The sequence below is a fragment of the Zootermopsis nevadensis genome, unplaced genomic scaffold (genome assembly GCF_977971745.1).
Source record: "Zootermopsis nevadensis isolate Lab colony 2312 unplaced genomic scaffold, Znev_1.0 Znev_ptg000019l, whole genome shotgun sequence".
In the NCBI taxonomy this organism is placed as follows: Eukaryota; Metazoa; Arthropoda; class Insecta; order Blattodea; family Termopsidae; genus Zootermopsis; species Zootermopsis nevadensis.
In genome coordinates, this window is record NW_028259151.1 from 2,272,981 (window position 1) to 2,397,436 (window position 124,456).

Sequence of the window (124,456 nt, forward strand, 5' to 3'; positions counted from 1 at the left end):
TAACAGCCTTTAGCGCAATACAAATAGAGTACGATGTTTATCAGCAATTGTAGAGGACTTATCCATTTACCGTTACTTCTAATCGTGCACTTACGTGGATTAGCATTTTATCAACACAATCACTTGTATCTTTGTGACTATCTTTCTTGTCTTCCACAACGTTTATTTTTCTGTAGCCATCTCAGATAATTTAATACCGAGTAGGCTATACTTCAGCAAATTCACACGCAGGTTCTACGTTCGTCCCTTGTGCTATTCTATAGTTGAATATTTTATAAACAGGAGAAAATATCTTTCGACAAAGCCTGAATTTTGAAATATTCTTCTATGTGTAATGTAACTGTACAGGCAGGTGACCAACTTTAGGTCCTCAAATACAAAAGCAACTCTCTGGATGAAATTACTTAAACGAAGGGGTACTTTCAGTAGATTGAGGGTTCTAGGTTTCGTTTCTGGGTTTTCACACCTCATAATACGTCAGAACATAACGCATTTGTGTCCAGAATATTGTAGTATTATATCTATATAACTACTAGTAACTTTTTATGCTATTACGTGTTAGAGAAAATGTGAAATGGTGAAGAGTTAACATTTTTATCCCATGCACAGAAATTAAATAATCATATTGAATTGTGATTAGTTACTAATAGACTTAGCTCTAACTGACACAAATTATCTTTCAAATGAACTTTACAACATATAATACTACTTAATACAGTAACGATATTTCTCTAGAGTAATATTTTCATCAGTTTTTAATAATTTATTTAATGCCATATTTAAGTCATGTGAATACAAATTTATTAATAAATAATTAGAGTAATAATAAAATAAGAGTTACTGTGTTATTTAAGAAATGTTAACTCATAAGCCTTTGTTTTTGGCAAAGAATAAAATACATGAATTTTTAAGTGGCTTGTATCGTGTCATTTCCACTACATATATCGGAATGTCCAGATTGATCTATCTGCTCCAGTACTATCATATATGTCACAATTGTAGATGCATACTGAAACACACAGAAATTGGTTAGTTATAACGTGATGTTTCTTTCATTCATTGCACACATACGCACCCAGTGACACAGCGTTCAAGCTAGCGATGCCAGTAGTTGGTGTAGCGTATTTAAGGGGGCATGGAAAACTAGGGAAAGATGTTTTAATCAATCCAGTTATGACAGTGACGCACGGAAACTTGTGAGATTTTACCCTCATTTCTGTCATCCTCTATGGATATGTTTACATTTACAAATCGAGAGTTGCAGTATGATTCTGTTTCGTAAGAATGTACTTTAAACAATTTGTAGTACATTACTAGTGTGGAGAGTTTATTTAAATGTTTAAATCGAATCGAGTATAATTCGTTTCGGGATAGTGTACGGTAGAAGGAACAGCCACTTCTGCAGTTGCATAGCTAGTGCGTTTGGTGATTTGGAGTGAATTATTGTGCTATATAAAGAAATGTTAACAGGTGTCGATGTTTTAACGGTAATTTCTTAAAGTTTAATTTGAGTTTTTTCAACAAAATGGATAATTTTTCTTCTGCCAAAAGAGCACTGTGAGCTTTTAGCAAATATTGCAACACTGCGGCCACAAGCGCAATTCTTCACTATTATATCTGGAAGCACTATAGAAGATTCTTTAGGTTCTGTACGTACTGTACCATAAATATCACCCATGTTTCATCAAGCCAACCTTTATGATTTGAATGCTGCAACGAAACTAAACTCAATGATACGCCATTAAAACTGTACACCTACATGAACATTATCGGCTGCGGGAAGTTTATAAGAAAAATCTTAGTACTCACAAGAGACACAGATACAGCAAATGCAGTGCACTTCAACAAAATTTGGTACTTATTTTGGTTTTACACTAGTTGGGGTAAAAATAAACACTTAACTTTAGCACGTATCAAACTGTTCTGTCAGTAACAATAATGACAAAAGCAACACGCTTGTTAAATATCCAATAAGGAAACTTGTATAGGAGACCACGACAAGCTTATAGTCGTTATTATGGATTCATAAAATTGCCAAATCAATATGTTGCATGACGGGTCAAAATACTTAATTTTCTACAGTAAAAATAATCTTGATCATTGTTATATATACACGTCATCATATTACATAGGCAAACGCCAATAATATAAGGGCATTGTGATCATAATACGACCATAATAGCGACGCGAAGCTAATTACGGCAGTAAAATATGTGCTATGAAGTTATCTGATACCACTTACTGCTCTAAAGAGTCCCCTGTTGACAACTGTAAATCCTGCAACGGACACTGCGGGAGGGTTCATAACTATTGTCTTCAGAAACAGGTTTATCTGCAAGAAGAGACAGTCAAATGTTTAATGTTTACTACATTACAATCAGTAAAGTTTGCAATATCCGATATCTGTATCAAAACTTACAGCTGAGGCTAACAAGGAAGTAGAACAGTTTGTAAAGAAAATAATATCTTAACTAACTAACAAGATGGCTTAAAGAAACCGGAGGTTCATCACAAAATTAACCAACGGCTGTCCTGGGTCAACAAAATCCAGTCGCCTTCAAGTAGCCATAGATATTATTGTCCCATCAACGTCTAGGTCTCCCCAGCAGTTTCTTCCCTTCAGGCTTTCCGATCAATAACCAGTACGCACTTCCCGCCCAATCCAGGTGCACCACATGCCCCGCCAATCCCATTCTTCTTAACAATATTCGGGGAGGAGCATAAATTTTTAAGCTCATCATTATGAAGTTTTCTCTATGGCCCAAATATCCTCCTCAATACCCTATTCTCAAACACCTGCAATGTGTGTTCCTCCCTCAGAGTGAGATACCAAGTTTTTCACCCATGCAAAACAACAGACAAAATGATCGTTTTTTGTATTTTAATCTTTAGTTTCTTAGAAGTCAGACAGGAAAACAAAATATTTTGATCTGAGGAGTAGCAAGACCTCTCAGAATTTAGGCTCCTAATTTTCTCATGAATATAATTTCGATTTGTTATTGTTGTTCCAAAATATTTGAACTTTGTCACACTTTCAAAGGATTCATTAGCAACCATAATATGATTTTTCCCGTCTGTCTGCTACAGGGTGCTAACATGTACTTAGTTTTTTTCTGAATTTACTTCTAGCCCCCACCTGTCTCCTAGCCTCTAGTAAAACTTGTGTTCCTCTTTATTGTATTTATATCGTCACCAAATAAATTAACATCATCAGCATATGCCAATAGCTGATGTGTCCCATCCAATTGCAAACCCTCCTGCCCATCTTGGACTTTCCTGATGGCTTATTCTAACACAAAGTTAAAGAGCAACGGAGACAAAGCATCTCCTTGCTTCAGACCGTTCTTGGTGGAAAATGAGTCAGATAAATATTTCCCTATACGAATTTTGCTACAGGTTTCATTTAAGCACATTTTTATTAGACTCATTAGCTTCTTTGGTATATCAAATTAAATTAAAATATTGTATAACACTTCTCTCTTAACAGAGTCGTAGGCGTTTTTTGATCTATAAAATTTACAAATTTTTAAAATTATAGTTTCTGTATGGTGTCCTCATAAATATATTTCTAAGAAAATAACTGCCATCGCTACGTACTATTATAAAACTTTAATGTCCCACTGTTAGCCTACCAGCAAAGGCACTGATATTCTTCTGCAGTAGTGTGTTGCATAGAACACACAAACGAAAATGTTAAATAAACAGGATATAACTGTCCCAGAATAAATAACACCTGAAGACATTTTCTGTGCAGTGGTGTCAACATCTGACTCAAGTCCCGAAGATACAGGTTCGAATACCTGTCGCTCAATCGCTGTTCTCACTGTTTGTCTTTGAACACTTCACACCTTCCCTTTCAAATACTCCTTCTATGAGGCTAACCATCCTCTCCTCCATTACACGCTAAATATCAGAAGTAGTTGCTACAGTCTTCTGTTACAATCCCTTTTTTAGGTTAAAATATTCTATTCAGCCTACATTTCTCAGGCACCATAAAAATTATTCACTTTGTCTGACAGATCAAATTTAACACCCACAGATCGTGAAATATTGTAGTTTTATAGTAATAAATTGTCAGACAACATTTCACGATATGAATTATTTTCTAAATTTCTTCGTAAATATAGTTTTGATTTGTTGTTATGGTTTCCATATATTATACGTTGCCACATTTTAATGAATTCATCAGATATTTTCATATTACGACTGTGTCCTTTATTCTGGTAATGAAATTGTGTTTAGTTTTCTCTGCGGCTACATAGGCATATGGCTTACCTCCTGAGAGACATGTTCGTTAACTTCATATGGTGCTATAAGTTGCAGTTCATCCCTAATTTCAATCCCCACCTGCAAGAAACATACAAACGTAATAGATTATAAGAAATTCTTAGTCTAACAGTATCAATAAATAAATGTCAGATCAGATGTTTGGAGGTTAAGTGAATTACAGCCGTTAGATCATCAAATCTCACAGCTTAACACTTCTTCATTAACAGACTGTCACAGTCTAAAAATCTTGACTCAATCCCATTAACTGCTGACAAGAAAGACAATTTTCCCTCTAAATTATCCGTCCAATCCCGGAACATATGACTAAAACAATATCATAAATATTAACTCATTGTTTTATTTCATTGTTGTTGTTAAAATAGTGCTGGAGTGTATGGACTTGTTTCAAATGGCTCAGTATAACAGCCATGGCGGGCTCGTGTAACGGTGAATAAACACTGCATTCCTTAAAGAGAGAAATATTTTGACTGGACTAGCGACTACTAGTTTCGTCAAGAATAACTATTCCCCAACTGACTTTTGTTTTTGCTAATATATTATAACATTTAAGTACTTCAAATTTTGTCTTAAAACAGGAATATTTCTTTGTTGTATATGTGCAGGTGGATTCAGCAAATCATCTGTTACAGAAAAGATCTCTATAATGTTATTTCATATAATGAAACACGAGTCATGTGTAGACCAAACTTTAGTATTACTAATTAAAGGTTATGTAGATTTAAGAGAAATAAAGTCATCTTTCCGCCAATTATCTACTTCTATATTATGAATTGAATAAATCTATTTGCTGTTCTTGTGTCGATTAAAACTATTCTGACACAAAATGCACGGAAATAAAACATTGGGTTGCGTTTCAAGATGCGGTTTATTCAGATATGACATCTGTCTTCTGTCTGCAATGCGTTGTAAATAGGGCTAACCGTCAGATGGCAGAGCGATAGGGAGAGATCGGACCTCTTTGGATGGCGTAGACTTAATGCTGTCATTCTGCTGATTTTCTCGATATAAGTAATTCTTTATAAAATTAGTGCAACAGACATGGCGTGTTTCTATGAATCGCTATAACATTTTTATTTTACTTAATTCCTTACTGAGCTGTGTCTAAACAAGCGGGTTTTTAAACGAATTGATGTACTCTAAATAAGTGAATAAAATTTACATCCCTCTAGGATTCTTAAAAATATCATTTTATTGAAATGCGATTAAAATTTGTCGTAGGACTCATCGATATTTTTTTCAATAAAAAGGCTTACAATAAAGTGATCCTTCACATTAACAAAATTAAATAAATTTAAAGGTTCCACATAAATTTATGGCCGGGATATCATACCGATTTTGAGTAAAATCGGTAAGACTGTTAGGATGTTAATGCTGAAGAAACTAGTAGGTGATTTTCGATATTTATAACACTTCTAATGATCTGCTACGTTGGATATAAGAATGTATTCTGTACATTAATGTGTGGAACCACCGAGATCCGAAGAACTCGAACTTACTGGACTGTTACTGTCAGCAACAAGTACTATAATATTTGTAGGATACGGAACAGTAGCGATAGACTTACTACATTTGAAATAAAGTGAGCTTCGTTGCAGATGTTGTACAGAGCTATGATACAGACAAAACAGGTCGTGGTCGTCAACGCTATTCTGTAGAAGGCGAAGTTGTTTTCATTTATGTCCGACAGACAAGCGAATAAGGCAAAGGTGATAGTAAAGAGCAGCAGAATAAAGTAGAATCCGAAGACCTTTCCCATCATACAACCTGCAATAGAAACTACATTTTTAACAGAGCAACAGAATTTCAAACAAAGAAATAAGAGGTCTGTCCAAACACAACAAAGCAATAATTACGACAATAATTCAAATCGAAATTATTCTACAAAAAAACAAGTAAATAACAAGACTATCAAAATAAATACGAAAAATATCCAATGGGTGTATCTAAGTAGAACGAATTAATTTTTATTTTTTTAAATTTATGAATTATTGTGAACTGTATAAGATTTTAATCAAATGAGTAGTCTTCACAAGGAAATACAGTTTAGCCAAAATATATCTAACTTTCAAGTAACATCAATATAATTTTAACCTTTTAATTAAAAATAATCAATAAAACATTGTAATTGGAGCCCTAATTTAGATAAACCATTACAAACGTATTTAACAGTGTAACAACACGCTAAAAATGGACAAGTAACACCTGGAGAATGGCTAATAAGGCCAAAATATATAGTTATGGGCTACATATAAGATATAGAACGAAATTTTTGTGTTATTTCATCATCAAGAACTTTACGGATTAGGCCATCGGGCCTGTTACATCTCCTCTGGTTAATCACAGCTAGTCCTTCCAACGTTTTCTCGGTCTTCTGACGTTCCCTCTTCCTGGTGGTTCATAGAACAGTAATCTGTGTGGAGGTATTCTGATCACGTGATCATACAAATTTTTCCTATATGCCCTGATAATACTGGTTATGCTCTCTATGTTCAAATTTTTATGAATGTCTTCGTTCCGTTTGTGGTCAAGAAGTGTGTGTCCTGCGAGTGGGATGCTGTAAGCGTCCATGTCTCAGATCCGTATATTACTTTTGTAATGATCACAGGTTTATAAGATTTTAAAACAGTTTCTGCCCTTACTTCCTTCAGTAAGATTTTCTTAATTATACCTATGCGTTGTTGAAATTTTATTACTTTTTTGTCAAAGTCTTTGGGAGAGATATGAGAGAATTTACTTGTTGTATAATTTTTGTATTTATTATAATTCTTGCTCTGAGTGAGTTCATTCCTACGAAAGCCAAAACATTACTTTTCTCTGAAGATATTTTCAAGTTATATTTGTTTGCAATGTTACTCAATTTATACGCTGCTCTTTGTAGATTATCTTCAGAGTCAGCAAGCACAACTTGGTCATCTGCAAATAGTTGGATGTTTAAAGAGATAACATCTGTGAAGTAATGTGTTTGCATCTCCTTCTGCCAGTCTCTGTTGACTTCATCTATGCATAAATTGAATAGAGTAGGAGACAGTGGGCAGCCTTGCTTGACTCCTCATGTAGTTTCTCTTCAATTACCAAATAGTTGTTTCTCATGCCGGTATTTTTCTTTGTGTTTATATACAGGCTCTGTATTTCCTTTATTAAATGTTGAGGTATACATTTTGAGTTTAATACTTTCCAAAGTTTAGTCCTACTAACGGTATAAATGCTTTTTCGTAATCAATAAAAGCAATATAGAGTGAGTCAGAAGTATGTTTAGAAACTTCGTGTGCGTGTTCCAGGATCAAAAATAAGAAAAAAACGTTGCTATGAACATGGGATCGCAAATGTTCCATTTTCGAAATAATAGCCAAAATGAAGTTTCAATGAATTGACTTTATATCAAACTGTATCCAGTTTCCAGCAAAGATTTTCAATTAACGTTTGTGCAGGAATTGTTGGCAACATGCTTATTCGTCCACACATGCTTACATCACGTCTAAGTGGACCTTCATATCGGTTATTCTTAAGAAGACACTTGCCACGTCTCCTTGAAGATGTACCACTGAATACAAGAGGACAAATGTGGTTTATACACGACGGAGCCCCAGCACACTTCTCCCATCGCGTCAGAGATCATCTCAATGAACACTACCCTCAGCGATGGATTGGGCGTGGTGGCCCAGTAGCATGGCCACCGAGGTCACCGGACCTGACTCCATTGGACTTTTATCTGTGGGGTCACTTGAAGTCCGTCGTTTATGTAACACCCATAAACAATGAAGACGACCTATGGGAACGTGTGCACAATGCATGTCAGATGATTCGAGGAAACCCTGGTGTGTACGAACGAATTCGCCAGTCTTGTGTACGTTGTGCTCGGGCATGTGTGGAGAATGGAGGAGCAACCTTTGAGCATCTGTTATAAAGAAAATATCCCTGTCCTTATACTTGGCAATAAAGGGTTATATTATATTCGCGGTGTTTTTCAATTAATTGAGCTACGGAGAAGACGCTGTTTATACAAGATCTATTTCTTCTTAATCCATTCTCTTCTTCCAGTAACATTGTATTCGCAATTGTACTGAAGACTTGAACAATGAGTTTGGCATATTTCTTATATCCAGATTTTAAGAGGCTAATTCCTCTGTAGTAGTTACAATTCTTGCAAGAATTATTTCTCAAAAATAGGTTAAATGACAGCTTTATTCCATTCAGTAGGGTTATGACCATATCTTCAGCATATGTTCGTATAATCCAAAAATCAATGTAGAAAAGCTTGTGGTGTATATTTAATGAGTTCGGTGTTTATACCATCATACTCGGGTGTTTCCATGATAATAGGGTCAACATTTTCATCATTCATGGCTAGTCCTGCGGTTTTCTCATTATCGGGGTCTGACCGTAATTGTTAGTAATAATCAAGCGATTGTTTTTCAGAGATTATCAGTAGTATATTAATGTTATGTTAAATATGATTAAGAGTAATGTATTCATAACACAAACCTATTTCTGAAACTAGCTGACTCCATCGCAACCACAAAATCCTATATTCCCCTATCAGATCCGCTGAAAGATTCCTCTTCTTTATATCACGCTGTAACGATAAGAATTAGAAAGAATTAAACCGTGAAAAGGGGACACAATTTATTTTGTGACTGATGAATTTGGGTGGTGGACACCGGGGTAAATGTTGTGTTTATTTAAGACTGAAAATTTTGTTGTATATCATTTCTACTCTCCACTTTAAAATTATTACAAATAAAAGTATTTATTAAATATGAGACACATTAGACGAATATGTTAAATGTACAACTTCGAATTTCAGGGATGAGCTGCTTTGAATGTTGTATGATTTCGAAAATTTCAGAAAACGTCGCATTTACCATTTTATAGATGGCAGCGGCTCATCTCCAAAAGCCGTTTTGTAACTGAATTTATTTTTTCTAAGTATGAAGGAATTTACTGCTGGCTTTCTTTTATGTTTCTGTGTGTATCTAAATTCACAATTTGTATTTATAAATTATAATAACAAACTTTTATTATTTAAGTTGGTTTTACGTTGTGCAAATGGATACTGTATTTAGCAATTGGGGAGAGTAGTGTAGTTTTAAATTAAACTAACAGACTTACTAAAAGTCAATGTCAAGTTTTTTAATATTCAATATATGAACGCGAAGACAAACAAGGCATGTAAAATAGGAGAACGTGGCTTGGGAAACCATTTGTACTAAAAATTTGGAGTAAACATTTTCACTCCTGTTGTTTACAGGATCTAAGTAGGATTTGAGGTTTTGCGGCTGTGAGCCTGAAGATTGCTGTCTTCTGGGTTGTCGCGCCGTGTAGTCTGGAAGACGTTTATCGACGTTTCAAAGGTCCTTGCTACCTCCATCATCAGGACGCTACAACCCAGACGACAGCCATCTTAGTTCACACCGCCGTGAGAGATACAGTGCTCTTCTCCAATTGACTTACCTTAAAGCATTTATTAAGAGCTCTGGCTGATTTGTTTAAACTTCCAATCATGTAAGTCCACATGGAAGCGATGTTGCTGATCAGCAGAGCTGACACGTAGTAGCAAAGTAACTGCCAGTGTTCCAGATAAGGTGGAAAGACATGGATCAGGTACACTACCATATTGGCAAATAAGACAGCCACAATTACGAATACAGAACGTCTCCTGTAGTTCAGCACAACGTGCTCCTTTGTTATCCTCACAAACAACGCCTGTGGTGGAATTAGAGTGCAAATTAATGAGTTGCGGTTCTTGATTTCTTCAAAATAAATAGTTTTTGCCCAAAATGACAGACATATAAGATGTCACTCTTAGAAAATAGTTTAAGTTTTTACATGTTGTAAAGTTCTTTCTTATCACTCGATCTTTATTTCTAAAAACATGAACTTTAGCTTGCTTATTTTGTTTATTATAACACACAATATATGACAGCATGAGATCACTAACTTTATTTCTACAGCTGCTGTAATATTTTGTTCAATGTTAGGATCGCACTTCTGACTCTGAGAATTACATTCCTATTCCAATACATTTCATATGAATTGACAACAGATTGTATGAAATTGTAGATGGTAAAACTGTAGATAATAGAACAGGATAATGGAATAATTAATTTGGAGATATTCAATTACAGCTTACAGGTGTTTATTATGTAAAAAATTAAATAAAAATTAACTCAGAGTTTTAGTTATTTATAATAATGCTTGCTTTTGAAGGACCGTGCATAAATCAATATTCTACTGTTGGAATATTGCGGAAGAATAAAGATTGAATTTGTTGAAAATTTCCAGACGCCATGACTTGAAACTTACAATAAAACTCACTTTTGAGTTCAAGGATCTCATTCATACTTCCTCGTGCAATGGTGGTTAGCCTATGCACAAAGATAACTTTTCATACATACAAATCAAAATTAAATAGTGGATCAAGTTGCAGTTATTGGAACATAATTATTGCAGCCATCAGACTTAGATATTTGATTGAATACAGGGTCTATATAGAATCCCATGATCAATACGTCGCTCCAACTACGCTCACCTGAAATTTCGCCCATTTGTCAAAGTACTGGACTACTTTCGGTGCATCAAACCATGCCAGTACTGGGACACATACAACGTTTATACAGATGACTACCAGCATAACGGCATATATGAGATTCTCGAAATCTTCTTCGTTCATGAAAAGTTTTAATATTCCATATCTGACGCTGCAGTATGTGGTTATATTCACCAGAACATAGAAGCAAATGGAGTAGGCCAAGGTAGGTGACAACACTTTGAATTTGGGGACGCCTGTAATCAGAATTAGTAAGAATGTTGAAACATACCGGTATTGTTAATCTGGAGTTTACCTCTATATCAATCTTTATGTAGTACCAAAAATACAACTCTCAGTTAAAACAAGCTCGGAAATTTGTTCGTATCGGAATACTGTCTTTTCATTGGCACCGCGTGGTGAAATGTTGCTAATAGTGAATAGACAAATTTGTATGAACAGTCAGGCAGAGTATGATGGCTATGCAGGGCCTTATTAAACTTACGAAAAAATTGCTAATCGTGTTCTTTATTTGTATGATAAACCTTGTGATAAAGATCACTTCTTGAATAAATATATATTTAACAAAAATAGGCACATTTACACAAACAAACACATTGATGGCAATGTCATTTTTTTCATAAAAGTGCATACACAAAAGAGCCTACGAACCAGAAGTGCATATGACCTACAGGGATCTTAATCCAGCCCTGTCTGCACACTGGTTGTAACACAATTTTGTGGTAACAATATACAGTGAAAATTGTAATTCTTAAAAAAACAAAATATTTCTGGAAGAGTGATATAACAGGTATTCCATATAGTGACGTAGAAAATTTAAAACAATCATTAAAATAAAGTTTGGTAATATAATAACACCAGTGGCTTCCAGCTATTGATCGTATTTGATGTTTACACGGCGGTGAAAACCAAGATGGCTGTCTTCTGAGTTGTAGCGCGGTGTAATCTGGTAGAAATCTGCCAGCATTTCAGAAGTCCTTGCTTCCTCCATTTCTGATCGCCCTAATGACCGATGCAGTAAGGACATATGTAACGTTAGTAAACTTCTACCAGACTATACTGCGCTACAACCCAGAAGACAGTCATCCTCTTGTTTAATGTTATATCTAGATTATTAACGTTTACAGTCCAACAGGGGAAGTGTTGGGATTGTGCACAGTTGGTCATAGATCCAAGTCCTATTTGAGTTACAATTTTATCGCTTTCAATTACAAAAACGTTAGGTGTATGTTCTAATTACTATCATTAGGAATATTATTATTTGTTAGGAAAAATTATTACTTCAAAAGAAATATTGTGTTTAGTAGATTTATTTTATATTATCTCAAGTCCTTGAACTGCTCCTGCTTTTGTAATTGTTGACAATTAAGGGAAATTTCATACAAAACTTGTATGAATGTGTATAATACATCTTCATAAAAGCTGCATAATACTAAATATAACGGTGCACTATATCGCTATCGATATTTTATTGTTTTACATCCTATAGAATTTTTCCTTAACAAAAGTTGCATATTTTTTACAAGGTTAATTTTTGTACATAATTTTAGAACTCTTTATACAAGTGTCGTTAGTATGACATCTAGTATGTTCTTGCGTTCGTCATTAATTTAAATACAATAAAAGAATTATTATGAGTTTGGGACGGACAACGAACTTTTATATTTTGAGAAAATCTATCATTTTGTTAAAAAATGAAAGGCGACACTGACTACATGATGTCCTCATAAAGTAAGTTTACATACTTTCTTTAAGAAAACAAAGCATGCTAAATATTATTGATAACAATAATGTAATGAAAACTGTGGATGCGTGTGTCTTCTAATTTTTAAAACTTTGGGATTGTTTTAAGGAAAACGAAAATAAATGAGTACATCTAAAGCTATTTCTGAATAGACAATCTTGTGGAAATATTATGAACCCTTTGAAGTCGTATTTTGTCTAAATTATAATTAAGAAGTAAGTCCGTACCGCAAAGTAACCACAATAATTCACTCCTACAAAGATTAACCGGTTAATGTCGTTTAAGGAAATAATTCCTGTTTACACTGAGAATCAAACAAAAACCAACAAGTAGAAAACACAGATTTACTGACTTTAAAGCAGATTGTACAGTGGTATATACAGTTCCACTAGACTAGATCGGAGAAGAAGTTGAAGATGAATGTCTTCGCTAATGTTAAACCGTGTACTCTGGTACAGGTTTACAGACGTTTCAGAGATGCGGTAAGATTAACTCATTGTCCTCATGATGGAGGTAGCAAGCACCTCTGAAACGTTGATAAATGTCTACTAGACTACGGTGCAATATCTCAGAAGACAGTCATCTTTATACCCGCAGCCGAGAGAACCTAAAATCTCATGAACACGAAGTTGTTTACATGTAAGTTAAGCAAACAGTAACTTAAAATGAGAATAAAAAAGTGCTTTTGTGCATGCGTAGAATTAGAGATGGAGATAATTGTTTACTAACCTGATTTTGATATTTCTACCGGAAAAATCCCTAGTACTCTCAACATTAGCATCAGCGGTTTCAGTTGATAGTGAAAATTTTCTTCGTCATACTCGTCCGCAGGTCCATCGTAGGAGATGTTCCTAGTAAGTTCCTCTACACTTACTTCTTTGTCAGGCTCAAAGTTTGAGTCAGAAACTACACGAATGTCGCCAAATCGCACATTTCTGTTTTGAGTGAAAGCGAAATCTTTATGCATCCTTCTGTTGATGTAAATACTTCTCTTCATAAATAAGGTACTTTGTTTCAACCTCATGTTTGATTTTAATGCATTAAAATGTTTTTAAATATAATTAAAATATGGTTATTTTCATATGTTTAAGGCAACTTCTTATGATAAAGAGATCCACTACACATCTAGAAAATAACTGCCCGCTACATACACACTGAGTGATATTATTCTTAAATGGATATATTAGCAAAGCTGCGCAAAATACAAGCCTCTACAGACAGTCTAACTTAACATTAAACAGTGTTATCTACTCGAACGTTGTTAACTCCTCCTACATGCACTTACTTCGATGAACAATTTATTAGGCACTTCACAAGACAGAAGCTGTTATGTATTAAGCTTATGAATATTGTTATTGAACGGACGGAGAAAAGGCATTATTGATGGTATAATATGACCTACACAGTACTAAAATAGTCTGAAACAAACAAAGAAAATAGAACGGTCATTAATAACATAAGAGAAAGAATATTTAAAAGAAGAATGACGTTTTGGGAAGTGAAAAAACTGCAAAGCAAAGAATGAAAAGTTGAAGTAAAAAGAGGAAGATGGAGATTAAAACAAAGAAAGTAGAGGTTAGAAGTGCGAAGGAAGAATAGACGAAGTAAAAGTAGGAGGAAGGAAGATTAAAGTATATCTCAGACAATGGGAAATATCGAAAGTAGTTTTCCTGTGATAAATCAACCATTGCCACAACCTTTAAACAATCAACAGTAAAAGAATTGCGTAATTTAAATATGTTTCCCAGGAGTTTTCTAGACAGTGCAGCCGTGAAGCGAACTTGTATTTTGTGGGCTGAGCCGTCTTGACGGCAGAATGGTCAAGCATTTCTGGGCACTCAAAGACCTCACTTTGTAAGTCGTTTTAATAAGCCAGTGACAAGCAGAAAGCTGGAAAAATAGAACCTGGTTTTTATAAAAGTACAGTCTACAATATTCATAATCTATTTTAAATGTTAATGTGTGTAATATTCGAGCCCAGTACAACCCAACGCAATTCGATTTAACCTAAATCCATAAAACAGCTATATATTCTGTTCGTATTTGCAATAAAAACAAATATTTGTAATCTACATTATGCGAAATTTAAAACGCATTAAAATACTAAATTTATAACGGAATACAAATGTCTCACTTGTCAAGTGATATCTGCTCCATCTCATTTCGTAGCACGACTGACGTTTTGGCATGGGAGATACCACTATCAAGTAACAGAGAATGGAAACTTCTTTGTAAGTTACCGTGATAATTATAATGGATTGGATTACTTATGATATATATCTTCACAGTTTCTAAATATAGCTAGCCTTAGTGTAATGAGCAGTTTAATGTATATGTCATTTAAAACGAATGCCAATGCTCAGTCCCTTGAAAGTGTCTCTAAGTCTCTTAACACTTCTACATAGATAATATACGTAAATTGTTCACGAGAGAGTGCGACAGGAATGTACAGAAGAGAAGAGAGCGTAATTATAGGTAGAAATAGACCAAGTATGGCAGCAATGAATAAAATTTATTTTGAGAACTTAAAAGTTTTGCGTTTCGAGGTAGTTGACAGATCCGTAAAACGAGGCGTGACATTAGATACTGCGGAAAACAAAGACGAATTATATCCCCATCAGATGAAACCAATTCTAGTTGTAATGAGAATATTTTCTATATTTCCAGTTGAATTGTCGTCAGGTAGGTAAAACGCTAGAAGTATTTATTTGTGATATTGCATTGTGTTCAGAACCAAATTTTGTGTGATCAAGTAGATGTTGCTTCACTCCAAAAGTGTCTACTTTCAGCACATTTTAAACACAAAAAGTTTTCTATATATTTTCTCCATCAGCTTTCTCTTAACTAACAAACTTCATGGAGCAGAGTCCTTCTTGATAAGCAAATAGTCGCTCAGTTAGTCAAGAAATCAGAATTTTCATTATCCTGTTCACCAAAGCCCGACACTATTCTCTATCTTTACACGACGAATCAAGTTTAAACCCTCCTTTAATATCCACTTTAATATTATCTTCTCACCTACGCCTATGTCTCCCAATGAAAATGTTTAGTTCCCTTTTCAGATTAAAATTTTTAAAGTATTTCTTACCTTTCGAAAGTTTCCACCTACACAAAGCACAAATTTTGAAGCTCTTTATGTAATTTTTTCCCTTTCTTCATCTCACATTCTAACGTTCTCCTCTGCGTCATCTTCTCATAATTCTCAACATATGTTCATAATTTTTTTGAGCAACCAAATTAATGATAATTCAATTGAAATCCTGATTTAAACGTGATAACTCAACAGCTACAGGAGCCAACCACAGCAGTAATGATAATAATGGAATATTAATATAGGATGTTTTCCTTGAGTGTATATAGTTATGTATTATTAATATTAAAATACATAAAGTAATTACATGTATTTTATGTTAACTTATACATTATAAGAAATTTCCCGTTGTAAGAAATTGCAATTTTAGTTTTAAAAACAACGATTCTAGAATTAAAGACTGATTATTTGACCCCATCGTCAGAATACTTTCATTTCAAAATCTGTGTAGGTGTATGTTGTGTATAAAGGAATCTTCTCATTTTCCTTTAGGTAACTTTAGATTCATACATTTTTACCAGTAGAAGTAAGTTAGGAACTGAGACCTTTTCTAATTGAAATGTTAAGTTTCACTTACAGGTTCTTTGTAAATTTATGTATTTCAGAAGTTCCAAGATTTCGTTTGATTTCTCCTATCATGGCCTATTCTGTGTGTTTCTACGCGGTAACCATGATTTCAACGTACTTCAATGTGTGTAACATCGCAAGTGCATTGCTCTTTAAGAAGAATAACCTCCTATTTTCAACAGTTCTGTTGTCTATTATAATTTCCGTGTTTATGTGTTGCTATATGCCACTGTTGTGTTGGGTAGACATCAAAGGTACTGTACAATACATGAAGAAGTGGATGAAATTTCAGGTAAAATTTCTGCATTTATTTTTCCTTTTGGACTTTAATTTAACAGTTCTCATAAAACGTATCTACACCTGGGCTTGTTATGGTTTTCCATAAACAGAGTAGAGTATTTGTATCTGCTTTCTTATGCAATGTTGTGTGTTCTGTGGCATCTGTTTTGAATCAATTGAATATAGGAATTCAATATGTTATAATTTATTGTTCTTATACAAACTTTTATTGTGACAGAGACACACACAAGTACGTAGATCTATACAGAGTTTTGGGATGGACCAATACAACTTAACTTTCAGTCCTAAAAGCTATCATTCTTGTTTTTTCTATGTACGTAATCTCAAAGAAAATTCACCATCAACTATTATAAGGAATGGGCCTATTGACCCGTTCCGGGGCAGTCGCCCAGGCAACTTGTCCTTATTAGTCTTGTAGGCTGCATTTGAGTAGTGAGTGAAACGCCCACTGCCTCTGTTAGGGTCATCTAGTAGTGTATCTGGAGAGACTTGTGTGAGAAAAGGCCGCTGAATTTTGCTTACGAAATATCTCGTATCATGTTCGTAAGGTTTAAATGAAAATTGGAAAGCAAAAATTAGTTTAATACAGATCATGTGTTTGCGTGCCGGGTCGTATGTAGATGGTCGAAGAATCAAGCTATATTGAGATTAAATCTTCTCTGTTACTTGCAGCCATAAATGTGTCATAAATTATTGTTGTTGTTGAAACTATTTGTATTCGTCTTTCAGATATTAATTGTTACTTCAGTATAGTTTATATAACTTTAAAAATGTCGGATATAACCTCATAGATGATCGCCGAACCCAGGTTGCAAGTTGGCACATCGAAAAAATAGTTTACATACAATGTTTAAATATTTTTATACGCTTCATAAAAATGTCACGTTATCCATTAGTTATAGGAATCAAAGTTTAAGATACCTGTACATGATTTGCATAGTTTTTAGCGGATTGTTGGAAAATAAAAGTTCAGGAGTTGGCATTACCTCCATTCCCGTAGCGTACAGAGGAAGTTAAGTAAAAAAAGCAGATACAACACATACGAGGTGAGATCGGAAAGTTTCAAGACTGTGTCAATACAGGGCGAACCGGATGTAGTACGAACTTCTGCCGCTAGGGGGTGCGGCCTACATTCATAGTGAATCAGTGTGCCAGCTGGCATCATCGAATTAGCATTTGTTTCTTAGTTACGGGCGTTTTGGTAGTGCATTACACCGACCCTCCTGCGATTTCGGAATGGCGGATTTTCATGAACAAAGAGTGTGCATCAAATTTTGTCAAAGACTCGCCAAAACGGCTACGGAAACCTATGAAATGCTAAAGCAAGCATTTGGGGAGTCCGCAATGGGTCGTGCACAAACGTTTGTGTGGCATTCACGTTTTAAAAATGGCCGAAACTCTGTCGATGATGACGAGCGTTCTGGACGACCATCTTCGAGCACAACGCCCGAAAATGTTACGAAGATTCGGCAGGTCATTCACGAAGATCGACGTCGTACCATCAACGACTTGTGCGACATTGTTGGGATAGGCTATGGGACCTGTCAGCTGATTCTAAAGGAAGAACTCCACATGCGACGCATCATGACAACGCGCCAGCGCACACCGCCCTCAAAGTTTGGCAGTTTTTGGCCTCAAACACCATGGTCGTCATCCCGCATCCTCCTTATTCGCCGTGTGACTTCTTCCTCTTCCCAAAGATGAAAATTCAGCTAAAGGGAAGGAGATTTGAGACGATAGAAGAGATTCAGGCAGAATCGCAGATGGTGCTTGACAGGCTGACAAAGAAAGTTTTCCAGGGATGCTTCCAGGCTTGGCAGCGGCGCTGGGATCGTTGTGTTCACTCCCAGGAGAACTACTTCGAGGGTGATGGATGAATTTAATACCTGAGATAAGTGTACGGGTTTTTATAGGCGCAGTCTTGAAACTTTCCGATCGCACTTCGTATACACCAGGCCCGTACAACACAGTTATATTACAAAACTACTTTCTTCATTGAAAAAATTAAAGCACAATCAAGTGATTTAATTTGGGATGACAGTTGCAGTGAATTAAGTCACGATTCTGAAGGTTGAAATTTTAAGTCCGGCCGGCTTAATGGCCACATAAAGTCATTCAATATTTACACTATATGAAGCTGTGCACTGGTTGAGTCGTTAAGTTCGGAAATGCTTCTGAATCAACACCCATCCATTCAGTTCTCAACATATAAACCAAGGTCAGTCCATTTAAAAGTTTTTTATAACTAGGTAAGAATTAAAAAATAACGATTATTCTATGGGGCAAAACCTTGAGAACCTAATTGTTACTCAGATATTAAGGAAATTCCATGGCTGAAGCAAATTGTTTTCTGGACATTATCCATCGTCCAAGATTTAATAAAATAAATAAAAACTACGACGTTTTGGAGATGGGAATCTATCATCGGATATAGGGAATAGCTCTATCGATTGGGCCCAACTGAGTAGGTTTTGTAAGACTTGAGGTTCACACAGCGGTGAGTATGAAGATTTCTGTCTTCTGGGTTGTTGCGCTGTGTAGTCTGGTAGATGTTAACCAACGTTTCAGATGTCATACTGCCTCCGTCATCAGGGCGATGAGTATGAAGATTTCTGTCTCCTGGGTTGTTGCGCTGTGTAGTCTGGTCGATGTTAACCAACGTTTCAGAGGTCATACTGCCTCCGTCATCAGGGCGATGAGTATGAAGATTTCTGTCTCCTGGGTTGTTGCGCTGTGTAGTCTGGTCGATGTTAACCAACGTTTCAGAGGTCATACTGCCTCTGAAACGTTGGTGAACATCGACCAGACTACACAGAAAACGGATATCTTCTGAGTAGGTTTTACCTGAAAACGGAGATAGACTCCCAAACCAGAAACGTTTCGGTTTTTATTGATTTTATTTAATCTTGGACTATGGATAATGTCCAGAAGAAAAAAATTGCTTCAACAATGCACCATTTACACAAACTTTCAGACTTGAAATTCCATGTCATTTGTGAAATTTGAAAGTTCATTAATGTGTTCACAACAGCCAGAAGGCAGTCCCTGTACTGAGCCACACAAATTCACTTCCCACCGCCACATCTTTGTGGCTTAAGAAGCACTGTCCTAAACAACATTTCGTATACCTCATTAATCATACTCATGCCCAATCTAGAATTAAATAGCTTCTACAGACGATGCAGAATAGTCTTGGAGACTGTGATTCTTCTTTATTCTGCATTTTGCCTTGTAACAAGTCTTCCCGAAATTAAAGTAAATTCAGTATCGTGACAGCCAATAGGTGTGGCTTGGACAGTGATATTGGAGAAGACACTGGTATTTAATAAAGATAATTAATTTAAATGGCAATGTATATTATACGCCTACGTATTCTGCTGCAAATCCACATCATCATTGGCTCTACAGCCCTGTGTGTGGCCTGGCCTTCTTCAAGAGCTTCCTCCATTCTTTCTCATTTGCAGACAATCGGTTTGCCAGTTCGCCGTGAATGAGTCCATCCGGCAGTTTCTTTATTTAATTTCGTGACAAGTTGCTTTTTACAGGGTGGGGTTATCAACCCCACGCCCAACCCCCAACCTGGAGGACCTAACCTCCGTATTTAGAGCCCCCGGAGGTAGGGTGGCCCAGCTATACACCCAGGCACTGGAGAGCTCGGGTACCCCGGGGGTGCCAGTCTCCGTACCCACTGATGTGGGTCCCTGAGTGGGCTGCCAATCCACAGTCTTTATTAAACGTTATTTACCTTCGGCGTAATATATTCACAGGAATAAGTATAGAAATGTTTCTTCCATCTGTTCCGTCATCTGAAATGTGAATTAACTATTTGTTGTTGTTTCTGACTCAGGAAATATTCCTCAGTGTTACCAAGCAACATTTGACACTGGCCCTCAGAAGACGATGTTTCATATACGCTGCTATCTCCGTCCTCTTGGGGACTGTGTTATCGTTCTTCGGGTGCTACATGCCGGGTGCAAAGTTTTGTGGATTTCCATTGTATTACATCTTTTTGACGCTGACCACATGTTTGGAATCTTACTGGATAATTGGATTTAATGCTCTTGCCATAGCTGGCTGCTCCCTCGCTAAAAGATTTAAGGTATGAAACAAAATTTCGTTGAAGTAGCTAGATATGTGCTGTACTTCCAGTACAATATTAAATTTGAAATTTGCTGATCATTGTTTGGATGGTGAGACTCGGGATCGCCTTAGCTTAAACGAAGAACGCCTTATGGACATGATCTGTTTGTCTGTTTGTCTATCTGTAACTTGAAAGTTGCGCGAGCGCAATAGACGTCCTATTATCCGGGTCGCGGATTAACCGGGGACTATCCATTTCAAATAAAAATTAAATTAGAAAATCTCTTACAAATTTTACAGCTTTAAAAATAAAGTAATTATACGATTACACATGACTTAATATATTAATATAAATCAATTGTTGAAATCTTAAGTTTACTGACAATATAACGTTATTACTATCAGTTGGAATCCTTTTTTAAAACATTAATTGGTATGTAATGTATTAAATGTTATATAAAAACTTTCTTTTATTAGTAAATCTTTAAACATATAAGTAGTATATGTCTTTGAATAAAGTTGCCTATTTGTTGCATTTGTGTCTTTCACTTTCATTTTTGCTCATTATCTGGGTTTTCAATTATCTGCGAAAATTTATTTCCCAATCAACCCGTATAATGGGGAGTCTACTGTATTCGAAAGTAATCGTGACAGATCGGAATATTTCGTACGTTTCCGATATAAGAAACCGATGTGATTTAATTGAATTGAATACAATTGACTAGGCTAGTGATCTACTGAGTAGCGTACTAGTTAATTTGTCAAAAGATTCCTTGTTCCATAACAACAATTTAAAAAATAATCAAAATGAAAATGTTAACAACTGTTAGTACATTAACCTGAAGATGGCATAGAGTTAATTCCCCAAACGTCTTGTATTTCAGTGTAACAGAGGAAATGCGTTATTTCCAGTCTAACGCCCTGAAGGTATCGACAACACTTTTGATTTTACTAGGTCGATCTTATTATAGCTCGACGGATAACAGCCATTGGGATAATTTGTACCAGACTACTATAATTCTCAAAAATGGACAAAGAATATTTAAAGAGTAATTGAGCCTACCACGGTTCAGGTAATTAGTCGTTTCGTCTCAAATAAGGAAAGTATTAAAGTCCAAGACACTTCTAATTATTTCTTACATTTTAAATAAATACTGTAATTACCTGTTACAGTGGTCGCTAGGTCTGAGGCGTTGTTTTTGACAACTTGAACACTGGGTTCGCATCTCACTCGAGGCACAGATTTGTGTCCGCGTTTTTCGGTATTGTGTTTTATGTATGGTAGGGATCTTGCTATGGTCCGAGCCCCGTAAAATGAGTCGTACCAAACATCTTACACGATTCATAATTATAAAATTAATGTGGAATGGGAATCGACTGTAAGGCCTGATCAGAAAATGTCAGAACTATTTTTATAACTTTTAAATGAAAATTTGTTCTAATATTCTTGTATTGTACACAGAATGATCTAAGGCAGACCGGTCCCTCAGCAAAGATGATTGAAGAGTATAGGATCCTCTGGCTTCGACTGAGTCGATTAGTCTCAGATGCAGGTATATACTAGTCAGAATCTTAGATTGTATTCCGACAAAGCTAGCATCTAATTGATGAAAGACTCTCGGGTTACAAGCTGCGTCAGGTGGATAAATAGTGAATAAACCATATCTTCTCCCAACGGCTTGTAACCCGAGTCTTTCATCAACTTGCAGCTGATTGTCAACGAAAAATCAGATATGTCATGGTCTGCCTGTTATTTTACCTCAAACGGTCGCTTGTGCGACCGGGGACACGTTCAGAATCGTAGGTCATGACATGTTCACGCGATATCAGTTCAGGTTGTGGGCATCTTCATCCTTGGACCGTGTAATGTTCTGATTGCATGTCAACGTTTAGGAGTAACAACCTGCATAGAGCTTCAGGGTAGCGGAATAGTCCAGAAGACCACAGTTTAAATACGGTCAGAATTAACTACGTATTATCTACGATTTTGCTATTAGAGTTATAAAAGTTTGTAAATAGCATGAGGCTAAGAGTTTGTGGCTGGCAGCCCTTACGATTTTTAAGAACTATTTTAGCCGTGGAACTGAACTTTTCAAAGCGGCCCTGACAGGTTATCTGGGCACTAATAACAGGACAAACTCTCAAGAAATTTGTTTCATCGAATATTTTTCTAGATCAATACTTATTTTAATAGTAACATCGCCTTTCAAGGGTTTAAAACCAGTCCCAAATATTTTGACCTTACTTTGTACATATATTAAATCTGAGAAAGTACATATTTAAATGTATATACTACGAGTACATTTTTGGTCAAGAATGAATGCATCCCGTAAATGTATATTTCGCTTTTCATGCCATCTGGCAAAGTAAAAGTCCGTAATTGGACGGTATTGTTAACGATCATAAACAGTTTGTTTTATATTTTCTATAGGCAGATTAAAAACAATTTAATGGCGTGAATCTTCCACTGCAGCGTACCAATAGAGACATGCACATTGGCATTAACTCTCTCTCTCGGATCTATTTTACCTCCAATTAACTAGTTTGTTGTATTACTTTCGGCAGCATTAACTGGAGGCTTAAGAAGGCGTTATTAATTATTACTCAACAGTGCTACCACCCTAACTTGGCAACACGTCCTAATTTGCGTTCGGAAGGCACCCTGAGTACTGGTGGTAACAATGTTTATAGTGGTTTTCCTCAGTTACCCAGGACAAATGAAGTTGATATTGTATTGCTGAATGATGTGTTCGGAAGAATTGGGGAAGCAAAAAACTGTTTCAAATTGTGTGCCGTATAAAATCTGACGGCTTGAATAACACAGCAGGTATCAAGTATGCACATCCTGCCCGATGGTTTGAAACCAGAGAGCGCACTTCATCTTTTCAGGTGGTGTGATGGGAAAGGTCATGATAGTGAACGTCATCTCGTTTGGCTGCCTAGCTTCAATGTCTCTGTACACTTCTTTGTCCATGGACAGCGAAGAAAGAAAAATAGAAAAGATTGGAATGGGCACATTAGCTGCAACCGGAATCTTACATCTGTACAGCCTCTGCAACGCTGCGAGCAAGGCGACATACTCCGTAAGTATATCTTCACTTTTCAACTGTTCCAGTTCTGGGATTTAATGATCTCTGGACCCGACGTAAGAAGCTCAGCTAGAGCGTAAGAATATAGGTTGTAATAAATCATTCTTTTGTAAGATTTTATTTTCGCACTGCATAGTATGAAGATGGCTGTCTTCTGGGTTGTTGCACCCTTACTCTGGTAGAAGTTTGTCGACATTTCAGAAATGCTTTCTGGCCTCATCATATTTGGGCGATCTATGCGACTGCACGGTGCAACAACGCAGAAAATATCTATCTTTAGTTATTCCATTGAACTCCATAAGTCGAAACGTGTAGTCGCAAACGCGTAGTCGGTGTACGTACCAATATGTCCACCCGTGGTGTCTAGTGGCAGGTGATTTACTCCCAAGAAGAGCAACTGGCAATGCGCTTGGCAAACATTACTGCTTCGAATCGGTCAGCTCCGAACGAGCATTCGAGGAATCATCGAATCCCATCCGAACCAATGTCATACCTACTCCTTATAATATAACCTGCCCGTTTCTTAGTTGAAATTATGAGCAAGTTTGCATTGAAAATTCAGTTATTATTATGTAATGATAAGCTAAAATACAAGAAATGCTTTAGTATCTTTATCTGTGTATTTTTGAGAAAATTGGGCATCTTTACTATTTTAAGAGATGAATATATAACGTAGAGACACAACTCAAATTTATATAGGAAATTGAAAATAAACTTCATACGTACTTTTAATACATGGGTGTCACTAAATTCTTGGAATACGTTCATCGCCTGTGGTTTTAAATAAAAACCTACGTTTCGGAAACTAGATCTGCTTCCGTCCTCAGGTTAAAAAAGGAGAGAGGAGTACCTACTCAGTTGGATCCGATAGAAAGAGCCAATATCAGTCACTGGATCCCGATTATAGCATAACATCTTCAGTACCCTTAGCAACTGACTTCTAATACATGCCATTTCTGAAATAATAATTAATTTTAAGATTTCTGTCTTCTGGGTTGTTGCCCCGTGTAGTGTGGCAGATGTTTACCAATGTTTCAGAGGTCATACTATACGGCGCAACAACCCAGAAGACAAAAATCTTCATACTCACTACTGTGAAAACCTCAAATCATAAATAATTTATTTTCTCGCATGATTCCGCTTCGAAAACACAGGGCTTCCAAAAACGATGTATGCACAATATAATGCGGAATATTAACCGTTTGTATACAGAGCTTTTTGGGAACACCTGTCTATGTTGAAGAGGACTTCAATTGCACAGCACACAAACTGTTAATCAGGAAAATATAAAAAAAATTATTCAGGATAAAGAGAAGAAAATTTTGTACTGATTTGTATTAAATTAGGCCTTCTTATATTGCAGTGTTTCTAAAGGATGTCTTATCGAGCCCCAAGCAAACATAACGTTTCTGCTGTTAGTTGTTATTATCATTCCACCCGTCAGAAATGCAGGTACAATTTCGTATGTAAGAGTTTTCCTCTGTAGGATTAGAGGTTTTCACGGCGGTGAGTTTGAAGATGGCTGTCTTCTGGATTGTTGCGCCGTGTATTCTGGTAGAAATTTGCCGACATTTCAGAGGTCATTGTGACTCCATCATCAGGGCGATGAGTTACCTTCTATCAGACTACACGGCTCAAAGAGCCAGAAGACAGCTATCTTCAGTTTTCCTCAAAATTCAAGAAAAAAAATAGATCCTCGGTGTTTCTCTTAGATAAGCAGTGCACTCAGAAACTTTAAATAGACATGCGCCTTCGTATCAGCCGTCCAGTACCAAGTGAAACACCGCATTATGTTGAAACCTATGCCACATAAAACAATACACAAAAAGCAACATCCTCATTCGTTATATGGAAGGACATCTGAGAAATGCAGAAGACTGTTTTATACATTTTATATATGCAGATTATTTTAATAAAATTAAATATTTTCTTAATTTTATTGTCCCATTCGTATTTTATACATAGAACCGGAACATACAATCTTAGAATAAATGATGGTTTGTAATTTGTCGGAAGAGAGGACGTCATATAATGCTCATACATAAAGAAAGTTTTGTGTAAATTGTATATAAAGTTGATTAACATTGCCAAGCAGATTCAAATAAGATCCCTAAAGAGTTTAATATCAACATGTAAGAAAGTATTATTGTTATGGCTTGTCCTTAACTTTTAAAAGCTTGGAGTGCAATGTAGGAAAACTTCGTCTTTCGGGTGTAGGACCCTTCAGATTTTGGTGGTTTTCAATCTGCTATCGCTCACCTCTCATGACTGATTTGCCCGGCTGTTTGTCAAGACGTGGTGTTCCTTGCTCAGGTGCAATGAGTTTTGTGCCCTCAGGGAATAACACTGCCGAGTTGTGATACTAACGTACAGACAAAGATTAAGTATATTTTAAGATGACTCCTATTCAGATTCTTTCAAATACTTTGGTGCAGTGAAAATGTATTGTAGTGTTGTTGTTATAGCTACACCATAGTGCTATAAATCTCCGGTGTTGTTTTCTGCGCGTCTCGAATATTGGGTACGCACAGCAAATGTTTTTCATTTGTCTAGTAGTTGCGGTCCAGAATGTTGCAATGAAGTACGTTGCTTCTGAGGAAGTTCCCCACTACTTACCCCTACATTCCTCTAACACGCCGACCAGTGGTTAGGAAGAATAAGTTAAACTACGGTTGGAATATCCATGAAACATATTTCCATTACGAAATAATCATTGGTTTTGACTGAGAAAGGTGCTATCGAAACCAAAACCTAACTCAAATCCCTTTCTTGTATATAAACCGGATTAAGGCCCAAAAGTCAATCTATACTCATGTTGGTAAAGCTGTCCGTAATATAACTCAGAACGAGCTGTTGCAAATCGTTTTGGCAAACACTACTCTTATAATCTTCATGGTGAATGTCTTTGGGAATCTTAATTGTACACATTGGCAATAAGTGGTGGCTGGGAGGTAGAGTATCATATTAGACGAAAAGAGAAGCTGATTAGATACAACGGGGTTGAGGAAAAGAAGTGACAGAAATTTTTTATGGAACACGCGGCTAGGAGAGATGTGATACAAATGTCTTTTTTACAACGTGTTTAGTATACCAGGTAATGAAATAATGATACTGAGATCATTTACGTGGGAGAACACACGGCTGATCTATCTGTCCAAACAGGTCCTTTGCCTCCTACTCACCATCCACTGAGGTATTTATAAAAGTCATTCCTAGACCCTTCAAGTCCCCTGAAAATAGTAAAAGCATTGTGTTCCCAAACGGAAAATCAGCATTCTATCATCCACTGAAGTCGATGTTATACAATACTAATGTAAATGTTTATATTTAAAAGTGAAAGCAGTAATACAGTCCCGTTACACGCCCTGTAGGAGCTTGGGCGGAGATTTCATAGCTCTTGCTCATTCTTTACCTCGGCACTAGATGAGGGTTGAATAGTCAGTGACGCCCCGACTGCGCTTTACCCCGGGAAAAGACCCGGGTACTCACTGGATAGGCTGGGTAGGCCCCAGAGCCTGTCTGGAAGCAGAGGCTAGAGGAAATATCCCGTCGGGGATCGAACCCCCTTCGTCCAGTCCATAGCCAGTCACTGTACATACTGAGCTACCCGGTTACGTTTGGGCGAAATCAACTACGGGTTACGTGATCACCTTTTCACCAAATTAAGATTTTCGACTATGACTTCCTATTATCATTCAGTATAATATTTGAAGATAATCGTAATTCAGTTTATACACTCTTACATGTATGTATTATAATATTACAGGTTAAAACTATGATACAAGAAGAATTACAATTCATTAGAATTTCTTCAGAAAGTGATGCAGTTGGGAAAGCAGTAAGTACTTATTAAATTTAAACATATTTAATTAAATTAAAATTTGTAACTAAATGTGTCGTTTATGTTATGGATTTTATGGAGTGAAGTAACGTATCACAATAGGTTTCTTCTTCTTACAAGGCGAAAAATACCTGGAGTGCCGCGTCTATGTGTCTGAAGATTAGAACAATTTCGAAAGCAAGAATTAAGTTTCTACCAACGAATGTTACAGAGTATCAACGTTGATGCTTGTCTTCTTGGCTGTAACGCAGTATTGATCTATATTTACGATGTGCCTATTTTATCTACCTCGTAAGTTCATGTATAAAAGTCATGGCGTAACCACCTAACATTTACACATTTTTATTCCTTTAACATTGATACTACCAACCGGAATTTCTATGTATGAGCCACTATAGCCACTTCTTTTACTCTGTGGATTGTGGTGGTGACAGACAGTCGAAAAATAGGAAGAGAATTTCTTCCTTTAATTCAGTTTCAGATCTAGCGCTTCATACAAGCCTATAATTTTTGGTAATTAAATTCACTAAAAAATTTAGATCAAGCCGATTGATTTCAGGTAATGCTTACTACAACGCAGTGTAGAATCACTCTGTCCATCTGGTATATATTAAAGTATGTAAAAGCGTACGTTTGCCTATTGTTTTGTAAAAATTTAGCCTCTAACATTAAGAGAAAAAACAGACTGAAGCTGTTTGAGAACAGGGTGTTGTAGAGAACATATGTACTTTAGACAAATAAAGTAGCACGAAATTAAAGAAAATTTAATAATGTTTACAGTCATAATTTTTACACTTCACAAAAAATTGTTAGGTTAATCAAATAATAACGAAGAGAAAAATGGGGTATGCAGCACACATGGCACGGATAAGAAGACATACATGATTTTGATCTCAATATAGAAATGGCATAGAACGCTTGAAAGACCCAATTGTAAATGATCCTTAATAAAACAATACATGGGGACTTGGACTGGATTTATCTTTTTATGATAAGGTCCAGTGACACACTCTTGTGAACACAGTAATTAACATTCAGGTTCTGTAAAAGGAGGCGAAATTTGTTACAAGATCAGAGGCTATTAACTTCGAATTAGATTATTAGTTTAGATATAGTTTTGTGTGTTTCAGGTGACCGCATTTCTCCAAACAATTCTCCTGAATCCACCGATAATATCGATGCTTGGTTTCGCTGATATTAATCGAGGATTGTTCACTGCGGTAAGACAATAATTTTAGAACATTTTCAGAGTTAATGGTAAATAACTACCAATATGGGTCCAAAATATCTACCAGCTGCACACATATTTTAAACGTCTATTTGTCTGAATAATACCAGTAATAAGTAAAAAATCTATGAGTTTAGGCGTACCGAAATCAGAAGATGGCTTCTGGGTTGCTGGGCCGTGTAGTCAGGTAGAAATTTACCGACGTTTCAGAGCTTCTTGCTGCCACCATCATCTCCCTGATGATGAAGGCAGCAGGGCCTTATGAAACATTGGTTAACGTCTACCAGACTTCATGGCGCTACAACCCAGAAGACAGCCATCTTCGGACTTACCGCCGTGAAAATCTCAAATCCAACTAATGCCATTAACTTGATCTTGGTATTATTTCTGATCTTGTATTTCATAACTCGCTACTCCAGAAGTCAAGCGCTTTTGGATTTTCTAGTGCTAATGTAAACTGATTTTGTAGTTACTTAACCGATAGACAATCTCGGGTTCGTATTTCTGGAATTCTATCATCGCCTTTTCTAATGCTCGCTGCCTTTCCACAGGGATCTCATCTGTAACCTCTGATTTGCAACCTATTCATTGATGACTTTTATAACTTTATTAATTACTCCAGGTATCTATTTTGGCTGATGATATCAAAATCTTTCATGTTATTAAATCTCCTAACAACTCTAAAGACCTGGGAATGTTTACTGATTCTAAACTTCAATTTCACAACCATGTTGTCTACGTGTTTTCCCAGTGCATTAAGTTGCTGTGTCCTGTTCACACATTAATCTTTTCACTGTCTTCTCTTGACCGCCTGTATATATTACGTTTTACTTTAGTTAGGTCAAAGATTGAGTACGCCACAGTCGTTTGGAATTCTATTACATCTAAAGATGCCAACAAACTGAAACGTATCCAGCTATAATTGTTTCTTCACTCATGTGCATTATAGGTATGGCAGCGCTTTACGGCATTTAAAACTCCAAACCATACGTAAGAGGAGGTATTGCAGTGATGCACTTTTCCGTATACAAGTTTTACCGTGGTTTTGAATACTGCCCTTCCCTTGTGGATATTGTCCGTCTTTGAATTCCTGCTCGGTATCTAACAAACTTTTGTGTTCAGTTACAGCCCTTCAATTGAAAACAGTCCTTCTGCTGGATACGCGTGAGCTGCTATTTTGTCTGCAGGGAATTCGATAAAATTAAAAGTAAAATTGCTTTCCTTATTCACATCATGCAAAACTGTGTTACTATCCTTATAATAGATATTAATTATCTTCTTCTTCTATGGATCTCCGGTCCGTATTCGATAAATGGCCTCCTCAATTCTCCTCTTCCATTCGGTCCTCTGTTAGGTCCGTCTGTCTAAGGTTGAGGTTTCGAAACATATTCATTTTTACGGCACAAGGTTGTTAGCCTTGCGACCAACCCCCAACCTGGAGGACCAGGGTACCTGTCTTACTGTCTTAGTCTGACCTCTCCCCCTTGACCAATCAAATTCAATATAAATTTATATATATTTTCCCTCTTCTCGCCCCCTCTTTTTACCATAAACTGTGTTATTATAATTATACAAATTCTTTGATTTAGTACCTGGTTTGATTTGTATATTTTCTTTTCCTTTTAATCTAATTGATTTAATTTATTTTAATTATTATTATTCCATCTGTTCACCACTTTGTAGGGTATTTACTTCTATGTACTCGAGAGAAACCGTGCCCCTGAGGTATATAGTGCAGTAGCTATTTCCGAAATACATTTTTTAATGTGTTTTACAAGTGTTGTACAGTTTTATTGTGAGGGATGACTACATATTTTACAAGAGCGTCTTTAGAATGATGTACGAAAATCCTAAAATGGCAGTTCCCTGATGTTGTGTTCGCCCGGGATGTTGGCCAAATATTTTCTGAGGGACTTGGAGACAGTTTCAGTTACTCCCATAATTATTGGGATTATTTTTGCTTTCACATTCTACATTCGCTGTTTTTCAATGAGAAGGTCCTTGTATTTCAAGCTACTATTATTACAAGAAAATTTCCCATGTGTATTAACGTCCTCTACACTCTTGTATTTTTTCAATAATCTCTTTGTTGTTACAATTTTATATTTATTTTTGTATTTTCTGTTCTTCTCTTCTGTGGTATCTGCAATTGGCCTTCTGGTTGTTGATGCAGCACAATAAATACATTTAATATTATATTTGGATACTTGGACGATCCGTTCTTCAAGTTCCTGAGCACTGCAGGTCCCAAATTTTCTTAGGCTTTGTCTATGGACATTCGGTAGGACTCCTAGGACGACGGTTCGGCCCGTCGCAAGGCCTCTACCTGTACACAGGACAGCACAACACAGAAAAACGCGGACAAACATCCATGGCTTGAGTGGGATTCGAACCCACGGTCCCAGCGACCAAGTGGCACAAGGCCCACGCCTCTGACCGCGCGGCCACTGCGGACCCCTTTTAATATTATTATTATTATTATTATTATTATTACTAATATTATTAATGGCATATGCGACTACAGATATGAGAACACTTTAGTTAAATTTCTTGATAACAATTTTCGTATTAACGTTTTAAAGGCAAATTAGTTGCTCATCCGTTTAGTCTGTCCTTAACATTAGGTCAAACAAATTCTCCGTTTATTGTCCTAATTATAAGTTCAGTCAGCCCGATGTGATTCTGCTGAAAATGTACAGGAGCATTGGCATCGTTATAAAGACTATGTTTTGGTTATTAACATTAGCTAAAGTTTATAATCAAAATAATTTTCCTCTTTTCTTGTATTACGTTTTTATTTTAAATTGTAGTTTGTTGTGTTCTAATTACTGTGCTTACCTGTAGTAGACTTTTTATTTGTTGTCAAGCACATTAATAAATGGATTGAATCAAACCACTGTTTCAGTATGCTTCTGCAACAGTGACTTACCTGGTTGTCCTTCTGCAGTTTGACTTGGGAGAGCGTGTGGACAAGTACGATATGAACATAGTTCAAAACTGTACAGGTGTATAAATTGTATAAACCTAAATACAGTATCTACCCAACTATATGAAGAAGTTTCAATACTTTTATTTTCATTCAAATCTGAGAAAGAAAAAATTATGTACGAAAAATTGTCAAAAGCGATATAAAGATATCTGGATGGAAAGTATGCCTTATCTATAAAATACTGCGATTTTGTCCACATGAAAATATTTCAAATCTCGTGATTTTTATTTAATTATAACTCCACAATATCTATGAAACAAATTTACACAATATACTAGTAGTAGCGTCTGAGTTGAAGATGTTGAAACTTTAATAGGACAAAATTTATTACAGTATTATCTTTGCATATTGCACTAATACAAAAATTATAATATTTCTTAACAACAAAGGCAAAAGTGGAAACAAATTCACGGCGACTGCCGGACACATCACAGATCGCCTCATTCCACACAAACGCCAAACGCGAACTCCACCACACCCCCACCATAGATGCTATCACATCCTTTTCAGCATTTCTTAGCATTTAAATTTGTTCTGCATTGCCCAGTAAAGGAGATAGGCATTGACTACTCTATTCGAATTGTACATGTGATTTTAGGCTTTCATTGTAGATCAGTGCTAACCTATTTGTTTCATAGCATTGTAGAGAGTAGAGCTTCGGTTTGCACTATTATGCTTTTCAGAGATAGTCAAGGCGAAAGGTCTTAAAGATCTGAAAATTTTCGGGAATACTGACATTACCCTGAAATAGAATCCACATAAAAATTCTGTAATGCGTGATACGATAATGGGACGTCACGTGAGGGTACATGTGAAGGGAAAAGAGAAAAGAAATACACTAAATATTTTATAACATGTATTGCATATGTCGTCATTTTACATCTAATTATCATCAGAAATTCTGAAAAGAGCAATATTTGTGTCATAAATAAAATGCAGGACTTCTGAGTCTAAATGTACAGCGACGTAGTAAGGACAAGTAGATGAGAGACTTACACGGAAATCATTCTATGGTGGTTGTTTTAAAGAACAATTTCGAAATCCATTTTAATAAATATTAATTTATTGTTAAATACTATTAGTGGCATCTCGCCTACACAAATATTAACTTCGTAGGATTGCAGAAATATATATAGGAGAGACCAGGGCAGAACTGGGTTCGGCTTTATTTCGTCTGCAATGTGTTACGATCTATCAGGACCGGGTGAAATACCATTAGCATACAGCACAGAGTCATGTCATGTCAGTCAGCGCCATTTTGTGATTAAATTTTCTAAAATATTCACCCATGCTGGATTTTTCTCCTACATTTTACAAATTTTTCCCAACTTGGAGTGAAGCTAAGACCTATTCATTGTTCATATTTACTTTGTTGAATGATGCATGTTACAAGATGTTTTCTTGAAAGCCTTAACACAATATTTTTATTTACGAGGTGCGATCGGAAGGTTTCTAGACTGCGCCTATAAAAACCCGTACACTTATCTCAGGTATTAAATTCATCCATCACCCTCGAAGTAGTTCCCCTGGGAGTGAACACAACGATTCCAGCGCCGCTGCCAAGCCTGGAAGCATCCCTGGAAATCTTTCTTTGTCAGCCTGTCAAGCACCATCTGCGATTCTGCCTGAATCTCTTCTATCGTCTTAAATCTCCTTCCCTTTAACTGAATTTTCATCTTTGGGAAGAGGAAGAAGTCACACGGAGCTAAGTCCGGCGAATAAGGAGGGCGCGGGTTAACGGCCATGGTGTTTGAGGCCAAAAACTGCCGAACTTTGAGGGCGGTGTGCGCTGGCGCCTTGGCACAAACTTGGCTGCGATGCGTCGCATGTGGAGTTCTTCCTTTAGAATCAGCTGACAGGTCCCATAGCCTATCCCAACAATGTCGCACAAGTCGTTGATGGTACGACGTCGATCTTCGTGAATGGTCTGCCGAATCTTCGTAACATTTTCGGGCGTTGTGCTCGAAGATGGTCGTCCAAAACGCTCGTCATCATCGACAGAGTATCGGCCATTTTTAAAACGTGAATGCCACACAAAAGTTTGTGCACGACCCATTGCGGACTCCCCTAATGCTTGCTTTAGCATTTCATAGGTTTCCGTAGCCGTTTTGGCGAGTCTTTGGCAAAATTTAATGCACACGCCATTCCGAAATCGCAGGAGGGTCGATGTAATGCACTACCAAAACGCCCTTAACTAAGAAACAAATGCTAATTCGATGATGCCGGCTGGCATACTGATTCACTATGAATGTAGGCCGCACCCCCTAGCGGCAGAAGCTCGTACTACATCCGGTTCGCCCTATATTGACACAGTCTTGAAACTTTCCGATCGCACCTCGTATTTTCATTATGTCATTTTTGGTGGGAAAATCCTAATTTGAAAGAGTATACTCGGGGCAGGATGGTCTAGGGTAGAATGGAGTACCCAGAGAAAAGGATAAAATGACAAGTGCCTGTAATGTAGCGATGTCTATTCGCAGTCTATTGAACGGAGGATCCGGTTTTCGCCTTGCTTGAAATTGGGCCCAAAACTCATGTGGAGTTGTTGGTAGTCACGATGATGAAGAGATGCACATGTGTGCCGTCTGCATTAGGCCTAAGTAGATTTAAAATGCGTAAAGTTTCGACCTTTTACATTGTATACTAAATCATTTTTATATCCTACGTCATAATTATTAGATAATCTGTGTCTTCTTGCAACTTTTCAAACATAAATCAACCATATTCCGTCTTGCCCAGGGTACGAGGCAAAATGGGCCAAGGTACATTTTTGTAAAGAAATTAATATTAGAGAAACTGTAACTCTTAGAACTAAACTAATAACTCATTATAAATCTCAAATAGACAATAAATCCACACAAGGTTCCTCCATGTGTTTATCTTTATTATTTTCCCTTCCACACGCCTCCAAAAATTAAGTTCCTTGTTCTGCCCTGGGCTCCCCTATATCAAAATTAAGTAGCCCTATTTTTCTCATCCTGATCTTGTATTTTAAATCAAATTGTAGAATTATTACGGTGCTGCAAAGCGAACTTGTTGCTCGAAAAAAATTTAATAGCTAAAGCGCCCGGAAAATGCATTCCAAAAATATAATGAGCTGTCAGTTTCATGTGACTCAAGAAGCGGTCAACTCAGTGAACTCTGTGATGGACAATCAGGTATCGTAAAAACAGGCAACTCCTTGACTAGATGAGTGACCAACAATATTTAAAGGACTCTGTCCATAGAGCTATTAAAGAATGAGCTTGAAGAGTCTAAAATCTAGACATAGGCCCACGGGTTAAATGTCGTCTTATTGATTAGGTCAAACTTAAAAAAATATTCCGGAGAGGTAAGGATGTTTTTGTCGCTACAATAATGAACTACATTATAATTTATTAAATTAAAATACAGACTTATCGATAAACGTGCTTATGCTCGCAGGCCCACGTGTTCATGACGAGTGGATGCCCAAAACTCGCCGGAACTTGAAAAAGGATTTGCAGGTCCTACATTTCTGGAGAATTCTCGAGGAGATGAATACATAAATTATTTTCTGCACAGGGAATCGAATCCTGAGCGTTCTGTCCGTCGCTAGACACTTCATGATTTCTCTTGGATTATAAATATTAATTTCTTTCAAATTAATAGGGTCTTTGTCTAAAACGTGTAACATAATAAGGAAATGATTCGATCTATGTGAAATAGCGGCCATAAACACATTTACTCAAATTAATACTAACAGAGCAATTACCCAGTGTATGATCTTATCTTTCGAATAGTGTTGTTACTTCTCTGTTAAATTGAAAATATCAAACTATTGATTTAATACTGTTATTAATATAGAGTAACGCATATATATACTGATAGCAAATGTAAAGAACAAGTTTCAGCTATTAACGAAATTTCAGTAGAGAAAAACATGGTTTCAAAACCGAATCACATTCTACCAGCAGAAATATTTCATGTAGGTCTGCAAGACCCTTTGGCAATAATCTCAGAGAACAGGAAGAAGTTTTACGTTGGCAAATCAGAATTGAGCGCTCCAACCGGCATTTCGACAGATGCTGATGTTTCAAATGAGTTCTTTCATAATCAGCTTAAACCACTCTTTGTCGTTATGCGTTTTTTCGGGCTTCTTCCAATTAATTTGCCGTTTAGAGGTAAGTACAGTTATTATTGCATTATTGTATTGTATTGTATTGTATTTGTAAACGACTGCTTTTTAAGATGTTTCCTAATATGAAAAATGGGTGTAATAAATATATTTCAATACAAATTTATTTCTTTACTAAATTTTTTCGTGAATTAGAATCCGTAACGTTTTGGAGGTTAAAATTAACATTCCACAAATGCTTGAGATTTACATATATATATATATATATATATATATATTCGTCTGAAAATAATTCAATTTATAGAAGTGCCGAAGCATTTTATGTACGACGAGACAAATTTCTGAGATAACTGGCTTTAATGACTGATGGCCTTGCTGGAAACAGAATGAATCCTGAATTATGCTACGCGACTGTGAACGTGTGGTGATATATTCACGCTGGCATTATCAGGGCAGCAGTTGTGAGTAGAACAGTCTTTTGTGTGAATAAATGTATATAAATGTAGTGGGCGCATAACTTTCCCCTGCACCATTAGCATTTCCTAATTTTTTGTGTTTCCAAAAAATTGACTCACAGTTATTAACTCCATGTTAAGCACAATATCTATCATAAAGGGACTTCGTGGTTGACGCTTGGCTTCATGGAATGCATGTTAAAATGAAGAAAATGTATTTCTGCGAAGGCCACACAATGTCATGATATATGAAGTTATTTCAATTTCGTTCTTGCACTATCCATGGATGGAGCTGTCTTGTATCCCAAATTTCGAATGGAGTCCCGTCAGGTGACATTGTTGGCCGGCCTGTCCTTTGTTTACGATTGATTCAGTTTACCTTTAAGAACTCGACAGTGCTCTTTGGCAGAGGGCTAAATGAGGAAGGTCTTTGCGTGTCTTCGTCTTCTAGTGGACTGGCAGTTTTCTTGGTGTTCTCCGCCCACCCGGTCCGTGATTTTGACGTAAATACGTCTATATTTTAGGGTCAGTGTCATTCAGCAAAAATGTTACGAAAAAGGGAAACGAAATAGTGCAACTTCATTGTTATGTTACCTAGGAAACGTCAAACTTCATTGTTATGTTACCTGGGAAAGGAAAAAGTGTAACTTCATTGTTATGTTACCTTGGAAACGTCATCTGTTTATCAACAAATAAACAACAATGGTTACCTAAATAGTTACCTTACCTTACATTACATTACCTTACCTTACCTTACATTACCTTACCTTACCTTACATTACCTTACCTTACCTTACATTACATTACATTCAGCTACCACAGACCCATCTTAAGCGTAACTAATTCAAGTTAAATAAGCAATGTCTTATTCAAACTTATCTCGATTGTAAAGCATGTATAAAGGAAATATTTAGAATAAAACCGATAAATAAACTTCCTTTCCGTATAGACATATTTACGTCAAATTCTCCGGAACCGTGGTTCCACTGACAACTTTTTTACCTTTTAACTTTCTCAGATATGCCACAGAGAAGCTTATAGGTGCAGGGAACACTTCCTTTCCAGCTGATCAACAATCTCATTCCCTACAATCCATTTATTTCGGCACTCACAGGAATCTTTCTATGCTGTGTTCAGCTAGTGTTACTGGCACATATAATACCAGCAGGAATTGGTAGTAGTTCCAGACCAGCCTCGAGTTTATCCTGTAATTGTCAAATGTTTTGATCGCAGCTTCACGGTTATAGAGAATATACATATTTCTATTACAGAAATCCCTTTTAAAATAATCATAAGTATATGCCTTATCCTTCAGCCTAAAATTAAGTAATATACTCTCCAAGGCTAAAACTGTAACTTTGTCTCAAACCATAGCCATTCATTCCAGCTCTAGTGCCTTAACTGATCTTCAAGTGTGAACTAGATATGTCCCCGTTTTCGTACAGGAATGGAACCTATTTCACATTATATACTGTCAGAAAGTCTAACCGTGAATGGATTTGGAATGTAAGCCCCGGAATCATTGTAACGGTCCCCATCTGTGAAATGGATTGTCTCATGACCCGCGCTTGGCTCTCTTTTCCGTGCCAAATAGACTTGGATTTTCACTGTTTATTGCAAATTAAACCTCTATTTTCCCGAATAGATCTCGGCCACCATCTTGAAAAGACGAAGAGGAGCCCTAGGTGGACCTCAGCTGCCTCTGTAGGAGCTGTTTTCCTTGCACTAGTTACTTCTTGGGAGGCTAACCTCTGCAGGATAATCAGTTTGCCCCAACTAGTCTTATATTACATCCCTGGCTACCATATCATGGCAGCATAGATGATTTTGGATCTCACCATCATGGTGTACAATCAGTTCACTATTCTTCGTTCAGTATCCATGTCTCTCAGAAAAGTGAATTTGTAGGTCCAAAAGGCCCTGTGAACTTTATTTGTGACTTCAACCAGTTGCGCACCACACTTCTCTTTCTTGGTGAGCTTCAGTCCAAGGTATTTGAGTTCAGTGCAGTTTTATAGTTTTACCAAAGAGAGTTGCTTCCTCAGACAGTTTGAATCTCTCTTTTTTGTAAAATATGTGCCTTTTGCTTGGGTTTATATGCCTGTCTCATCATCGTTGCACCAGTTCTCCGGCTGATTGTAGTATATCTTTGAGGAAATTTCCCCTTGAATGGGATTGCGATATCATCTGCATGTCCCACTGCACAATAATATTATTCATTGAGCTCTTCCAGCTCATCCACGACCAGACTTCACAGCAGGGCGGCAAAACTCTCTCCCGTCTGCGGGCAGCATCTGGTCGCAAAAACCAAATAGGTCTCGCGAGACAGTGTGGCTACTGCGTTGTACTCTGTGTGCAGATACGCATCTCATTGCACAGCCAACGATAATCCAGATTGGGCCAAGATGCCCACGAGAAAGATCATCACATTTGTTGGAGTGCAGTAAGGGTCATAAAACCGAACCCAATATCATCTACAGAAAATATAATTAGTCTGCACAAATGGCTTTACTATCCAATCCCAAAAGCCAGCCTAGACTAGGTATATCTCCTGTTGTCTCAGAAGAGGTCAAATTATTGCAACATAATCTTAAAACTTTGCATAACGTGTACTGTATTAGAATATAAAATAAGCAAACAAACGAACTATTAACACTATATAAAAGACACTAGTGCCGTAAGCGTTTCAACCTCGAAACAGAAAATAATAATTAAATTAACTTTTTAGACCTCACCATATATAGACACCTAAAAGAATTCCAATTCGGCATCTACAGGTAACCCACATTCTCAGATATCGTAATACACAAAACATCTAACCATTCCAACTCTCACAAACAAGCTGCATTCAATTTCCTTGTAAACAGATTGCACAAAATACCATTCTCCAAAAACGAATTCGGTAAAGAAACCATACAACAACCGTTACAAGTTTAATGATATAATAACTTATAACCTAATAAAAGCACCTAAACCCAATGTCAATGTTCCCCAACCACTAATAAGGTATGGCCCAGCTTTACATTTTTAATAATAGCATTATAACACTCACTAAAATATTCAAAAACACAAATGTAAAAGTAGCATACAAAGTTAACAATACCATAAAATTCAAATGCAGTTCAAGAAAACAAGATAGCAAATACAATTATACTGTTGTATATCAGTTAAAATGCGGAAGCTGCGAGCAGGTCTATATTGGCCAAACCTAGATTTAAAGAACACGTCCACGACATCAGATTCAATTTAACAAAATCGAAATATGCAGAACACATCCTCGAACACGGACACGAATACGGCCCCATACATGATATCATGGACATATTAAGAATAGCTTCAAAGCGTAAAATGCTAGATATTTTAAAAAAATTCCATATATACGAACGCAGTAAAAACAAAGCCATCATTAACGAACGAAACGCCCATAATTTTAACGTATTATTTGACCTAGAATTAAACATGAAAAAGTAAATTTTCAATAGTTGGCCACCCTCATTTCAAGCTTATATATACCCCACGCATTCCAAAACTGGCAGTAACACCCACGCTTCGTTGGAGTTCGCAGGTACGGACGACGCAACCACGGCTCGCCGCAGAACAGCTACGGCCACCGGACCATCGGATCAATAGCTAAGTGCAGAGTTTAACTCCTGTGAATACCAACATCCAGTGTAGTGTTACCTGATATTCTTTTGTAAAATACTCTACTGCATTATTGGTTTTCTAAACCGTTTTTAAACCATTTTGATTAAATGAATTAATTTCCCTGTGGCCACTGATGATGACCTCTTGAGGTTGAAATGCGTATGGCATACTGTCTTTTTTATGGTGTTAATAGTTTGTTTGTTTGCTTATTTTATATTGCAACATAGTTGAGCTCGGTCTTGTATGAACCTTTTACATCCTTGAGAGTCGTTGTGTACTTCAGCTTTTGATATTTTGAAGGTCAGAATATGTATTTTCTACTTGCTCTTCAATTTGTTTTTACAATTTTTTGCATCTTTAATTCTTTTTGTGTATTAGTTTATTGGACTTTCGACAGTATGTTACCCTGATCATATGCACCAACTCTTACCTATGTTACGTAATTTTTGGAGAAAGTTATTTTCCTTATCGCTCAAGGGGTTTGCTGTCCTACTCTGATATCCACTTCTGCTATATTCGGAGATTACGATTAGCTCTATCGATTGGGGCCAAAAGAGTAGGTTTTACATGAAGACGGAGATAGACGCCGATTTACGAAATATCGTGGTTTTATTGGTTTTATTTAATCTCCGACGATAGATAATGTCCAGAAAACAATTTGCTTCAAATTTGCCTCTAATTTCAGGAGTCTCAACATTCGAGCTGTTTTCGTCAATCATGGCCTACACCATGTGCATCTATGCTGTAACAACGGTTATAATCTGTTTCATCCTCGGAGATCTGTCGTCCGTGCTGTTTTCTGAGAAGATCGATTTCCTGACCACGATCTTCTACTCAATGCTAATTTTGATTTTGTTTACTTCCATAAGTTCACCTGTACTTCTATGGCTGGACGCCTCCAACTATGTTGATTACATCAACAAGTGGACTAAATTTCAGGTATGTAAATTAATTTTTGAAAGCAAATGGTAGATATTGTTGAAACCCGAAAAGAGATTAATTGAAAAAAGAAACTCACTGAATTACAGTAGAAACCTGCTTCTCTTTCAGATGCTGTTCCTCAAAGTCACTCATAATAGACTGTCATTGAACGTCAAGAAACGCTGCATTTTTCACGCCATCCGCTGCTCCACCATTGGGTTTGCAGCTATAACATTCCACTTCTCCACTCCATACATTCGCATATGGCAAATTCCGGGCTTCTTCTACGCCATAACACTAGTTAACTGTTACTTAACACTTTGGATTACCACGTGCAGAACTCTATCTACGGCCGGAAAGACTCTGTCCAGGAATTTTAAGGTCTGCTATAAGAAACTGACAGTTCAATTTACATATGTTCCCTTCTAACTCCAGGGTTCATATACAGTAAGTGCATTGAATTTTAATATCAAACCTTCTTATTATATCTTAAAACGTCGCCAGAAGGGAATTCAGTCTCTTTGCGAACGTTGAAGGTATGTGAAGATCGACGTCTTCCGTTTGACACTGATGAATAGATATGGATTAAATTTGATATTAAGGGCCTACATGAAACGTTATCGGGTGGAATTTCCTTTAGTGTGTAGGTATCCAGCAGTTCGTAACTTTTACTTTATGAGAAGTTCAAAAAGAATTTTGTCTAATTAAGAAGTATGGTTGATTCTACAAATTATAAGCTTTGGGTAATGAGCTAACAGGAGACTAAAGAAACGTGCACTAGCAAAAGTTCGGGGACGATAAAAATACATAAAATTATCTATTAAGCATAAGATTTAATAATTGACTTGCCTCAATCTCTTCTAATTAACAAACGAATCGAGCAAACTACAGTCTGATATAGGGCTCTGTATTTTCTAAAATTTTCCTTGACATATATTAATGACATCTTTCTTGTTTTCGTCTGATTCAATTATTTTATCAAAAAATGTAAGAACAACATAGATTCAGAGGGTGTACAGTATATGTTTAAACGTCCCTTAACATGGTTTTTGAAGAACGAATGCGCCAATTAATAAAAGATAAAGTCCACACCAAATTACACTCAAATTTGTCCATTGGTTCTAGAGTTGAATCCCGCGCACGGACGGACAGACGGTCATTCTTTCGTTTCTTGCAAGAAACGCGCAATAATTCAGTACTTAGCTGTGTTGTCTTAGATATGTTTAGCGCTGCAACAATGGAGTTATATTTGCTATAAATAAACTAGAAGGGCAATAGGATATTAAATATTCCAACTTACACAAATTATATACATACCTGAACAACAAAACTAATAAAAATTTTTTCACTCTTTTCGTATAATCCTACGAAATTAATCCATGATGAACTGGCCTATCGTTAGAATTTATCATCTTGAAAACAAGAACAATCGATACGGCAGTTCAGAGAATTCCCGATTGTTTTCTTTGCACTTTGACATTCTGAGTTCTCTTAACAACTTTAGGATATTAATGACATACTCTCAAGAAACTGATCTCATTACTACTCAATTCACTTCATTTCCACTACAATTAATCACTTAGAAAGAACACAAGGCTATTTATAAATGCTATTTTTCTCTTCTGATCTACTGTTTCAATTGCTCATCAGAAACAAGATGTTGAGATAATAAGAATTTAAATATACGGCCTTAAATTCAAGTTTAAAATATTACAAAGTGTATAAGATGTGTAATATTTTATGTCACGGAGTCTCTTAATTTATCATTTATAGAGAAAAGTAATTTGTCCAAAAAACACAACGTATATTTTATACATTTAGCAAACAGCTTCATACGAAAAAGTTACAAATCAAGTTCTGTTGACGTCGTGTTTAGACAAGGAAAATAACGAAATTTAATTCTGCTCATGAGGTAGCGTCCACCCTATCTTCTTTCATTTTATCAAAAGATAATACTTTGTGAAGAGGAAAATTTTATAAATCTCGTCACTATGGAGTATCCGGCATTTACTGTATAATATGAAGATTTATAATTTGGTCCCCCTCTGCAGGAGGAACTGAGGCGAAAGCGTTACACAGCGCAGAGCATAGGGCGGTACAGAATCCTCTGGTTGCGACTCAGCCAACTGGTCTCCGGGTCAGGTATGCCGCTTTGCAGTACCGGTTATTGAACAAGGGACGCAACTATGGAATCTGATCTTAGAATAAAGTAGATAGATAAACTCATTACCAAGATCTTCATATCGTCAATTCCTTGTGTCTATAAAACAGATAATCTTCGTCTTCCACACGGCAACTTTCCAAAACTTATGGCCATCAAACCATCTGTATGATTTCATTATAACCGTACTAAATTTCCAGCCGTAACCTTCATCCAACATTTCTGTCCACTGTGTAAATCATGAATTTATGTGTTATATTTATTATTTACTGAGATCTGATAGGTTCAAACAAAGATGTCAGTGCATTTTTGACGTAAATACGTCTATAAGGATGGGTCATTCGGCAAAATTGTGTTACTAAAAAGTGTTACGAAAAAGGGAAACGAAAAATTGTAACTTCATTGTTATGTTACCTAGGAAAATTCATCTGTTAACTCATCATTTTTGTTACCTAGGAAACGTCATCTGTTTACTCGGCATTATTGTTACCTAGGAAACGTCATCTGTTTACTTAGCATTGTTGTTATCTATAAAACATTACATTACATTACATTACCTTACCTTACATTAAATTACATTACATTCATCTACCACTGACCCATTTTAAGCGTAACTAATTGAAGTTGAATAATCAATGTCTTAATCAAACTTATCTCAATTGTAAAGCATGTATAAAGGAAATATTTAGAAAAAAACCAATATATAAACTTCCTTTCCGTATAGACGAATTTACGCCAAATTCTCCGGAACCGTGGTTCCACTATCACTTTTTGAGTAGATAAGCTACTAGTAGCTTTTAAAGAGAGTTATTCTTGTAGGTCTATCACAGTTCTTTGAGTGGAGGATACAATATATTAAACCCAATGGTAACACGTATTTCAATCTTAACATGACCTTGAATGTAATTTTGTTCAGAAGAAATATTTCCAGTGACATCCATTAAAGACATTCAAGGATCAAGGTACATCCTTCAATGTTTATTTTTTAGGTGGCGCTATGGAAAAAACTTCTTGCTTGTTCTTTGCTGTTCATCTGTTCATAATCACCATGTCCTTGTATGGTTTCTTGTACGGGATTACTAGCGAAGCGGAAATACCTATTCAGTCAATTGGAATGGGTATCGGAACAGTGACTGGAGGATGTACGTTCTATGTCACCTGTAATGCTGCACACAAGGTTCATCTAAATGTAAGGCTACTGTAACATATATTTGGTTCTACTGCGTACTTAAAATTAAATTAAATTAAAGCGTACAGCCCTCTGAGAGCCAAAGCCGACTAGCTGGCTACTGACCTCACGTTCACATGCCTATGCAGAGGTGAATGATCATCCAACAAGATATAGGGTGACGTGTGGTCAGCACGACGAACCCCAGTCATTGCTAGTTTTCCTGACCGGATTTCGCTACCCGTTGTAGCTCCCCAATTTCTTCACGATGCTGGGTTGGCACCGGTCGAAAACTCATGAGAGAATTTCTTCTCCCCGAGACTCGAACCAGCGCAGGACACTGCATACTTAACTAACCGCAATAACTTGCATCTGGCACGCCTCAAATTAGCGTTGTATTTGCCCAATAAGACGGCAATATCGTCATTGTATGAGTGGTACTTGGATCTCACCCTAATCATTGACGTAACTGCATTAAATTTTGATTACGATGCACACCTCTTGGGGTTAGGCGATATTGATGGGCATAGTTGAACCAATTAGCCTATAAAGTATGGTGTCAGAGGCAAACTGTGTACAACCCAACAGCAAAATGTGCGTTTTTAGCCCGTTGTACGCTCTCAAGTTATGTTTGTAGTCTATGTATCAATTTAGATATTTTAATGTTTCACTTATGTTTTGCTCCGTTACGTAGGTTAAAGTGGAAATAGAAGAAGAATTGCAGCTCATCATGTCGTCGAGAGAAAATCACGATGTCTTGATAGAGGTAAGAATATTTCAGAAACACGACATTCGCTGGCGCTAAAGGTGGGTCGGTTTTTCAAGGTGGTCCAGCCCGTGTTAATACCTTCTCGATCTCCTGTTGTGCGCTCACAGGAAGAAAAACGACAGAACACATTCCCGCAAGTTGGGCAGACGCAGATGACTGAGAAATGGAGGCAAAAAAATTTACTAATATTTGCATACAACCAGTCCCATTTTGCACAGAAAGAAAATTTCTCTAATTCATTTATAGAACCTATTAACTATGTTTGTAGTGTTTCTTGAAACATATTTGTAAGTACTCTAAACAACACCGATACGTCACAATGAACTTTAGCTCTTTGGTGGGATAACGGTTTCGCAATGTTGGCAACCAAAGATCGAATCCTAGCCATGTCAAATTATTTTCCTTTTCTTATGCACCTTCCATGTTGTTGTTCTACACTATATAAATATTTATTGTACCAAAATTTTGTATTTCCCAAAAATCTATTACCATACGTCATTGTATGGCCTTATCACAAGTAGAGTTTATGTTGATCCCACACAATAAGTTTGTTTGCCAGCCATGTTTATTATTACTGTTTACAAGAAACTGATAATCACTATTTTAAAGCAATCGCCAATGGCATACCAAATTTCATCCAAAAACCATCTAGTGGTTGTCGAATTGAGTCATATGAAGTGACCAGCCCTATTTACGTTCATTTCATGTACATTGTGCAAATAAGCACAACAATGACATAAGCAAGTCGAAAATATGGGTTTTCTGAAATGTCGGACACTTTCCACGGAACTATACGCCACAATATCCGACAATACAGTTATTTTAGAGTTAAAACTATGTTTAATATTTGTAAGGTCTTTTACAAATTTCAAATTAGAATTACTTCCAAGGCACCGCATCAATATGCAAATAACAGTACCTTAATGATGTTACGGAAAATAATCATTATTCAATCTTGACACCTAAAGAATATACAGATTGTCCTGCAATAGAATGTCCTTAACTTAACTACGTGTTCTTGGGATCAGTGTAAAGAGGTCTGTTACTTCAATTACACGAAGGGGTCAACTCTGCATCGACAATCAGTCTCGCTATTTCGAGTCACGGAAATAACGTGAGTAATTGAAAATGAATTTAGAGTTAGTCTGAACTTAATAATAAGAATAATGATAAATACAAGGTGACCTAAAATTAAATGGAAATAATATAAAAGTTACAAATTCAATAACATGCCCATTCTCATTTTCTTGGCAAACCGATGCAGATCGGACCCATGATTATTTGAACTTTTCGGCTTATAATTGTCCCGAGAGTAAAGCTTTGGGCATCCTGTTGTGGGGCATACTGTATACAAATAAGTGAGTCAAAAGTATTTTTACAATCTGTGTGTGCGTGTTTCAGGATCAAAAATAAGAAAAAATGTTCCTATGAACATGGGGACGCAAATCTTTCATTTTCGAAATAATAACCAAAAATAAGATTCAGTGAATGACTTTATATCAAAGTCAATCCAGCTTTCAGTAAAGATTTTCAATAAACGTTTGTGCAGAAATTGTTGACGACATGCTTATTGGTCCATACATGCTTTCATCACGTGTAAGAGGACCTTCATATCGGCGATTCTTAAGATGACACTTGCCACGTCTCCTAGAAGATTTACCACTAAATAAAAGAAAACAAATGTGGTTTATGCACGACAGGGCCCCAGCACACTTCTCCCGTCAAGTCAGAGAACATTTCAATGAACAGTTCCCTCAGCGACGGATTGGATTCGGTGGTCCAGTAGCATGGCCACCGAGGTCACCGGACCTGACTCCATTGGACTTTTATCTGTGGGGTCACTTGAAGTCCGTCGTTTAAGTAACACACGTAAACAATAAAGACGACCTATGGGAACGTGGGCGGAATGCATGCCAGATGATTCGAAGAAACCCTGTTGTGTACGAACGAATTCGTGAGTCTTGTGTACGTTGTAGTCGTGTATGTGTGGAGAATGGAGGACCAACCTTTGAGCATCTGTTATAAATAAACATCTCTGTCCTTATACTTGGCAATAAAGGCATACATTGAAAATTATTTTTGGCTATTATTTTTAAAAATGTGCATTTGTAATCACGTATTCATAGGAACATTTTTTCTTACTTTTAATTCAGGAACTTGCAACAGAAAGTTAGTTAACATACTATTGAAACACTATGTATATGGCGAAATGTTGAGTTATTTAACTGTAAAGCAAGTGGTACATATAGTTACCACAATGCTCTAAAGCAGACACAATTCTCTCTCTCTCCAAACTCAAGAGCACACAGAAGCCTACATATAGTAAGTACACGTATACACTGCTAATTCCTTTCATTGCCAGTCTATAAACTCGCATCAAATTGCCATCAATATTTAAAAGACATTTTGATGTTAATTAAATGTACTGAATTTATATTATGTGGAGATGAAAAGTTCATATTTCCACTACTAAAGGCCTATTATTTCTCACGTATCGCAAGCGGAAATTTGCGTGTAAAATACAGAACTATGGACACGTAGGATACTAACAGTTGATCAAAATGGCGCTTGCATTTTACGCATTCTAACCGTCGGTTTTATCATTATTATTATTATTAAGTGTTCTGTCTTACGACAGGTCCATTGCTCTGCCCAAAAAGAGCTCTCCAGTTGTCCCTATTCTCGGCTTCTCGCTTTAATTCCTGGAACGTCATCTTCTTTCCTTGTTTAAGGTTAGCTGTATCAATCTTCTTCCTAGTCCACTCTTTCCTTCAACCTGGCCTTCGATGATATCACTCATACTTAGCACTATAATGGTTTATATTCATTTACCACATACATTATTTGTTATAATACAAGTAACTCAATACCAAAACTTCTTGAACACGCATAATAATCCAGTAGCCTTTCTGCGAAGCTTATCACAACTTACGACTCTCTTATTCCTTACATATTTTTCCTCATTTCAGAGGCATTTAACTGTTGTTCATTGCAGGTGAACGCTTTCCTGAATACAATATCATCGCATCCCCCAGTGATATCAGTGGCTGGATTCTTCGATGTAAACAGGGAAATGCTCAGATCGGTAAGATTGAGACCGTCACATCAACTAAACTATAGTATCTGCGATATAATCACCCTTCAGTACACATTTTGAATTGTCTTGCTTTCGTCATATCCATTAATATATCACACTCCGCCGTTTTAAATAAAATAAAAAATACGGGCCTCGTATTTCTAACATCACGGCCAATAGTCCATGTAAAAACGATGGTCGCTCAAATGAGGAAACTCCCAAATTCTGCAAAACATTAAAATTGTGTGATGTTCAAAACAGCATGTCAGCGACACTAACCTGTCATATGAATCTATTCTACATTTTTAAACATAAATATTTAAGGTCAATTTTAATATTTATTTCCCATCTAAGTACAGGTCTCCCAAGAGGTCTCTGCCCTTCAGTTGTCTCCGACTGAAATTGTTTATGCAGTTCTTGTCCCAGACAAGCGGGCTACATTCCTTGTTCATCTCATATACCTTGATTTGTTTACCCTTATAATTTTCTATATGTATTATTTTCCTTTGATGAGACAGGGATTAAGTTTCATACCCTTAAAAGACATTAAGAATTCAGAGTTCTTTACATATTAGGAATCACCCCTTTTTGTATATTGTAATATTTACACTTTTAGATACAACACAAACTGAACAATATGATGCATTCACCTAATGTAATCCGCTCCACCGTCCTTTGCAAACGATCCGCTGTTGTAATTTTAAAATATTTGATCTTACAAACGTTTCAGAAAGATATAATAGGTACTTTTATCTAACTCTGTGGTGCAGGATGTTCTTTGAAATGTGGATTGTTACTCGTCTTGTTCAAAGAATAGCCCACGTTTTTGTATGGAAGCAGAATGTTCATTATCATGTTCACAAAAGCCAGCCACCGGACCCTATCCTGAGTTAGCTGCATTTAGTTTCTTACCATCGATTCCTATATTCCTAATGTCCACTTTAACGTTATCATCCTACATACGTCTAGGTCTTCCCAGCGGTCTTCTCCCTTCAGCCCTCCCAACCAATACCTTGTAAACAACTGCCTCCTTCCTCATACGTGCTGAATGTCCCGCCCATTCATCCTCCTCAATTTAATCATTCTAACAATATCAGGTTAGTCGTACAGCCCGTAAAGCTCATCATTATGCAATGTTCTCAATAATCCGTCTCTCCATATTCCAAATATATTTCTCAACATTCCGTTCTCAAAATCCCCAAAGCTTTGTTCCTCTTCCAAAATGGGAGCCCAAGTTTCGCACCCATACAGCACAATTGGCAAAATTATACTTTTGTATATTTTAAAATATAGCTACTTTTTAAAATTTATGGGAGGATAAACGATTTTGGCTTGAATCCTAGCAAGAATTCCCTGAATTTAATCTTTTCTTGATTTTGTAAAAAATTGCATTCTGACTTGTTAGTGTCGCCCCATGCACTTGAATCTTGTCACAATTTCTAACGATTCAATAGCTGTCTTTATATCTTTAAATTCTGTTTCTGTACTGATCAGAGTCTTTGCCATTCCTGAAATTATTTCTAGACCAACATTCCGAGTGTGAGAGTGTTTTAGTGTTCAATTTTGTAATGTTTGTATTGTCGACAAACAGATTCACATCATCAGCATGGACCAACAGCTGATATTAGATGCCTTGACAAAATAAATTTGAGCATTCGCATTTGCCAGCGATCAATATTTGTAACAGAGTGCTAATAAACGGTGAAGATGGCTGTCCTCTGGGTTGTAGCGCCGCGTAGTCTTGTAGAGGTTTCCAAAATTTCAGAGGTGACAGCACATCTGAAACGTTGGTAAACTTCTTCCAGTCTACGCAGCGCTGATACCCAGAAGACATCCATCTTAGCCATCTTCATACTCGCCGCCATGAAAACCACAAATCCTACCAAATAATGGGTTTCTGATATAAGCCTACATGTCCATTAGGCATCCCTAAGGCAGACGCTCTCTATTAAGGAATTTGATAGGCCTGCAAAACATTTAATTGTATTCTTTATTTAAAAGCAGAATATAGGCGTGTGGTGTGATAACCAGAGTGGAAGGAATTTGTGCAAGGAAAAGTAATTGTAAAGTAATTCTTACTATTAACCAAATATTATTAGGGCAATAAAATCAAAGAATATAAGACAGATGAGGAACTTGCGTGGAAGACATAACAAATTCAGACAGAAATTTAGTCATAATTAGACGTAGATAGGAGTCTATTAAGTCGATGTCACAGAAAGAGGATATGAATGTGAACACGATTGGAAATGCAATTTCGAGCTCCGAAAAATCCACGACATCAGTCAAATACATTTTGCACTTCACATGTCTCAGACCATTTTGCAATGTCAAATTCAATTCCAATACATGTTTAATTTTACTATTGTATTAAATATGTAATCTATGTCAAATAATCCTTGGATATAAGCGGTTAACATGTAGAGAGTCACCTTTTATTATCGTCTTACCTGCTAGTGTTTAATCCCACTTGTGTAATGCTATAAAAGCACTGTTAGCTTACAGACTGAAACACATAGTTGATCATATAAAGAAACTGAATAACTGATAAAAGTGTTGATTACACTGATTTAAATTATTGTTTTAGCTTACACAAATTGAACAATGGATAATACGCTGGTCAAAAGTAGACAATCACAGGTGCACATAATTCGTAAAAGACAACTATAAAAACACTATTTGAAACTTCCAGATTATTTTCTATTGTGGTTATTTGATCAATTCATCCTAGTTCTAATTTCTTACTGAGAGTCTCACTGCTTTCTTGCAGTATTCGTCTACAATAGTGACGTATATGATAGTTCTACTGCAGTTTGGAATGGGACAGCCTAACAACCGTCAAATGAATGCAACTCAGAATACCACTAAATAGCATTTAAGCTTTAGAAATTCCACAAGGGAAACAGCCCATTTAGACCTATGTTGTAGAAGAACCTAGCGTACGGACTTATTTCACGTAGAATGTCCGTAAATAAAAACGTATTTTGAAACATGTCTGTCCATGTTAGTATGTATTATTTATTAGACGTTAATAAAATAAATATTGACATTTCAAAGGCAAATTATACGAGAAATTATATACGCAAAACAATGTTCCTAGGATTGTTTGTTGTAGTAGACACTGTCTACATCAAGATTTTTACCGCTGTATGTTTTGAGTACACTATGAATTAGAGGTTATATTTCGCCTGTAATAAACACGTATCGTACTTTAATAATTTTCTTCTTTCTTGGCTCTACAACCCAGTTATGGGTCTTCGCCACCTCCATTTCGGAGGATTTCCTAGTCGTTTTAGCTTGCATTTTGTGAGTAGTGACTGACCAGCCCACTGCCTCGAGACAATTTCTACTCATTCATGATTAGACTGCTAGAGCCATCTAGCAGTGAATCAGGAGAGACTTGGGTGAGTTGGTAAAGAACCTTCAGGTGGGTTGAGGCTCTTGCTGCTCAACACTTCAAACATGACGGAAGAGCGTCACTTTGTTTATAGTAACCAATGAAAACAATAATTGTAAAGTTATAGGCAGCATCCTCCACGCCTTTTAGCTCAATTGAATAGTATGACTTGTAATTGAAGTGCATGTATTGTGCCCTAAATTTGCAGGACAGACAATGAAAGCTTTTATTTTTCTTTGCTGCAAGGTCATGCCATTCTGGGAACAGCAGTGCGTCTCTATCGCTCGCCTTTCTTTGTCGTTCAACGTAAACAAGCGCAGTCTCAATAGTGCAATTCATTCCGCTACTTTCTGAGTTAAGTGTACATATAATGGAGCATTCCGACAGGTTCGTCGGATGAAACGGAATGTCGGATATCCTAAGTTTGGATTTTTGGAACACTACTTCATTAAAGCCGGTCATTTTCCAGGCTCGAATGTAAGTAAAAATGTCTCACTGAGATGTTTCGACACAAATCACAAACGGTGAGAATTATGAATATTTACCAGGACACGCCGAATATAACTCAAATATTACATTTTTGTATGGATATTCTTGACGTTTATAGAATTCTTATTTAGTTTAGCACAGCATGGCGAATGTTTTAAGTAGGTACCACACAAAATGATTACACATTACTAAAAGTCAGATTTTATAAAAAAACATAATTTTGTTTTTCTGCTAGGAACAAGAGTCTTTCTTGAGAAGCTAATACTTGCTCATCTGGTTAATAAGTTATCTGCTTTTTTTTATCGAGTTTGCAGGAGCCTCACATATGGCATTTCTAATGAACTAGATGAATCCAATCCACACCCTCCCTACCATATTCTTTGAGGCCGATTTTAATATTATCCCACCCTTCACCCCGTCGTTTTCCAGACTTTCTCGGAGGACCGCTAAGAACCACCTTTTGTCGGTTGCCCTCTTGAGATTTCTTTAATCAATTTCCTCGCAGTTACCGCCCATAACTGGAGCTTCAACAAAGTATTGCGGTGTGCGGGCTGGCAAGAGACCCTCATTCACGAATTCTGCGAGTATTATTTTTCTGCAACTTCGTTACATTATATGTGAGGTTATGATTGCTACACTGCTGCATCATTTCTGAATTGCAGTTCTGAAGTGGACTCTTGGTGTATTTCTGTATTATCTCGAACGAGGACCGTGATAATAGCATCAAATAAGCCACGATCGATTACGTAGTCTATCATGCGTTTCATTCGAAGCAAAATTTGAAGTTCAGTAATAATGTTAATAATGCATATATGAGGAATGTCCCAAATAGATGTGTACATATTATTTTACGGAATGTTAACCTTGTGTGTATACATCTCTTAGGAACATCTCTGTAAGACTACATACACACATACAGTATGAATATATTCCTACGTACATATGTACACAAATGCGCAAGCCTACCAAAGACGTTAGTAAATTGAATTTATATAATTTATATCATGACATGTAATCTTCTGAAACACAAACTAGAATTTTGGAATATAATTTTGCATTGTCTAGGTGTAAAATTTGACGTTCCTGAATATTTATACGCTTGATTATAAGAAAAAACTTTCATTTTTATATATATATATATATATATATATATATATATATGTGTGTGTGTGTGTAATATTTTAGCGCTCATCAGATCGTAAGATAAAGCGATTAATTTTAAGCAATTAACAGGCTTTCAGAACAATAATTCATGTGTTCGCACATAGCAAAGGTAAATCCATTTGCTTATTATATAAGGCTTATTAATTTAAATTGTCTTTATTGTAAAAAAAGCTAATCAGAAGACAGGTTCTTTCTATTGAAAATAAAGCTGATAGTGTTTGTCGCAATGTCTCGAATTGGTCCAGAAAATGGAGGCATGCATTTCTTAAGACTTATTAAACCTTATGCCATTATTTCATCACATGCAGTATTCTTACAACAATTCACATTTACAGATAAACATTACTTCAACCAAATTAAACCAATTTTCGAGCAATGAAGTATAGCGGGATACTTCCTATTACCATACCAAAGTCAGGTAAGTGATACTTGTGTAGATGTAATTCATTAATGTGTAACAAAAGCTGTACTTACATATATATTTCGCTACAATTTATAATGTTTTCATAGGAATAAGAATAATCGAATTCCGGCCTGGACGTCGTGCATGTATCAATGTTAGTAGTTCCAATGCGATCGAAAGTGACAAGATTTGGTTTAAAGTATTTTTTGAAGGTTGCATTCAAATACATTTCGATGTTTTGTGTGCCTTTTCAAGCACTCTGTAGCGGTGCTGGTGTTGGTATTATTCTGGTCTAATATTCAAATTCTATTGATTTATTACGTGCATTTTCTTCTTCAACCGCAGGTACACCAACGTGTCGCGTGTTGTCTTTGGTCATGGCCTACTCAGTGTGCATTCATATTTGGGTATTAATAAAGTTAAAATATCCTCGTTGGTTTTAGTTATGTAAAAAGTGTCAGTTAAAACGTCTTTTCGAACTGAAATGTTCTTTAACATGATCACAAAAGCCAGCAACTGGACCCAGTGTTATGGAGAAGAATCCGGAACACACGCAATTTTTTTAACCTTCATCTTAATTTCCTTTCCCATTTAAGTTTAAATTTAACAAGTGTTGAAGATAACACTCGAAACTACATTCAGCTCGTTAACAAACGTTACTGGACTGCGGATGTTTCATAAGGTATAAATACACTATCTATTTCGAATATGACGTCCACATATTTTAGTATCCCTTTTTAATTGCTTTTCGTATTAATTTCATAACATAATTCTATCGTCCAAAAAATACGACTGCAAACTTGAATAAATATTTGAGAGGGCACCAGACATGTAGGGTGAGAACAAAAGAACTTTACATTTCCAAAATATTACAGAACAATTTTGCTTTTCTAGAACGTCACACCAATCGATAAAGAAAACTCAAAGTTTTGTTTCAAGTGACCCGAGTGATTGTTATGTTGCGCGTCTCCGCTAGATACCACTAGTTTTGAAAATGGCTACCCCACAATAGAGGAGTCGTTGCGCCCTTCAGTTTGATAGAAGTTTACATACGTTTCAGAGCTCTTTGTCCTGAAGACGGCCATCTCCATACGGTATAAATTCCAGCCGAAAAAGTTAATACCTGTCAAAAACATTATTTACCCACATTTAAAAAGAATAATTAGGGTCAGAATGTTTACGCTTATGATTTATTGCAAATGACTGTTTATGTTCCTTATAAAGAGCTTCTCTTTTCATCTCCCTTACATCTTTATATAATCTCTGACCATGTTCTTCACTGAGGTCTCATAAATTATCATGTAATTAATCGAGATAAAAGTGCAAGAAATGCAATGTTAAACTCTTGTTACATTCGAGTATCTCCAGACTTTTAAACACATTTCCCATAATTCTATCATGCTGTGGGTCTTTTACATTTCCGAATAAAAACTTCTCAATATCGTCCTTGATTGTATTCCATACCTGAAGTTTTGTGTCACTCATGGTATTGGTAAATGTCGTATCCTTCATAAGTTGCTGAATTTGTGGTTCATCAAATATGCCCTCTTTCACTTAAGCCTTGGACAAATCTGCAAACTTACGGCCTATGTATTGAAAACATGAATCACTTTTGTCCAGCGCTTTTACAAATTGCTTCATAATACCGAGTTTAATATGGAAAGGAGGCTGTGTAACGTTCTGCAGATCAACTAAACTGACATGTACAAGAATTATCGTTCCTGGTATTAAATTTTCCCTTTTAGACCACTCTTTAGTTGTCCATTGTTTGTACTCGCTATTCTATTACAATCGCATAAGAAACATGGGAATTTGTTATTATCTCTTTGTTGGCCCAACAATAACCAGGAATCCTTTAGATCACCGAATAAAGACCACTAATGTTCGTATGGAGAATGGGACACAACTCTATAAAACTGGTATTTTGGATTTTGTCCATTGAAAAATGAGAAAATGAAACTACACTTTTCGGAAGCTTGATCTGCTTCCTTCTTCAGACAGAAGATGAAAAGACCAGAAACCTTACATTTGGGCCTCCTGGTTGATCTGGCCTCAGTCTAGCTCAACCTGATGGTCCAGAAGCTACGGTTTCCCTCCGTTCTACTTTTTACTTGATGACAAAAGCAGATCTGGCTTTCGAAACTTATTCATTTTATTTATAATTTGGACAATGGGCTTTGTCCAAGAAGCCAGTTTTACGCGTTATTAGCACACAATTATTACAAAGCTTTAGGTTTCATCAGGACATACTGTTTTGCTATTCATACATTTCTTAACTTGATATCAACCCAGAAATGTGTCATTCATGAATTAACGGAACCTGGTAATTGTGGTTTTCCTGCGATCGATTTCATCCGGATGGGAATTTGGCACATGCCTTTTTTTTAACGTGACCAAAATATCCATTGGGCGGTTTAATGAATCCGAATTCCTCGCTTCTGTCAGCCCTGATCCAAACCGACGAACATGATCGTTCCTTCCACTCAGTTCCAGTTAAAACCGTTCTTCTTAGCGTCTGTAATCCTTACGTTTGTTTCACGTTTCATGGCCCTCTACTGGTCATTTTTGCTATCTGTATCGTTGAATGGGTACAATATTACGTCCGTACAAGGAAGACCGACAAATAGTTCGTCAAGGACGCTTGCGTTTTTCCATTGTTCCTTGTAAAACATTTTTCACTCTTTTGCTATTTCAAGCAAAAAGTTTAAACATATTATAAAAATTTAGAAGAATTGGGAACCGTTATTATATCAGGACGATTTTAAAAACCAGCCACACTCTCCGTGGTTTATTGATGTCCATGAGACCCAGAACAGTCGGGAGACAGACTAGGCTGTGTGTACGGGATCCCTTGTGATTGTGGTAGATGATATATCGGCAAAACTAGCAGACCTCTGGAGGTACGAATAAAGGAACATAAATATAACTTCACACAGGGCCTGTTGGAGAAATCTAGATTGGCCCAACATGCGTATAAAGAAGATCATCTTTTCTGTTGGGATGGAGCCAGAGTGTTATTAACAGCACCCAATACCGTCTATAGAAAATACAAGGAGACAGCACACATGGCACTACTTGCCAATCCTATCAGCCAGCCCAGTTTGGATTTATCTCGCATGTGGATTCCGGTCATCTCTGAAGAAGTCTAAGTTGTGCATTGAGTTTCAGATTAATGGTCATGTGTATTTATTCCCACTTTTTGTGTGTCTTTGTTTTTATTTGGCTTTTTCATGTATAACGAATTATGTTTCTATTATTTCTATTTTATTCTTTTACGTCCCACGGATGGATGGTGCGGTGATGTTCTTATATTCCGGGACTTTCACTTTTTTACTTTGTCGGAGATAGGGATTAGCTCTATCTAGTGGGCCCAACTGAGTAGGAACCTGAAGACGGAGATAGAGCCCCATCTCCGAAAAATCATTTTACGTTTTATATTTTATTTACTAGACGATGGATAATATCCAAGAAAATTTTTATTCAAATGACTCATCACCATCGTCAAGAACTTTTAGATTTGATATATTATAACTGGATGTTTATGAAATTTATTAGCACAGATATATTCACTTTTTTCCGTAAACCTACTGGAAAAGGTGATTATTTTACCTTGAATCCATAAATAAATTGGGTAAACGGAAATTACTTGATAGAGTCTGACGTTCCAAAGAAGACTTTTACGGGTACCTTTAATGAACGCACTTATCTCATTTTTCTAAAGTCATCTAAAAACTACTCTTTCAGGACCTCTCGCAATTGTGATCCGATCCAAACAAACCAAATGGTGACTGATCCATAACCCTCACTTCTGTTGCTCTCCACATTATTTTATGTTAAAACTAGTAAAGAAATAATTATTGTCCTGAAAATAATGGATACATGTAACTTCCCAGTTTCTATGTTTCACTCTACTTGAACGCTTTCTTGCAAACAATATCGTTGTACCCGCCAGTCTCTGTACTCGGCTTCAAAGACATCAATAGGGGACTCTTCAGATCTTTGAGTAACAAACCTTGATCACATGGTTACAGTATTTCCCCCTACAATTTCTCTGGAGATATGTAGGCCTCTAACTGCAGCTGATATTGAGCTAATGACCCTGATATTACCGCAGAAGCTACGACAAAGTCCAATGTATAACATGGTTTTATTTTACTTAACATAGAGTTAGTTCCCATTTAATTAAATTTTAAAGATTCACATATGTGATGTTGTTGAACAGATTCTTGAGATATCATTAACTATAACAAATTTCATTGGAAAACAGTTTATATTTAAGCATTTGAGTTTTAATAATTTTACATAAAATGGTACTTTAATGTAAAAGCTAGCGTTTCTTCCGTTCTTTATCAGATTTATTGCTACATTACTGACTTACTTAATCGTTCTTCTACAGTTTGATACAGGACGACATGCCAGCAGTTGCGATCTGAGCACAACTAGATCTGTACGACGTGAGAAAAAACATGTCAGAGGATTTGAAAATACTTAGTTTTATGTTAAACTGTGTGTTCAATTAAATATACTCGTAATACCTCTGTTATACACATGAGACGTGTTCTCATTTGTACGTACTCACATATGTATTGTCCAATGAAGATATATCGGTTTGGAATACACATTGGCCTTCAGCAACATTAATGTGCCTAGTTTACGTACAAATAAATAAAATCTCATCAATAATGTTCCTTTGCACTGTTATTAATGACATCTGATACTTCCTAACCATTAAGCCATTAACGTAACCATTCATCGTTTCATATTAGTTATAAATTCAATTCAATTCATTTAATTAAGTGTTTGCCAACACCAAGAAGCTTATAACAGGCAAACATTGATAATACATACTGATAATAAATATAATAATGAACTAATATTGAAAAATATTACAGAAACAGATTAACTAAACTCATACATGTACAGTATTAAATATAACAGCCAAATACAGGCAAGCCCAAAATAGAAACAATATTATACACAAAGAAAAATAAATGAAGAAATATAAATAAATGCAAATAATCCATCTAGAGAACACTAATATAAACGTAGAGTAGCAATTCTTAACATAAGACTTATGTACTCCGACTTCAGTTAGGATTAATGCCTTTTTTACATTCTGTGCTAGATAGAATTTGAGTTTTCCACGGCGGTGAGTACGAAGATGGCTGTCTTGTGGATTTTATTCCTGTGTTATCTGGTTGTTAACCAATCGCCATAATGTTAAATGACGTATAAGGCAGCCATCTTCATACAATCGATGCAAACATATTCTCCTGAGTGGGTCGCAATACTCGAATGTGTTAAGAGTCAGAATGTAGCCACTTTGTACCTTTTCAGTGCATTTTTGTTTACCTCGTATCTTTGGCTACGTACAATCTCAGAAACACGTTACATCTGTCTATGTTTTGGCCGGATAAAGATGAACCTCAGAAATCTTACTCTACACAGTAGAGTGCTACTGGAGAAGCTAGTAGTCGTTCAGCTCGTCTACAACAACCCAGCCTTTCATAGAACAAAATGTTTATTTTTGTGAAGGCCTCAATAAGAATTTATTAATATCCTGAGTCAGTTGAATCTAGTTCACAGCCTCAATCCTTAATTTAAGATGTATTTAAAACTATCAACAAACCTATACCTTACGTAATGAAACTTCCCCTACAGGTTTTCCAACTTATGTTTTTTAAATATTTCACATCTCTCTCTTTCTTGCTACATATCTCACTCATCTCATTCTTACCTATTTAATTATCCGAATAATTTCAATGCACTGTTGACTGCTTGATACAAAACTTGAAAGTGTGTGTATAAAACTTGACACGTATCGATACAGCGGACATCAGTTCAACTGCCGAAACCAACAGTGCGCTCCACGTGTCGTGTATTACACTAAGAACTTATTAACGAGTTTTCTTCTAATCATCCGGTTGAATATCAACTCCCTGATTATCATTTATTATAATGCCTGAACTTATAACCTTTGTTGGGGACAAGCTGTATCACACGCGATTCTTCTAGCAAGGATGAAGATTTTCAGATAGCAAAATTTGTATTGCAAGAATTGCAAAAAGGACGTACAGCACATCATTATCTAGACCCCGCTTCTTCAATTATATTAATGATAAAACAGTCGATCAATATCAGTATGTTATTGTATCCAAACGGGGATGTACATTTACTGCCATGTAAAGAATGCTCGTGGGCGTCAATATAAAGTGTTCTGCCCCACTTGTTACGTAGGTTATAACACCTGTTGAAACACAAATGAAGAGCAAGTAGATTTGTGATGAGGAATACACGTATGTTCCAGTCAAAAGACATCTCATTTACGACAAATAACATATTGTGGAAACCGTCAACAAATACAAAATGGTTATCAAAGGATGAAGTAAATTTTGAGAGCGAATTCTATCACAGTCAGTTTAAACCATTATTTCATCTGCTTCGTCTACTGGGAGCGCTTCCAGTTGAAATACCAAAGACAGGTAAGTAAATTGTGCTGATCTGATATTTCAGTTGTCAAAAGTAAGATGAAAGTACTTGGTATTAAAAACAATTAGAAAAGGATGAAAGGATCCTGTTCATAATATGTCGCCAACCCCCTATAAAGGAGACGGCTTAATAAAGAAGAAGATCCATTCACAAAATCACAGCCCCTAGACATATAACAGGTTACTTTCTATGCCACCGACATTTTAAACACAATTTTTTATCTTAGGGATTCTTTAAATAATTAATTAATACAATGATAAACTCATAATATTTAAATACATACACCACCGCTGAATATTAGAATATTTGATAAACATTGACGGTGAGCTGACTTAAAGCTGCCAGCAGCGAATTGTTACTCGTTAATTACGTGGAATCCGTGGTAGAAACGAACCGTTGTAATACACGCACAGAAACACAACATTTCCCAACGTTTACGACGGCAGAATTTCCCGTTCATATCCACGTCCGCAACAGCCCGTAACTTGTCTCTGACCTGAGGAAGATGAATCAATCTTTCCGTTATTATTCAGATCAACTTTGACAGGTTCCTTCCACAGTTTCATAGGACTCTCATGTGGTTCTATTTATTTCAGGTTTTCCTATGAACTTAGATCCCTCTGAATCGTGGTACAAGCCCTGTCTTTTATTTGAACTCAACAACATTCCTTGATTCATATTTTTCTCCCTTGTCCAATAACAAGCACTGTATCTCTTAATTGTTAAACGTGGCTTTGATTTTATACGTGTGCATCCTGAACTTGTCTTAATAGACCCATTATCACTTTAACAAAACTACAGGTACACCGAGATTCTGCATTTTGTCACCCGCCGTGGCCTACTCTGTGTGTCTTTACCCGCTGCTGATGGTGTCATTGTACTGCAACCTCCAGGAACGCATGAAGGCTCTTCACGACAGCAGGAATTTTGACTACAAAATATACAATGTGTTACACGTGTTTATGTCTGGAGCCTGCTTGGTAGTCCCCTTGATTATGGCATTAGACTTGAAGAAACTTGTTCTTTACACAGGCGAATGGATGCAATATCAGGTTAGTTATATTCGCAAGGATTAAAGTAGTAGTTTTAGCTATGTAATCTTGTGGTTTCGTCAACTTAAATAATTAAATAAATAATTACACAAAAAGATGGTAAACTTGCGCACTTTGTTCGTGGCTTAGTTTTCATTCCGTTCACTCAGCGACTGCGATGTTAACGCTCAGTTAGAATTTGGATGTACTGGGTCAGATTTTCACGGTGGCGAATTCGGAGACGGTTGTCTCCTGGGATGTAGCGTTGTGTAGACGTACAGTACATCAAAGGACAGTCATCTTTGGAAGTATTGTGTTCTAGTGCAATTACTCTATAGTTATTATATTTTGTGTCTCCTTTCGCTTTTCAAATTGTATTGATTAAAAAGTGTTTGAGTATTTATCCTGTTTTGATACATATGTTAAAGAGAACTGACTATCCGATACTGTAGTAGCGTTTTTCAGGTTTACTTATACGAGGTGCGATCGGAAAGTCTCAAGACTGTGTCAATAGAGGGCGAACCGGATGTAGTACGAGCTTTCGCCGCTAGGGGGTGCGGCCTACATTCATAATGAATCAGTGTGCAAGCCGGCATCATCGAATTAGCATTTGTTTCTTAGTTACGGGCGTTTTGGTAGTGCATTGTACCGACCCTCCTGCGATTTTGGAATGGCGTGTGCATCACATTTTGCCAAAGACTCGGCAAAACGGCTACGGAAACCTATGAAATGCTAAAGCATTTGGGGAGTCCGCAATGGGTCGTGCACAAACCTTTGTGTGGCATTCACGTTTTAAAAATGGCCGAACCTCTGTCGATGATGACGAGCGTTCTGGACGACCATCTTCGAGCACAACGCCCGAAAATGTTACGAAGATTCGGCAGGCCATTCACGAAGATCGACGTCGTACCTTCAACGACTTGTGCGACATTGTTGGGATAGGCTATGGGACCTGTCAGCTGATTCTAAAGGAAGAACTCCACATGCGACGCATCGCAGCCAAGTTTGTGCCGAGGCTCCTGTCTGAGGACCAGAAGCAGAATTGACTTCTCGTTTGTCAGGAGCTCAAAGATCTTGCAAGAACCGACCCCAACTTCCTTTCTAAGCTCCGTGTGACTTCTTCCTCTTCCCAAAGATGAAAATTCAGCTAAAGGGAAGGAGATTTGAGACGATAAAAGAGATTCAGGCAGAATCGCAGATGGTGCTTGACAGGCTGACAAAGAAAGATTTCCAGGGATGCTTCCAGGCTTGGCAGCGGCGCTGGGATCGTTGTGTTCACTCCCAGGGGAACTACTTCGAGGGTGGTGGATGAATTTAATACCTGAGATAAGTGTACGGGTTTTTATACGCGCAGTCTTGAAACTTTCCGATCGCACCTCGTATGTTCACGGAATAGTCCATCAAGTTCTACTGCGATTCCATTTCGTGTTTATATTTTAGTTGGCTATCACCTGTGATTTCATGTGATCTAAGATGTTCCCCGCTGAGCATGGTCAAGCGTAGAAGACTTATTCCGTAGGACCTGATTTAGTATTGCACTGATTTCTTACTGAATCTTTCGTCGGTATAATGCTTACAAGCTCAGTATTCATATTGTCAGAACTATGCAAAATTGCCCCTGCTTTACTAACAGTTCACAACTATCACGAAAATTACACCGAATTATTTGAATTAGTACCATTATATCTTTTTCAGTTACCATTATGCATGAAGTAACAGCTACATAAATTATAAAAGTATTGTTGAAGTAAGTGAAACTATTATTGGTTATGCTCGCCTGATGATGGCAAAGTTTAATCGAAACTCAGCAGAAAAGGTACTTAATAATGAGGTTGTGGTGATTGCATAATCTATTTTGGTACAAAGTTGTTGATGAAATAAAAGTCTGATGCTACACGCTGTATCATAAGGAATTATCAGTTATTACCAGCAAAACATAATATTTGGTTCTATTGTAAGATTTGAAGCTTTCATGGTGATTGAATACAGTGAATCATTCTCTGGCCATCAGCCCGATTAGAGCGGCGTTGTAATCTAACTCTTCGTACACTGCCACAGCCAGGAGTCCATACTTACACGCCTCATGGCCTGTGAATAAACACCTAATTACATTTGGCATTTCGTTATGGTATCAATTTTTCCCAAAGACTATCCTAATAGGTCCAACTTACTAGATTTCTTTATCATAGAATTTATTGGGATTCTGAATAGAATATCACCTGTTTTTATTTGAAAATAAAGGTTCAAGGATGTTTGTTATTGTTGGTGATGTTTTATTTTCGCAAGCTCACAATTGATTTCCTTACACCAGTATTGACTTCAATTGTTTTGACATTTGATTTGAGCAAAAGTTGTATTGACACAACCCTTTGTTGCAGATACTGTTCCGGAAAGTCACTGGGCAGCTGTTGGTATTGTCCGTTCGAAGGCGATGTATTTGCTACGCAGTTCTCAGCTGCTTGGGAGGAACTTCAACTATCTTCTTTTACTTCTACGAACCACGAGTTCCTTTATTAGCCCTACCTAGTTATATGTTTTCAGGCATATTGGCGGAAATTATGGTTAGTTACTGGATGATCACTTTCCACAGCCTTTCGTTAGCTGGCAGCAAATACGCGACATGTTTCAAGGTACATTTGAGTTTGCACGTTGCAACTGGGAATGGTTTCAGACAAACAGGTCTAAAAATTTCAGGTGTTCTAATGGAAAATTTTTTGACACATTTTTTAGTTTTAACAACTAGATATTTTAGGAGCTCAGAGATAGCTCAGTCAGTACAGTGACTATCTACGGGCTGATGTTCGATCCTCGACGGAAGCACACGATTTTTCCCCTAGCCTCTGCGTCCTGACCGGTTCTGGGGCTCACACAGCTTCTTGTTCAATGGGTACAGGAATTCTTTTCCATGGGCCAGGGCGTGATGCCTACCACTCACCCTCATCTAGTGCCGATTCAAGCGACCTATATGAGGTGTAGAGGGGCTGCTTTACTTTATTTTTACAGCTAGGTATTTTAAACTAAATTACAGGGAAATTAAAAATGTTAAGTTATAAGAATTTGATATTTGACACACCATCGTTAAACGATCCACAAAGTACGAACAACTGAAATTTATATTATGTACTTAGTTGTGTATTCGTTCGTTTTCCTAGGCTAAGAATTCCTGGAGCTTCACCTGTAGCTCCATCGCATGTCGTCATAGTTTGCCTTTTCCTGTGCCTTGTAGTATTTGTCTGCAATTAACTGGTTTGTTTTCTTTGTGATGTCGTACGTTTAGAAATGGTATACACAAAAGTGTCATGAGAAGGCAAAAACAAACTTTGGATACATAGTCTCTTTCTTATTTAACTTGCTGTCGATGTAAAAATATAAAAAAATTCAATTAATAATTATTTGGATTCCTCACGATCTTCTTTATAAAATCCTGCGAATTCTTACAAAATAGATTTCCTATACGTTGGTATACAGAATGGCTATTCTGTTAATTTTGGGTTTGTGAATGTAATTTTGCATTTGCCTACTACGTTTTCCTCCTCTGTTTAAAATACTGCCATTGAAAAATCAGTTTTCAAATTTTGTAAAATACTTTCTAATGTCACAGGGCAGTAGTTTATGTTCATAACGGATATAATATATCGGCCGGTATGTATATTACAAACAAATTCAGAACATGGGAGATGTCTGTGGTCTGCTGAACATCATCAGTGTTATATACTTTAATTATATTATAAATTATTTTAATTTGTTTGCGGCATCATACTTTACGATTTCCTAATTCTATTCCAATTTGCATATAGATTCCCTGACCATGATATTTGCCTACAATATTTGTTTAATAAATTTTAATTTTGGAATGTTAACAGACATACTTAATCTTGTCAACTCGTATGATTTAATCTTCTTTTTCCAGAGTAAGTTAAAACAAGGAACTGTGTCTGCAGAGATGATAGGAGAGTACAGAATTCTCTGGATGCGGTTGAGTGAATTGGTGTCAGGAGCAGGTAAGATCATTTTTGTATCACTCCGCCTTGTGACTTAAACCTGTTACATTTGATACACTGCGTTTTGTGTCACATTATTACGGAAATTACCTACAATATCGAACTTAATCCTTATTTAATTGGTGTAAAGTATGTGTCAATTTCTGAAAACTTAATTAAAGTGTATATATGAGACCTAATAAATGATAAAATATTTTTCCACACTTATAATTAATTAAATATTCAGTACTATATCAACCTATAAAATTTTAATATCATAGCCAGTGCGAGTCGCGTTTGATTAAACGAGTGAGCCTTTCGTGACATGCCGACAAAAATTAAATGAAAAATTCGGAACGTGGCTACTCTGGTAGCGAGAAATCAAGCAAGGCAGGATAGTGTAAAAGCGAGGTCGTGCTTGTAATGAAAACGCACATCTTTATTGCACACGCCGTCACTGGGAATAGTGTCTGCGCTGTTTAAAAATATTACACAACTGTTAGTCTGCTGAAACTGTAACCGCACCCAAAGCGCATCTTAAATACAAACAAATTTCTTGTTTTGTTGCAGGAGTTGCGACGGAAACTCTGTTAGCTCTGTACGTCTCATTTCTTCTCTTTAGCCTCGTCACATGTTTGTACGGATTCCTGTTTGGGGTCAGCAATGAACACTCCAGCAGAGAAATGACCATGACTGCTACGGGCACGGTCGGATTTCTTTGTGCAGCTCATTTCTACTGTATTTGTAGTACGGCGGACTACATTACGACAACTGTAAGTTACATGAAACGCAGATAAAAATATTACAAGCAATCGACATCCATGTAAGAAGTTGTCACTGTATCCACAAAGCCAAAAATAGCTGACGGTGACCACACCCCTACATGAAGACGTACACACTCACAAAATCTAAAGTGAAATGGCAATCGTCGGCCATATGTCACATGTAATTAAAATAAAACACAACACTTCATTACGCCCCAAATACTTACAACTTTGTTTGTTACTGCAGGTCGAAACGAAAGTTCAGAAGGAGTTACATCACATCACAACATGGTGCAGAAGGCAGGACATACAGCAGGAGGTTAGTATATGCATGGAGTACGAATTATCGAAGGATGCTGGAAAGTAGTGCAGAAATTTAATGATTGAAAGCATTTTTGTTAATTGCGGTTTTCTTGCGGTGAATTAATTTTTATATCAGTTTTCGTCGATAAGATATTTCTTCTTCATGGAAGTTTACTCAAAATTTAAATAAAGTGTGCAAACTCCTCTCTTTCTACAAGACCATGATTATTCTTTGACATGCAATAAGAAAAGTGAAACTTGTATAATTTACCGGAGTCCATTTATGAACTCTTTGTTTAACCGCCTTATAAAACAAAATGAAACTATAATGAGCATTATAACTACATTCTATGATAAAATAGCAAATCACGTGACAGATTTAGTCACTACTAAACTGAAAACCTGAATAGTAAGTTTCTTTGTGCAGTGACGTTTACGAGTAGACTGTCGGCAAGATTCACATTTGTGATCAGTTTTCCTGTTTTTTGGTAATGTATTGTACTTTGAGAAAGAGCATTTACACTCTTTATGGAATATTTTCCAATTTTGCCCTGAATTGCTTTTAAATAGGCCATTCCTTAAGGGTTGTTAATGAAGTCAAAATCCATTTTCTCTTCAATATGTTGAGACCTACAAGAAACATCAAATTGCAGGTATTAAAAGTATTGACAGAGGCAATTAAAATCTGATATGTGGCGCCTAAATTAATGTCCATTGGTGGTTAATAGGATAGATGAATATGAAATTAGATTTTTGAATTTTATTCACTACCACAGATGGAATATACCAGAATACCGGATGCTCCAACTACTGTGATGATCTTGTACTAGAGCCAATATTCAGTTAGTTTAAAATGACGGGAAGAGATTAGACGATGTGTTTCATTCAGTTACTTAACTTGTTAGTATTTTGAAAACAACGAGTTCAGCGCAACGGTTTGTCAATTTAGTGACATTTTGGGGTACGCGTAACAGGTTTCTTTTATAAATTTTTTTGACTTAAAGGCGTATTCCAGTAAAATGCCCTACCGAAAGGATGAAGGCTCTATTCATTCCTATATTTATGTGTCGATATTTTGACAAATGATTTGCTCATTAAGTTAGTTGATCATTGACAATGTGGGGAAAGCTTAAATAAATATACAAGAAAGAAGTCGACAAAACAATCCAGCCTGTGGCAAAATCCACCAACTACATTCTTTAAGAAGCTGGAAAGGCCTAAGCTGTTTTATGTGTGTTTCAACTTCGCCTCAATTTACAACATTTACAGCAATTTCTTCGTTTCCCCAATTGGAAGAAAAATGCTTTTCGTATATATTTCACATGGCAGCATTCAGAGAGTTTAACGCATTGGTTTACATTATTTATGGATAAAAATTACATTTCATTCTAGAGAAACTTACGATCAGATGTAAACAAGCTAACTCATCAACACCCTAATAATATTCGCTCTCCAAAGTAATTCAAATCAGATAGGATACATTTCGGTCTCAGTTCAAATATCCTGTCCCTGTTACATCAGCTGTGAACGAGACATAAACAATGTTCGTATGTTGTGTTTTATGGAGGTGGTTTTAAAATGCATAGTCTTTTTTTGAAAGAACTGGTTATTAATTAACATCTGGAGAACGTTCTTCCTTGTGGTTCTTATCCAGATACACAAATCAGCACTTTTAGGAAATTTTAAGTTCCCAAAAGATTTACTCAGAAGGAATAATGCATTTTTACATCGTAATAAAACTTTATAAGATAAATAGATCTTTCGTAATAATCCATGATATATTGTTCTAGGTAAACAACTTTCTGGGAACGATATCGATGAATCCTCCGGTGATATCAATGTTGGGTTTTACGAATATAAACAGAAGATTGTTCGCTTCGGTGAGTATGTAACTACTTACAACACAATAACATATTATAATTTAATTATTCTCGTGTATATTTGACAAGAGAAAACGTGTATTTTTCTAATGTCATATACGCCTATTGAAACTAATATCTTCTTTGATTTGACGCTCTATAGACTTGTAGTTTGTTATCATCGTGCTGAAAGAATGTATTGTCTCCATCTTCGGGTAGAAGATGATCAATACGGGGGAGAAACCCTATTCATACTTACACTTGTGCCTGCATGTTTTCATGTGCATTTGTGTCCGGGGGGGGGGGGGGTTGATGGGGGCCTCTGTGTGACTGGTAAGGCAATAGTAGGTCATATTTTTTAATATACTTTAGTACATTCGAGATTTAGTTCTCTAAATTTAAAATTATTTGGTTTACCTGATATTCTGCCTCTCTGTGTCCGTATTTTTTCTTTTTCAAACTGAATCAGACAGACATATACATCTATGGATCTCACGCAAGAAATTGTATTTTTGTGTTCCAGTATGCGTCAGCAATGCTTACGTACTTCGTTGTCTTGCTGCAGATGAAAATGGGAGATTCCGAACCGAATAAAACGTGAATTTCAATAGAGAATCCTAACAATAAACATTGTATTTGCAAAGGAATTAAGCAATTTTATATTCATATGTTATTCTCCCTGAGATTTTACTGCATGAATATTAATTTCGAGTGTATCCTTTTACTGCTTGAATGTAATTCGCTTTATTACCGCTTTTATGCACTTTAACAAATTAGTTAATTAACTTATTATCATGATTATTATTTACATTCACAGATTCATGTTTATAATTATTAGTCATGCATTCTTAATTATGTAACCAAAGTACACTATTCAGCAAATCAATAAATGCATTCCCTTCATGGAAATTGTTGACAGCAGCGCGCAACTTATGCTTATCCTTAGCCAGACGAATCAAATTCACATCCTCATTTTATGTCTGTTTTAAGATTCGTGTTTTCATTCTTTTTCCGTCTACGTGCCACCGTATGACAGTGAAGTTTTCACGTGTGCTCGGCAAGACATGTTAGTACGAAATGTGCCCTGTAGAGTATTCCGAGGAAGGAAAGAGAGACGATCAATTCCGCAACATTCGGGCTTTCAGTTTGCTGTCTCCAGTCTACAGTTGCACATGTTTGTATGTGTATGTCGACTAGTTGCTGCTGTGTAAGTTGTCTCTTGAAAAGCCTCTTGTAGTTGCTGCCATGTTATTGGGACTTAGATTCAGAATGTGAAAAGCAAATTTAAAATGTGAAGTGTTCTGTTCGGAAAATGTACTTGTTGAGTCCATGTAATATACTAACGTTTTCGTAGAACATTTAAAAGAAATTAACAAATTTATGTTGTCATGCGTGTAAGATATAAATACATTCGTGTGTATCGATCTGTTTCATTATATTTAGTTGAATTACAGGCTTTAAGATGTGTGTTCAATATAAAAAGTTCATATTTGCTTCGTAAGGAATTTTGTGTTGCGTATATATTGTCTTGTCTAAATTCTCTTTGAGATTTCAATAGGCAGATTATAGAAGTTTAATAAATATTACATACTAACAATAATAATTATATTTCGATTTTTTTATGGACGTTCTACGTGTAATAAGGTGGTATGCTATTCTCTTCTATATAATAGGTCTAATTGTGCTGGTTCCCTTGTGGAATGTCTAATGCTTAAATGCTATTTAGTGGTATTTTGAGTTGCATTCATCTGACGGTCGTTAGGCTGTCCCATGTTGAACTGCAGTAGAACTATCATATACGTAACCACTGTAGAAGCATGCTGTAAGAAAGCAGTGGGACATTCAGTAAAAAATTACGACTTGAATACATTAATCATATAACTACAATAGGAATGGATTTAGACGTTTTATATAATTCTTTTATAGTTCTGTTGTGCGACGTGTTGTGCACCTGTAATTGTCTAACTTCGACCGGTAGATCATCAGCTGCTCAATATGAATGGATTCTCTGGCGTAACGAACTCCTGTAAATAGTCTTTGGAAAATTAATAGTGGTTGTCGTTAATGGAACCAAAAGTTTAATTATGGTATTCAAAAAAGCTCATCGTTGGGATCTTACCTGTGCCAGATGAATGCAATTCAAATTGCCATATCTTGTTTGAAATACATTTTGATGTTACTTTTCATGAATACAATTCCTATCTCCTTAATGTGCGCACAATATTATACACTGTATGTTTGAGAGCCATTTCAATATTATCCTTCCATCTAAGCCCAGTTCTTGTGACTCAAATTCCGTACGCATTTTAATCTCTTCCTTGTGTGTAGATACATTTTCATATTTTGCTTCTGTAAGATCCGTTTTAATATTATATTTCCATCTTCATCTAATTCTGACTCGAATTCTCCGTACATCTTTTTCTCTTTGATTTAATTACCTTAATATTTGGTTAAAAGTAAAAATCATGATGTTTTGGATGTTATAATTAGAGCGTTGATATTAATGCGGATGAGATAAGCGCGTACAAAATTTTAGTAGACGTGAATTGAAGGGAAGAGACAATCTGGGAGATCTAAATATTAGAACTGCAATTAATAATAAAATACACCATATATTCAATAATTGTAGTGTGAGAATGCAGACTGGGTTCATACAGCCCGGGAGAGGGTCCATTGACTGGATCAATGATAATATTTTGGGTTTCATCAAGACCTGGGAGTGTACTACACAAACGAATGTTGATTTCAGAAGTCCTCTGCTCCGTGAAGTTTTCAAGTAGGACTTATTGGGCTCTTGTTTAAAACGATTGCTGCAATTTAGTGATGGGCATGAAGATAAGAAGACATTCAAAAATAACTATAACATGGTGACTGTAATGCAGTTGTAGTTGATGTGACAGCCTCAAACGTATCGATCTGAACATTTATCTGTTTATATCAAAGAACCCCGCACCCGATATCACTGGGGGATTCGATGAAATTGTATTCAGAAAAGCGTTAACCTGCAATGATCATCAGTCAGATGTCATTGAAAATGAAAAAAAAAGTAAGTAACTAAGTAAGTTAGTGGATGATAATTTCTAACTACCAACGGAGACAACGTCTGACTAGTCACCAGACCTATCACTTTCTGGTGTGGTCTATGCACATTCGAAGATTTTGGAGATTTGTTATCAGAACATTAAGATACCGGATTTCTGGCCGCGCAGACAATTCAGAAGAACGAACTCTGTCAATTGGGACGAAAGTAAATGAAAATGTTGACAAGAAAGGCATGATTTAGAAACGAACAAACTGAAAGTCATGGAGCGTAACTAACTCACTAACTAACTAACTAACTAACTAGAGGGCTTAGGGAAGCCGAAGGTTCATCACCGAACTAACCAAAGCCCTCCACTGGACCCTGTCCTGGGCCAGCAAAATCCAATCGCCTTAAAATCTTGTCTCCCACAGATTCTGCTTGAAATTATTTTCCCAACTATGTCTAGGTCTCCCCAGCGGTCTCCTCTCTTCAGGCTTCTCGACCATTAAGCGGTTTACACCACTTGCCTAACCATGCGTGCCACATAACCCGCCCATCTCCGCCAGTGAGTGATCAGATCCCCATTCCTATAGGCTGAATAGGTATTTTCGTCATGCTAGTAATCCCTTACAAGAAACCATATAAGGACATGATCATTAAGAACAGATGAAGAGCGAAGATCATGCAAGAAGTTTTTCCATAGCGCCACCTAAAAAATTAAAATTGAATAGTATACATTGACCCCTTTATGTCAACAACGAAAGTCACTGTGGCCACTGGGAATATTTCTTTACTACAAAATTACAACCAGGTAGAAGTTGGAGAGGTCACATTCGCGGAATGTTTACTGTCACCAGATTCAAAATCTTAAATTCGCGTATGGATAGGTGTAAAAGTAAAAATCACTTTTGAAAAGCTACTAGTACAGATGTTTTGATGGCCATGTCTTTTGGAAAGTTGCCGTGTGGAAGACGAAGATTTCCTTTTTGAAATTCACAAGAAATTAACGATATCATATTGTGACTGCCATAGACAAGACTTCACTTTATTTTAATCTTGATTTTATAAAAATTCTCTTGCTACCTCATAATAATAATAATAATATATTTGGTTTAGAACTATATACAGAGATCTGTGGCCGCCTAACACCAGGTTTTCACGGCCACAGTCCTTACATACGTAGCACTATTAGCACTACTGCTTACTACAACTATTCACTAATGCTACTCTACATACCGATTCCTTCATCCCTAATACTATTTAAATAACTATTCCTCCTATTCCTTAATACTATTTGCATAACTATTTCTTATTTCCCCCGTGTCTTCTATCGCAGTAGCAGTTCTAAATTCCTAATTTTGACCTGTCTTTTACATCTTACTTTGTACAGAAAGTTCCCTACATCCCTGACCTCCGTGTCATTCGTAGTGCTTAAAATTTTCTTGAAGGCCAACTCTTCGCCAGTTGTAAACCACTTGTTCCTCAGGAGCCGTTCCCTCCACCTCCCGGTTTCCGTACACTTTAATAGTATGTGAATCCTGCTTTTTGTCGCCCCACATAAAGGGCATATTTTTTCATCCATGCCACCCCTCATCCCTCTCAGCTTCCAAATACCCGCTCTGAACCATGCCCATCCTTCCCTCTCCGCCCTCGTACAACAACCAATGTAACCCTGTCTACCCCACTCTAATTTCATCTCCCCGTACAACGCCAATGATCTCTTTTCTCTCATTTTAGCATATAAAGATGTTAGTAATGAGTTTATCAATCTACTTTATTCTAAGATCAGATTCCATAGTTGCGTCCCTTGTTCAATAACCTTCACTGCACCCAGGCTTACCTGACCGGGAGACCAGTTGGCTGAGTCGCAACCGGAGGATTCTGTACCGCCCTATGCTCTGCGCTGTGTAACGCTTCCGCCTCAGTTCCTCCTGCAGAGGGGAACCAAATTATAAATCTTCATATTATACAATAAGTGTCGGATGTTCCATAGTGACAAGATTCATAAAATTGTATTCTTCACAAAGTATTATCCAATTATGAAACCAAAGAAAATGGGGCGTCAAGGTAAATAATACGTATTGACATGTATGAGGATGTAAACCAATTTTTGGTTTACAGACTAGAGAGAAAGAGGCAACTTTAAAGACCTAGATGCAAATGGATTTTATATGTATATAATTTATCTGAAATAAATGGGGGGGGGGGGTTATTGTGCGCCTAATTAATGTGACTTTATATGATGAGCATTGTAGTTCAACCTCTACTTCGTGCAAGAAACGTTAACACTTCTGACGGAGTTTAAATATACCACAGGACCCTTTTATACAGTCTATTTGATAAATATATCACATCCCTGAAGAATATGGTAAAATTTATTCATATTGGATTTTATGAGATATTATAAAGGTTAAAATTGTTACAATGCATTATAACGTAACGCCAGTGTAGGATGGAGCTGTTTACACTAAAGGCTGCTTTTCAAACAAATTTTATTGCCCTGGAAGAATAAGCAACTTTTATTAGACATAATTTCATATTTTCAGTGCGTAAATAATTATAAGAAACTGATTTGCTTTATACATGTGCAATTTAAGAGCCTCCCGACGCATTTCGTCTAATAACTGACTTAGATTTTAAAGGATCACATAAAATTCATTTCTATTACTCCTATTTGTCAGACCTTAAAGTTCCTGGACAGAGATTTTCCGGCTGTTTACAGAATTCTGCACGCGGTATGCCAAAGGGTTACGTAACAGTTAACTAGTGTTATGGCGTAGAATAAGCCCGGAATTTGCCATATGCGAAGGTATGGAGTGAAGAAGTGAAATGTTATAGCTGAAAACCCAATGGTGGAGCAGCGGATGGCGTGAAAAATGCAGCGTTTCTTGACGTTCAATGACAGTCTATTATGAGTGACTTTGAGGAAGAGTCTCTGAAAGAGAAGAAAACTTCTATTGTAATTCAGTGTGTTTGTTGTTTGTCAATATAATACTTTTCGGGTTTCAACAATATCTACCATTTGCTTTCAAAAATTAATTTACATACCTGAAATTCAGTCCACTTGTTGATGAAATGAACATAGTTAGAGGCGTCCAGCCATAGAAGTACAGGTGAACTTATGGAAATAAACATAACCAAAATTAGCATTGAGTAGAAGATCGTGGTCAGGAAATCGAACTTCTCAGAAAACAGCACGGACGACAGATCTCCAAGGATGAAACAGATTATAACCGTTGTTACAGCATAAGTGAACGTGGAGTAGGCCATCTCATTCTTCTCGACTTAATCACCCTGACAACATTAGGGGAGGAATACAGATTTTTAAGTTCGTCATTATGCAGTTTTGTCCATGTCCCATCGTCTTCTATCCTAGGCCCAAATATCCTCCTCAACACCCTAATCTGAAACACCTGCAATCTGTTTTCCTCTCTCAGATTGAGAGACCATGTTTCGCACCCATACAAAGCACAAGGCGAAATTATTATTTTGTGTACTTTAATTTTCGGGTTCCTAGAAATGAGACTGAAAGACAAAATATTTTGAACTGAGAAGTACCAAGCATTTCCGGAAAATAGTCTCCTCCTAACATAATCATGAGTTATTGTTTTTCCCATTTTTGTAACTTTGTAACACTTTCAAAGGATTTATCAACCAAGTCTGCTGACGACGAGATACTAACATGTACTTAGATTTTTCTCAATTTACTTCTAGCCCCCACCTGTCTCCTAGCCTCTAGTAAAACCTCTCTTTTTTGTTTTTATACCGTCACCCAATGAATTGACATCATCAGCATATGGCAATAGCTGATGTGTCCCGTTCAATTGCAAACTCTCCTGCCTATCTTGGACTTTCCTGATAGCATAATCTAGCGCAAAGTTAAAGAGCAAGGGAGACAAAGCATCTCCTTGTTTTACATCGTGCTGCATGTAATTTTTTTTTTGTACCTTCTGGTCGGAGTCGACACCTAGTGACATTATGAACAGTATCCTTCCATCCTCTTCAGGTTGACAGGGACCTGTTCATATGCTTTCTAGGCAGATGATCCAGTAGTGGTTTGCCATTGCCTTCTTTTGTGTGTATGGAGTAATTGTTGGGATACGACGGAGAAACCGGGGAAGCCCCCGGAGGAAACCCCGTGATGCCTTGACCACGGCCTTGCCCAACACAAGTTATAAATCTGAGCACCACCGGGAATTGAACCTGGGACCCCAAAATTACAAGGCTAGCGTTCTGACCGCTGGACCACCGCGGCGGTTCATGTAAAATTACTGAGATACATATTTACCTACTCGAATTTTGCTACAGATTTCATTTAAGCACATTTTTATTAGACTAACTAGCTTCTTTGGCAATCAAAATTCAATAAAAATATTATATAGCACTTCTCTCTTCACAGAGTCAAAGGCTTCTGTTTAATCGATGAAAAGTTGATGTACGGTCCAACTAAACTCTCACATTTTCTCTAGTATCTGACAAATGCAAAAGATCTGGTCAATTTTTGATCTGTTTCGTCTGAACCCACACTGATGATTCCCAATAATTTCATTCACATATAAAGTTAATCTTGCCAGAAGAATGTTTGACAGAATTTTGTACCAGGTTGATAGCAGAAATATTCCTCTTTAACTACCACACTCAGTCTTTGGTCACTTCTTATGATTAGGGATAATTATGGGGTTCTTGCATTGTTGTGGTATCCATTCATTATCGAAAATTAACAGTATAAGCTTATGGATCTTCATATGCATCCTTTTGCCACCTGCTTTAATTAATTCTGCTGGAATCTGATCAACACCTGAAGATTTATAACGTTTCAATGGCTAATCCAACTTCATCTAAACTAGGTTCTGGCACTAACAGTTCAACTGTATGTATTTTATTCTGCCTAACATCATCCGTCTCATGAACATTTAAGAGCTGGATATGAAAACTTTCCACCTATTTAAAATTTTCACTGGATCTACAAGCAAATTGCCATTATTATCCTTTATCTAATTAGTCTTAGAAATATATCCTTTCTTAAAGTTATTAATGCCTCTGTACAAGTCTCTGATATTTTTGTCCTTATTATTTGTCTCAAGTTCAACAATTTTATCCTTCAGATATCCCCTTTTCGTATTATTAAACGTTCTATTAACTTCACGTCTAGCCAAAATTCTGTTTGTTTCCTTCCAGTTCTTAATTTTGAATATTCTTCATTAAAACATGGTTTATTTTGCTTTCACCTGCAGTAACCTAGTTTCTCCTTAGCTGAAAAATTGATGTAGTTTCTGACATTTCCCACTACGTGTTGATGTCCACATTTTCATTATCTCTATTTGTCTCTAAAAATTGAACCCTATTTCAAATTTCAAATTGATATTGTTACTTTGCCACTCCCTCCCACTTTTTGTATTGAAATCTCCTAGTAGAATTTTCATGTGATACTTTCCAAATGCATCAAATACTGATTCTAATTCTTCATAAAACTATCCTTGATATAATTGCTTTTGTCCTCAGTTGGGGCATGAACATTAAGGACAATGATGTCGAACCAACGTCCTTCCAAAATTACGCAAGACAACCTGTCACTAAGAAATATTATTCTCTTAACTGCTGCCCTAATTCTGCTATGAACAAAAAAACCCCGTCCCTAACTGATGACTGTCATTCCCCTTTCCATAGAAATACGTGAAATTGTTCACTGGAATCCTGCCACCCCGTCCCATCGCACCTCCTGCACTGCCTCTACATCTAACTTAAAATTTACTAATTCCCTACTCACTGATTTCAGTGTCCCAGCATTATAGTGACTCATAATATTCCATGTTACAAATCTCATATCGCTTTCCAATTGCCACGGTCGTGCCAAAGAGTCCGTCCTGGTCAGAGTATTAGGTAATTTGTTTGTAGCAATATTTATTTACGGTGAAAGGTTATGAGCATTATGCCCAACCCCCAAGCTGGAGGACCACACCTCGGCCGCTGTCCACGACTGCTTATTCAATATATTCGCAGATAACCTTCATACCTGGAGGCCGTTCCTCTATCCGCAACGTGAGGACGCGACATTCGGTGGTACGAGGGACCCTCAATATACATGGCAATAATAAACTACATTGTAATTTATTAAATTACAATACAAGCTTATCGACAAACGTGCTTTTGCTCGCAGGCCCACGTGTTGATGATGAGTGAATGCCCAAAACTCGCCGGAACTTGGAAAAAGAGGTGCAGGTCCTACATTTCTGGATACTTCTCCAGCAGATGAACACATAGATTATTATCGTCACCGGAAATCGATTCCTGAGCGTTCTGCCCGTCGCCAGTCACTTTATGGTCTGTCTTAAATTATAAATATTAATTACTTTAAAATTAAAAGTCTTTATCTAAAACGTGTAACATAATAAGGAAATGATACAATCTATGTAAGAAAGCGGCCATAAACGCACTAACTCAAATTAATACTAACAGAGCAATTTCCCAGTTTATGATCTTATCTTTCTAATAATGTTATTAAATTCTTTGTTAAATTGAAAACATCAAACTACGATTGGATACCGTTACTAACATAGAGTAACGTTTATATACACTCTCAGGAAAATACATGTTTCAGCTATTAACGAAATTTCAGTAGAGAGAAACATGGTTTCAAAACCGAATCACTTTCTGCCTGCACAAATAGCTCATGTAGGTCTGCAAGACCCTTTGGCAATAAACTCAGAGAACAGGAAGAAGTTTTACATTGGCAAACCAGAATTGTGCGCTCCAACCGGCATTTCGACAGATGCTGATGTTTCAAATGAGTTCTTTCATAATCAGCTAAAACCACTCTTTATCGTTATGCGTTTTTTCGGGTTCCTTCCAATTAAATTGCCATTTAGGGGTAAGTACAGTTATTATTGCATTATAATACTTGTATTGTAGTTGAAAACGACTATTTTATAAGATGATTCCAAATATGAAAAATGGGTATAATAAATATATTTCAATACACATTTATTATAATTACTAAATTTTTAACAGGGTATACCTTTATATATATATATATATATATATATATATATATATATACGTATATATATTCAAGCTGGCATAATCAGGGCAGCAGTTGTGAGTAGAACAGTCTTTTGTGTGAATAAATGTATACAAATGGAGTGGGCGCGTAACCTTCCCTTGCACCATAAGCATTTCCTAATTTTTTGTGTTTCCAAAAAATTGGCTCACCGTTATTAACTCCATGTTAAGCACAATATCTATCATAAAGGGACTTCGTGGTTGACGCTTGGCTTCATGGAATGCATGATAAAATGACGAAAGCGTATTTCTGCGAAGGCCACACAATCTCATGTTATATGAAGTTATTTCAATTTCGCTCTTGCACTTTCCATTGATGGCGCTGTCTGCTATCACCAATTTCGAATGGAGTCCCGTGACATTGTTAGCCTGCCTGGCCTTTGTATACGCTTGATTCTGTTTACCTTTACGAACTCGACAGTGCTCTTAGCAGAGGGCTCAAATTAAAACCTCTTTTCGTGTCTTCGTCCTCTAGTGTAGCGGTATTCAACCTGGGGTACGCGAAGACATCTTAGGGGGCACGTGAAATTTAAAAAAGTGATAGTGGAACCATGGTTCCGGAGAATTTGACGTAAATACGTCTATACGGAAAGGAAGTTTATATATTGGCTTTATTCTAAATATTTCCTTTATACATGCTTTACAATTGAGATAAATTTGATTAAGACATTGATTATTCAACTTCAATTAGTTACGCTTAAAATGGGTCTGTGGTAGCTGGATGTAATGTAAAGTAATGTAATGTAATGAAATGTAATGTAAGGTAAGGTAAGGTAAAGTAATGTAAGGTAAGGTAAGGTAAGGTAATGTAATTAATGTAATGTAATATAATGTAAGGTAAGGTAAAGTAATGTACGTTAGGTAAGGTAATGTAATGTAAGGTAAGGTAATGTAATGTTTTATAGGTAATAACAATGCTAAAAAAACAGATGACGTTTCCTAGGTAACAATAATGCCGAGTAAACAGATGACGTTTCCTAGGTAACAACAAATCTGAGTAAACAGATGAGGTTTCCTAAGTAACATAACAATGAAGTTACACTTTTCCCTTTCCCTTTTTCGTAACACTTCTTCCTAACACTATTTCGTAACACTATTTCGTAACACTTTTTCGTAACACATTTTTGCCGAATGACACTGACCCTAAAATATAGACGTATTTACGTCAAAAAATATATATATTACACTGAATAATCAATAATGTAATTTATCTAACTTATTTTAAATGTAGAGTATATACCATATATTACTTTAATTATACACCAACAACTTTGGGGGTACAAGTTGAAGAGAAATTTTATCTGCTGGTTCGCGAACATAAAAGGTTGAATATCACTGCTCTAGTGGACAGGCAGTTTTCTTGGTGTTCTCTGCCCACCCTGTCAGTGATTTCCTACCTTTTCACTTTCTCAGAGATGCCACAGAGAAGCTCATAGGTGCAGGGAGCCCTTTCTTGCCAGCTGACCACCAATCTCATTCCCTTCAAACCCTTTATATCGGCACTCAAAGCAACAAAACTTCGCTGTGGTCTGCTACTGTTTTGACGTAAATACGTCTATATTTTAGGGTCAGTATCATTCGGCAAAAATGTAATGAAAATGTATTACGAAATATTGTTACGAAAAAGGGAAACGAAAAAGTGTAACTTCATTGTTATGTTACCTAGGAAACGTCAAACTTCATTGTTATGTCACCTGGGAAACGAAAAAGTGTATCTTCATTGTTATGTTACCTTGGAAACGTCATCTGTTTATCAACAAATAAACAACAATGGTTACCTACATAGTTACCTTACCTCACCTTACATCACATTACCTTACCTTACCATACCTTACATTACATTACCTTACCTTACCTTACATTACATTACATTACATTACCTTACCTTACCTTACCTTACATTACATTACCTTACCTTACATTATATTACCTTACCTTACATTACATTACATTACCTTACCTTACCTTACCTTACCTTACCTTAACTTACATTACATTCATCTACCACAGACCCATCTGAAACCTTACTAAGTCAAGTTAAATAAGCAATGTCTTAATCAAACTTTACTCAATTGTAAAGCATGTATAAAGGAAATATTTACAATAAAGCATATATATAAACTTCCTTTCCGTATAAACGTATTTACGTCAAATTCTCCGGAACCGTGGTTCCACTGACAACTTTTTGGCACATACAATACCAGCAGAAATTGTTGATAGTTCCGGACCAGCCTTGAGTTTATCCTGTAATTGTCAAATGCTTTGATCGCAGCTTCACAGCTATAGAGAATTTAAATATTTATTTTACAGATATCCCTTTTAAAATTATCATAAGTATATGTCATATTCTTTAGCCTAAAATTAAGTGATATATGTCCAAGGCTAAAGGTAAAACTTTGTCTCAAGCCATAGCCATTCATTCCAGCTCTAGTGCCTTCAGTAGTCTTGAAGTGTGTGCCAGATAAGTCCCCCTTTTCTTACAAGAATAGAACCTCTTCCCCATTCACTACTGTCAAAAAGTTACCGGAATTGTGGTATAGCACTGTAATGGTAGGACATATGGCAACGCTTTCCAATCACCTTCAAAGTAGGACCCTTGCTCCATCGATCCTGCCATTGTTGGAAGCACCGGCGGAAGGCTTTGTTTGAAATCTTTCGGAGTTCGGCCTTCGCATTCGATTTGATGTCCTCCATGGTTGCGAAACGCGTCCCCTTGAGACCCATTTTCAGAGTAGGGAACAGCCAAAAGTCACTCGGAGCGAGATCCGGAGAGTATGGTGGTTGGGTGATGACGGGAATGCTTTTCTCGGCGAGGAATTGCTGCACAACCAGCGATGTGTGGCTCGATGAGTTATCGTGATGTAGAAACCACCCACCCTGCCGCTTGTCGCGCCGATTCCTCAGAACTGCTTGGTACAACCTCTGCAATACTTGCACGTAGAAATGACTCTAACAGTCTGTCCAGGCGGTACAAACTCATGGTGCACCACACCGTCGATGTCAAAGAATGCCATGAGCATCACTTTTTCCTTGGATCGGACGAGGCGTTTTCTTTGGTCGGGCAAACGACGCTGTGTGCACTCGGGTGAGTGCATCTTCGTCTCCGGGTCGTAGGCGAACACCAATGACCCATCACCAGTGACGATCTTTATGAGAAACGTCGTGTCCTGCGTACTTTTCTCAAACAGATCTCCAGCGAGCACCGTGCGACATTCGATCTGATCCGTAGTCAACTGCCTCTTAACGAACTTCGCACTGACACGTCTCATCTTCAAATCGTCGGACAGAATCGCATGAATGGATCCGTGAGAGATACCAACTTCATGCTCCAACTTCACGATGGTCATCCTGCGATCAGATAGAATCAGTTGTCGCACTTGTTCAATCGTTTCCGCGGTTCTGAATGTCGAAGGCCTCCCGCTGCGCTGGTCACCCACCAACGTCTCCTGCCCATTCTTAAATCGGGAAAACCAGTCGTAAACTGCGGATTTCTTTAGTGCAGTATCACCGTAAACTTGCTGCAGGGCCGATAGCGTCTCTGCAGCAGATTTGCCCAATTTGTACATGAACTTGATGTTCGAACGCTATTCGAACTATGACATTGCGCCGAATGACCTACACCCACGTCTAACTGAAACGGAACAGTAACGATACGGCACGCCGAAACCTGTCCAGACCTGTTGCCACTGCGAGCAGACATTCTCGGCTGCCCACCACAACACTTGCGTGCGCTATCTTATCTCTCCTTCTCCGTCTGCAGGGGAATTCCGGGGGAATTTCTTGAATGCCCTACGTATTAACACTATAAAATATACACTAGTGCCATACGCCTTTCAACCTAGAAACAGAAAATAATAATAAGATTAACTTTATAGACCTCACCATCCATAGACACCTGAAAGAATTCCAATTCGGCATCTACAGGAAACTCACATTCTCAAACATCGTAATACGCAAAACATCTAACCATTCCAACTCTCACAAACAAGCTGCATTCAATTTCCTTGTAAACAGATTGCACAAAATACCATTCTCCAAAAACGAATTCGGTAAAGAAACCATACAACAACGGTTACAAGTTTAATGATATCATAAGATCCCATAACCTAATAAAAGCACCTAACCCCAATGTCAATGTTCCCCAACCCACAATTTGTTTCAAATTTGCCTATAATTTCAGGAGTCTCAAAATTCCAGCTGTTTTCGTCAATCATGGCCTACTCCATGTGCATCTATGCTGTAACAACGGTTATAATCTGTTTCATCGTCGGGGATCTGTCGTCCGTGCTCTTTTCTGGGAAGATCGATTTCCTAAACACGATCTTCTACTCAATGCTAATTTTATTTATGTTTACTTCCATAAGTTCACCTGTACTTCTATGGCTGGACGCCTCCAACTATGTTCATTACATCAACAAGTGGACTGAATTTCAGGTATGTAAATTAATTTTTGAAAGCAAATGGTAGATTTTGTTGAAACTCGAAAATAATTTAATTGACAAACAACAAACACACTGAATTACAATAGAAGTTTTCTTCTCTTTCAGATACTCTTCCTCAAAGTCACTCATAATAGACTGTCATTGAACGTCAAGAAACGCTGCATTTTTCACGCCATCCGCTGCTCCACCATTGGGTTTGCAGCTATAGCATTCCACTTCTCCACTCCATACATTCGCATATGGCAAATTCCGGGCTTCTTCTACGCCATAACACTAGTTAGCTGTTATTTAACACTTTGGATTACCACGTGCGGAAATCTATCCACAGCCGGAAAGTCTCTGTCCAGGAATTTTAAGGTCTGCTATAAGAAACTGACAGTTCAAGTTGCATATGTTCCCTTCTAACTCCAGGGTTCATATACAGTAAGTGCACTGAATTTTAGTATCAAACCTTCTTATTATATATTAAAACGTCGCCAGAAGGGAATTGAGTCTCTTTGCGAACGTTGAAGGTATGTGAATAGCGACGGCTTCCGTTTGACACTGATGAATAGATATGGATTAAATTTGATATTAAGGCCTACATGAAACGTTATCAGGTGGAATTTCTTTTAGTGTGTAGGTATCCATCTCTTCGTAACTTTTACTTTATGAGAAGTTCAAAAAGAATTTTGTCTAACTAAGAAGTATGGTTGATTCTACAGATTATAAGCTTTGGGTAATGAGCTAACAGGAGACTAAAGAAATCTGCACTAGCAAACGTTCGCAGACGATAAAAATACATAAAATTACCTATTAAGCATAAGATTTAATAATTGACTTGCCTCATTCTCTTCTAATTAACAAACGAATCGGGGAAATGTACAGTATGATATAGGCCTGTGTATTTTCTAAAATTTTCAATGTCATGTAGTAATGACGTCTTTCTTGTTTTCGTCTGATTCAATTATTTTATCAAAAACTGTTGTCAGAACAACATGGATTCAGAAGGTGTTCAGTATATGTTTAAACGTCCCTTAACATAGTTTTTGAAGAACGAATGCGCGAATTAATAAAAGATAAAGAGTCCACACCAAATTACACTCAAATTCGTCCATTGGTTCTAGAGTTGAATCCCGCGCACGGACGGACAGACGGTCATTCTTTCGTTTCTTGCAAGAAACGCGCAATAATTCAGTACTTAGCTGTGTTGTCTTAGATGTGTTTAGCGCTGAAAGAATAGAGTTATATTTGCTATAAAAAATCAGGAAAGGCAATAGGATATTAAATATTCCAAATTACACAAAAAATATACATACCTGAACATCAAACTAATAAAAATGTTTTCACTCTTTTCGTATAATCCTACGAAATTAATTCAATATGAACTGGCCCATTTTAAAAATTTATCATCTTGAAAGCAATCGATACGGGAGTTCAGAGAATTCCCGATTGTTTTCTTTGCACTTTGACATTCTGAGTTCTCTTAACAGCTTTAGGATATTAATGACATACTCTCAAGAAACTGATCACATTACTAATCAATTCACTTCATTTCCACTACAATTTCTGCTCTACTGCTTCAATTGCTCATCAGAAACAAGATGTTGAGAGAATAACAATTTAAATATACAGCCTTAAAATTAAGTTTAAAATATTATAAAGTGCGTAGCATGCGCAATATTTTATGACACGGACTCTATTAATTTGTCACTTCTGGAGAAAAGTAATTTGTTCAAAAAACACAACGTTTATGTTATACATTTAGCAAACAGCTTCAAACGAAAAAGTTACAAATCTAGTTCTGTTGACGTAGACAAGGAAAATAACTAAATTTAATTCTGCTCATGACTTAACGTCAACCCCATTCTCTTTCATGTGATGAAAAAATAATATTTTGTGAAGAGAACAATTTCATTACTCTCGTCACCATGGAGTTTCCAGCAATTATTGTATAATATGAAGATTTATAATTTGGTTCCCCTCTGCAGGAGGAACTGAGGCGGAAGTGTTACACAGCGCAGAGCATAGGGCAGTACAGAATCCTCTGGTTGCGACTCAGCCAACTGGTCTCCCGGTCAGGTAAGCCCGGGTGCAGTGAAGGTTATTGAGCAAGGGACGCAACTATGGTATCTGATCTTAGAATAAAGTAGATAGCTAAACTCATTACCAACATTTTTATATCTTTAATTCTTTGTGAATTTCAAAAAGAAAATCTTAGTCTTCCACACGACAACTTTCCAAAACGTATGGCCATCAAACCATCTGTATGATTTCATTATAACCGTACTAAATTTCCAGCCGTAACCTTCATCCAATATTTCTGTCCACTGTGTAAATCATGAAGTTATGTGTTATATTTATTATTTACTGAGATCTGATTGGTTCCAACAAAAATGACAGTGCATTTTTTGAGTAGATAAGGTAATAGCAGCTTTTAAAGAGAGTTATATTTGTAGGTCTATCACAGTTAGTAGAGTGGAGGATACAATATGTTAAACCCAATGCTAACAAGTATTTCAATTTTAACATGGCCTTGAATGTAATTTTGTTCAGAAGAAATATTTTCAGTGACATCCGTTAAAGACATTCAAGGATCAAGGTACATCCTTCAATTTTTATTTTTTAGGTGGCGCCATGGAAAAAACTTCTTGCATATTCTTCGCTGTTTATCTGTTCATAATGACCATGTCCCTGTATGGTTTCTTGTACGGGATTACTAGCGAAGCGGAAATACCTATTCAGTCAATTGGAATGGGTATCGGATCAGTGACTGGAGGATGTATGCACTATGTCACCTGTAATGCTGCACACAAGGTTCATCTAAATGTAAGGCTATTGTAACATAAGGTTCTACTGCGTACTTAAATAACCTCAAGGCCTTGCAGCTGACACGCCCCAAATTACCGTTGTATTTGCCCAATAAGACGGCAATATCGTCGTTGTATGTGTGGTACTTGGATCTCACCCTAATCATTGACGTAACTCCATTAAATTTTGATTACGATGCACACCTCCTGGGGTTAGGCGATCTTGTTGGGCATAGTGGAACCAATTAATCTATAAAATATGGTGTCAGAGGCAATCTGTGTAAAACCCAACAGCAAAATGTGCGTTTTTAGCCCGTTGTACGCTCTCAAGTTACGTTTCTAGTCTATGTATCAATTTAGATATTTTAATGTTTCGCTTATGTTTTGCTCCTTTACGTAGGTTAAAGTGGAAATAGAAGAAGAATTGCAGCTCATCATGTCGTCGAGAGAAAATCACGATGTCTTGATAGAGGTAAGAATATTTCAGAAACACGACATTCGCTGGCGCTAAAGGTGGGTCGGTTTTTCAAGGTGGTCCAGCCCGTGTTAATACCTTCTCGATCTCCTGTTGTGCGCTCACAGGAAGAAAAACGACAGAACACATTCCCGCATGTTGGGCAGACGCAGATGACTGAGAAATGAAGGCAAGAAAATTTACTAATATTTACATAAAATCAGTCCCGGTAAATTTGTTCATTACGTACAGAAAGAAAATTTCTCTAATTCATTTATAGAACCTATTAACTATGTTTGTAGTATTTCTTGAAACTTATTTGTAAGTACTCTAAACAACACCGACACGTCTCAATGAACTTTAGCTCTTTGGTGGGATAACGGCTTCGCAATGTTGGAAACCAAAGATCGAATCCTAGCCATGTCAAATTATTTTTATTTTCTTATGCACTTTCCATGTTGTTGTTCTACACTATATAAATAATTATTGTACCAAAATTTTGTATTTCCCAAAAATCTATAACCATACGTCATTGTATGGCCTTATCGCAAGTAGAGTTTGTGTCAATCCCAACTAACAAGTTTCTTTGCTCGCCATGTTGATTATTACTGATTGAAAGAAACTGATAAACACTATTTTAAGGCAATCGCCAATGACAATCTAGATTTAATTCAAAACCATCTAGTGGTTCTCGAGCTGAGTCATGTGGAGTTACTAGCCCTATTTGCGTTCATTTCATGTACATTGTGCAAATAAGCACAACAATGACATAAGCAAGTCGAAAATATGGGATTTCTAAAACGTCTGTCACTTTACACTGAACTACACGCCACAATATCCGACAAAACAGTTATTTTAGAGTTAAAACTATGTTTAATATTTGTAAGGTCTTTTACAAATTTCAAATTAGAATTACTTCCAACGCACCGCATCAATATGCACATAACAGTACCTTAATAATGTTACGGAAAATAATCGTCATTCAATCTTGACACCAAAAGAATACACGGATTGTCCTGCAATAGAATGTCCTTAGCTTAACTACGTGTTCTTGGGATCAGTTTGATTCTGAAAGTTCAAAAATCCGATCTCCAACGGTTTGTCAAGAAAATGCTCAGCACTCACTATGCATTTGCTGTGTTTGAGAAATTAGTTCACAAAGCTGCGCACGTGGAGCTCGTGGGCAAGTCACAGGGCAGTCAGTGCTTGAAGACGGCTTGACATATCAGCGCTACTTGCGTGTCCTACAGGAAGAGCTGCCATTCAGGTTGGAAGATGTTCCTCTGCTAACCAGGCGGAAGACGTGGCTGCAGCATCATGAAGCACCTCATCAGTTTGGTAGGCAGGTGACTACATTTCTGAATCAACATTCTCCAAACCGTCAGATTGGCCGATGTAGTCCACTGCTTTCTCCGGAGACACATGAAATCACAGGTGTTAGACATCAAGTCAGACAGTAGGGCTGATTTGCTCAATCGAATAATTGACTCGGGTGCCAACATCGAAAATGAACATTATTGTGTAAAGAGGGCTGTTACTTCAATTACACGAAGGGCTCAACTGTGCATCGACCAACAGTCTCCCTATTTCGAGTCACGGAAATAACGTGAGTAATTGAAAATCCATTTGGAGTTAGTGTGAACTTTATAATAAGAATAATGATAAATACAATGTGACCTAAAATTAAATGGAAATAATGTAAATGTTACAAATTCAATAACATGCCCATTCTCATTTTCTTGGCAAAAAGTTGCAGATCGGACCCATGTTTATTTGAACTTTTCGGCTTATAATTGTCCCCAGAGCACGTAGTAAAGCTTTGGACATCTGTTGTGGGGCATACTGTATACAAATATGTGAGTCAAAAGTATTTTTACAATCTGTGTGTGCGTGTTTCAGAATCAAAAATAAGGAAAAATGTTCCTATGAACATGGGGACGCAAATGTTTCATTTTCGAAATAATAACCAAAAATAAGATTCAGTGAATGACTTTATATCAAAGTGAATCCAGTTTTCAGTAAAGATTTTCAATAAACGTTTGGGCAGGAATTGTTGGCGACATTCTTATTGGTCCATACGTGCGTTCATCACGTGTAAGAGGACCTTCACATCGCCGATTCCTAAGATGACGCTTGCCACGTTGTCTTCAAAATATACCTCTGAATACAAAACAAATGTGGTTTATGCACGACGGGTTTATAGGAACATTTTTTCTTATTTTAAATTCAGGAACAAGCAACACAAAGTTAGTAAACATACTATTGACTTACTATGTATGTGGCGAAATATTGAGTTATTTAACTGTAAAGCAAGTGGTACATATAGTTACCACAATGCTCTAAAGCAGACACAATTCTCTCTCTCTCCAAACTCAAGAGCACACAGAAGCCTACATATAGTAAGTACACGTATACACTGCTAATTCCTTTCATTGCCAGTCTATAAACTCGCATCAAATTGCCATCAATATTTAAAAGACATTTTGATGTTAATTAAATGTACTGAATTTGTATTATTTGGAGATGAAAAGTTTATATTTCCGCTACTAAAGACTTATTATTTCTCACGTATCGCAAGCGGAAATTTGCGTGTAAAATACAGAACTATGGACACGTAGGATACTAACAGTTGATCAAAATGGCGCTTGCATTTTACGCATTCTAACCGTCGGTTTTATCATTATTATTATTATTAAGTGTTCTGTCTTACGACAGGTCCATTGCTCTGCCCAAAAAGAGCTCTCCAGTTGTCCCTATTCTCGGCTTCTCGCTTTAATTCCTGGAACGTCATCTTCTTTCCTTGTTTAAGGTTAGCTGTATCAATCTTCTTCCTAGTCCACTCTTTCCTTCAACCTGGCCTTCGATGATATCACTCATACTTAGCACTATAATGGTTTATATTCATTTACCACATACATTATTTGTTATAATACAAGTAACTCAATACCAAAACTTCTTGAACACGCATAATAATCCAGTAGCCTTTCTGCGAAGCTTATCACAACTTACGACTCTCTTATTCCTTACATATTTTTCCTCATTTCAGAGGCATTTAACTGTTGTTCATTGCAGGTGAACGCTTTCCTGAATACAATATCATCGCATCCCCCAGTGATATCAGTGGCTGGATTCTTCGATGTAAACAGGGAAATGCTCAGATCGGTAAGATTGAGACCGTCACATCAACTAAACTATAGTATCTGCGATATAATCACCCTTCAGTACACATTTTGAATTGTCTTGCTTTCGTCATATCCATTAATATATCACACTCCGCCGTTTTAAATAAAATAAAAAATACGGGCCTCGTATTTCTAACATCACGGCCAATAGTCCATGTAAAAACGATGGTCGCTCAAATGAGGAAACTCCCAAATTCTGCAAAACATTAAAATTGTGTGATGTTCAAAACAGCATGTCAGCGACACTAACCTGTCATATGAATCTATTCTACATTTTTAAACATAAATATTTAAGGTCAATTTTAATATTTATTTCCCATCTAAGTACAGGTCTCCCAAGAGGTCTCTGCCCTTCAGTTGTCTCCGACTGAAATTGTTTATGCAGTTCTCGTCCCAGACAAGCGGGCTACATTCCTTGTTCATCTCATATACCTTGATTTGTTTACCCTTATAATTTTCTATATGTATTATTTTCCTTTGATGAGACAGGGATTAAGTTTCATACCCTTAAAAGACATTAAGAATTCAGAGTTCTTTAAATTTTAGGAATCACCCCTTTTCGTATATTGTAATATTTACGCTTTAGATACAACACAAACTGAACAATATGACGCATTCACCTAATATAATTCGCTCTACCGTCTTCTGTAAACGATCCGCTTCTATAATTTGAAAATATTTGATCTTGCAAAAGTTTCAGAAAGATATAATAGGTACCTTTAACTAATTCTGTTGTGCAGGATGTTCTTTGAAATGTTGATTGTTACTCGTCTTTTTCAAAGAATAGCCCACTTCCTGTTCATGTTCACAAACGCCAGCCACCGGACTCCATCCTGAGTTAACTGCATTTAGTTTCTTTCCATCGATTCCTATCTTCCTAAGGTCCATCTTAACGTTATAATCCTACCTACGTCTAGGTCTTCCCAGCGGTCTTCTCCCTTCAGGCCTCCCAACCAATACCTTGTAAACAACCGCCTCTTTTCTCATGCGTGCTGAATGTCCCGCTCACCTCATCCTCCTCGATTTAATCACCATAAAAATATCAGGTTAATTATTCGGTTTTTGTCCGTCTAATCACAATTATATTTAAAATTTACAAATAAGATAATTAAAATATAATTTTATGTTCCACATCGAATAATCGATTTACATTTAGAACATCAGTATTGAACCATGCCTGGTCGGATACGCTAGTACTTCTAGACACCTCCAGACACATCAACGTGTCTACACTATCATCTTTGGTATGTTTAATTTTACCTTTGATTTATATAATTATTATTTCATTTTGTTTTCTATATTCTCTTATATTCATTAGTGTTTCTTTGAATCATTTGCTTTACAGGCCGATGTAGAACATCAAAAGCATTTCACTTCAAAACAATACATTTGCTCCAATATGTGAAAATAATCTGGATATGAAAATCACCAGAAAACATCACTAAAAAGCTACACAACAGAAATTGTAATTGAGTTTTAAGTTTGTCGATATAATTTTACACCTGAAGATGGTTCGATGAAACCGAAATATGTTGTCAAAATGTTCCAAATGTAAATCGATTATTCGATGTGGAACATAAAATTATATTTTAATTATCTTGTTTGTAAATTTTAAATATAATTGTGATTAGACGGACAAAAACCGAATAATTAATTTAATATTTGATTCACAATATGACGCAATTATACTATCTTATGAATATCAGGTTAGTCGTACAACCCGTAAAGCTCATCATCATGCATTGTTCTCAATAAACCGTCTCTCCATATTCCAAATATCTTTCTCAAAATCCCTCAAGTTTTGTTTCCCTCTCAAAATGAGAGCCGAAGTTTTTTTCGCACCCATACAGCACAATTGGCAAAATTACACTTTTGTATATTTTAACTTTTAGCTATTTTTTAAAATTGACAGGAGGAAAAACGATTTTGGATTGTATGATAGGAAGCATTCCCTGAAATAATCTGTTCTTGATTTCGTGATAAATTTCATTCTGACTTGTTAGTGTCGCCCCATCCACTTGAATCTTGTCAAAATTTCTAACGATTTATTTGCTATCTTTATATTCTGTTTCTGGTCTGATCATAGACTTTGTCTTTCCTGAAATTATTTCTAGAACCACATCCCGACCAGCCCTTGAGAGTGTTTCTGTGTTCGGTTTTTTTTGGTGTTTATATTGTCGCCAAACAGATTCACATCATCAGCATAGACCAACAGCTGATATTAGATGCCCTGACAAAATATATTTGAGCATTCGCATGTGCCAGCGATCAGTATTTGTAACAGAGTGCTAAATAAACGGTGAAGATGGCTGTCCTCTGGGTTGTAGCGCCGCGTAGTCTCGTAGAAGTTTACAAAGTTTCATAGGTGATAGCACATCTGAAACGTTAGTAAAATTCTTCCAGTCTACGCAGCGCTGATACCAAGAAGACATCCATCTAAGCCATCTTCATACTCGCCGCCATGAAAACCACAAATCCCACCAAATAATGGGTGTCTGATAAAAGACTTCATGTCCATCAGACGCTCTCTATTAAGGAATTTGATAGGCCTGCAAAACATTTAATTGTGTTATTTACTTAAAGGAGAACATAGGCGTGTGGTGTGATAACCAGAGTGGAAGGAATTTGTGCAAGGAAAAGTAATTGTAAAGTAATTCTTACTATTAACCAAATATTATTAGGGCAATAGAATCAAAGAATATAAGACAGATGAGGAACTTGCGTAGAAGACATAACAAATTCATACAGAAATTTAGTTATAATTAAACGTAGATAGGAGTCTATTAAGTCGATGTTACAGAAAGAGGATATAAATGTCAACACGATTGAAAATGCAATTTCGAGCTCCGAAAAACCCACGACATCAGTCAAATATATTTTGCACTTCACATGTCTCAGACCATTTTGCAATGTCAAATTCAATTCCAATACATGTATAATTTTACTATTGTATTAAATATGTAATCTATGTCAAATAATCCTTGTATATAAGCGGTTGACATGTAGAGAGTCACCTTTTATTATCGTTTCACCTGCTAGTGTTTAATCCACTTGTGTAATGCTATAAAAGCACTGTTAGCTTACAGACTGAAACATATAGTTGATCATGTAAAGAAACTGAATAACTGATAAAAATGTTGATTACACTGATTTAAATTATTGTTTTAGCTTACACAAATTGAACAATAATTCGTAAAGGAGAACTATAAAAACACTATTTTGAACTTCCAGATCCTTTTCTATTGTGGTTATTTGATCAATTTATCCTAGTACTAATTTCTTACTGAGTGTCCCACTGCTTTCTTACAGTATGCTTCTACAGTGGTGACGTATATGATAGTTCTACTGCAGTTTGGAATGGGACAGCCCAACAACCGTCAGATGGATGCAACTCAGAATACCACTAAATAGCATTTAAGCAATAGAAATTCCACAAGGGAACCATCACATTTAGACCTGTGTTGTAGAAGAACCTAGCGTACGGACATATTACACGTAGAATGTCCGTAAATAAGAAAGTAATTTGAAACATGTCTGTCCATGTTAGAATGTATTATTTATTAACCGTTAATAAAATACCTATTAAAATTTCAAAGACAAATTAGACGAGTCATTATATACACAAAACAACGGGACTTGGATTGTTTGTTGTAGTAGACACTGTCTACATCAAGATTTTTACCGCTGTATGTTTTGAGTACACTATGAATCAGAGGTTATATTTCGCCTGTAATAAACACGTATCGTACTTTAATAACTTTCTTCTTTCTTGGCTCTACAACCCAGTTATGGGTCTTCGCCACCTCCATTTCGGAGGTTTTCCTAGTCGTTTTAAGCTTGCATTTTGTGAGTAGTGATTGACCAGCCCACTGCGCCGAGACAATTTCTACTCATTCATGATTAGACTGCTAGATCCATCTATCAGTTAATCAGGAGAGGCTTGGGTGAGTTGGTCACCTTGTTATAGGCAGCACGCCTTTTAGCTATATTTGAATAGTATGACTTGTAATTGAAGTGCATTTATTGTGCCCTAAATTTGCAGGACAGACAAAGGGAATATGCTCCAAGGCACTGTGGACAGTTCCAAATTCTACGATATTTTTCTGCAGTTTTATTTAATCTTTCAAGTGTTGGCTACGGCATACGCAGAGTTTGCAATACAGGAGCTATACAGCCTCCTTCATAATTAGTCCAACGTCATAAGCACCCATTCGAAATTCAAATGCCATGTGTCTAAATGAAACACCAGTAGCTGAGTTTCTATATGTAAAAAGAGTATAACTTAATGAAAATTACGGAATTAACGATATAATTTAAAGTACAAATAATAATTAGGCCTATCTATCTATTTTGACAAATATATATATTACTGCTCACTGGAACAAAAATTATTTCACTGCTCCTCAATTTAAGCACAAGTCCTTTCTTCACGATTTGATTTCCATGACAGTTTTTCCATATCTGTGCATCTTTTTGCTTCTCACACTCAAAATTTTATCAAAGGTTTCAAGTTCTATTATGACATGGAGAAAATTGTTTTCTGTACATTATCCATCGTCCAAGATTAAATAAAATCAATAAAACCTCTACGATTCGTATATGGGAGTCTATGTCCATCTTTACGTAAGGTAAAACCTACTCTGTAGGCCCCAATCCATAGAGCTAATTCCTATCTCCCTTTGTATTCTTAAATATTCGAAAAAGTCGACTTGAATAATTTCGTACTTTTTGATAAGGATGGTGATATTATCCGAAACGTTTGTCAACATTACTGGATGCGCTTGATACTACAGCAGAGATTATTCTTGCAACAATCAGAAGAATTTAGGAACAGCTATCCAATATTTTTTCATCGTCATTGCTACTACCGGAATACATAGTTTTCAGAAGCACGCCTACCCTTCAAACAGCCTCGGAAATGAGACAACCAGAATGACTAACTCCGAAACAATAACTCTGTGCGCGTCCTCCGTTTCAGGCAGTCTAACTTCCCGGCTACCAGCGACGTACTAGGTAGGCTACCTGCTTCGCTACGTCTTTTACTTACCCTTAACCCGTCGACGTGGTAGTTTAAATACCCCGCATATACTGCTGTCGTGCTGTTCCTGCGGTAGTATTTTTTAAATGCCCGTTTAAATTTTGCTGTAAAATACTCTTTTTTTCATAACTTTTGAACTATATCAGATATAATTATGAATTTTTCACTGAAATCCTCTTAAAAGATGGTTTTATAATCTTACCTTATAAGATGAGATGTGTGAGCAGTGGAAGCAAGTCGATTAGAAGTTTAGTTTCAGAAAAAAACGGAGTGTACAACAGCCGGTTCTTTGAATAGTAAGATCTAAGTGTAGGCTTTTGCACAATGCCCATCAATATAAATAGAGCCAAAAGAACGTAAATTTCGTCCACTGTAATATCTTGCCTCTTCCTAATCCTAGAGCGAAATGTGAGAGGATTGGCACTTTTTGATATTTCTTGCTGAGCATATCTGTTGGTTTGATCAGCAATGTGCTGCACAAGTGCTATATCGAAAATATTTTCGAATAAACTCACGACATCTAGTTCAGCAGTGTCGAACTGGGGACCACATACATTACAAAATGCTTCTCGTGAAGCAGGAAATGAGTCTATATTTTCCCACAAAATCTTGTTGGAAACCACACCTGCATGTACGATGTCGTCCTGTCGACCACGTCTACCATTATCACAATCACTATCGCTAAACACGACAGTTCCCGGTGTCACAAACTGTGTGTAATCAATGTCAAATACACTATCATCGTCCGAACTATATTCACTTATACTATCATCTTCTAAAACTTCATTTAAAACTTGTATTTGGTCTAGCTCCGTCAGAGGACAACTAGTCGAAGGGAGAGAGCCCTTGTAAACTACCAGGTCAGGCGTTTATTTTTAGACTGTCCCTTGCAGGTCATTGGAATGTCCCACTGTTGCCACATGTATACACATAGAGCTTTATTTCCACAACTGGCGAGAACAAACCACATCGCGCTGGCGTTATTTATTCCATACTTATGGGCGTTTTAAATTAGGCCTTGAGGCTCGCGTGTTTATACGTAAATCCACAAGAACTTTAATTTAAATGCCCGCGTGTGTACACGTAAAACCACGTCTGAGGGTGTACGGTTGTAATGCGACGCTGACATGTCACATGACATCGCACATGGACACGATCCACTCACACTCCTACATCATACGTCGGCAGACAACTGTTGTATCCCGAAGGATGATGATGGGATACGGGAGCGAGGACTGAGCGGAAGTCTGTTGATTGAGTGCGTTGGACACTCAAGAACTGATATTCAAGTCCGCTTGTAGCAAAAGAGTAGATATATATATATTGAATTAAATTTACACCAGTTTGCAGCATCTTGAGTTAGAAAACTGTGAAGCAAGACTGTGTTAGGCGTAATGCAGTGTAGAACGTAACGTTCGGTGGTGAATTCCAGTGCAGTCCGCGTTGTGCTTACAGACAGTGGTTTAGAAAGCGATTAAAAGTGCGTCGTGTGCTATCGAAGTGCCGGAGGGGGCAAACAGACTCATTAACAGCTGCGGGAGTTCATCATAGGGCGACACTTAATTAGAGACGCGTGGGTGTATTAGTATAATCGAATTCCTGTATAGTAATTTCCTTATCGTATTTATAGTTCAATATCTCTACAGTGTAGTCCGTAGCATCTGTAGCTTACTGACTCTTATAATATGGTTGATAATTACGTGTATCTATTAATAACAAAAACTAAAATTATCAAACAATACATGTGGTCTTGCACAATTATATGTGTAAAGGATCGATAATGACAAGAGGTTCCATATGCGACACAGCGAGTTCAATGGCATCTTTTCATTCAAGTCACACAAACATGCCTCTTAAGCGACCGTTGTCGAAGCCGATTGTGAGTCAGTGGGGGAGCTAGAGGGCCAAGTCCAATGCTTTCTTTATTTAATTACTTAATTATGCACCAGCAGCAAGGACAACTTAATTTAATTAGGCATGGGATGATATTTTTCATAGGCTGAATGTGTCTGTGTGTAGTGTAACTCGGAACTACGTTCTTTTTTTGCCACTAAGAAGACGTAGTACGTTGTTCGGAAATTAAAATATATCGTAAGACAACATTACCAGTAACAAATATTACTGCTCTAGAGTCGCAAAAAAGAATTTTTCACAATCCAAAATATCTGGTGTTATCCACCAGATATTTTAAGTTAGTTTTGTTTTAGAGAATTTTATAAATAAAAGTGCGGACAATTATAAATTCTCTCATTACATTTTACCTCAGAGACACTTCTTCTTCGAAAAATGAAGAATATGAAGTACTTCAAAGGAGTTTATTTTAGATTTTCGTCTGTTACGATAAAAGATGGGTGTTTGACTATCAAGTATTGTAGCACGTTTGGGTGACAACAAAAGTTGCCTGTAGTAATTTGTTGGACAGAAGCTTAGATCGAAATATAATCCTGAGTTTTGGTCGTGTAGACTCGTACGTTGATACCAGCGTTTTGGTCCTAATCTTCATTTATTGCTGATGAAGTCATTTAGTGACACACTGACCAATGATGTATACATTTACAATCACTTCTCTCAGCTGTTTACATCAACAGTTTTCCTTATGAATCGCTCAATATGGTTGCCTATTTTAGTTTTTACTGCGAGATTTATTTACAGTAGGTTCCAGAGTCCAGACCTAAACAGGACCGAAAGGCTGTCAGATAAAACGGAGGTCTAATGAAACAGACGAGCGTAATCTCAGTTCAAAACTCAATTTAAGATATTGTTAAATTATGAAGAAAATACAATATGGCATCAAACAAAATATCTCTCAAACAAAACAGTATTGAGCATAATGTAAATAAAAGAGTTTATTTTTTTTAAGTAATCGTTAATGTGAATCTACTTCTGAGACTACTTTCATTTCTTTGCTGCAAGGTCATGCCATTCTGGGAACAGTAGTGCGTCTCTATCGCTCGCCTTTCTTTGTCGTTCAACGTAAACAAGCGCAGTCTCAATAGTGTAATTCATTCCGCTAATTTCTGAGTTGAGTGTACATAAAATGGAGCGTTCCGACATGGTACGTCGGATGAACCGGAATGTCGGATATCTGAAGGTTGGATTTTTGGAACTCTACTGCATTAAAGCCGGTCATTTTCCAGGCTCGATTTAAGTAAAGATGTCTGAGCGAGTTGTTTCGACCCATGTCACAAACGGTGAGAATTATGAATGTTTACTAGGAAACGTCGAATATATTATACTCAAATATTACATTTTTGTATGGATATTCTTCCCGTTTATATAATCCTTACTTAGTTTAGCAACGCATGGCAAATGTTTTAAGTAGATACCACACAAAATCATTACAAATCACTAAAAGTCAGATTTCATAAAAAAAGAAAATTACATTTTTCTGCAAAGAACAAGAATCTTACTTGATAAGATAATACTTGCTCATCTAGTTAAAAAGTTATCTGCTTTTTTGTTATCGAGTTTGCAGGAGCCTGACATATAGCATTGCAAATGAACTAGATGAATCCAATCCGACCGATTTTAATATTATCCCACCCTTCACCCCGTCGTTTTCCAGACGTTCTCGGAGGACCGCTAAGAACCATCTTTTGTCGGTTGCCCTCTTGAGATTTCTTTAATCAATTTCCTCGCAGCTACCGCCCATAACTGGAGCTTCAAGAAAAGATTGCTCTGTGCGGGCTGACAAGAGACCCTCATTCACGAATTCTGCCAGTATTATTTTTCTACAACTCGTTCCATTATATGTGAGGTTATGATTGCTACTCTGCTGCATCATTTCTGAATTGTAGTTCTGAAGTGGACTCTTGGTGGATTTCTGTATTATCTCGAACGAGGACCTTGATAATAGCATCAAATAAGTCACGATCGATTACGTAGTCTATCATGCGTTTCATTCGAAGCAATATTTAAAGTCCAGTAACAATGATAATGCATATATATATATATATATATATATATATATATATATATATACTGAATGTCCCAAATAGATGTGTACATATTACTTTACGGAATGTTAACCTTGTGTGTATACATCTCTTAGGAACATCTCTGTAAGACTATATACACACATACAGTATGAATATATTCCTACGTACATATGTACACAAATGCATATGCCTACCAATGACGTTAGTAAATTGAATTTATATAATTTATATCATGACATGTTATCTTCTGAAATACAAACTAGAATTTCGGAATATAATTTTGTATTTTCTAGGTGTAAAATTTGACGTTCCTGGAAATTTCATACGTTTGATTATAAGAAAACTCTTTCATATATATATATATATATATATATATATATATATGTAATATTTTAGCGCTCATCAGATCGCAAGATAAAGCGATTAAATGTAAGCTATTAGAAGGCTTTCAGAACAATAATTCATGTGTTCGCACAGAGCAAAGGTAAATCCATTTGCTTATTATATAAGGCTTACTAAGGTACATTGTCTTTATTGTAAAAAAAAGCTAAACAGAAGACAGGTTCTTTCTATTGAAGATAAAGCTGATAGTGTTTGTCGCAATGTCTCGAATTGGTCCAGAAAATGGAGGCATGCATTTCTTAAGACTTATTAAACCTGCTGCCATTACTTCACCACATGCAGTAATCTTACAATTCACACTTACAGATAAACATTACTTCAACCAAATGAAACCAATTTTACGAGCAATGAAGTATAGCGGGATACTTCCTATTACCATACCAAAGTCAGGTAAGTGATGAAGATTTCCGTCTTCTGGGTTGTTGCGCTGTGTAGTCTAGTCGATTTTAATCAACTTTTCAGAGGTCATATTGCCTCCGTCATCAAGGCGATGAAGTGATACTTGTGTTATAGTAAATCATTTTTGTGTGCCAACAGCTGTACTTACACATATAGTTCGCTAAATTTATTATGTTTTCAGAAGAGTAATAATAATCGAACCCCGGCCTGGAAGTCGTGCATGTACGAGATGCGTCCACAAAGTAAGTTTCCCACTCGTCCCACAGCTAGCAAACCTTATATTGAGCGAAGCGACTGTGCATACGTGATAGAGCAATGACGTAGCATGTCGCATGCACTAACGGTACTTCCCGCGTTCTCACAGTAGCATCGTTGCAGCTGTTGAAGATGGAGGTTCTTATTCCAGCTCCCGCCGACTATGAAGTGCGGTCAGTGATAAAGCTAGGCCGCACACGGCTCGACGGACAGCAAGTCTCCTGCAGGAGTTCAGCTGGGAGGTGTTTAATCATCCACCCTACAGCCCGGACCTCGCTCCCAGTGATTTCTATCTTTTCCTACACCTCAAGAAATTCCTGTCCGGTCAGCGTCAGCGTTTTGAGAATGACAGAGAGGCGGAGATGGTTGTCACACAGTGGTTCCAATCCCAGGCGGCAGACTTCTACGACACAGGTATTCAAAAGTTGGTCCCACGGTATGACAAATGTCTCAATTCCGGTGGCGAATATGTTGAAAAATAGCTGGACACTTTCTGTATCTGTTGCAATAAATATTTCCATAAAATTGTGTTTTGTTTCTGTAAACGGCCCCAGGGAAACGTACTTTTGGGACGCGCCTCGTATCAATGTTAGTAGTTCCAATGCGATCGAAAGTCACACGATTTGGGTTAAAATATTCTTTCAAGCTTGCATTCAAATACAATTCGATGTTTTTCGTGCCTTTTCAAGCACTCTGTAGCGGTTCTGGTGTTGGTATTATTCTGTTATAATGTTCAAATTTTATTGATTTATTACATGCTTTTTCTTCAATAACCGCAGGTACACCAACATTTCGCGTGTTGTCTTTGGTTATGGCCTACTCAGTGTGCATTTATATTTGGGTATTAATAATGGCGTACTTCAACACTTGTGACATCCTGCTGAAATTATTTGAGAGGAAAGGCGACTTCCTTTAACACATCTTCAGTGCTCTGATGGTGAATACACTGGTTTTCTCCGGATGTCTGCCCGTTCTTATGAGGTTTGACTGCCATAAATTTGTTCACTATATGGACAAATGGTTTCGGTTTCAGGTAACTTACACTTTCATTAGTCTAATTGTTCTAATAGTATAATTTTTATGATAATTACAATTAAACAAAGCAAAAATGGTAGGTGGTGGAAATTGCTGTCGTCTGGGCTGTTGCGCCGTGTAGTTTGGTAGAACCCAGAAGACAACAATCTTCAGACTCACCGCCGTGAAAACCTCAAATCCTACGTGGTAAGTGATGAGATTACGTAGGATACCTAAAATATAGAAGGCAGGATAACAATCTGGATATAAAAGCAAGTTATTTGGAAGTGTGGAGTTGATGCATCTAGCTCAGGGTACAGACCGGTGGTGGGCTGTTTTGAACACGTAACGATTCTTGGAGTTTTATATAAGACAGGGGAATTTCTTAGCCATCTGGGCTACTCAAGTTGAAATATCCTCGTTGGTGTTAGTTATGTAAAAAGTGTCAGCCAAAACGTCTTTTACAACTGGAATGCTCTTTAACATGATCACAAAAACCAGCTACTGGACCCAGTCTTACGGAGATGAATCCGGTACACACGCAATTTCCTGACCCTTCATCTTAATTTCCTTTCCATTTAAGTTTTAATTTAGCAAGTGTTGGAGATAACACTCGAAACTAAATTCAGCTCGTTACCAAACGTTACTGGACTGCGGATGTTTCATAAAGTATAAATACACTCTTATTTCGAATATGACGTCCACATATTTTAGTATCCATTTTTAATTGCTTTTCGTATTAATTTCATAACATAATTCTATCGTCCAAAAAATACGACTGCAAACTTGAATAAATATTTGAGAGGGCACCAGACATGTAGGGTGAGAACAAAAGAACTTTACATTTCCAAAATATTACAGAACAATTTTGCTTTTCTAGAACGTCACACCAATCGATAAAGAAAACTCAAAGTTTTGTTTCAAGTGACCCGAGTGATTGTTATGTTGCGCGTCTCCGCTAGATACCACTAGTTTTGAAAATGGCTACCCCACAATAGAGGAGTCGTTGCGCCCTTCAGTTTGATAGAATTTTACATACGTTTCAGAGCTCCTTGTCCTGAAGACGGCCATCTCCACACGGTATAAATTCCAGCCGAAAAAGTTAATACCTGTCAAAAACATTATTTACCCACATTTAAAAAGAATAATTAGGGTCAGAATGTTTACGCTTATGATTTATTGCAAATGATTGTTTATGTTCCTTATAAAGAGCTTCTCTTTTCATCCCCCTTACATCTTGATATAATCTCTCACCCTGTTCTTCACTGAGGTCTCATAAATTATCATGTAATTAATCGAGACAAAAGTACAAGAAATGCAATGTTAAACTCATGTTACATTCGAGTATCTCCAGACTTTTAAACACATTTCCCATAATTCTATCATGCTGTGTGTCTTTTACATTTCCGAATGAAAACTTCTGAACATCGTCCTTGATTGTATTCCATACATGACGTTTTGTGTCACTCATGGTATTGGTAAATGTCGTATCCTTCATAAGTTGCTGAATTTGTGGTTCATTAAATATGCCCTCTTTCACTTAAGCCTCGGACAAATCTGCAAACTTACGGCCGATGTATTGGAAACATGAATCACTTTTGTCCAGCGCTTTTACAAATTGCTTCATAATACCGAGTTTAATTTGGAAAGGAGGCTGTGTAACGTTCTGCAGATCAACTTAACTGACATGCACAACAATTATCGTTCCTGGTATTAAATTTTCCCTTTTAGACCACTCTTTAGTTGTCCATTGTTTGTACTCGCTTTCTATTACAATCGCATAAGAAACATGGGAATTTGTTATTGCCTCCTTGTTGGCCCAACAATTTCCAGGAATCACCGCATAAAGACCACTAATGTTTGTATGGAGAATGGGACACAACTCTATAAAACTTGTATTTTGGATTTTGTCCATTGAAAAATGAAAAATGAAACTACACTTTTCGGAAGCTTGATCTGCTTCCTTCTTCAGACAGAAGATGAAAAGAACAGAAACCTTACATTTGGGCCTCCTGGTTGATCTGGCCTCAATCTAGCTCAACCTGATGGTCCAGAAGCTACGGTTTCCCTCCGTTCTACTCTTCACTTGAAGACAAAAGCAGATCTGGCTTTCGAAACTTATTCATTTTATTTATAATTTGGACAATGGGCTTTGTCCAAGAAGCCAGTTTTACGCGTTATTAGCACACAATTATTACAAAGTTTCAGGCTTCATCGGGCCATTACTGTTTTGCTATTCATACATTTCTTAACTTGATATCAACCCAGAAATGTGTCATTCATGAATTAACGGAACCTGGTAATTGTGGTTTTCATGCGATCGATTTCATCCGGATGGGAATTTGGCACATGCCTTTTTTTTAACGTGACCAAAATATCCATTGGGCGGTGTAATGAATCCGAATTCCTCGCTCGCGCACTCTTCGGTCAGCCCCGATTCAAACCGACGAACAAGATTATTCCTTCCACTCAGTTCCAGTTAAAACCCGTTCTTCTTCGCGTCTGTAAATCCTTACGTTTGTTTCACATTTCGTGGCCCTCTACTGGTCATTTTTGCTATTTGTATCGTTGAATGGGTACAATATTACGTCCGTACAAGGAAGACCGTTCGTCAAGGACGCTTGTGTTTTTTCCCTTTGTTCCTTGCAAAACATTTTTCACTCTTTTGCTATTTCAAGCAAAAAATTTTAACATATTATAAAAATTTAGAAGAATTGGCAGTCACACTCTCCGTGGTTTATTGAGTTCCATGAGACCCAGAACAGTCGGGAGACAGACTAGGCTGTGTGTACGGGATCCCTTGTGATTGTGGTAGATGATATATCGGCAAAACTAGCAGACCTCTGGAGGTACGCAAAAAGGAACATAAATATAACTTCACACAGGGCCTGCTGGAAAAATCCAGATTGACCCAACATGCGTACGAAGAAGATCATCATGTCTGTTGGGATGGAGCCAGAGTGTTATTAACAGCACCCAATACCGTCTACAGGAAATACAAGGAGACAGCACACATGGCACTACTTGCCAATCCTATCAGCCAGCCCAGTTTGGATTTATCTCGCATGTGGATTCCGGTCATCTCTGAAGAAGTCTAAGTTGTGCATTGAGTTTCAAATTAATGGTCATATGTATTTATTCCCACTTCTTGTGTGTCTTTGTTTTTATTTGGCTTTTTCATGTTTAACGAATTATGTTTCTATTATTTCTATTTTATTCTTTTACGTCCCACGGATGGATGGTGTGGTGATGTTCTTATATTCCGGGACTTTCAGTAGGAACCTGAAGACGGAGATAGAGCCCCATCTCCGAAACGTTGTTTTACGTTTTCTATTTTATTTACTAGACGATGGATAATATCCAAGAAAAGTTTTATTCAAATGACTCATCACCATCGTCAAGAACTTTTAGATTTGATATATTATAACTGGATGTTTATGAAATTTATTAGCACAGGTATATTCCATTTTTTCCGTAAACCTACTGGAAAAGGTGATTCTTTTACCTTGAATCCATAAATAAATTGGGCAAACGGAAAATACTTGATAGAGCCTGACGTTCCAAAGCAGACTTTTACGGGTACCTTTAATGAACGCACTTCTCTCATTTTTCTAAAGTCATCTAAAAACTACTCTTTCAGGACCTCTCGCAATTGTGACCCGATCCAAACAAACCAAATGGTGACTGATCCATAACCCTCACTTCTGTTGCTCTCCACATTATTTTATGTTAAAATTAGTAAAGAAATAATTATTGTCCTGAAACTAATGGATACATGTAACTTCCCAGTTTCTATGTTTCACTCTACTTGAACGCTTTCTTGCAAACAATATCGTTGTACCCGCCAGTCTCTGTACTCGGCTTCAAAGACATCAATAGAGGACTCTTCAGATCTGTGAGTAACAAACCTTGATCACATGGTTACAGTATTTTCCCCTACAATTTCTCTGGAGATATGTAGGCCTCTAACTCGTGCTGATATTGAGCTAATGACCCTGATATTACCGCAGAAGCTACGACAAAGTCCAATGTATAACATGGTTTTATTTTACTTAACATAGAGTTAGTTCCCATTTAATTGAATTTTAATGATTCACATATGTGATGTTGTTGAACAGATTCTTGAGATGTCATTAACTATAACAAATTTCATTGCAGAACAGTTTATATTTAAGCATTTGAGTTTTAATAATTTTACATAAAATGGTACTTTAATGTAAAAACTAGTGATTTGAAAATACTTAGTTTTATGTTAAACTGTGTGTTCAATTAAATATACTCGTAATACCTCTGTTATACACATGAGACGTGTTCTTATTTGTACGTACTCACATATGTATTGTCCAATGAAGATATGTCGATTCAGACTACGCTTTAACGTGACTAGATTAGACACAAATAAAAAGAAAAAACATTTCATCGATAATGTTGCTTTGCGTTGTTATTAATGACATCTGATACTTCCTAACCATTAAGCCATTAATGTAACCAATCGTCGTTTGGAATTAGTTATAAAGTAGCTATTCTTTAAATAAAACTGATGTACTCTGACTTCACTTAGGATTAATGCCTTTTTACGTTCTGTGCTACATAGAATTTGAGTTTTCCACGGCGGTGAGTACGAAGATAAATTTCTTGTGGGTTGTATTGCCGTGTTATCTGGTAGTTTACCAATCGCCATAATGTTAAACAAAGTTGAAGGCAGCCATCTTCGTACAATCGATACTGATGATATTTTTATTCATACATATTCTCCTAAGTGGGTAGCACTACTCGGATGTATTAAGTGTCAGAATGTAGCCACTTTTTACTTGTTCATTCCATTTCTGTTTAGAGTGTAACTTTGGCTTCATTTCGCCGTCATATATTCTGTCTCTGTTTAATACGATCTGCTTGTAATGTTAGCTCTCAGAAACACATTACATCTGTACATGTTTTAGCATAATAAAATTATGGTTAGATATCTTACTCTACACATCGGAGTCATATTTGAGAAGCTAGTAGTTGTTCAGCTAGTCTCCCTATTTTCTACTACATACCTTACTAATCTCATCTTTACTTATATAATTCTCACGAATAATTTCAATTCCCTGTTGTTGATTGATATAAAAATTGCAGGTGTGTTTATAAAATTGGACACGTATCGATAGAGCGGACATCAGTCCAACTGCCAAAACCAACAGTGCGCTCCACGTGTCGTGTATTACACTAAGAACTTATTAACGCATTTTCTTCTAATCATCCTGTTGATTATCAACTGCAGGATTCAATTCAATTCAATTCTTTATTATTAGTGTGCTGTATCAACAGCCAGAAGGCCAATTACAGATACAGCACAAGAGATGAGCACACGAACACAATAAAAACATAAAAGGTAAAACAAGCAGAACATAAAGTACACTAATACGGAGGACGTTAATACACAAGAAAATTGCAACTAAATATATTAGCATATTTGTAAAAATAATTTAAATCAATTAAATAAATTATACAATTTTAGAATATGAAGAAGTGTGACAATTTTCGTCTCGATTATGTCCAAGTCCCTGCAGACGACATTAGCAGCTGATGCGCATCTAGCAGAAGGACTGTTTTTGATCAAAGGGCTAAAACTGAATATAGAAAAATCTCTCAGATTCCGAGCACGGATGCGGAGACCGACAGCTTCCAGAAGGGAAGGACAGCATTTAAAGCCGCGGTAAACCTGCGCAAGGAACAGTACATCACTACAATGCCTTCTCTTACGCAGGGTATGGAGTTTTAAATACTCTAAAGCATCAGCATAGCTGCAATGCACTTGGGGGAGGAAACGATAGTAGCAAAGGGCTGCAAACTTCTGCTGGATACGTTCCAGTTTGTTGCCATCAGTAGTCGTAATAGAATTCCAAGCGACCGAGACGTACTCGAGCTTGGATCTAACTAAGGTTACATATAACATATACAGGCAATCGGGAGAAGAGAACGAAAAGGTTAATGTGCGAACAAGACCCAGCAACTTAATACAATGTGAAAATATGTGGTCAACATGGTTGTGAAATCGGAGATTAGAGTCGATAAATATTCCCAGGTCTTTAATAGTGTTGGTACGAGTTACAGAAGACTGAAAATGTTTGTAACCAAAGATCAAAGTAGTGTATAAAATCTAAAACTTCTTGACGATGGTGAAGAGTCAATTGAATAAAAATTTCCTTGGATATTATCCATCGTCTAGTAAATATAAAACGTAAAACAACGTTTCGGAGATAGGACTCTATCTCCGTCTTCAGGAACTGTGTAGGAACCTGAAGACGTAGATAGAGTCCCATCTCCGAAACGTCGTTTTACATTTTATATTTACTAGACGATGGATAGTATCCAAGGAAATTTTTATTCAATCAAAGTAGTGGTTTTCCTTTAGAAAGAAATTACTGTAGTTTTACTAATATTGAGTTTCATGAAGTTAGCAGTGCACCAACCTTGTACAGAGTCAATGTCATTTTGAAGTTCATTGCAGTCGTTAGGAGATTCAATGGCACGAAAAATTTTAATATCACTAGCAAAAAGAAGGCATTTAGAATGATTAATTACTTGGCATTTGTCATCAATAAACAAGTTGAAAAGTAGAGGACCCAAAACAGATCTCTGCGGAACTTCAGAGAGGACTACAAAAGGAGACGATAGAGTTCCAGAAACAAGAACCTGGGATTATCTGTTGGTTAAGAACTACGAAACCAGTTTACATAAACATCACAGAGTCCAAGATTACTGAGCTTGTTGAGTAGAAGTGTATGAGGGACAAGATCAAATGCACTGCTAAGATCAAAGTAAACAGCATCAGCTTGACCCTGTGAGCCAACTATTGCATTAATAAAATCTAGATAGGTTACGAGATTAGTAACTGTAGATTTAGATTTAGTAAAACCATGCTGACAAGGATTTAATTTAGACTTTACGTAATGTTAGATATGATCATAACTAACAAGTTCAAATATTTTGGAAAAAGTATTAAGTATAGAAATGGGTCTGTAGTTACTAATAGCGGCAGAGTTGCCTTTTTTAAGAACAGGAACTACTGCTGCATGTTTCCATAAATAGGGAAATAATTGTGCGTTAAACTTAGATTGAAGATGTGTTTGAGAATAGGAAAAAAGATCTCCGAACAACCCTTTATAACAAAGCTAGGAATGTCATCAAGTCCGACAGATTTGGAAGGTCTCAGACGACGAATTGCTTTCCAAATATCCAATTCGGAGATAGGAGCTAAAGACAAGAAGTCAGAGGACTCCACAGGGGAAGGGGATACGTCTAAACAAGAGGTACTGTAGACCGACTGAAAATGCTTAGTAAATACATCGGCAACAGATTGAGCTTTAGCCAAATGTGTACCGTTAACCTCAAGCTGAATACAAGTGGAATTTCTTTTTCTACGAGACGCCACGTATTTCCAAAATTGCTTTGGTTGTGACTTTAAATTGTCGTCAATCGACTTCAACCAAATACGTCTGTCAAACTTGATTGTAGCTTTCAATAGCTTGCGATAGAAGGAAAAAATAATCAGAGTTATTCATTTTGAAACGTCTGTAAAAGAAATCTTTCTTCCAGATGTAGTACTTTAAGGCACTCCAAAACCAGTGAGGGAATTTTGATTTTCTGGTAAACCCACGGGGAATAGCCTTATCTATAGCATTTAAGACAACCGAGTTCAGGCTAGCGACAGAATCATCGACAGCGGTGAACTCGAGAGAATGTTATGCAAAAAGGTGTAATCCCCAGATGCAAATTTACGGTAGGAAAGTTAGGAATTGCTTTTATTTGTTTTAAGGGACAAATAATAATAACAAAAGGTGGATGGTAAACATCCGGCTTTACAAGACAAGTATCAATAAATTTAGTACCCAAATCACTGAAGTTCGTAAATACTAGGTAAGGAGAACACTGCTGCCAACAGTTTCCATATGTCGTCTGAGGTTGAGAAGACACGTGGAGGTGTAGATGGCATCTCCCTTGAGTTTAGAATTATACTGACAGTTAGCCAGAGGGAGACCGCGCTTCCAGTCAAAACGAGGGGTGTTAAAATCACCCAAGAGAATAAACCGAAAATTTTGTGTGTCCAAATTGTTTTCTATAAGTCGAAAGTAATTTGCGGCAACTTCAGGTTTAGCATCAGGGTGGAAGTAATATTTGCCAATGAGTAGATTTAGACCATCAAAAGTGAGGATTTCAACCCATACATATTCTTCGAAAAATTTTAAATCGTGCCTGCGTTTACAGGCACGTACTCCGTGGGATATAGCTATTAACACTCCACCTCCACGCTTCTTATTTGTGCATATTCTGTCAGAACGGAAAACAGTGTAACCGTCCATAAATAAATTGTGATCGTAACACGAGTCGTTTAGCCATGTCTCAGTTAAACATAAGATACTGTGACCAGAGAACGAAACGCTATCGTATAATTCGAGTTGCTTGGTTCTGAGCCCTCTGACATTTTGGTAATAAATGTCGAAAGAATTTAAATGCTTTGCTTGAACTTATAACTTTTGTTTGGGACCAGCTGTATCACACGCGATTCTTCTAGTAAGCATGAAGTGTTTCCGATAGCAAAATGTGCATTGCGGAAATTGGAAAAGTGACTTAAAGCACACCATTGTCTAGCAGCCGCTTCTTCAATTATATTAATGATAAAACAGTCGATCAATGTCAGTATGTTATTTTATCCCCATGAGGATGTACATTTACTGCCATGTAAAGAATGCCCGTGGTCGTCAATATAAAGTGTTCTGCCCCACTCGTTACGTAGGTGATAACACTGTTGAAACACAAATGAAGAGCAAGTAGATTTGTGATGAGGAATACACGTATGTTCCAGTCAAACGACATCTCTTTTACTACAAATAACATATTGTGGAAACCGTCAACGAATAAAAAATGGTTATCAAAGGATGAAGTAAATTTTGAGAGCGACTTCTATCACAGTCAGATTAAACCATTATTTCATCTGCTGCGTCTACTGGGAGCGCTTCCAGTTGAAATACCAAAGACAGGTACGTAAATTGCGCCGATCTGATATCTCATTTGTTAAAAGCAATATAAAAATAATTGGTAATAAAAATAAATATATCCATGCATTCACAAAATCACAGTAAGCATCCATTCTTACGACAATTTACTTTCTATTCCACCGACACAAACGAGAATTTATTATTTTAGGGATATTTGCAAAATAATTAATTAATGCAAAGATAAACTCATAATATTTAAATACATAAACCATGGCTGAATATGAGAATATTTGAGAAACATTGACAGTGAGCTGACTTAAAGCTGGCTGCAGCGAATTGTAACTCGTTAATTACGTGGAATCCGTGGTAGAAACGAACAGTTGTAATGCACGCACAGAAACACAACATTTCCCAACGTTTACGACTGCAGAATTTCCCGTTCATATCCACGTCCGCAACAGCCCGTAACTTGTCTCTGAGCTGAGGAAGATGAATCCATCTTTCCGTTACTTTTTAGATCAACTTAACACTTTCCTTCCACATTTGCTTAGGTCTCTGATGTGGTTCATTTAAGGGGTCCCGAATTACACTTTGTATGAAATTTTGATCCTTCTGAAAAGTGGTACAAGCCCTGTCTTTGATTTGAACTCAATAACATTCCTTGATTTATATTTTCCTCCCTTGTCCAATAACAAGCACTGTATCTCTTAATGGTTAAACGTGGCTTTGATGTTATAAGTGTGCATCCTGAATTTGTCTTAATAGACCCATTATCACTTTCACAAAACTACAGGTACACCGAGATTCTGCATTTTGTCACTCGCCGTGGCCTACTCTGTGTGTCTTTACCCGCTGCTGATGGTGTCATTTTACTGCAACCTCCAGGAACGCATGATGGCTCTCCACGACAGCAGGAATTTTGACTACAAAATATACAATGTGTTACACGTGTCTATATCTGGATCCTGCTTGGTAGTCCCCTTGATTATGGCATTAGACTTGAAGAAGCTTGTTCTTTACACAGGCGAATGGATGCAATATCAGGTTAGTTATATTCGCAAGAATTAAAGTAGTAGTTTGAGCTATGTAATCTTGTGGTTTCGTCACCTTAAATAAATATATAATTGTACAAGAAAGATGATAAATTTGCGCACTTTTTTCGTGGTTTATTTTTAATTTAGTTCACTCAGCGACTGCGAAGTTAACTCGCAGTTAGAATTTGGATGTACTGGAGTTGAGGGTCTCACGGTGGCAAACATGAAGACAGCTGGCTGTCTTCTGGAATGTAGCGCCATGTAGACGTAGAGTATATCAGAGGACAGTCAGCTTTGAAAGTGTTGTGTTCCAGTGCAATTACTCTGTAGTTATTAAATTTTGTGTCTCCGTTTGCTTTTCACAGTGTCTTGATTACGAAATGTGGGAGTATTTGTCCTGTTTGTATACATGTGATAAAGAGAACTGACTGTCCAATACTGCAGTAGCATTGTTTACTTATATGTTCATAAAATATTCTACTAAGTTCTACTGCGATTCCATTTCTTGCTTTCATTTTAGTTTGCTATATCTTGTGATTTGATGTGATCTAAGATGTTCCCCGTTGAGCATGGTCAAATGTGGAAGACTTCTTCTGTAGGACCCGATTTAGTAATGCACTGAAGTGTATCTGATACTTTTATCGGTATAATGCTTACTAGCTCGGTATTCATGATGAGAGGATTATGCACGATTTTTCCTGCCTTACTAAGAGTTCACAACCATCACAAAAATTGCACAATATTATTCTAAATTATTTGAATTAGTGCCTTTATATCTTTCTCAGTTACCATTATGCATTAAGTAACGGCTGAATAAAATATAAAAGTATTGTTGAAGTAAGTGAATATTATATAGGTTATGTTCGCCTGGTGATGGCAAACTTTCATCGAAACTCAGCCTAAAAAGTAGTTAATAATGTAAGTTTGTGTTGGCTATATAATCTGTGTTTGTGTAAAGGTTGTCATGAAGTAAATGTCTGATGCCACACGCTGTATCACAGGATTTACCAGTTATCAACAATAAAATAAAACATTTGGTACTATTGTAAGATTTGAAGCTTTCATGGTATTGTATGCAGTGACGCATTCGCTGGCCATCAGCCGGGTTACAGCGGCGTTGTAATCTCTTCGGACACTATCTGCTACAAACACAATTTCATTCTTACACGCCTGCTGTCCTGAGAAAACTTCATTGCATTTTGTGCTATTGTCACTTTGTTATGATATTAATCTTTCCCAAAGACTATCCTAATAGTTTCAACTTACTAGATTTATGTGTCATTGAATTTATTGGGATTCTGAATAGAATATCACTTGTTTTTATTTGGAAATAGAGGTTCAAGGCTATTTGTTATTCAATTGTTTATTTTCATCCGTCTTATCACAATATTTAAAATTTCTTATAATTAAGATAATAAAATATTATTGATGTTCCATATCGATTGATCGATTTACACTTTGGAACATCCTTTACACAACATGTTTCAGTTTTTATAAAACCATCTTCAGGTGTATAAGATTTTCGAACTTAAAACTCAAATATTATTCCATTTGGTGATGTTTTATGCCATTTGTTTTTCGAATTTGGGCGAGGTGTTGTCTTTTCTTAAATTTAATCAGATGTACATATCGGTCTTAGATGTAGGATTGATTGTATGTTCCGATATGTCCAGAAGTACGACTGTCATCGTATAGGTGTGGGTCAATTGACAGTCGTACTTCTGGACATATCGGAACATACAATCAATCCTACATCTAAGACCGATATGTACATCTGATTAAATTTAGAAAAGACAACACCTCGCCCAAATTCGAAAAACAAATGGCATAAAACATCACCAAATGGAATAATATTTGAGTTTTAAGTTCGAAAATCTTATACACCTGAAGATGGTTTTATAAAAACTGAAACATGTTGTGTAAAGGATGTTCCAAAGTGTAAATCGATCAATCGATATGGAACATCAATAATATTTTATTATCTTAATTATAAGAAATTTTAAATATTGTGATAAGACGGATGAAAATAAACAATTGTTAGACTATTCACAATATGACGCAATTACACTATCCTATTTGTTATTGTTGGTAATGGGTTCTTTTCACAAGCTTACTAATGATTTTGTCACACCAATTTTGGCTTGCGGTATTTTTCCATTTGATTTCAGCAAAATTGTATTGACACAAAACTTTGTTGCAGATACTGTTCCGAAAAGTCACCGGGCAACTGTTGGTACTGTCCGTTCGAAGGCGATGTACCTGCTACGCAGTTCTCAGCTGCTTGGGAGGAACTGCAACTATCTTCTTTTATTTCTACGAACCACGAGTTCCTTTATGTGCTCTACCTAGTTATATGTTTTCCGGCATATTGTCGGAAATTATCATCAGTTACTGGATGGTCACTTTCCACAGCCTTGCGTTAGCTGGCAGCAAATACGCGACATGTTTCAAGGTACATTTGAGTTTGCACGTACCAACTGGGAATGGTTTCAGACAAACAGGTCTAAAAAATTCAGATGTTCTAATGGAAAATTTTTTGACACATTTTTTGGTTTTCACAACTAGATATTTTAGGAGCTCAGAGATAGCTCAGTCAGTACAGTGACTAGCTACGGGCTGATGTTCGATCCTCGACGGAAGCACACGATTTTTCCCCTAGCCTCTGCGACCTTACCGGTTCTGGGGCCCCCTCAGCCTCTTCTTCAATGGGTACCGGGTTCCTTTACCAGGGGGAAAAACGCGTCCGGGGCGTGATGGTGACCACTCAGCCCCATCTAGTGCCGATTCAAGAATGAGTACGAGCCGTATATACCTCTCCTCACAAGCGACCTATATGGCATGTAGCGGGGCTGCTTTACTTTATTTTTACACCTAGGTATTTTAAACGAAATTAAAAATGTCAAGTTATAATAATTTGATATATGATACACCATCATCAAACGATCCACAAAAAAAAATTGATAAGCACTATCGGACACTGCCGCAGTTAATTACGTGAAAACGTCAATCGTGTATAGTACATTGAAATTAAATAAAAATTTTGTTTTGAATCGTTTAATTCATTTGCAACTTACATTTATTGAATACAGGGTAGTGGTATGAGAAGTAGGATACATATGGCTTTGAAATTATTTGAATAACTCTTGCAAATGTCAAATCTATAGTTTTTGAGATACACACTTGGAGCCCAGGATGAGTTGTAACATATACACTCCTCTTCAAAACAACACTTGGTTCACTCAGATCGGATAATTAATCTATGAGATATGATCCCGTTTATGGACACGTGTCGAATCCGGAAAGTCGAAAATCGTGGGTTCAATTTTCGCTTGCGCAGTTCGCAACGTCTGGCCGTCACGAATGTCGGAGCGGTACTGGCACAAACTTTCGTCCTTCCTCTTTAAAATGAGACTACGATGGCGGCGCTATGTCTATTTTTAGCCGAGTTATTGAAGTTTAAAATTACTTCGAGAGAAACTGTCGCTCATTTGGGCGCGATTGCCTCCCCACACCCGGCATCGATTTTAAAGACGTTTTCACGTCAAAAGCGAAGAACTGAACTTGATATTATGTACTTATTTCTTTATTCCTTCTAGTTCCTAGGTTAAGAATTCCTGGAGCTTCACCTGTAGCTCCACGCACGTAATCACAGTTTGCCTTTTCCTGTGCCTTGTACTATTTGTCTGCATTTAAATGGTTTGTTTTCTTTCTGATGTCTTACGTTCAGAAATGATATTCACGAAAGTGTCATGAGAAGGCAAAAACAAACTTTGAATACATAGTCTCTTTCATATTTAACTTGATGTCGAGGTAAAAATATAAAACAGATATTCAATTAATAATTATTTGGATTCGACACGAACCTGTTTATAAAATCCTGCGAATTTTTTCAAACTTGTTTTCCTATACGTTGGTATATAGATTGTCTATTCTGTTCCTTCGGGGTTTGTGAAGAGAATTTTGCATTTGCCTATTACGTTTTCCTCCTCTGTTGAAATACTTCCATTGAAATATCAGTTTTAAAATTTTGTAAAATAATTTCTCCTGTCACAGGGCAGGAGTTTACGTTCATAACGGATATAGTACAACGGCCTATATGTATATATAATGCAGAACATAGTAGATGTCTATTCTCAGTTGACCATCACCAGCGTTACATTAGTTAATTTTATTACAAATTATTTTCATTTGTTTACGGTATCATACTTTAAGATTTCGTAACTCTATTCCAATTTGCATATAGATTCCCTCACAATGATATTCGCATAAAAGATTTGTGTACCAAATTTTAATATTGGAATGTTAACAGACATACTTAATCTTGTTAACGTGAATGAATTAATCTTTGTTTTCCAGAGTAAATTAAAACAAAGAACCGTGTCTGCAGAGTTGATAGGGGAGTACAGAATTCTGTGGATGCGTTTGCGTGAACTGGTGTCAGGAGCAGGTAAGATCATTTTTGTATCACTCCGCCTTGTGACTTAAACCTGTTACATTTGATACACTGCTTTTTGAGCCGGGATAGCTCAGTTCGTATAGTGACTAGCTACGGGCTGGTCGACCGGGGTTCGATCCCCGACGGGGGCATAGAATTTTTCCTGAAGCCTCTGCGTCCAGACCGGCTATGGAGCCCACCCAGCCTGATCTACAATGGGTATCGTGGTCCTTTCCCGGGGGTAAAGCCGGCCGGGGCGTGATGCTGACCACTCGTCCCCATCCAGTGCCGAGGTCAAGGAAGAGAGGACCTATTCCTCCACTCACCGCAACCGCCTACATGGCGTATAGAGGGACAAACTTTACTTACTTTATTTTACACTGCTTTTTTGGTCAGATTATTACTGAAATTACCTACAATGTCGAACTTATTGTTTATTTAATAGGTGTGTAGTATGTCTCAGTACCTGAAAACCTAATTAAAGTGCATATATGAGACCTAATAAATGATAAAATATTTTTCCAAGCCAGCCGTAGTGGCCACGTGGTCTGAGCCATGGACGTCGTGCGCCTGGCCGCTGGGATCGAGGGTTCCAGTCCCACTCAAGGCATGGTCGTTTGGCCACGTCTTTCTGTGTTTGTATAGGTGGAGGCCTTGCGTCGGGCTGATCCATCATCCAAGGAATCCTACCATTGTCCACATAGATCAATCGAATAAATAAAAACCTCTACACCTACCTGTAAAGATGATGAGAGAAACAAAGAAAGAATATTTTTACAATCATATATATAATTAAATATCTAGTACTATATCATCTATCAATTTTTAATATTATAGAAAGTGCGAGTCACATTTGATTACACGAGTGAGCCTTTCGTGACATGCCCAAAAAAATCAAAATAATAATTCAGAACGTGGCGACTCTGGTAGCAAGAAATCAAGCGAAGCTGTGATAACTCCTAAGGCAGAATAGTGTAAAGCAAGGTAGTACATATAATGGAAACACACATCTTTATTGCAGTCGCCGTCAATGATAATAGTGTCAGCGCTGTTTAAAAATATTACACAACTACTAATCTGTAAGATTTGAGGTTTTCACAGCGGTGAGTATGAAGATTTCTGTCTTCTGGTTCGTTGCGCTGTGTAGACTGGTCGATGTTAACCAACGTTTCAGAGGTCATACTGACACCGTCATCAGGTTCATTCATCGCCCTGATAACGGATGCAGTATGACCTCTGAAACGTTGATTAACATCGACCAGACTACACAGCGCAACAACCCAGAATACAGAAATCAACTAGTAATCTGCTGTAGCTGTAACCGCATAAAAGGCGCAAGGTATAAATACAAAGAAATGTCTTGTTTTGTTGCAGGAGTTGCGACGGAAACTCTGTTAGCTCTGCACGTCTCATTTATTCTCTTTGGCCTCGTCATGTGCTTGTACGGACTCCTGTTTGGGATCAGCGATGGTCACTCCAGCAGAAACGTGACGATGACTGCTATTGGCGTGGTCGGACTTCTGTTTGTAGCTCCTTTATACTGTATTTGCAGTAAGGCGGACTACATTATGACAACTGTAAGTTAGATCAAGCTCAGCTAAAATATTTACAAGTTAAAGAAATCCATGGATGAACTTTTCCTTGTATGAAGTCGTCACTGTCAAAAATAGATGGCGGTGACAACACCCCCACATCAACACGTACACACTCACAAGATCTAAAGTGAAATGGCAATCGTCGGCCATATGTCAATTTTAATTGAAATAAAAGCCAAAATTTCATTACGTCCCAAATACTTACAACTTTGTTTGTTACTGCAGGTCGAAACAAATGTTCAGAAGGAGTTACATCATATCACAACATGGTGCAGAAGGCAGGACATACAGCAGGAGGTCAGTATATGCATGGAGTACGAATTATCGAAGGATGCTGGAAAGTAGTGCAGAAATTTAATGATTCAAAGCATTTTCGTTAATTCAGGTTTGTGTTTTTGGAGCGTATAAGTTTGTATATTAGTTTTCGTCGATAAGAAGTTTCTTTCTCATGGACAACTTTCTTTACTATCGGTAAGCATAAAATGGTGTCGCAATTTCAAGATTATAGGAATTACATTCAGTATCTCAGCAGTGATACATTTATCATTCTATTTTACCCAAAGTTTAAATAAAGAGTGCAAACACCCCTCTTTCTAACAGACATGACCATTCCTTGAATTGCCTTAAGCAAAGTCTAGCTTATTGTTTAATTTACAGGAGTCAATTCATGGACTCTTTCTTTAACCGGCTTATAGAACAAAATGAAACGTATAATGAGCATTATAACTACATTCTATGGTAAAGTAGCAAATCACGTGACAGATTTTGTCGCTACTAAACTGAAAACCTAAGTAATAATTTTCTTCGTGCAGTGACGTTTATAAGTCGACTAGAGGCAAGATTCACATTTGAGGTCAGTTTTCCTATTTATTTGTAATGTATCGTGCTCTGAGAAACAGCAGTCACACTTTTAATGGGTTATTTTCCATTTTTGTCCTGAATTGCGTTTAAATAAGCCATTCGATAAGGGTTGTTAATGAAGTCAAAATCCATTTTCTCTTCAAGATGTTGAGACTCACAAGAAACATTAAATTGCAGGTATTAAAAGTATTGACAGAGGCAATTAAAATGTGATATGTGGCGCCTAAATTAATGTCCATTGGTGGTTAATAGGCTAGATGAATATGAAATTAGATTTTTGAATTTTATTCACTACCACAGATGGAATATACCAGAATATCGGATGCTCCAACTACTGTGATGATCTTGTACTACAGCCAATATTCAGTTAGTTTAAAATGACGAGAAAGATTAGACGATGTGTTCCATTCAGTGACTTAACTCATTAGTACGTTGAAAACGGTTAGTAACATTTTGGGGAAAGCGCAACAGGTTCCATTTGTCATTTTTCTTAGACTTCCAGGCGTATTCCATCAAAATTCCCTACCGAAAACACGAAGAATCTATTGTTTCTTATATTTACGTGCTGTATGTCGATATTTAGACAACTGATATGCTTATTAGGTTAGATGGCTCATTGACAATGGGGGAAAAGCTATAAATATACAAGAATGAAGTTGGCAAAACAATCCAGCCTGTGGAAAAATCCACCAACTACATTCTTCAAGAAGCTGGAAAGGGCTAAGCTGTTTTGTGTGTGTTTAAACTTCTCTTCAATTTACAACATTTACAGCAATTTATTCGTTTGCCTAATTAGAAGAAAAATTCTTTCCGTATTTCTTTGACATAGCAACATTCAGAAAAATTAACGCATTGGGTTACATTATTTATGCATAAAGCTTACGTTTTCGTTTGTAGAGAAGCATACGATCAGATGTAAACAAGCTTTCTCATCACCTCCCTAACAATATTCGCTCTCCGAATTAACTGACTTCAGGTAGACTACATTTCGGTCTCAGTCCAAATATCCCGTTCTTGTTAGATCAGCTGTGAACGAGACATAAACAATGTTTGTATGTTGTGTTTTATCGAGATGGTATTAAAATACATAATCTGTATTTGAAGGAACTGGTTATGAACCAATATTTGGAGCACAATCTTCCTTGTAGTTCTTATCCAGATACACAATCCTGTACTTTTACGAAAAAAAATTTCCCAAAGATTTACACAGGAGGAATAATGAATTTTTACATCGTAATAAAACTTTGTAAGATGAATAGATCTTTCGTAATAATCCATGATATATTGTTCTAGGTAAACAACTTTCTGGGAACGATATCGATGAATCCTCCAGTGATATCAGTGCTGGGTTTTACGAATATAAACAGAAAATTGTTCGCTTCGGTGAGTATGTGACTACTTACAACACAATAACATATTATAATTTTAATAATCTAGTGTATATTTGACAAGAGAAAAAGTGTATTACTGTAACGTCATATATGCATATGCAAACTACGACCGTCTATATTGTGACGATCTATAGACTTGTAGTTTGTTAACATCGCGCTGAAAGAGCGTATCGTCTCAATTTTCAGGATAGATCAATACAGGGGAGAAAACTTATTATAACTCTAGTCATCCAAACTAGCACAGGTGCGTGCGTGAGTTCGTGTGCATGTGTGTGTGGTGGAAGGGGGGTTATCTGTGTGACTGGTAAGGCAATACTAAATCATATTTTTGCAACATACTATCGCACATTTGAAAATTAGTTCTCTAAATTTAAAATTATTTGTTTGATCTAATATTATCTCTGTCTGTGCCCGTATGTTTCTTTCTCAAACTGAATCAGACTGACATATACGTCTATTAATCTCATGCACCAAATTGTATTCTTGTGTTCCAGCATGCGTCCGCAATGCTTACATACCTCATTGTCTTGCTGCAGATGAAAATGGGAGAGGCCGAACCGAATAAAATGTGAATTTTAATAGAGAATCTTTACAATAAATGTTGTATTTTAAAAGAAATTTGGGCAATATTATATTCATACGTTGTTCTCACTGAGATTTTGCTGTGTGAATATTAATTTTTCGTGTCGAGCCTCCTTTTAGTGCTTGAATGTAATTCGTTTTATTACTGCGTTTATGCACTTTAACAAATTAGTGAATTAAATTATTATTATTATTGCCATTATTATTTTAGGACAGTCTTCTTCTTTTTACTCGGTGTTATCCACAAGGCTCTACCTTGGGACCTCTCTCATTCAATATTTTTATTAACGACCTTTGCGACAAAATTAAGTATTCAAAATTTCTCTTATTTGCTGATGATTTGAAACTATATTGTGTTATTAAATCTGTGGATGACTGCAGAGCTCGATTCCGTACATGAGTGGTGTAATGATAACAATATGGAACTTAACATTGAGAAAACCAGAATTATATCGTTCACACGTATAACCAACAGTATCCATTTTAATTACATTGTTAGTGACTTTTTAATCTTGCGTACTAATTGTATAAATGATCTTGGTGTTTTGTTATACAGTAAACTGTATTTTCACTGTCATGTAAATTGTGTTCATTCCCAGGCACTAAGGACCTTAGAACTTATTCTTTTTATTGCTTATAATTTTTCCTCTTTAGACAGCCTTATTGTTTTATATAATGCTTTAATTAGGTCAAAGTTTGAATATGCCTCGGTCGTTTGGAATAATCTTACACAGACAAATTCTAATAAATTAGAAAATATTCAAAGAAAATTTGCCAGTTTGTGCAATTACCGATTTTTTCAGTTTAATATCCCACGCAAATATGAATTGATCCTATCTACTTTAAAGTTTAGAACACTTTATTCCAGACGACATCTCGATGCGTTATTTCTTATTAATGTCTTTAAGGGCAAAATAAATTGCCATTCCATTATGGACGCTGCTGGTTTACGTGTGCCGGCGAGGCAAATAAGAGAATTTTCTACTTTTAGTGTGAGCAGTGCACTAAGACATAGTCCTTCAGCCAGGTGCGTCATCGCTGCAAATGCCGTATTTAAATCTTTGGACGTATTTAGCATTAACATTGTCTCCCTTGAGGGCACGTTCTCAATAAGGGAAATGATCTAGATAGGTTGTCTTTATAGATGATCTAGCTTCGTTATCTGTTTTTTTTTATATTTTTTTAACGTTTTACAATTATATTAGTGTTCCCTAGGTGGATTATTTGTTTTTATTTATATTTATTCGTCAATTTTGCCTTGTGTTAATATTGTTTCTATTTTGGATTTTCCTGTACTTAGCTGTTATATTTAATACCGTACATGTATAAGTTTAGTTAATCTGTTTGTATAGTATTTTTCATTATTATTTTATTATTATTGTATGTATTATCAGTTTTTGCCTGTTATTGGCTTCTTGCTGTTGACAAACACGTAAATAAATTAATTTTATTGAATTTAAATGAATTATTTACAGCCACAGATTGATGTCTGTAATTATTAATCGTGCAGTGGAATCCTAATTGTGTAACTAAAGTACACGATTAAGAAAAACAATAAAAGCATTCCCTTCATGCAAATTGTTGAAACCATACTAGTAAAATTCACATGTTTGTTTTAAGATTCCTGTTTCATTACCTTTCCGTTTACGCGCCGCCATAGGACATTGAAGCTTTCACGTGTGCTAGTCAAGATATGTTTGTACAAAATGTGGCCTGTAGAGTACTCCGAGGAAGACAAAAGAGACGACCAATTCCGCAATATTCGGGGCCTTCAGTTTCCTGTCAACAGTCTCCAGATGAACAAATTTGTATGTGTATGTCGAATAGTTCCTACTGTGTAAGTTGTCTCTTGAAAAGTCTCTTGTAGTTGCTGTCATGCTTTTTATGTTATTGCGACTTAGATTTAGAATGTGAAAAGCAAATTTAAAATGTGAAGTATTCTGTTCGGAAAATGTACTTGTTGGGTCCATGTAATATACTAACATATTCATTGAACATTTAAAAGAAATTAACAAATTTATGTTGTCACGCTTGGAATATATAAGTACGTTCGTGTGTATCGATCTATTACATTATTTTTAGTTGAATTACAGGCTATAAGAAGTGTGACTATTAGAAAAAAGTTATATTTGTTTTATAAGGAGGGAAGAGACAATCTGGGAGACCTAATTATTAGAACTGGAAATAATAATAATACACAGTGCGGCAACTGGAAAACGGGACTGATGCTGGAAAAAAATAATGGTTCCATGTATGAGCAATCTGAGTATTGTTTATTCAAAGTAGCACACAACGACCATGAAGCAACTGGGAGGAATGGCGGATGGCCGTGTCTGGAATTATGTTCAATACTCTCGTTACAGCCCTTTGAATGGTGTCCACGTCATCAAAACAACAGCCTTTCAGTGGTGATTTGAGTTTTGGAAACAAAAATAAGTCACACAGTGCTAAGTCTGGTGAATATGGTGGATGCGATATTACACAGACTTTTTTGGTGACCAAAAACTCCCTAACAATGAGAGCCTTATGGCTTGGCGCTTTGTCTTGCAACAGGAACCAACTGCAATCTTCTCGATACTGAGGCCGTACACGACGGATTTTCTGAAGCAAACGTTTCAAAATGTCAAGATAGTAGGCAGCAGTAACTGTCTCGCCACTGGGTATGAACTCTTTGTGCACAATTCCCTCGCTGTCCTAGAAAATGATTATCATTGTTTTGATATTTGATCTTTATTGGCGAACTTTCTTGACTTGGGGAGAGTTTGCTGACTTCCACTCCGCAATTTGTAGCTTTGTTTCGGGGTCGTACTGGAAACACCACGTCTCGCCACCCGTAACGATCGAATTCAGGAAGTTGGGTTTGTTTTCAGTGGCATCAATGAGTTCCCTGCAGTGTTCAACTCACGAGCTGTGGTTGATCGTCTGTTAATGAATGTGGAACAAACCGTTCACAGACCTTACTTTTTTTTAAAATCCTGAGTTATTATTTGTCGAATGGTTTCCTTATTAACGCACAGATCTTCTGAAATCATTCTAAGCGTTGCACATCGGTTGTTGGTGATTATTTCCCGCACCTTTTCAATCAACTCTGGTGTTCAAATCGTTTGTGCTGGGCCAGGATGTTCATCGTCTTCCAATGATTCTCTTCCATGGCAGAAACGGTTATGCCACTCAAAACCACGTGTACGAGACAGACAATTATCTCCGTACACTTGCTTCATCATTCGAAACGTTTCCGTGGCACTTTTGCCCAGCCGAACACAAAATTTGATGTTCGCTCTTTGTTCCATTCTTGCTTCACAACACACACACAAGAGAGACGTCTACTTCAGCTCACACTACGTTCTCAAATGACAGCAATGTATGATGACCTTCAGTGTGTAGATGCAGGAGAAAGCTACTTTGAATAAACAATGCTCAGATTGCTCATACATGGAACCATAATTTTTTTCCAGCATCAGTCCAGTTTTCCAGTTGCTGCACTGTATATACACCATACATTCAATAATATTTAGAGTGTTATAATTTAGACTGGGATCATACGGCCCGGGAGAGGGTCCATTGAATGGCTGTTGTGAACATCAATGATAAATTTTTGGGTTTCATCAAGACCTGGGAGTGTACTACACAAACGATTGTTGAATTCAGAAAGACTCTGCTCCGTGAAGTCTTCAAGTAGGAATTCTTGGGATCTTATTTAAAATTATTCTTGCTATTTAGTGATGGGCATGAAGATAAGAAGACAGTAAAAAATAACTATAAAATGGTGACTGTAATGCAGATACATTGTATTTTATATGACGGCCTCAAACTTACCGATCTGAGCATTTGTCTGTATACATCAAAGAAGCCAGCTGCATTGGATGGTATTGCTTTAAGGAAAGCGCTCCCCTGCAATGAAGAACAGGCAGATACCACTGACATGATATAAAACAAAGTAAGTAAGTTAGTGAATGGTAATTTCTAATTACCTCCGGAGTCAACGTGTGACCAGCCACGAGACCTATCACTTTCTAAGGTTGGCTATGCACATTATGATTATGGAGAATAGTTATCAGAACTTCAAGATACCGGCCGTTTGGCCGCGGAGGCAATTCGGAATAACGAACTCTGTCAATTGGGACGAATGTTAGTGAAAATGTCGATAAGAAAGGCATGATTTAGAGACGAACAAACTGAAAGTCATGGAGCGTAACTAACTAACTACCTAGTGGGCTTAAGCAACCCGAAGGTTTATCACCGAACTAACCAAAGCTATCTACCAGACCTTGTCCAGGGCCAGCAAAATCCAATCACCTTCAACTCCTATCTCCCATAGATTCTGCTTGAAATTATCCTCCCAAGTATGTGTAGGTCTCCCCAGCGGTTTCCTCTCTTCAGGCTTCCCGACCATTACCCGTTTTACTCCACTTGCCCCATCCATGCATGCTATATGACCAGCCCATCTCATTCTTCTTGACATAATCACGCTAACAAAATTGGGGGACCAATACAGATTTCTAAGCTCAAAATTTTGCAGTTTTCTCCATACCTGTATCTGCCTTTGATATTCTTTCCTTAATATTTATTTCAAACTCAACAATTTTGCCCATCAAAGGTTGTAAAAGCTTCGCGACTCACTTTACATACATTATCCGTATTTGTTTTGTTTGGGTCCTGCAACCATTGAAGTTTTGTTAGCTTCCGTCTATCTATTAATTCTGAACACGCTTCATCAAACCGTGGTATGTTTTGCTTTCAAGAGTAGTATCCTAGTTTCTTTTTGGCTGAAATTTTGATGTAGATTCTGACATTTTCCCACTCCCTGTTCATGTCCATGCATTCATTATCTTTATCTCTCTCTAAAATTCGAAACCTATTCGAAATTTCAACTTGTAATTTCTCCATTACGTTTCAATCATTTATTTTTTTAAATCAAATCTTTCTGTGTCAAAATTTTTCTTAGTTCATTTACTTACTGAAGGTCTCTCCCTAACTTTTCAACTACCAGATAATGGTCAGTGTCACAATCTACTCCTTTGAATGACCTTCTATCAATTATACTTTTCTGCCCTTTATTATTTACTGAAACTTGATGCATCTGATTTTGTGTGCTAACATCTGCAGAATTCCACGTGTCTTTATGAACATCGCTATGTGGAAGTTTTGTACTCTTTACAATTAGATCTATGACATGGAAACTTTTGTTACTCTAACACAAATGTCATTACTTAGTTCATGAAGACACTTTTTTCCTATGTGGGTTTGAAAATATCCTCTCTCCCAACGTTTGCATTGATATCTCCTGTCATAATTTTCATGTTATACTTGCCAAATATATCAAATACTGATTCCACTTCTTCATGACAGCTATCCTTGATATCATCACTTTTTCCTTCAGTTGGGGCATGCGCATTAAGAATAATGATGTCGCACCAACGTCCTCCCAAAATTACGTAATACAACAGGTCACTAACAAATTCTACTCTCTTAATTGCTGCCTTAATTCTGCTATGAACAAAAAGTCTGTCCCTAAATGATGTATATCATTCCCCTTTCCATAGAAATGTGTGAAATTTTCCACTGCGATCACGCCCTCCCCCTCCCATCGCACCTCCTGCACTGCCAGAAAAACTAACTTGTAATTCTCTAATTCCCTGATCACTGA

General features: G+C 36.8%; 4 protein-coding genes and 2 long non-coding RNA genes across 12 annotated transcripts; 5 read left to right on the forward strand and 1 right to left on the reverse strand.

Moving 5' to 3' along the window:
• The first annotated feature begins 40,280 nt into the window (after window positions 1-40,280).
• Window positions 40,281-51,269, forward strand: LOC110831286 (gustatory and odorant receptor 24). Of its 2 annotated transcripts, XM_087351410.1 has the most exons (7): window positions 40,296-40,901; window positions 41,013-41,264; window positions 42,935-43,025; window positions 44,034-44,233; window positions 44,907-44,978; window positions 47,977-48,066; window positions 50,828-51,269. In XM_087351410.1, the coding sequence occupies exons 1-7, from the start codon at window positions 40,605-40,607 to the stop codon at window positions 50,927-50,929; spliced, it is 1,104 nt and encodes a 367-aa protein (XP_087207536.1). In that variant the 5' UTR covers window positions 40,296-40,604; the 3' UTR covers window positions 50,930-51,269. The 2 variants fall into 2 exon arrangements, with proteins under 2 accessions (XP_021922814.2, XP_087207536.1); XM_022067122.2 differs by lacking the exons at window positions 47,977-48,066; window positions 50,828-51,269 and adding an exon at window positions 46,682-47,057 and having other exon boundaries at window positions 40,281-40,901.
• A 454-nt stretch (window positions 51,270-51,723) lies between these two features.
• On the forward strand, window positions 51,724-58,193 carry LOC110826713 (uncharacterized). Its single transcript, XR_015535788.1, has 3 exons — window positions 51,724-51,931; window positions 53,443-53,525; window positions 57,907-58,193. It is a non-coding gene; the product is annotated as an uncharacterized LOC110826713 (long non-coding RNA).
• Window positions 58,194-60,843: 2,650 nt separating this feature from the next.
• Window positions 60,844-65,069, forward strand: LOC110826678 (gustatory and odorant receptor 24). The gene is made up of 3 exons (XM_022057546.2): window positions 60,844-61,051; window positions 63,409-63,660; window positions 64,941-65,069. The coding sequence occupies exons 1-3, from the start codon at window positions 60,866-60,868 to the stop codon at window positions 65,067-65,069; spliced, it is 567 nt and encodes a 188-aa protein (XP_021913238.2). The 5' UTR covers window positions 60,844-60,865.
• Window positions 65,070-68,944: 3,875 nt separating this feature from the next.
• On the forward strand, window positions 68,945-92,641 carry LOC110826650 (gustatory and odorant receptor 24). Of its 6 annotated transcripts, none has more exons than XR_015535845.1 (9): window positions 78,455-78,513; window positions 82,198-82,451; window positions 82,565-82,816; window positions 84,430-84,520; window positions 85,068-85,267; window positions 85,649-85,720; window positions 86,953-87,308; window positions 88,775-88,864; window positions 92,194-92,245. XR_015535845.1 is itself a non-coding variant. In XM_022057529.2 (9 exons), exons 2-9 carry the CDS (start codon window positions 82,230-82,232, stop codon window positions 92,293-92,295), a joined length of 1,125 nt encoding a protein of 374 aa, XP_021913221.2. In that variant the 5' UTR covers window positions 78,455-78,513; window positions 82,198-82,229; the 3' UTR covers window positions 92,296-92,641. The 6 variants fall into 6 exon arrangements, 5 of the variants coding, with proteins under 5 accessions (XP_021913227.2, XP_087207540.1, XP_021913221.2 ...); XM_022057529.2 differs by having other exon boundaries at window positions 86,953-87,048; window positions 92,194-92,641; XM_087351412.1 differs by having other exon boundaries at window positions 86,953-87,040; window positions 92,194-92,641.
• On the reverse strand, window positions 73,467-80,241 carry LOC110826689 (uncharacterized). Its single transcript, XR_015535846.1, has 5 exons — window positions 80,013-80,241; window positions 79,923-79,972; window positions 79,415-79,812; window positions 74,007-74,252; window positions 73,467-73,893 (listed from the first exon to the last, which is right to left on the reverse strand). It is a non-coding gene; the product is annotated as an uncharacterized LOC110826689 (long non-coding RNA).
• Window positions 92,642-115,765: 23,124 nt separating the features above from the next.
• Window positions 115,766-119,402, forward strand: LOC147873351 (gustatory and odorant receptor 24-like). Its single transcript, XM_087351375.1, has 4 exons — window positions 115,766-115,957; window positions 116,201-116,272; window positions 118,130-118,219; window positions 118,722-119,402. Exons 1-4 carry the CDS (start codon window positions 115,814-115,816, stop codon window positions 118,797-118,799), a joined length of 384 nt encoding a protein of 127 aa, XP_087207501.1. The 5' UTR covers window positions 115,766-115,813; the 3' UTR covers window positions 118,800-119,402.
• The last annotated feature ends 5,054 nt before the right edge of the window (window positions 119,403-124,456 follow it).

What these genes read in the sequence shown, in the direction of transcription:
- LOC110826650 (XM_022057529.2), top strand. Translation starts at nt 82,230, where the DNA reads ATGGCCTACTCCATGTGCATCTATGCTGTAACAACGGTTATAATCTGT. An exon ending in CTCTGTCCAGGAATTTTAAG is followed by an intron (nt 82,817 to 84,429) that starts GTCTGCTATAAG and finishes TCCCCTCTGCAG; the next exon opens with GAGGAACTGAGGCGGAAGTG. An exon ending in ACAGGGAAATGCTCAGATCG is followed by an intron (nt 88,865 to 92,193) that starts GTAAGATTGAGA and finishes GCTTTCTTACAG; the next exon opens with TATGCTTCTACAGTGGTGAC.
- LOC110831286 (XM_087351410.1), top strand. Translation starts at nt 40,605, where the DNA reads ATGTCCAGAAAACAATTTGCTTCAAATTTGCCTCTAATTTCAGGAGTC. An exon ending in ACAAGTGGACTAAATTTCAG is followed by an intron (nt 40,902 to 41,012) that starts GTATGTAAATTA and finishes CTTCTCTTTCAG; the next exon opens with ATGCTGTTCCTCAAAGTCAC. An exon ending in CTCTGTCCAGGAATTTTAAG is followed by an intron (nt 41,265 to 42,934) that starts GTCTGCTATAAG and finishes CCCCCTCTGCAG; the next exon opens with GAGGAACTGAGGCGAAAGCG.
- LOC110826678 (XM_022057546.2), top strand. Translation starts at nt 60,866, where the DNA reads ATGGTGTCATTGTACTGCAACCTCCAGGAACGCATGAAGGCTCTTCAC. An exon ending in GCGAATGGATGCAATATCAG is followed by an intron (nt 61,052 to 63,408) that starts GTTAGTTATATT and finishes CCTTTGTTGCAG; the next exon opens with ATACTGTTCCGGAAAGTCAC. An exon ending in AATACGCGACATGTTTCAAG is followed by an intron (nt 63,661 to 64,940) that starts GTACATTTGAGT and finishes TTCTTTTTCCAG; the next exon opens with AGTAAGTTAAAACAAGGAAC.
- LOC147873351 (XM_087351375.1), top strand. Translation starts at nt 115,814, where the DNA reads ATGTGCTTGTACGGACTCCTGTTTGGGATCAGCGATGGTCACTCCAGC. An exon ending in GGCAGGACATACAGCAGGAG is followed by an intron (nt 116,273 to 118,129) that starts GTCAGTATATGC and finishes ATATTGTTCTAG; the next exon opens with GTAAACAACTTTCTGGGAAC. An exon ending in ACAGAAAATTGTTCGCTTCG is followed by an intron (nt 118,220 to 118,721) that starts GTGAGTATGTGA and finishes CTTGTGTTCCAG; the next exon opens with CATGCGTCCGCAATGCTTAC.